General features: G+C 35.0%; 4 protein-coding genes and 1 long non-coding RNA gene across 5 annotated transcripts in view; 4 read left to right on the top strand and 1 right to left on the bottom strand.

Annotated features, from left to right (window-relative positions):
• Window positions 1–3,754: 3,754 nt before the first annotated feature.
• On the top strand, window positions 3,755–28,796 carry LOC127841127 (sialate O-acetylesterase-like). The gene is made up of 12 exons (XM_052369694.1): window positions 3,755–4,029; window positions 4,180–4,407; window positions 4,874–5,007; window positions 9,643–9,790; window positions 10,096–10,185; window positions 12,815–12,908; window positions 13,190–13,311; window positions 14,432–14,559; window positions 14,870–15,027; window positions 20,105–20,303; window positions 21,525–21,612; window positions 28,466–28,796. The coding sequence occupies exons 1-12, from the start codon at window positions 3,870–3,872 to the stop codon at window positions 28,672–28,674; spliced, it is 1,758 nt and encodes a 585-aa protein (XP_052225654.1). The 5' UTR covers window positions 3,755–3,869; the 3' UTR covers window positions 28,675–28,796.
• A 1,577-nt stretch (window positions 28,797–30,373) lies between these two features.
• LOC127841236 (uncharacterized) lies at window positions 30,374–35,956 on the top strand. The gene is made up of 2 exons (XR_008030806.1): window positions 30,374–33,155; window positions 33,260–35,956. It is a non-coding gene; the product is annotated as an uncharacterized LOC127841236 (long non-coding RNA).
• A 7,737-nt stretch (window positions 35,957–43,693) lies between these two features.
• On the top strand, window positions 43,694–85,779 carry LOC127837491 (uncharacterized). The gene is made up of 15 exons (XM_052364663.1): window positions 43,694–43,749; window positions 44,440–44,461; window positions 53,860–53,931; window positions 54,596–54,726; window positions 60,021–60,123; window positions 63,840–63,955; window positions 64,413–64,485; window positions 67,191–67,358; window positions 70,097–70,261; window positions 76,327–76,564; window positions 78,898–79,043; window positions 80,743–80,833; window positions 82,497–82,629; window positions 83,046–83,072; window positions 84,225–85,779. Exons 1-15 carry the CDS (start codon window positions 43,694–43,696, stop codon window positions 85,519–85,521), a joined length of 2,838 nt encoding a protein of 945 aa, XP_052220623.1. The 3' UTR covers window positions 85,522–85,779.
• Window positions 85,780–91,275: 5,496 nt separating this feature from the next.
• LOC127841182 (GTPase HRas) lies at window positions 91,276–112,811 on the bottom strand. The gene is made up of 8 exons (XM_052369840.1): window positions 112,644–112,811; window positions 112,272–112,320; window positions 110,281–110,309; window positions 100,117–100,201; window positions 97,442–97,544; window positions 97,231–97,270; window positions 96,935–97,095; window positions 91,276–96,716 (listed from the first exon to the last, which is right to left on the bottom strand). The coding sequence occupies exons 1-8, from the start codon at window positions 112,672–112,674 to the stop codon at window positions 96,660–96,662; spliced, it is 555 nt and encodes a 184-aa protein (XP_052225800.1). The 5' UTR covers window positions 112,675–112,811; the 3' UTR covers window positions 91,276–96,659.
• Window positions 112,812–125,864: 13,053 nt separating this feature from the next.
• Window positions 125,865–144,179, top strand: part of LOC127837553 (serine/threonine-protein kinase BRSK2-like) — a 92,351-nt gene continuing 74,036 nt past the window's right edge. Inside the window, exons 1-2 of the mRNA XM_052364790.1 lie at window positions 125,865–126,027; window positions 128,387–128,509. Coding sequence (XP_052220750.1) covers window positions 125,865–126,027; window positions 128,387–128,509 — 286 coding nt within the window. The remainder of the gene's footprint in view (window positions 126,028–128,386; window positions 128,510–144,179) is intronic.

The following is a 144,179-nucleotide window of genomic DNA, read 5'->3' on the forward strand; positions in this document are numbered from 1 at the left end:
ATGGATTTTTTACACGACGGTAAGTGTAGCTTTATTTCAAATAACTTTGTTTAAAAAGTTTTCTTAAAAAATTCAACTAGTGCATAAAAGACAGATGTGTATGCTTCTTACGGCAATGTGAAACACATCATAATTACTGTATTTAATAAGCACGTGTAATTGTTCAAGTATTCCATTTTACTGTATTTATTGTACACGGCTATGTTGTACTCAACGTGAAAGTTTGTCAACGATTTCAGACGTATTCGAGGATTTATTCTTATATCTTAAGATATCGACACAAAATGCAAGAAAAAAACTGTCTTTTATGAACTAAAGATTTTTGCAAATGTAATTCAATAACTTGATATATTTGTAAAAATAAAGTTATTTAACGGCTTGATTACATTCTGTCCAGCCCGTGTGTAAATCCCTGAGAACCCCGTTGATTCTGCACCCTGTTAGACTTGATTGTGTTTTATGTCTAAAGCACTATAACTATGAAACAAAAATATGTATTGTTCCGCAATTTGTTAGTTTTATAGAAAAACTGCTGACGACAACTCGAACCATGGGGAGAAGTTTAACAACAAAGTTATTGTACAGAACTTAGATATCCGAATGTTCCTTGTGCCTCTCCAATTCCCGGAACCGAGAGTTAATAATTTTGGTCTAAAATCGAGGCAATCTATAGCCGAACCGCACTGTATACTTTATGTATCGCTATATTAAGTATTGGACATGATTTGCACTTTGTTTTACTTCAATTGACAACTCCATTAGCGCGGCCAGTTTGCTCGAAAGAAGTCCGAAAACAAAATGGCGCCTACATTATACCAGAGCTGGTTTTTGCAATAAAAAGCCGGTTGGGTCCAGATTGGACCGAGGTACTGCGGGCCAAAGAGCACTGGGCGGAGCACAATTGAAAAGATCTTCAATTGCAGAATCATGATTGAGAAACACCAGCAACACCCACGTGAGCTCTTTCTCAATTCAATCGACTTTAAGAAAGCTTTCGACCGCGTGCCCTATGGCATGTAATGAGAGGATTCAACATTATTGACAAAGGACTAATGCAAGTCATTAAAAAAAACTATGAAAATGCCAGCAGCGCAGTACTTCCCAACAGACAGCTTGGGGACTTCTTTAGGACATCAATGGACGTCCGTCAGGGATGGCTTCTCTCTAACGTCCTGTTCAACTTTTTCCTTGAGAAAAGTATACAGGAGACTGTCAATAAACACACCTCTATCTCCATCGGTGGAAGACCCATCTCCAACTTGTGATTTGCTGATGACATTGATTTCAAGATCTCACCACCAGGCTGATGAAAGAGCAGGGTCATATTGGTTTGGAGGTCAGCACTAAGAAGTCAAAGATCATGGTGAACAGCACGACCAACACCAGTGCATTCACCATGAACGCCGAGAAGCAAAAGAAATATTAAACAGCTTCAAGTACGTGGACGCAACTCTGTCCAAGTATGGTACCATTACCGCAGCGATGGTTTTTGTTATCGGACCTCATGTCCTTTCGTCTTTCGCCTGGGCTGAGAACAAAATCGGGAGTTTCGGTACCCGCTTCGCGTCAGAAAGCGTGTATTACTTAACCGAAATCCCAAATAAACCGCCATTTCAAAAACACATGGAAACAATGTTTTGTAAATATTTTCGTAAATGACATCGTTGAATACTTTTGTAGAATTGTTCTTTATTACTTAAACCGCCATAACACCTAGTAACATAGTTTATTTATTTGAGTTGGTGTCTGTAGCTATAGGGTTTCATGCTTCGAGGTTATATGTACAGTTTGTCCTATATCCTGCTCATGTAAAGCTAGTACCGAAAAGAGACCAATGCAACACTATCATTTCAATAAAAAATATACTTGATAATACTTACCTGGGACGGAAATGCTTCTTATCTACATCATCAAATGTGTTAAGCATATTCACACGAAAAAAATACTGTTTTACAAAAATACTTGATGAATTGATCTCTGAAAGCTTAAAACACAGTACACAATATGTAAGAAATGAAATGCATTTTCAAGTTATTTAAATACATTACCAATGCGAAATAATATTCATACTTCATGTTCTGGTCACTAACTGTATAGTAATCGGCTTAAATGTTAGCCTGTCTTTGTATGCACTTGTCCCTTTAGCATGAGATATTGTTCTGAAAACAATTCAGCTCTCCATTTATCGATAATTGGAGAGTAGCGGAATGGGTCGAACGTGGGTATCCGACGATGAATGCGAGGTTGTTTTAGACTTATTGGGCGAAGAAAACGATATTCCTTGACAAGTGCGTGCTCAATATCAGACTGTTCAAGAAGTTGTCTGTGTATAAGGGCTCAATGTATTATTTAATAGACTTGTTAAACTTGTTTTATAGACCTAGAGACCGACCAGAGACACCGAGGGATGGACAGACGGATAAGCAGAGACGGACAGACAGGCACCAAATAGCAAAAGGACCGATCTACTGACATAACGACCGATGAACAGATAGACAAACCCAGGGAATAAAAGTTAAACAGACAGACGGACAGACAAACATAGAGACGGTAAGACATACAGACTGAGTAAAGACATAAAAACCGATTGACAGAAAACCGAGAGACAGAAAGATTAACCGAGAGATGGACAGATATACTGATAAACTGACAGACAAGACAGACCGAGATTGGCAGACCGAAAGGCAAAAAGACAGATCGACAGATAGATAGACACTACGAGATACGGAAAATCAAACAGATGGACATACAAACACCTTGACAGTCAGACGGGCACGCTGGCAGGAAGGCCGACCGGCAGACAGATAGATAGCCACCACGAGAGACGGAAAGACAGACTCAGATAGACAGACACACACTTATGTTGTGTGCGATTCGACAGGAGCTCGAAAAAAAGAATGGTTATACTCTAACCTTTCAGATGTGTCAAATTACACGGTGAAGATTTACTACTATAGTATCTGCCAGACAAGCATTCTACCATAAGATATTTAGAATCTGTAAACCAGTAAACACCATTTAATTGTCAAAATTATTTAAAATGGTGACCGTTAAATATAATTTCTGTAACTTATGTATACATTAAAAAGGTAATAACACACACGTAAATATAGTACAGATGTATATCAAAAGCTTTGTAAATAGGTCAAACAGTTTTAATGAACATGTCGTAGTTTATGTTATATTTTGGTGTGTTTGAATGTTTTTGTTGTGTAATTTTAAGTCCATAATAAATTAAAAGATAATTTAATATGCTGTATGTTTCTATGCTTGAATGTATGTCGGAATGTTTTATTTATTCAAAATAACTTAAGTCTCAAACTTTAAAATAGTAAACACTATAATATATATGTAAAATTAATTAAAGTTGTAATATCCTTAACTTCTAAGATTTTGACAAAATGAAGGGACTTGAGTATTTCTGTATATTTATCATAATACATTACTTGAAACAGGTATTTAAACACATATCTTTCAGGCACATAAAATAATTGATGTTTGTGGATGCACAATTATTCGCATGTTCTTTACTTGATTGTTGACATATATGTGATGAATACAATTGATAAAATACATGTTTGTGGTCATTTGATGTATATATTATCTTAATATATACTTATATTACTTTTATTATTGGATTTTGGTGTTATTTAGATATATTTTGGTAGATTCTGGTAAAATCCGGTAGATTCCGGAATTCAAGTGACCTCTCTACAGTCGTTCATATATAACTCGGGAACCTGAACAAAAGTAAACTTCTAATTGGAATACCTTTAATTTATTCCTTATAATAACTTTTGATTGAAGTTCATTTTTTGGCAAGAAATTTTTCTTTTTGTTTTTACGTTAATTAAGAAGCTGTATACACGATGGCCTGGTACAAATTGCTTATGATGTACATTTTATTGAAAAACGTTCGTCCCTCGGCATGTCATGCAGATCATAATGTTAAAGTTGAAATGATGATTCCAGACCTCAGACCCGACGCCGACGGAGACACTGTCGCTGACATTTCAACGCACGGGCTAGGTACAATTAGTACTCAATTACAATTCAAGTGGCTTGCTTATAAAAAATACCAAAGAAACGTTCAGGTGGTTTTTTTTCATATAAACTCTACAGTAGCCAATTTATACTTTTTAAACCTGTTTAATTGTCTGTGTATGTTTATTTTTTCAGAATATGTGCATAGGCTGGATACACATGATCATAATGGAGACAAGAACTTTTCATTTGCTTCTTACTATCTAAACCACATGGTCCTCCAGGGCTCTCCCAAACAGTCCATTATATGGGGCTATGCACCATCTAGTGCTGTTGGACAAATGGTTACCATAATGATTGATCATGTGGCACACAACTTTTCTGTCCCTGTGATGCAAGATCAAACATGGGCTGCAAAGCTCGGTAGGTTTTAAGCACTATGTCTTGTTAACTTCTTGAATTAAACTAAATATTTAACTTGCTTTTCAATGTAAGAAAAAAACTAATAGTGGCATAACTATTTGGCACTATCTATCCTATCCCCCATCTTTCTGTCGGCCCATCCTATACTTCATCTGTAATGCATTAAGGTGTCATCATATTTAATTCGGGAAATATGTTAAGCATTACCTAAGGTCTGTAATGAACAAGACCAAAAACTCATATAATCTTGTATAAATATCCAGCAGTAGCAAATGTGATTAATATGAAAAAGAACACAAAAATAATTATACATGTATATCAATTCGTGATCTAACAAATCTACTCCTGTGTACTGCCATAAAATACATTTTTTTACATCCTCTTTCTATAAATGCAATATTTACCCTAATTTGCTTGCAAAATATTGTAATTCATGTGTGCATATTTTTTTTACTTGTTACTTTAGACGCCATGAATGCAGGAGGACCTCATACCATACAAGCTTCATTATCTGGCTCAGTGATCCAGCTGAGCGATGTATTGTTTGGAGACGTCTGGCTGTGCTCTGGACAGTCCAACATGCAAATGTCCATGATACAGGTTTTATCCAGTATTACATCTACCCTATTTCAACCAATCATTCATCAAATTGACTTTGGTTACTTAACACCAGTGAATAATGCCAACATAAGTAACTAGTACATGCTACCTTATGTTATGTTGAATTGTTTCCTACCCTTTTTATGCCCCCGGATCGATAGATTGGGGGTATATTGTTTTTGTCCTGTCTGTCGGTCTGTCTGTCTGCCTGCCTGCCTGCCGCCTGCCTGTCTGCCTGCCTGTCTGCCTGCCTGTCTGTCTGTCTGTCCAACACTTTAACCTTGGTTAAAGTTTGATAACTTTTGCAATATTGAACATACCAACTTGATATTTACCATGCATGTGTATCTCATGGAGCTGCTCATTTTGAGTGGTGAAAAGTCAAGGTCAAGGTTATCCTTCAAGGTCAAAGGTCAAATATCATTGTATTTTTCTTTCCTAAAACTTTAACGTTCGTTAAAGTTTTATCATAACTTTTTTAATATTGAACACAGCAACTTCATATTTGGCATGCATGTGTATCTCATGGAGCTGCACATTTGGTGTGGGGAAAGGTCAAGGTCATCCTTCAAGGTCAAAGGTCAAAAATTAAAAAAATCATTTTCCATTCAATCTCTTACTTCTCGTGGAGCTGCACATTTTGAGTGTGAAAGGTCAAGGTCAAGGACAACCTTCAAGGTCAAAGGTCAATATATAAAAAAACTTAAATTTTCATAACTTTTTTAATATTGAACACAGCAACTTCATATTTGGCATGCATGTGTATTTGTTGAGCTGCTTATTTTAAGTGGTGAAAGGTCAAAGACATCCTTCAAGGTCAAATGTCAAACATTTTAAAAATATATTTTTCATTTTTCCATTCAATTACTCACTTACTTCTTGTGGAGCTGAACATTTTGAGTTGTGAAAGGTCAAGGTCAACCTTCAAGGTCAATAGTCAAAAAATAAAAAAATAAAAATGTTCATAACTTTTTATGCCCCCGGATCGAATGATCGGGGCATATTGTTTTTGGCCTGTCTGTCTGTCATTCTGTCCCAAAACTTTAACCTTACAGTAAAGTTTTGCAATAACTTTTGAAATATTGAACATAGCAACTTGATATTTGGCATGCATGTGTATCTCATTGAGCTGCACATTTTTAGTGGTGAAAGGTCAAGGTCATTCTATAAGGTCAAAGTGTTTTTTTTAAAGCGACGCATTAGGGGTCATTGTGTTTCTGACAAACACATCTCTTGTTTCATTTTGTTTTAATTTATACGAAAGATCTTTTATAAACTCTTACAAAGCGAGAGTGCCACGCAACACTGCCAAACATGATACACAAATTTGAAGACAAGAATGGTGCTTGCCCTGTGTAGTCCAATCATTAATGTGCACTGCTGGACTCGAGTAAGCTTGTTGAAATTCAGTGTGTGGTTAGAGGGACCTAGGGAGCATATGCACCTTATTTCTGTTGTTTTTTTTTAGCTCACCTGAGCACAACGTGCTCATGGTGATCTATTGTTATCGCCTTTTGTCCGTTGTCCGTCATCCGTTGTGCGACCTCAACATTTGCCTTGTTCACTCTCTAGAGGCTACATTTATTGTCCAATCTTCATGAAATTTGGTCAGAAGATTGGTCTTAATGATATCTTGGATGAGTTCGAAAATGGTTACATTTGCTTGAAAACATGGCTGCCAAGGGGCGGGGCATTTTTCCTTATATGGCTATAGTAAAATCTTGTTAACACTCTAGAGACCACATGTATTGCCCAATCTTCATGAAATTTTGCTCAGAAGATTAATCCTAATAATATCTTGGACGAGTACGAAAATGATGCGGGTGGGTTGAAAAACATGGCTGCCAGGGGGCGGGGCATTTTTCCTTATATGGCTATAGTAAAACCTTGTTAACACTCTAGAGGCCATATTTATTGTCCAATCTTCATGAAACTTGCTCAGATGATTTGTCCCAATGATATCTTGGATGAGTTCAAAAATGGTAGCCTTAAATTGCTTGAAAAACATGGCTGCCAAGGGGCGGGGCATTTTTCCTTATATGGCTATATTAAAATATTGTTAACACTCTAGAGACCACATTTAGTGTCCGATCTTCATGAAACTTGGTCAGAACATTCATCCCAATGATATCTTGGGCGAGTTTGAAAATGATGCCGGTTGGTTGAAAAACATGGCCGCTAGGGGGCAGTGCATTTTTTCATATATGACTATAGTAAAACCTTGTTAACACTCTAGTTATGTTATAAAGTGCTGCTTTAATGTATTCTTACAATGAAGACAATGTTAAGTTAATATCCATCTATAGATTCTTAAAATTAAATAACACCATTAATTCATAACCTCTTTAAAATTATTTATTTAATTCAGTTGCCCAATCTTCATGAACTTGGGTCAGAACATTTGTTTCCTGTGTAGTGAAGTTTGGTTTTATTATGTCATTATTATGTACCATTAACTGTATTATTTAATTTTTCATAACACAGAATTTTCAAAATTAACAACTGTTTTAGTCATTATTACTTATGGTAAGCCTTTCAACTAAGAGATAGCTGAAAGAAAGACAACATGTACGCAATTTTGCATTAATTATCTCCCTTGTTTAACCTGCTTCATGTTTCCCAATCTATTTTAACCCTTTCAGTGCGGGAACCGAATTTTAAAGGCCTTTGCAAACAGTTTGGATCCAGATGAGACGCCACAGAACATGGCGTCTCATCAGGATCCAAACTGATTGCTATTCTGATAGTATTCTTTGAAAAAAAATCAAAGAAAATGCTAACTTTAGAAATTCTGCAGACGACATTTTAGCATACGACAAATTTCCCAGCATGCAAAGGGTTAACTTCTGCTCAAGAATTTGTTAGACCCCTTGGTTTCAAAACACTTAAAGAGTTCATACTTCAAAATGCATATTTTTTGTAGTATAATGACATTTTTGGCTAAGTTGTAATTTCTTGTGTAAATCTGTACTTATTGTTTTGTCACATTTGTTATCAGTTTGTAGCAAATTAATCTATAATGGGAACTATTACTGATAAGCCATCTTTGAGAAATTCCCTGCAGATATTTAACATTGCGGTGTGTAACTTTTTACCACTCAGCTTTCTTAGCCAGGTTGTGTCTGATACAGTTAGAAAACCAGCATGAGTTGCCCTGAACAAATTGATAATGACCACAGACTGACAGAATCATGATTTCAAGGTATTTAATTGCCCTCTCACTGAGCTTTATGCCAGATGTTAATATCAGTGGTCAGTAATACAAGCTAGTTGAAGTGTTTTATATATTTTATTTCACAGAAGGAGTATTAAATGCATGTTTTTAACAATTAACAAAAAATATGTAATTTAAATGGGAACTTCATATCGAAACAAGATTCAATAATAATTCACTTTATATAATCATATTTAAGATATGTTAACACATATCAAATGGATACTCTATGAAAACAATAAAGAAATAATTTCAATTATAAGTTTCTGGAGATAGAAATCAAAATCAGAATAACCTTCAAAGTCAAGATTTACCTTTCTTATTTGCAGAGTTCATTTATCAAGATTTAATCATTTTCAGGCTTTATGTATTAAAACGATGTCAGAAAATTTAAAAATATAACGGTAATGAATGATACACAATATTAATGAAATGAAATATAAAATCGATACATTTTCATATTTCTAAATTGTTAAGTGTAAAACAGCCTACTGTTGAATAATATGTTTATAAAATTATATTTAAGTAAACGGCAATACCTTTAGTTAATTGAATTACAACCAATCAGCGGTGTCATCCTGACCGGAAATAAGCGTTTGTAGAATAAATATTTCCGCATTACATAAGTGCTCACAAAGTAACAAAACCATAACCATCCTGTGACCGGTTCACTTGCGTAAGCAAACGAGACCGCAATTCCACACCTGGATACGACAGTTGAGTTCTAAAATGGTTTGGATTGGTAAAAAAACATGGCCGCCAGGGGGGGTCTTTTTCCGTATATTTATATAGTAAAAAAGCTTGTGAACACTCCAGAAGTCACATTTTTTGCCTAATCATCATGAAATTTTGTCTAACCATTAGCTATGTGGATGTCTCGGACGAGTTTGAAAATGGTCGTGATAAGTGGAAAAACATGGGCACCAGGTGGTGGGGCAGTTTTCTTTATATGTAGAAAAGTGAAAACATGTGAACAGTCTAGATGACACATTATCTTCATGAAATTTGGACATATCTTGGAAGAGTTCAAAAATGGTTTAAGTCTGTTAAAAAAAACATGGCCACCAGGGGGCCATTTGTTGTTCATTTTTCATGAAACTTGGTTAGAACATTATAGTGTTTCATTGATATCTTGGGCTGCAAAGAACAGGTCATTTCTTTTTACCTCAGGTGAGCGACTTTGGGCCTTTATTTATATAAATTTGGGGTTGTTACAGAAATAAGTAAAAACAAAAATCTGGATCCTGCCTTAACTGATAAGAACTTAAGCTATAGGTTAATGAAACTCTATGTGCGGATAGAGGACCATATTTGAAGTATGCATGTTGCTTCCTTTTGTGTGAGACCAAATTTTGGTTGCAACCAGTCTGTAGAAAACTGTAGATCCTGTTGTGACAAAGCTCTTTTTGTGTTTGATTTAGGTTGACAATAGCACAGAGGAGATAGAGGATACCATAAACTACCCAAACATCAGAGTGTTTGTTGTCAGTGATAAGATATCTACCATTCCCCTCTCTGATCTCTCCTCTGATGGGGGTATTCTCCTGCCGTGGTCTCTGCCATCACCAGGTTATCATTCACTGGGACTTTTTCTTTATAAAAAAGGGTTGTTTACTGCTGACATTTTAGTCATTGAAAATGTTTATAAGTTTCTGTATCAAATAAATATTATCCATAAGATACATATTGCAAATTTAGAATAAACTACAAAAATATTAAATGGAAGTATATTAGTTATAATATCTTCTAGATTGTGAAGTGTACAAGATTCTTGTGTTCTTTTTTCCCATTATAAATATGCCATTTAAATGATGTCATAAAACTATATTCTAAACTCAAAACACAATTTAAACTGTATCCTTTGTGTTTTTCAGCCACCATTGGTGGGCCTCCATTCCAGTATTTCTCTGCTGTCTGCTGGTTGTATGGGAAGTACTTGTATCAGCATCTACAGAAACCCATAGGTGAGGGAAAAATACATTTACTAAAGTGTGTAGAAACTTAAATCTAAGTGAAACTAGATGAACCAGCATCTACAGAAACCTGTAGGTAAGTTGATTTTACTTGTACCAGTATCTACTTAAACCAAAGGTGATTGGAACACACATGAAACATGATGTACAGAAGCCAAATAGTGAGTTAAACTTACCTGTCACAGCATTTACAAAAATCCATAGGTACATTTGTAATTGGAACCCATGTGTACCATTATCTACAGAAACACATTAGTAATTAAACGTACGTGTACCATCATCTACAGAAACACATTAGTAATTAAACTTATGTGTACCATCATCTACAGAAACACATTAGTAATTAAACTTATGTGTACCATCATCTACAGAAACACATTAGTAATTAAACTTACATGTACCATAATCTGCAGAAAAACATTAGTAATTAAACTTATGTGTACCATCATCTACAGAAACACATTAGTTATTAAACTTAAGTGTACCATCATCTACAGAAACACATTAGTAATTATACCTACATGTACCATCATCTACAGAAACACATTAGTAATTATACTTATGTGTACCATCATCTACAGAAACACATTTGTAATTTGAACTCATGTGTACCATCATCTACAGAAACACATTAGTAATTATACTTATGTGTACCATCATCTACAGAAACACATTAGTAATTAAACTTATGTGTACCATCATCTACAAAAACACATTAGTAATTAAACCTACATGTACCATCATCTACAGAAACACATTAGTAATTACATGTATACTTATGTGTACCATCATCTACAGAAACACATTTGTAATTTGAACTCATGTGTACCATCATCTACAGAAACACATTAGTAATTAAACTTACATGTGCCATCATCTACAGAAACACATTTGTAATTATACTTATGTGTACCATCATCTACAGAAACACATTAGTAATTAAACTTACATGTACCATCATCTACAGAAACACATTAGTAAATATACTTATGTGTACCATCATCAACAGAAACACATTAGTAATTAAACTTACATGTACCATCATCTACAGAAACACATTAGTAATTAAACTTATGTGTACCATCATCTACAGAAACACATTAGTAATTAAACTTACGTGCACCAGTGCTGTGGACTATAAATGTGGAGATCTTATGTTCCAATGGTTTCCAGGCTAGATATTATTTGTAGGTATTGGTAATTGGTTTTGGGGGAGGGGGCCCGACCAGGACCGGGTGCGGGATGGGTCTATCCTCCCAAATTTTATTTATTTTGTTGAATTTTAATTCTTAATTTTTGTGATATAAATAATGGAATTTAACAAGTAAATGTTGGTGTGAAATTCAATTGACACTATACACATGGCATACTAGTATATGATCATCAATGCAATATAGTCAGTGTGTCTCTTATTTTTTAACACACTTAATTTTACATTTCAGTATATTTTCCGTACCCAAGGTACATTTAATTATACTTAAGAGTGCCCGGGGTACATTTAAGCAGTACCCAAGCTGACAATGACCTATCAAGCCTTTTTTTTCTCTAAAATTTCTTACACCTGTAGTATTTCAATATTTTTATGCCCCCGGATCAAAAGATCGGGGGTATATGGTTCTGGCCTGTCTGTCTGTCATTGTGTCAGTCAGTCATTGTATGTGTGTGTCACAAAACTTTAACCTTGGTTAAACTTTTATAACTTTTGCAATATTGAAGATAGCAACTTCATATTTGGCATGCATGTGTATCTCATGGAGCTGCACATTTTGAGTGGTGAAAAATAAAGGTCATTGTCATCCTTCAAGGTCAAATATCATTGTTTTTTTCTTTGATATTTGGCATGCTTGTGTATCTCATGGAGCTGCACGTTTTGAGTGGTAAAAAGTCGAGGTCAAGGTCATCCTTCAAGGTCAAAGGTCAAATAGCATTGCATTTTTTAACTTTTTAATTATTGTACATAGCAACTTGATATTTGGCGTGCTTATGTATCTCATTGAGCTGCATGTTTTGAGTGGTAAAAAGTCGAAGTCAAGGTCATCCTTCAAGGTCTAAGGTCAACTATTATTGTATTTTTTTACCTTTTTATGCCCCCGGATCGAAAGATCGGGGGTATATTGTTTTTGGCCTGTCTGTCTGTCTGTCACTGTGTCAGTCAGTCATTGTATATGTGTGTCCCAAAACATAAACCTTGCTCATAACTTTTGCAATATTGATGATAGCAACTTGATATTTTGTATGCATGTGTATCCCATGGAGCTGCACATTTTGAGTGGTGAAAGGTCAAGGTCATCCTTCAAGGTCAAAGGTAAAAAAAAATCAAAGCGGCACAATAGGGGGCATTGTGTTTCTGACAAACACATCTCTTGTTTTTTCTAAATTTTCGGACACAAAATTGTATTATTATTTTGAAGTGTCTGAAAACTTAAAGTAATTACGGCATATGAACTAAAGTAATTACGGCATATGAACTAAAGTAATTACGGCATATGAACTTACGTCCTTGAACTAGAAAATGCCATAAAAGCATAAAATGTCCTGCATGATAAGCCAAGATGACTCTTTACAAACATGGATTTAGTCTAGTTAGGGAAACACAGTACATATGTTTTTATGCTTACAGGTCTGATAGACACAACATGGGGTGGTACACCTGTAGAGGCATGGTCCGCACCAGAGGTCCTCGAGAAATGTGGGGTGACACTTTCAAAGCCAAGGTGGGACCATGTTATATAGTCTCAATCAACACATGTTACAAATTGCAACCTTATCATCTGATTTGTTCTACTACAAGGCACACTGTAGAAAACCCATTGTACCACTGATATCACGAGTTTGTTAATTATGTCCTGTTTATTTAAGTAAATATTTTACTACCTGAGAAGAACCATGTAAATTAGAAAAGGGTTTCTCAAGCTTGTAAGCATTTTAATGAAGTTTTTGTGTAATTGCTTATTATTTTGTTGTACAATATAGCCATTCTGTTTATGTTATTAAGTGACAACAAAGCGGCCTCAAGTTATGATGTGTTGTCTGGTCCAACCGACTCCTCTGTTCTTTGGAATGGCATGGTGCACCCTCTCCTCAACATGACCATTTATGGGGCCATCTGGTACCAGGGTAGGTTCCACACCACTAACAATTAGTACATTTTGTGCCCGAGTATGAACACTCTGACCATTTATTATGCTACCTGAAAGAATGGGCCATACATTTGCCTCTTTGTCCGTCCATACAAAGCTCAATTTTGAAGGACTTAAGTTTGCCTGGGTCTTAAACGAATTTTTGCTGATAATTGTTTCCGTCCAATTCACATTTGTCTGTCTTTCTGTTTGTGCATCATCAGTCCATTTGTCTGTCCTTCTGTCCATCACATTTTTCTTTGCATGTAATGTTTCATACACTAATGCTATGAATTTGATAAAACTTAATATGCAGCATCCACATAGGCCTGTCACGTGCATCGTCAGTTAAACAAATTTCCTGGGAGTTGTTGCCCTTTGACTATTTATACATCATTTTTTGTTTCCACAACACAAATCAGACAGGTCATTAGGTTCAAATTAGTTTTCCTGTTGTTATTGCCCCTTGAATATCATTTCATTTCCAATCTATTAAACAACAAAGTGAATCATCAAGAAGAATCTATCCTTTTTTTTCTGTTCTTTTGCATCTTTGTGCAGTATCAATTTTAGCACAAATATGCAAGACCAGACTATATTCAGTTTTTGAGACCATTTAATGGATACAGTATTTTGTGGAAGTGACTGTAGTATTATTTTGAGTTTTCCTTTAAGAGGATGTCATTTTACGATATCAACATAACGTTTTATTTCAATTCATGGATCTACAACTAAAATAAACCAGATTGTAAATTAGTATTTACTTCTGGGGAGATAAATGCAGTTATTCATCATTTTGTTATTAGCAAAAAATAAGATTTTAAGCATAAATGAACTATATCGTATTGATCTTTAGATGGATAGCAACAAAAAAACGAGGAAAACTGGGCATAATGCATGTGCGTAAATTGTCGTCCCAGATTATAATCAGGGACGACACTTTCCGCCTAAACTTTATTTTCTGTAAGGAGGGACTTCCTTGAAACTAAAAATGCCATTAAAGCGGAAAGTGTCATCCCTGATTAGCCTGTACGGACTGCACAGGCTAATCTGGGACGACACTACGCACATGCATTAAGCCCAGTTTTCTCAGAATGCGGCTCACATAATCATTTCAGGTGAGAGTAATGCTGCCTATAACAGGGACCTGTACAACTGCACATTCCCAGGAATGATTGATGACTGGAGGAAGAAGTTCCATACAGCCAGTGACACTGATGCCACATTTCCTTTTGGATTTGTTCAAGTATGTCCAATTAAAATGGGAAAATGTGGGTTAATGCATTTTTGTAATGTATCGTCCCAGGTAAGCCTTTGTGAACTGCGCAAGCTAATATGGGCTAATAGATACACATATACGGTGAGCCCTGTTTATTTCAAAGAATGGCCAAAATATTCGATACAGTTAAGGTTAAAATGTTATGCCATTCTCAATGTAACCTTGACGGTTTAGCATTAAAGTTATGTTACGCAAGAGATAGGATGATGATCAATTTATAATTTTTAAGTTTGGACAATCTTTTATATATTTTTAATTGTCATTTCCATGTATTCAGCTGGCTCCGTTTGAGGCAGACTACAGTGTATCATCTGGCTTCCCAGATATTCGCTGGCACCAGACAGCAGACTACGGCTATGTCCCCAATCATCGTCTGCGTAATGTCTTCATGGCGGTTGCCATGGATCTACCTGATTTCCTTTCTCCATATCAAAGGTATGAAAACAGTGAATGTCCTTGTATAGTTTAGTTGAAAACTTTATGTTTTAGTTTGATTTAATACAAAAATTAAGGCTTATTCTGGATTTTTGTAATTCCGTCTTGCCGAGTTTTTGTTTGTGCGGGACGGTATACTGACTTCTGGTGTCAACATAAACAATGAGAAAAAACTACTGCTGCATCTTTGAATGTCTTGATTTGAGCAGCAGAATCAGAAAATTTTCTGAAAAAAAGTAAATTAACAGAGGACTTATACACACAAAAGACTTGGTAAGATCAAAAACCAGGAAGAATTTGATTCAAAAGTCGTATATACATGTTTGTTTGGACCACTTTCTGTTGACCTAAACAAACTTTAAAATGAGAATATACGTCGGCGAAGAATTCGATTTATAACAGCATGAAAGAAAGCAGCGTACATTGAACAGCCCCTTTCAGGACTGTTAAAACACTCTGTCTGTATTAGATCATGATGGATTTTTAACATGAATTGGGGCAGACAGTTCTTATCTAAACAAATAAACATCTTGTTTGGAAGGAGGAATTTTGATATCGTTGTATGCTTGCCAGACCAACTTAAACTGTCAACAATGTTGACATTAGTTAAAGAGTGAACTACAGTGTTCTTAAAAATACATCTTCTATTGTAGTAAAATAACATCACTTCCAACAGCCATGCTGTTGGGCTAGCTCTTTAGCAACGCAGTAAGAGTTTCTAGTTACCACTCAGGAGACCCTGATTTTTCACTTTACTTTTATGCAAAATTATAATGTTACAATATAATCATGATAATGGAGTTTATTTTACTTCATTGTGACAATGATGTTTATTTAGACTCTTGAAATGTGTCAATTTAAATTATCGTAAAATCAATAATATAATTATGGACAAGCGCCCAGTGAAACCCTTGAAATATTAAAATTACACTCATTTGTTATAGTCTTCATGCAATCCTTGATGGCATGATGAGTATATAGAATGAATATTACTTGGTTTTTAATTGTGTAAATTTTTATTTTCCCTGTAAAATAATACATACATACAAGAATTGCTTATAGTTATATGAATTTCATATATTAATTTAGCGTTTCATATACAGAGTATTTCGTGTACAGCTACTTGATTGGTACATACCAGGGGACAAAAATTCCACTCGTCCGCTCGTATTGACGAGTGAAATCTTGAAAGGACGAGTGAATTTCCCTAAAGCTCTCGTCCTACAGGACGAGTGAAAAAAAGCTGATGTTAAAAAATGAATTTTCTGACCAGTAAGACTATTTTTCATTTAATAAAATCATTTTCTAAAAGCATATCTATTCAGAAAGTAGAATGCGAATGAACCGGAAATTGTAATTGTAAATTTCATACAGCAGGTGCGCGTTGTTATGCGAGACTTGTGTCCTGAGTAAATATTGGCTTTTTGGTGTAAGCTTTGCGCGTACATGTTGACAGGGAACCATGCGACTGCAGTCACTGTTAGTATTGACTTTAAAAGAATTATTTAAGCGCGAAGTACGGTTTTAAACCAGATTTAAACCAGTCTGAATTTCGTTTGAAAAATGTCTGACATACGAGCGTTCTTAAAAGGGGGCGGGGGCGATTTTTTAAACGTCCGAAACGGAAAGCACGCGAGCATTAGAAAAAATTATTTATTTTGTGTTCCTCATAAATAAAGTAACTTATTTCACTGCTTAGCAGTGATATACTTTAGGAAATTTGATAAGTCATATCAGCCCTTTGCAATCTTTATTTCACTCATATTTGAAGGACGAGTGCGTGTGTTTGCAGGACGAGTGAAAATTTTAATGCACTCGTCCTGCAGGACGAGTGCAGTTTATGAATATTTTTGTCCCCTGCATACAAAAAATTGTCTACATACATTATTATACAATCCTTTTTTTTTCAAAAATTGCACACAAAACTACCTTTCACATACAAACTAAATTAAGTGTGAATGTAAGTATGTATATCATTTATCAATGAAATAGTGCACCTAAGAAAAGTAACTAGTACGTGCTGAATTACATTGTGTAAAATAAACTGTTAATGCAGATTTTACACAATACTTGTGTGATGGACAGTATTTATATTAAGCGTTATGATTGGTCTTCTTTTACAAAAAATCTTAACAACACATTTAACAATTTGGGGAGTTAATGGACAGTACCAAACCAAGTGCATAGTAATTTCTACTTCATTATTAAAGAATGTACATAGATTATTGGCAGCAATTTCGTTTTGAACAGAAGAGATATTGTTCCCAATATTCTGTGGACTATTTTGCACCGCACCGCGCTTCGTTGTGTGAGGAACAATTTTTGAAGCACGTAAAATCTGCTCAAAATCAATAAAATGACTACCTTGATTGGTTTGCAGGAATCTGGTATTGTCCTCGTATGTTTCCTCAAGAGTTTCCCCTTGCTTCCTTTTTCTGTAGAGAGCCAATTCCAAAGATTACTCGAGATAAAAATTGTACAAGTTTTTTGGCGATCTGAACGCAAGCATAGGCAGATTGCAAAAGGAGGAATGATGTAATATCACGTGGTACGGAAAATGTGTAATTCTATTACATCAGCAACTTTCAAATGCCTTAATATTAACCCACTGGAAATGAAATCCTAATCATAAAGATAGCAGATGAATAAGGCACTTGCTTAATAGGTCATCTCTATCTTTTCTGGGCACACAATCTTTTATTTTGAAGGATAGCTGTACTAGAAGAAGAACTCGGTAAATTAGCACAGTCACTGGACAATGAAAATAAACAATATAACACTGAACTATGAAAAATCACAAACAACACTCTCACACAGTATTCTGACGAACAATATTTAAACCACAAAATAGTTTAGAACAATATTATTAAATTTTATCAATTGTAAATTCAAGAAATTTACACTAAACTGATATAAAAAATACAATTAAAACAAATGTTTCCAGAAACTGATAGTTAAGTGTTACAGTGACAGAAGAATGTCAATCAATATTTAAACTAAACACACATTAATACTGGATAGGAATCAATAAAAATACCTTATCGAAACAGAAAAAATGTTGGATATCAATTGAATAATGAAACAGGCAGAGTTTTTTAAGCAGAAAGCTATTATCACAATATCTGAACTAATGATAAAAAATTTTGGGTCGCAAAATTATATGGCAAGGCAGAATCAAAATACAAGTGTGAACAAACCGTTAATATAGGTATATCAATCCACGAAAACATACTTTGATATGTAAATTTAAATTAAAATGAACTTTACATATCCTGATTTTAGCGATCTGAGGTACAGAATGTCATTTCGTTTGGTTTGTTAACCTGGTTTGCTCGTACCATCCTGAATTTTTAGCGAGGCTGTTTTCGGAGAAAACCTGAGCTATTGTCATAGCCAGCTTGTCGTCCGCCGAAGGCGTCGTGCTAAAACCTTAACATTGGCCATAACTTTTTAAATATTGAAATTAGCACCTTGATATTTGGCATGCATGTGTATCTCATGCAGGTGCACATTTTGAGTGGTAAAATTTCAAGGTGAACATCATCTTTCAAGGTCTAGGGTCGAAAAAACAAAGTCAAGAGCAGTAATAAGCTTTAAATGGACATAGTTATCTGACCTGCCCACGTATATATTTTTGTTAAATAAATCAAAGCCGCGCAGTAGGCGGCATTGTGTTTCTGACAAACACATTGTGGTAAAAGGTCAAGGTCATCCTTTACGGTCTACGGTAAAAAATACAGATTTAAGGGAAGTAATAAGCTTTAAAAAGGGAGAAAAGTATTCAATATTGAACATGGCCACTTAATATATGTGGCATGCATGTGTATCTCATGGAGCTGCACATTTTGAGTGGCGAATCTACAGTCACGGTAGTGGCTTTTAATTATTTGCTACTAAAAATAGAGATTTGTTACAGACAATTATTTTCTATGGAAGTAATTTATATAATTATAAATCTCATATTATATATTTCCTTACCAAGAATTGAAGTTCTTTTCACAGTTACTGTACAGATTTATTATTTTGATTATTTATAACCCAAATGATTGATTTGTTAAAGTTTTTTTTTAAATGATATAACTATAATTTCTTTGATGTTCATTACATACCTGTGGACTTATGTCCATAGATACATGATCAATTCTGTTTATGATCTCTCTTAAACCACAGGCCTTGGTTGTCAGTGATGTCTGACATGGTCATAATTGACTGTGAGACCCTCCCCCCCCCCCAGTTGGATTTGACAAAATTCAAGGGAAGTAATAACTTTTAAAGGGAGATGATTTCTATACCTGCCAAATGATAAATAGAAATTGTATTTTAATGCGGTGCAGTAGGGGGCATTGTGTTTCTGACAAACACATCTCTTGTTGGGTCACTAGGTCAAAGGTCATGGTCACTGTGACCTCTAAAAAAAAAAAATTGACAAGCTTTCGCAGCTGAGCGTGGCACCCGTTATGCGATGCTCTTGTTAGTGCATATTCTCATAATCATTGACCTCTTTGTAACCTCTTTGTAACCAACTTTGATTTATGATTACAATTCAACTTATTGTATTTAATTATGCAAAAACTATTTCATAAACACTCACTCTATTGAAAAAACAGTTGTTTTCGGTATCTAAAACTGTTCAAGCAAAAACAGGTTGTAACTAGTCATCCCCTATAAGATCCAAAGTTGCTGAGATGCTTAGCTCATGATCTCAAAGCTGGACAACAGTTTGTGGAAAATGAACTTCCATTTTATTTTGCTAATGCTTATCATTAAATTACTTTTATCCAAAATATAGCTTTGTTGCAACGGGTAACAAATGTCTGTTTTTAAAAACATAAACACACATACACAAAACTACTCTTTTGTAACGCATAATATGTTTATATCTATGAAAACAACAAACCCTTTCTTTTCACAAAACAACGTTTACAACCCTTGCTTATTATAACGTTAATACCACTCAGGTGAGTGACCCAGGGCCACCATGGCCCTCTTGTATATTTATCATAGTTTATTTGAAATTATTTGTAGTTTTGAAATTATTAATTGTTACCATTATAATATTGCAATGGTTTCATGTCAGCATTCACCCGCGGTTCAAACAGGATATTGCTGCTAGACTCACCCTGGCCAGTTTGGCGGTGGCATACAAGCAAGACGTGTCATACCAGGGCCCTTATCCCGTACATGTGATCATCTCCAGGGAGCCTCCATACAAGTTCACGCAGATTGTGGTTGAGTATACCATGGGCCTCAACCAGAAATGGCTGGATGGCTATGAGGTGGGTTTTTATCCCCCGGAAGGAGGGCATATAGTGATCAGACAGTCTGTCTGTCTTTCTGTCACACTTTGCATTTAGGTTTCGCATTGAGGTTTCAAAAATGCTCTTAACTTCTATGTCGCTTCAGATAGCAACTTGATGTTTGGCATGCATATGTATCTCATGGAGCTGCACATTTTGAATAATGAAAGGTCAAGGTCATCCTTCAAGGTCAAAGGTCAAATATATGGCTTCAAAGCGGCGCAGAAGGTGGCATTGTGTCTCCTTGTTTCAGTATACTTTGCTGCCTTCAGCAAGAGCAGACCCTAGGTTTCATGTGTTTAAGAAGAGGGTTGACTCTTCGTTTTCTTAATTGGCCACATGTTGTTGCTCATTCGGTCGGGATACATGGTTGGGCGGACAGGTGTCAGAAGGTGACAGTTGTCGAAGTTTTCATACTACAACTTCAGACTGAGCCAAGATATTTCAATGACACTTCAGATGAAGAAGTCAGCTAGTGAACAAAAATCATTTCAGATTTTTGAACAAATGTGATGAAACGTCATTCTTGCTTCTTTACGTCAAAACACACTGTGACGCAAAATAAAAAAGTTGGTTTCTTATCATTAACTGAAAAAGAGATCAATCATTTGAATTTTGTTTTCGTTTGTACCTGTTTAACAGAATATAGCTTGCTTTTGTCTTCAATTCATGTAGATTATCAGTCTGATTCCTCTGTAATTCATGGCATGAATAAGTTATTTGCTGAAACGTTGCTGCAGTTTTTTTGTCTGCATTTAAGTTACTTCAGTTTATTAGGATTTATACATTTTTGGTTTCACTAAAAATGTATTAAAATACAGTCAAATATTTAAGTATTAAAACTTAACTTAAATACAGAATAAATTCAAATCATGAACTTAAATGAACCAGTTTTATTTGAGCCTTGTTCTGAGAAAACTGGGCTTAATGCATGTGCGTAAAGTGTCGTCCCAGATTAGCCTGTGCAGTCCACACAGGCTCGTCAGGGATGACACTTTCCGCCTAAACTTGATTTTTGGTAAGGAGGGACTTCTTTGAAACTAAAAACACAATAAAAGCGGAAAGTGTCGTCCCTGATTAGCCTGTGCGGACTGCACAGTCTAATCTGGGACCACACTTTAGGCATATGCATTAAGCCCAGTATTCTCAGAACGCTGCTCATTTAGATATTCTCCCAGCCTGTGCCTGCTTGTGTTACAGATTTGCTGTGCATTCACGTCTCCTCCAGTGTGTCAGCAAGGACAATCATGGTGGTTACCTACAGCAACAGTGCAAACCTATAACAGAGGTACTGTGAACATCTTCATTATATCTGTCATAACTTGTAAATACATATGAGTCGCGTTCTGAGAAAACTGGGCATAATGCATGCTCATAAAGTGTCGTCCCAGATTAGCCTGTGCAGTCTGCACAGCCTAATCAGGGACGACATTTTCCGCTTTTATGACATTTTTTGTTAAAATGAAGTCTCTTCATAGCAAAAATCCAAATTAGGCGGAAAGAGTCGTCCCTGATTAGCCTGTGTGGACTGCATAGGCAAATCTGGGACGACACTTTACACACATGTATTATGCCCAGTTGTCTCAGAACACGACTTATATGAGCTGCACTCTGGGACCATGGGGTTTAATGCATGTTTAATGCATGTGCGTAAAGTGTCGTCCCAGATTAGCCTGTGCACACTTTGCAACAAGACTGAACTTTTTTTTAGAAGAGACTTCGTGTAAATGCACTTAAGCCCCTTTGTTCAAGAGTGACTTTCATATATATTTGGTTTCATTTGTGTATACCTCTCGACTAGAATGTCCATTACTTATTATGTTTTATTAGGATATGTGTTCAGGCATTGTACATTTATACAAAATTACTGACTAATCCTCCAGATATTTTACCTTGAGAGAAAGTACAAGTCTGAAAAGTGCGTTTGTGTTTCTTCTCATCTCAGCTATTTTACTATTTCCATATCGTCGGCTCCGTGCGAAAATGTCGTAACCAGAAAATTGTAACTTTTCAGGAACTGGAAAAAAATTCAGTACTTTTTTAATAGCTGCTGAAATTAGGAAATATTTGTCAAATGGTCATCTTTAACATTATTTTTCATATTTTTATGTTTGAAACTGCTGTATTTTGCTTTGTCTTTAAATATATCGAGATAAGATAGTTTCTCAGAGACAATTAACACAATTCATATGAAACATTAAGATACGCCAGATACGACATTTTTTAAGGGGTTATATTTGAAGTTTTTTCCTCAAGATATGTAATTATCCTTGCTTCTTGAATGCGTATTTCCATATATCTATACGTTCTTTGTGTTCATATCTGTCAGATTGAAGCGTAGATGTATAAAAATACAAATAATCACATTTTAAACGTTTATTTGACATTTTTTTATGTCAACATACTTATCACACTAACTGGGAAATCGTTACTGCACAAAGGATGAAAATAAATTGTGTGATAAATCAAATCGTCAAAGAAATCAAAGAAAACATGTTCATGTTATTAATTTTTTAAAGTGAAACAATATTTATAAAAAAATGTTTTGACTATGAGATAAAACAATTTAAACACATCTTTTGCTCGGTACTCTGTTACACTGTGACATTGAACGTAACAAATTATCCTATTTCAACAGCGTATTTCTTGTTTTCCCATGTCACATGTCCATACTATTCACGAAGGAACTCTGATACCTATCATGGTGTTGTATATATATGGACCACTCATGTTAAAATAAGCGAATAGTGATTCAAGTGCGTGATTGGTTAAAACGTCGACGGAAGAAAATGATACCGTAATAAATCATTTAATTCAAAATGAACTTTTAATAAAAGCATGCGCATGCTATCGCGTCACAGTGATACATGTATGTCCACAACAAGAACCTGTAGACTATCATCATAGAAAGTAACACACAAAGATATATTTGGACATTATCTAAAGTTGCCACAACATACCTTTACAGATCTTGTGACCAATTATCTGCGCGAAATAGCAGTATGCATAAAAAGTAACAACAGCTATTTCAAAATTGTGTTACAGCACTCTGTTTATAGAAGTCTAAAGTAAAATGAAAACATTAAGCGATAAAATGGGAAACTGTACTTATTAATTCCAAACCTATAATAAGCAAAACTAATTCCATTTAGTTGGCTTGTAGAAAGTGATAACAAAAAAGTTCATAACATTAATGCTTCGAAAATTAAGTGTCTAGATCATAAGAAAATCTATAAAATCTATCGAAAACGTTTTTTTTTACTTTTGCGCAATCACGAAATACTGTATAGTGTAATAATACACAAAATACATTTTACAAATCAGATGCAATAAAATGTAGGAAGTCAAAAGCATGGAATACATATCAAACCTTGATAATAACATCAAACATTTCACTGTTATGGAATATAGTTTCCAACTTCGGATTTCAACCAGACAGTCTAACAACCACTTATTAAGCGCAATCGATCGTGGACTTGCATGTTTAAAATTGATGCATGTCTGTCGGATCGAAATTCGTTGGCGAAATCATTATTCCGTTACAAATGTCATCAATTTACTTTTTAGTTGTTACTTCACAATACACATGTTAGCACATTGTACTATATAATGTGAACTCCTGACAGTCATGTTTTCTATCTTTATGTTGTGTGCAAAAGACTGCCATAAAATCCATGGAAATCCTTTGGTATAACAGACTTTAACTGCATCAGGTGCAGATATTTTGCTTTTTTTTATTGGAAGGCTGTTGCTGTATAGGTTTACAACCAGGTCTATGTCTGAAACATGTACCGGGCGTGTTCTAACACTTCTGGCTTTTGGGATGTCGATGAAGTCGGAATCATCATGGTTTAACTTAAATTGGATCTTCCTTTTCGGCAAGTATTTCAATATTCCTATATCAGTCACAACTGGTGCTCCAAATCCAGTTCTCGGGCGTATTGATGGGTAATAGGCAAGTTCATCATATCTCTTGAAGAACGTGTGGTCCACATACCGTACCTTGTATGGTGTTTTGCGACATGCGGCTGAAATCATGTCTACGTACATTTGCGGAACGTAAATTGCTTGTTTTCTTATTTTGCGTTCAATACACAAGTGAACACTGTCACACTCCATTTGAGTGTGACCTCTTTCAAGGTACTTTTGATATATCAACACATTTTTTCTAGTTGCCCAAAGCAACATGGCGTTGGCTATGGTTGTATTACGGTTTTGATATGTACAACCGTCGCTATAAATTATAATTTCTTTAACCTCCAGAAGATCAATACTATCAAGATAATCAATCACACATGTCGCAAAGATGTTAGCATTAAGTTCGCCTCTACCTTCATACCAGAAATAGTTCTGAGCTTCTTGGGTAACTAAATCATACAGTGTAAAGTTATGACAGGAGAGTTTCATTTTGTAGTAGAGACTACTAGCCTCTAAACGTTGGCATATCAATAGGCTCTGTAGATCCATACATATTACTTTAACACTTGGGTCATTCTGCGCTCTTTCCTTATCTGAATGTTTGCTCTGCCTGGCTTCGTCTTTCAATTTTATATGAAGCTGGTAATCTTCGTTGTCGACGTTTCCAGCTATATGTTCACAGCATTTATTGCACTGGTCCTTTTTTGGTTTCCATAACGATAAGTTCATTTGTTCGAACAGTTCAAAAAAGCCAGTTTTGTGATAAGGTGATTTTCCTTCTTTTGCCATGAAACTTCTATACTCGCAAAACACATTATTTTTGCTTTCAAATAAAGGTTCTAGGTATTTCTTCTTAGAAGAAGCCCTGCAATAATGTGACTCGAGTTTTGGAATATTATTCAGATATTCTCTGGCCGACTCTTCACACTTCTTGTATTCGTCCTTAGCACCCCCATTATCTTTTTTCTCAGTATTTGGTATGCCACTTTCTGAATCATTCAGCCAGTTGTAAACTGTTTTCTCCCCTATACCCAATGTTGTTGTAAACATACTCTTACAAACTGGGATTCTGTCACTTCTTTTTGTCAGATAGTACCTGTACGAAAAAGTTCCTTCTGCTTGACGAAGGTGTTCCTGTCTTTCTTTCCATTACCTCAACCTTTTCCACGTGGTTAATTACGTACAATTTCTTTTGTTTCCAATCCATGTTTTTCCAAAACTTATCAAAAATCATCGTTCTGTGTTCATCATCTACGTTTGGACATTGTCTTGTTTTGCTGGTTTGAGTGCATTTTTTCCCACAATTTCTTGGACAAAGCAATCGTCCAGCACATTCAACGCAATACGATTTCACACCTTAATCTTTATCTTTCAACGCCCCTAAATACTGTTTGCCTTTCATTAGTTTCTTCTTTTGAACTTCTCTTTTGAAATGATCTTTCCGAACTTGTTTTCTTTTGGAACCTTAACTTTCAGTAACATTAGTTTCTATAAATTCTTCGTGATCAATTTCATTGTTGTCCATAGTGTAGTCATCTGTATCTGAGCTTCGGGGATCAGGGTCTTTCCAATCTGGGTCTGCTACGTCGTCGTCATTATCAAATGATATATCAGAAGGTTCATCGTTATCCGATAGGTGGTTGTTATTGTTAATATCAAGTTTTGTAGCAATTAACATTTCATCATCATTTCCAAGTTTTGTCTCGACAAAGATGGGTTCTTTTCTGGTTTCATTTGTTTCAGAAGTTGATTTATCAATTTCAGTGAACTTGTCTTTTTTGTAGCTTGTAGATTGGCGTTCCTCAATGTTTGGCCCCTGTATAGTGAAACTTCTCCTCTCTTACCTAGTATCGTCAGTATTAAAATTAGGCTCAGACTGTTTTTTCAAGGCCAGATTTACTAAGATTCTACCTCTAGAAAACATCTTTACTTTCAATTTCTGTAAAAATGTAAAGACAATTGTTTGTTGCGTATATTTACTACTCTGTTAAGCGACATCTCATCTTCTTGACTCACCAGTGTTAAGTGAAAATGCAACAACTTTGGTTTCAGTATTTGTGAACAATGTTGAATGGTTAATGGAATCCCTGATGTATCCAACACCGTAAAGTCAATGGTTCACATATAGAAACGATTGTTTCAGATGTAATGTTTGTGAAGGACACATACAGGTGATCTAAATTTTGCAAAGACAAAATCACTCCAAAGTCTTCATCCACCAAATTTCTGCATTCTGATAGATTTAGTATTTCAATGTTTGGCAGAAATGGAAGGAAACACAAAGTTGATAATCTACACTCAGTAAGGTCCAACCAATACAACCGTCTTGCATTACAGAGTTCTTTAACAAACAATCTATATTTGCGGAATGAAAACGTAATTGAGCTCAAGGAATAAGATTTTCTAAGAATGCGACTGAATGTTTCAGAATGTTTTGTAAATCTTTCACAGATAGCTCAAGCTGATGGTCCATAGAAAAGTGCCTCCATAAAATTGAATTAGTATGTACTATTTCGTGAAATCTCCTGTTTGTCAATGCTATACTTTGAAGTAGTTCGTGCAAATCCAAAGAGCGAAAAATTTGAACTAAAATGAATTCGGGTCGGTTACCCAATGCAGCCATCTGAAACAGCCATGATCCTGAAAAATAAAATATTATTAAATACGAGGGCCTACTTTACGGCGACACGTTTAGTCACGAAATAACACAGACGTGCATTTGATATAATTATATTTTAAAGTTAATAGCATTGTCGTTAAAAAGAAATAATCTTTAATCACGATAGATTTAAGTTTCTGTTTCAACAATGTGTTCAGACTTTAGTAATGTACCATGTAATAGTAATGTGATATATAAAGCAAACATCAAAAGACGCCCGAGACCTTACAAACAGACGGATGCACACATATGTAAAATTAACAAGTTCAATGTATGCACATGTTAGAAAACAAAAAAGACAAACACATCTGTTAGCATGTAAGTCATAAAAAGTAATTGTTCGAAAAGGTCGTATCTTGTTTATTTTGTTGACTGGAGAAGATAAGACATTTCACTTCATCATTATTATACAACAAATCTGCAATTATATATTCATTCTCTCGGTTGAATCAAATAAATTCATTATTTTACGAGTTAAAAAGAAGAAACAGCATGCAAAATGTAATAAATATTTTTTTAATACAGCGAAAACGTGTTGCAATGTATATGTTCATGTTTTTTTAACAAATTTTCCATCAAATACAGTAACATTTGGTGAATAAGTGTTAATAAATACATACACCACATATAAAGAATACTTACATTAGCTGTTATTCCAAAATGAATTAACATTACACAGAATCGATCACCGGCACTGTGAACAGATCAAGATATGACTTTTTGATGGACAAGTACGGCATCCAATGAAAAATTCCCAAAAAATCACATGGTCGTTGCTTAAGCGTCTGGTTGGCTAGGAGTTTAGACATTTTCGCACGGAAAGCAGGTTTTTATCATCACCGTGATATTGTCAAAATCAGTTTTAGCCCCAAAATCTAGTAACGACATTTTCGCACGGAGCCGACGATATGTTAGAAAGTCATTTTTTGATATAGTGAATAATAGGTTGGTTTCGAATACGTAATTATTTAGTTGATTTGCATGGCTTAGAGAACTCTCACCATTACCCTTTGCAGATGGCCCACATTGGTTTGTGACGAGCAAATCAAGTTACTTGTATTGGACTTTTACCAGTCTTTTTTTCTGTGTTTTTTTTTACTAAAAGAAAATGGCAGAAGAGCATCATACACATAATAATTGTTACAAAATACATTAAGAAAAATGGCATCAGTATACAAGGTAAAATTGCTGCTCAGTTTTATACAACAGGGTTTTATTAAGTGAATGCGGACGTGAAAATGGTATACATTTGTTTTTATGCCCTTGAAGGAGGGCATATAGTGATCGGACTGTCCGTCTGTCCGTCACACTTTGCGTTTGTTTTCGTAAAATGCTCATAATTTCTATGTCGCTTCAGATAGCAATTTCATATTTGGCATGCATGTGTATATGGACAAGGCCTTTCCATACGCACACAAATTTTGACCCCTGTGACCTAGAACTTAGGGTCTGCGTTTAGGTTTCGAAATCTGTGTTTAGGTTTAGAAAAAAGCTCATTACTTCTATCAAGCGTTTATAGGGGGCATAAGTCATCCTATGGTGACAGTTCTTGTTGTTATTTTAGGAAACATTACAGAGAGTTACGCCTTCCAGTGTGACCTTGAGAACGTTGTAGGCATACGGTATGCATGGAGGCAGACGCCATGTCCCTTCAAGAACTGTGCCATATATGGGGTGGACAACGACCTTCCCATGCCACCCTTTACATACCATGACAGGGGCTTTGTGAAACAATCAATAGGAGATGGGCGATACAAAGTGCTTATCAAATAGAACTTTAAGTCGAAATATGTGTTCTGCTGAAATGCAAGTCAGTGAGCATGTTTCTATGCAGGCTTTTGAGATATTTTGTTTGTTGCTTTATCATTGATTAAATACATGTTGTTGTTTGTAAATGTGATCTGATTTTTTTTAGCTCATCTATTTTTTGAAAAAAAATTATGAGCTATTGTCATCACCTTGGCGTCGGCGTCGGCGTCGGCGTTGGCGTCGGCGTCCGGTTAAGTTTTGCGTTTAGGTCCACTTTTCTCAGAAAGTATCAATGCTATTGCATTCAAACTTGGTACACTTACTTACTATCATGAGGGGACTGGGCAGGCAAAGTTAGATAACTCTGGCGTGCATTTTGACACAATTATGTGCCCTTTTTATACTTAAAAAATTGAAAATTTTGGTTAAGTTTTGCGTTTAGTTCCACTTTTCTCAGTAAGTATCAATGCTATTGCATTCAAACTTGGTACACTTACTTACTATCATGAGGGGACTGGGCAGGCAAAGTTAGATAACTCTGGCATGCATTTTGACAGAATTATGTGCCCTTTTTATACTTAGAAAATTGACAATTTTGGTTAAGTTTTGTGTTTAGGTCCATTTTATTCCTTAAGCATCAAAGCTATTGCTTTCATACTTGCAACACTTACTAACTATCATAAGGGGACTGTGCAGGCAAAGTAATGTAACTCTGACTGGCATTTTGACAGAATTATGTGCCCTTTTTATACTTAGAAAATTGAAAATTTGATTAAGTTTTGTGTTTAGGTCCACTTTATTCCTACAGTATCAAAGCTATTGCTTTCATACTTGCAAGATTTATGAACTATCATAAGGGGACGGTGCAGGCAAAGTTATGTAGCTCTGACTGGCATTTGGACGGAATTATGGGCCCTTTATACTTAGAAAATTTAAAATTTGGTTAAGATTTATGTTTTGGTCCACTTTACCCCTAAAGTATCATAGATATTGCTTTCATACTTGGAACACTCACAAACTATCATAAGGGTACAGTAAAAGGACAAGTTGCATAACTCTGGTTGTCATTGTTATGGAATTATGGCCCTTTTTTGACTAAGTAACTTTTAATATATGGTTAAATTTTGTGTTTCGATCCACTCGAAGTATCAAGGCTATTGCTTTCAAACTTCAAATACTTACATGCTATCATGAGGTTACTGTACCTGGCAACTTGAATTTTACTTTGACCTTTGAATGACCTTGACTCTCAAGGTCAAATTATTAAATTTTGCTAAAATTGCCATAACTTCTTTATTTATGATTAGATTTGATTGATACTTTGATGAAACTACTCTTACCTCACATACCACAATAGACTTCACCCAAACCATCCCCCGTGCCCTCCCCCCCCTCCCCCTCCCCCCCCCTAATTTTTTTTTTTTTTTTTTTTTTTTAAGATCATCTCACAAATGACCACCACACCCTCACACTATACCCCCCACCCCCCCCCCCCACCCCCCCCCCCCCCCCCCCCCAATTTTTTTTTTTGATTTTTTTTTTTTTTTTTTTTTTTTTTTAAGATCATCTCACAAATTATCACCACACCCTCACACTATACCCCCCCCCCCCCATTTTTTTTTTAAACGGTTATGTTTGAAATACCGTCCAACCATCGCACCCAAAACCCCCCCCCCCCCGATTTTTTTTTTTTTTTTTTTTTTTTCGCTTTTTTGGAAGATAATGTAATAAATGTCCACAACCCCACACTATACACCCCTCTTCACTCCACTCCTCCCTCCTTTGTGATTGAAAATGAGAGTCCCTTCACCTTTAAAAAGAAAATAGATGAGCGGTCTGCACCCGCAAGGCGGTGCTCTTGTTATCATTTGACATTTTCTGAAGTTTTAATTAAATAATAATTCCACATTCATCTTCCTGATTAGAAACATACAATTGAGTATAAACAAGTAACATTCCAATTTAAAGGTGATATATATGAATACCAAATTTATCACTTATACATTTGATGTGAGAAAAGGGATGAATGTTGATTTCCGATTGTATGTGTAAATATGAAATCCTGAGAGTGCAATGTATACACATTAAAAGTTCATAAATCATTCCATTAAGCTTTGTTGCCATCAAATGGCCTTGTTAAATCCTTCTTTATTAGCTCGGCTGTGTTCGGAGAAAACCGGAGGTATTGTCATAGCAAGCTCGTTATGTTGTCTGCCGTCCGTGTCGTGCTAAAACCTTAACATTTTGTCAAGGTTTTGAACATTGGCTATAAAATCAAAGTGCTCTCACTTACAACTTTGAAACTTCATATGTAGCTGCACCTTGATGAGTTCTACACGCCTCACCCATATGTGGGTCACTAGGTCAAAGGTCAAGGTCACTGTGACCTAGAAAAATTTTTTTGACAAACTTTCATTTATTAAAAAATGCACCCACAGCCGAGCGTTGGCACCCGTTATGCGGTGCTCTTGTTTTACCCCCTTCCTTCCCCCTGCTCCACCCCCATATCCAAGGTATGATATACCTGTATACTTAAAAATCTCTTAGGTCAGAGAACAGTCTTATAAAGGATTAACAAAACACAGATGTAGAGAACATGGTTTAATAAACCCTGCTGGAAAAGTTGGTTAGAGAAAAGATTGTAGATAAATATCCAATATTCCAATTTAGTTGCAATCTAGTTTAATGTGCGATGCTATTTCAATATTTTGACTGTTCACACATATTTTTCAAAATAGCAGCAATGAAGCTGAGATGAAATGTTAGAGGTTTGTGAAGTGTTCCATTGTTCAAGGGTTTGCTCATAATCGAAGTCAAATCAAAGACATAGGTAGTCCATTAATGTGTGAATTGTGCTATTTTAGTTGTTGTTATCCCGCGCCATCGGCGGAGGGATATTGTTTTGGCGTTGTCCGTCCGTCCGGAGCCATATCTTGGAAGTGCTTAGGCAGATTTCATTGAAACTTGGTATGAGTATATATATGGATAAGAGGATGATGGACGCCAAATGGCATTGTACACCATCTGTTAATAACAGAGTTATGGCCCTTTATATCTTGAAAAAATGCTTTTTTGAGTGTCAAATATAACACTTTTGTGTCCAAAAGCATATTGGCGGGGGATATCAATTCAACGAATTTGCTTGTTGTTTGTATTTTTCTCTGAATCTCCTGCTCAAAAATGACTCTCATGCCAGTGATAATACAAATATTTTAAATTAATTAAATGAATATGAAAACAACTGTTAAGATTTGATTAAGAAATCCATATCTGAACTTTTTTTGTTATTTGTTTAGCTCACCTGATTGCTCAGGTGAGCTTTTGTGACTGGTCTTTGTCCTTCATACGTCCATCCGTTAATATTTGTTCGTTAACACTCTAGAAGCCACATTTATTGTCCAATCTTCATGAAACTTGGTCAGAAGCTTCGTCCCAATGAAATCTCGGTCGAGTTTGAAACCCAATCTTCATGTAACTTTGTCAAAATGTTAATCTTAATGATATGTTGGTTGAGTTCAAAAGTGGTTCCGGTCCGTTGAAAAACATGGCCGCCAGTGGGCGGGGCAGTTTTCCTTATTTGGCTATAGAGAAACCTTGTTAACACTCTGGAAGTCACAATTTTTGCCCAATCATCATGAAAGTTGGTCAAAACATTGGTTTTATTGATTTCTCGGACAAGTTTGAAAATGGTCCAGATCGGTGAAATAACATGGCCGCCAGTGGGCGGGGTATTTTTCTGTATATGTATATAGTGAAAACATGTCAACACTCTAGAAGTCGAATTTTTGGCCCAATTTTCATGAAATTTTGACAGAACTTTTGTTTCCTAGATACGTGAGTTAAGTTTGAAAATGGTTCCGGTCTGTTGAAAAACATGGTTGCCAGGGGAACGTGGCAGTTTTCCTTATATTTATATAGTAAAAAGGCTTGCAAACAATCATGAATTAAGGTCATGTAACATGTGAGACAACTTTTCTAAATATTGCATTTAAGAATACAGTAGTTACTCCCCTTTGATAATTAATGTTATCATAATAATACAGTGTAGTTGTGTTGCATTTATGTGTTAATTGTTATTCGAGGTTGGATGTTTTTATGCCCCCTTTCAAAGAAAAGGGGGCATATAGTGATTGGACTGTCCGTCCGTCCGTCTTTCTGTCACACTTTGCATTAAGGTTTCCAAAAATGCTCATAACTTCTATGTCCCTTGAGATATAACCTTCATATTTGGTATGCATTTGTATATGGACAAGGCCTTTCCTTACGCACACATTTTTTTAGCCCTGTGACCTTGACCTTGAACTTAGGGTCTGCGTTTAGGTTTTAAAATCTGCGTTTAGGTTTTGAAAAATGCTCATAACTTCTATGTCCCGTGAGATATAACCTTCATATTTGGTATGAATGTGTATATATACAAGGCCTTTCCATACGCATACAATTTTTAACCCCTGTGACCTTGACCTTGAACTATTGGTCCGCGTTTAGGTTTCGAAATCTGCGTTAAGGTTTCGAAAAATGCTCATAACTTCTATGTCCCTTGAGATTTAACCTTCATATTTGGTATGCATGTGTATATGGACAAAGCCTTTTTATCTAAATCTGCGTTAAGGTTTCGAAAAATGCTCATAACTTCTATGTCCCTTGAGATATAACCTTCATATTTGGTATGCATGTGTATATGGACAAGGCCTTTCCATATGCACACATTTTTTTCCCCTGTGACCTTGACCTTGAACTTAGGGTCCGCGTTTAGGTTTCGAAATCTGCGTTTAGGTTTTGAAAAATGCTCATAACTTCTATGTCCCTCGAGATATAACCTTCATATTTGGTATGCATGTGTATATGGAAAAGGCCTTTCCATACAAACACATTTTTTTACCCTGTGACCTTGACCTTGAACTTAGGGTCAGCGTTTAGGTTTCGAAATCAGCGTTTAGGTTTTGAAAAATGCTCATAACTTCTATGTCCCTCGAGATATAACCTTCATATTTGGTATGCATGTGTATATGGACAAGGCCTTTCTTTACGCACACAATTTTTTACCCCTGTGACTTTGACCTTGAACTTAGGGTCCGCATTTAGGTTTCGAAAATCTGCGTTTAGGTTTCGAAAAATGCTCATAGCTTCTATGTCCCTTGAGATATAACCTTCATATTTGGTATGCATGTGTATATGGACAAGGCCTTTCCATACGCACACAATTTTTTACCCCTGTGACTTTAACCTTGAAGTTAGGGTCCGTGTTTAGGTTTCGAAATCTGCGTTTAGGTTTCGAAATATGCTATAACTTCTATCAAAGTGTTTATAGGGGGCATATGTCATCCTATGGTGACAGCTCTTGTTTTTAGCTCACCTGATTGCTCAGGTGAGCTTTTGTGACTGGTCTTTGTCCGTCGTCCATCCGTCCACATTTGTTCGTAAACACTCTAGAGGCCACATTTATTTTCCGATCTTCATGAAACTTGGTCAGAAGATTTGTCCCAATAAAATCTGGATCGAGTTTGAAACTGGGTGATGTTGGTTCAAAAGCTAGGTCACTAGGTCAAAAAAAAGAAAAAGCTTGTAGACATCATGAAATCATCATGAAACTTGGTGAATAGATTTGTTTTATATATATCTCAGATGAGTTTGCAAATGGTCCCGATGGGTCAATAAACATGGCTGCCTGGCAGTGTTTTTTTTATGGCAATATCGGGGCCGATATTTGGCCCCATTCCCGTCAAAAAAGAGTATATATTTTTCCCCCATTTTGTAAAAAAAATCCCCTCCAGATGTAAACAAAAATAAATAATTTTTTTTAGAAAGAACTGTTTCATAATCATGATAAATATATCTCAAATTTATTTCATAAATAACTAGCAAAGTATGTAACTATAATTTATATGATTTTTAATTATAATAAAGTGTTATATTGAATAGATAAGATTTTCCCAAATCAGTGGACTTGAATTGCATTTTTCTCCCAAAATGGCCAGGAAAAGGCCTGATGTATCTGTATTGTGTCAATATTTGTTGATAAAACATTCCAATTTGGTCCATTTAATTGATAAAAAATGCTCAAATTTGCGATTTAATCGATTTAAAAAACTCATTTAGACTCAGAATGGCTAAGAAAACTGAGACTGTGCATGAAGGCTGAACTGTATGAAACTAATGTTGAAAAAATCATTGATATATATTTCAGATAAAAGACAGAGACATTCTGCTGTGAATATTATATTCATAAAAACATGTGTATTCATATAATAAATATCATTACATATAAAAGAGTGAATTTTTAATTTTCTCCTTTTCCTAAAAAACGACGCATTTTTCCCCTTTGGACGGGCCCTGCCACCATTCCCCTATAAGTGAAAAAAAACACTGCCTGGGGGGTGGGGCAGTTTTCCTTATCTGACTATATAGAGAGAAACCTTGTGATCGAACACTATAGAGGTCACATTTTTCGCCTAATCATCGTGAAACTTAGTCAATACATTGGTTTTATTGATTTCTTGGACAAGTTGGAAAATGGCTCAGATCGGTGAAACACACTTTTTAGCTCACCTGATTGCTCAGATGAGGTTTTAGGTCTGGTCTTTGTCCGCTGTCCGTCCGTCCACATTTGGTTTGTAAACACTCTAGCATTCACATTTCTCAAGCATTCTTTATCAAAGTTGCTGAAAGATCTCAGCCAAGTTTGATGATGAGCAAAATCACATAATTAATGCCATAATTATTGCCCTTAGATTGTCCAAATTTTCATTATATTATACAAAATCCTTGTAAGCAAAGTTTGATGTTTTGGGGGTCAACTCAAAATATAGGTCACCATTCCAAATCTTACAAAAACAAAAACACTCCCTACACCAGAGTTTTGGTTCAATAATGATGAAACTTGACCAGGATGTTTGTCTGGTCAATATCTAGGTCATGTTTGACATTAGGTAAAGATTGAATGAACCGACTCCTCTCAGGTGAGCGAACTAGGGCCATCTTGGCCCTCTTTTATGAATGAGTATGAAAATTACAAAATAATACACTCAGTAATAAAACATTTGTTTTGTTTTTGGTGACAATAAGGTCTGATAGTTTAATTCATTTTACACTTGTTGCATTTCACTCATTTTTTTCTTAAGCAATTGATTGTACTATGAATTATTATTATTATTATCATCGCATGTTTACAATTTTCTAACTGTATTTTCTAGCAATGCCCTTTACATTCTGCAGTAATATATTTTGTAAACGGATTTCATGATCTATATATCCTAAAGTATATCACTTATAAGAATGTAATTTTGAAAATAAAATATTTATTGCTAAACTATTGTTTTGTATAGCCTTCATCATTAATTTTATCTAGAAGCGTCTTGAATTCCAGCATGGGAAAAGTGAAATAGGCACAACGCAATGTTCAAATACTCTTTTCTTTACTTCTGTGCCCATATGATCACAACTTATTCGGGTGAATATTTGATTAGGTTCCATTCTTAATAAAAAAATATTCAAAAAAACATTTAGTAAAGCAGTGTCGACAGACCGTTTATCAGTTACGTACATGTCAGACGGACGTCTACCTAAGCTGGGCACGACCTAATGTGACCCAGATCGCGATTATGAAGGCTTATTTGACGCATGTCAAAAGCTGTGAAGAGAACTCCGTTACGGACATAAATATTTGTTTGATAATATTATTTTATTTCAACTTAATTTAAATGAATTTTTCGGCGTTGTTTCATTGTATAAAGTGATCATGAGTGGCTATTACATCAATTCCAAATCGTCAGTGACTTTATTAAGTGACTTTAAGAACATTAAGTGCGTAACGGTGTAAATACACATTTTAATTACGTTTTACAACTTTAAGAATTTCTATAAAATGTTTGGGTACATGTTGATAATACTAAATTCTTCTTTCATCGGACACCTTTTTGAAGACTTTATGATGTTAAAACACGTTTGCAGTTTTTGTTGAATCTGTATGTATATAAAAGTCTCCTTTTCATGCGGCGTAACGGCGTTTTCACATTTGTAACGGTGTGGACAGATTATCATATACTTTCATATTCTTGTTTATTCGCATCGTGTTTTGTACTAGAAATTATGTCAGATAAGTTCCATGTAAAATTTATGATGTTGTTTGAAAAACAATCGGCGATATGAATACAAACTTTATTTGCATCATATTGTTTGTATAAATTTGTCCACACCGTTGCGATGTTGTCAACACCGTTTCTCATTCATTGTAACGGTGTGGAACGTAACGGTGATGACATTCGGGAATTCTGACAGAACTGATTCCAATTGTAATAACTCTCAATTTTTGTCTGATAAATTCCATGTAAAATTTGCGATGCTGTTTGAACAACAATCGGCTATATGAAAACGAAGTTTATTCACACCATAATGTGTGTATATATTTGTGCACACCGTTACGATGTTGTCAGCACCGTTACTCATTCAGAGTAACGGTGTGGACCGTAACGGTGATGACATTCAGGCATTTGATCATCCACAAACAGCACGCTACTTGTCTCAAAAACACATTACGCACACATTATTTTGTGGCATCTAAGAATACATAATATTTGAAAATCCTAAAAGAACAGGAAGTGGAAATAGCAAAGAAAATGGAAGAACGGTGTTGACACTGAATAAAAGTACGTTCAATATTTTACTTACTTTTTAATGATTTTCACATTTTTCGCGCTCTGTTCATTGCTTCATTATGACGTAAAAGGTTGAAAGAATGTTTACTTTTCGGAAAAAGTTGTATCCCCGTATCATTCCCGTGCGGTAAATGAATTTTTCTTCAAAACGGTGTCGACTTGAAAAATTAGGGACAGAGCCGTAACTGACCATTTATAAATATTCTGCATATAAAGCTACTAAATGTAACTGTTATTCAGTTAAGTTTAAATATATTAAGCTCCAAATGGTTGGGGTTTTTTTATTTTCGTTTGACATTCTTTTATAAAACAATCAAGAAAATTACCCTTTAAGAATTCGGACAACACACCGTTACTAAAATACATGGGGGTTAGTTGCTTCGACAAAGCATAAAACTGCTTTAAACGTGTGATCTGCTAAGAACTCTTATCTAATATTGTTAACATATTATTTAACATTGTAATTATGAAACTTATCTCTGTTAATGTCTAACATTTAGATTATTGTTGAGTATGGACAGTAAATGGAACCTTATCAAATATTCACCCATTCAGGGAAAATCAATTCAACGCATTTGCTTGTTGTTTTTAAACTATGTCCATAGCACATAACTAAATGAGGTATCAGCCTGAAATTATAGGCAGATCTCATTTAGGGAGTTTGCAGTGCACAAGTGCAATGAATCTTGCTGCACCAGTTTAACCCTTTCCCCCATAAGAAGCAAAGTAAAAATTGCTTTTGCAACTAGCATAAAACCAGAACAGCCTGCAAGTAACTCGCAGTCTGTTCAGGTTTAATGCTGTTTGCTACTCATCAGTATCTAAGGTTTGGAGATGAAGCCTTAACAACTTAAATCTAGTAAGAAAGGTCAATATAACTTTATAAGGGACTACAAATGTGTCAAAATACAGCTACGTGGGAAAGGGTTAAGGATTATTGCCCTTAGTGTCTGGGGAATGTCCCGAAAACTATTTGAGGTGTCAACTTTAAACTTTGTATATAGGTGGATCATAACAAGGGTTTGAACCATAAACTCTTACTCCCCTGATTCCCCTGATTTTAAGTGTTATTGCCATTTGCATTATGTTGTACTTTAATTGTCCCGGGGCATCCCCCAAACACTTTAAATAATTGTCTCGTTTATTGCAGTTCAAGACTGTCAAGTTTTAAGGCTTCAATATTGTTAAACTTTGGTACGGCAAACATTTACCTTGAAAGTTTGGGCGGCAAGATAGGAGGTCAAATTACAGTATTTTTATATTAATTTGCACATTTTATTACATGTATTTGAATAATTTGAACAAAGATTACAAACTTCAAAACGTGTGCATTTAATATTGTGCCTATGTAACGAAGTCGGTAAATATAACAGCAATGAATTGTTCCTTTCTGCTTAAATGAAAATGAAGCGATCATAACAGTATAATTAATAGTAACCAAAAACAAAGATATACCTTTGACCTTAGCTTCTGAATGAAAATGTCTCTCAGTCGCGTAAATAGAAATGATGTGATGATAAGGTTTATAAAAAAAGAAGAATAAATAAACGTCTCGCCAATTAGAAATAACATTTACATCCGGACATTTACTTTCTCGCAAAATAGCAAGCAAATGTATATAGGATGCATTGTTTGCAATATTTCACCTCTAATTGTTTCATTTATTATGCTCCCCCCCAAGCATGGGGGGGAGCATATAGTCGCCGCTTTGTCTGTCCCTGCGTGTGTCCATCCGTCCCTGCACAATTTATGTCCGTGCTATTTATCAGCAATTAATGACCGGAATTCAATTAAACTTTATGGGAAGCTTCACTACCAAGAGGAGATGTGCATATTATCAGCCCGTTCTGGTCGGATGATTTTTCACAGAGTTATGGCCCTTTGAAATTTTTACATTAACTGTACATATAGTGTAATTCTTGTCCTCCCAACTACTAGAAGTTTCCTTTTATCTGAATATATAGTGCAATATTGTGACAAAAAAAACTTTGGGGAGCATCACCTGTCTCCGACGGTTTCTTGTTTGTCCTTGTTCTGAACAAAAAACACTTCATTTTGATAGTATTTTCATTAAGTCAACTGTTCCTTTAACATTTACTTCAGCAAAAACTTCCCTGTATCTTGCCAATAGACTTTCAACGCCGTCTGCACTCTCTTTTACATAGGAACAAAAGTGGACTGTAGGTGCATCAGTATTGACAAATATCTTATTGATTCAGTCTTCAAAAAACAAAAATATTTAACCCTTTGCATGCTGGGAAATTTGTTGTCTGCTAAAATGTTGTGTGATGAATTTCTAAAATTAGCATTTTCTTTGATTTTTTTTAAAGAATACTATAAGAATAGCAAACAATTTGGATCCTGATGAGACGCCACGTTCTGTGGCGTCTCATCTGGATCCAAACTGTTTGCAAAGGCCTTCAAAATTCGGTTCCAGCACTGAAAAAAAGGGTTAAACAAATATCTGTGCAAATTTCAAATGGCTCCCTATTTCAAACATTATTGAGTTATTGCCATTGATCAAAATGTCTTTAAAGCATTTCTGCACACAATCTAAGAGTTTTCATTTCCTTTATATATGTTTTTTTGTTAACCTATATCAGGCATGCTGTGAACACCCAGCTCCTGTTATATGTATAAACAGTAATACATTTTTTTTTTCGTGGTTTTTCGTGGTGGGAGTGCAATACAGAAAACTTATAATTCATACTTCAAGATATAGTTTGTTGTATTTCAATACTGTGAAGGGACAACAACGATAAAAAATCATATTAATCATTTTTCACGTACAAACTATATCATTATTTTTTATTCTTGCTTACTTTATGTTTACTAATTATCCCCCGCCATAGGCGGAGGGATATTGTTTTGGCGTTGTCCGTCCTTCCGTCTTTCCGTCTGTCCGGAGCCATATCTTGGAAGTGCTTTGGCGGATTTCATTGAAACTTGGTATGAGTATGTATATGGATAAGAGGATGATGCACGCCAAATGGCATTGTACACTATCAGTTAGTAACAGAGTAATGGCCCTTTGTATCTTGAAAAAATGCTTTTTTGTGTGTCTGGAGCCATATCTTGGAAGTGCTTTGGCGGATTTCATTGAAACTTGGTATGAGTATATATATTTATAAGAGGATGATGCACGCCAAATGGCATTGTACACCATCTGTTAATAACGAGTTATGGCCCTTTGTATCTTGAAAAAATGCTTTTTTAAGTGTCAAATATAATACTTTTGTGTCCAGAAGCATATTGGCGGGGGATATCAATTCAACGAATTTGCTTGTTAATAGTTTTTATCTTGAACTCTGAAGCCAATTTCATAAGAAATAAATCTCCAAAAGCTAGATTTTCTCTACATTTATTCTTAATCTTAAGTTTCAATGAAGAAACCTATTGTTTTACTTCACACTTCTAAGCTAAAGCAAAACATAGCCACATGTATTTGTTGTGTGATGTTTTTTAGCTCACCTGATTGCTCAGGTGAGCTTTTGTGACGTGTCTTTGTCCATCGTCCGTCCGTCCATTAACATTTGTTCGTAAACACTCTAGAGGTCACATTTCTTTTCCAATCTTCATGAAACTTGGTCAGAAGCTTTGTCCCAATGATATCTCGGTCTAGTTCGAAACTGCGTCATGCTGGGTCAAAAACTAGGTAACTAGGTCAAAAAAAGAAAAACCTTGTAAACACTGTAGAAGTCTCATTTCATGCCCAATCTTCATGAAACTTTGTCAAAATGTTTGTCTTAGTGATATGTTGGTTGAGTTCAAAAGTGGTTCTGGTCCATTGAAAAACATGGCCGCCTGTGGGCGAGGCAGTTTTCCTTATTTGGCTATAGAGATACCTTGTAAACACTCTAGAGGCCACATTTTTTGTCCCATCTTCATGAAACTTGGTCAGAACAGTTGTCCCAATGATATCTCGATCGAGTTTGAAACTGTGTCATGCTGGGTCAAAAGTAGGTCACTAGGTCAAAAAAAAGAAAAACCTTGTAAACACTGTAGAAGTCACATTTCATGCCCATTCTTCATGTAACTTTGTCAAAATGTTTGTCTTAATGATATGTTGGTAGAGTTCAAAAGTGGTTTTGGTCCGTTGAAAAACATGGCCGCCTGTGGGCGGGGCAGTTTTCCTTATTTGGCTATAGAGAAACCATGTAAACACACTAGAAGTCACAATTTTTGCCCAATCATCATGAAAGTTGGTCAAAACATTGGTTTTATTGATATCTCGGACGAGATAAAAAATGGTCCAGATCGGTGAAAAAACATGGCTGCCAGTGGGCGGGGCATTTTTCTCTATATGTATATAGTGAAAACATGTGAACACTCTAGAAGTCACATTTTTTGCCCAATTTACATGACATTTGGTCAGAACATTTGTTTTCTTGATACAAGAGTTGAGTTCAAAAATGGTTCCGGTCACTTGAATAACATGGCTACCGGGGGGGGGGCTGTTTTCTTATATTTATATAGTAAATATAGTTAAACAAAGCTTGTGAACACTCTAGAAGTCACATTTTTTTCCCAATCATCTTGAAACTGGGTGAAAAGATTGGTTTTATATATATCTCAGATGAGTTTGCAAATGGTCCCGATCGGTCAAAAAACATGGCCGGGGGGGTGGGGCAGTTTTCCTTATGTGACTAGAAACCTTGTGATCGAACACTATAGAAGTCACATTTTTTGCCTATCATCGTGAAACTTAGTCAATACATTGGTTTTATTGATTTTTCGGACAAGTTGGAAAATGGCTCAGATTGGTGAAACACACTTTAGCTCACCTGATTGCTCAGGTGAGGTTTTAGGATTGGTCTTTGTCTGGCGTCCGTCTGTCCACATTTGGTTTGTAAACTATATAGCATTCACACTTTTCAAGCATTCTTTATGAAAGTTGCTGAAAGTTCTCAGTCAAGTTTGATAATTAGCAAAATCACATAATTAATGTTATAATTATTGCCCTTAGATTGTCCAAATTGTCATTATATTATACAAAATCCTTGTAAACACTCTAGAGGTCACAATTTTGTTTCAGATTTTATGAATCTTGGTCAAAATATTTATTTTTGTAAGCAAAGTTTGATGTTTGGTAAGGGGGGGGGGTCAACTCAAGATATAGGTCACCAGGTAAAATCTTACAAAAACAAAAACACTCCATACGCCAGAGTTTTGGTTCAATAATGATGAAACTTGACCAGGATGTTTGTACAATATCTAGGTCAAGTTTGACGTTAGGTAAAGATTGAATAAACTGATTCCTCTCAGGTGAGTGAACTAGTGCCATCTTGGCCCTCTTGTTTCCATTAGTTATAAGAGTACAATGACTTTTTTGGTTTTAAAAATTATTATATAAATTACTTACAAGGTATACTATACAAAAAAGTAAATTCCATAGTATCTTATAACTATTTTAAAGCTCCAGAATTTATATAAATTAAAGGATTGTGGTTACTGTACAATTTCATAAGTACCCTACAGGTGTAACCAAAGCGGACGATAGGTTTATCCCCAGACTGTCCATGTTTGTTTGTGTTCAGTACAAGTACTTTAGCTATACATGTAGGTTCATTTTAATAGTAGGCCATGTGGGGAATATTCACATTTATGTTTTCAGTTGTCTTCTTTTCTCAAAAAAAAATTTGATATCGCTAGGGATACGGAAATAATTATGTTATTAAATCTTTATCCTTCGATAACTCAAAGAATACTCAAGCTAATTTGATGAAACATGGTATTTGGATTGAGGGCCATATGGGTAATATGCACGTTATTTGAGTGTTTAAGTCAGACAAACATTGTGATTGCTATGGTTACAGATGCAAAGTCCTTATTAAGCTTGGTAGGTGAAACTCAATATGTGGATAGGGGGCAATATGATGAATAAGCGCATTATTTCAGTTTCAATTGTGGTTGCTACGTTACAGCGACAATTGAAAACTAGAATCTTCATCCTACCGTAACTAAAAAGATGTCCTGAAGCTAGATGAATGAAACTAATGAAGAGACTACTCTTACTTTTAACACATTAAACCGGTATCGGACTGCCTTTTTATCTGTGACAAAAGCTTAATATAAAAAAAAAGTGCAATATCAATAATGGGTATCAGAATTTGTTCACATCCAATCGCCATGTTTACAAAGTATTAGGCAAAGTGAAAGTGTTCAACCAAATTTATCAAAGCCGATAAACTTTCTTTGGCAGATTAAACTATTGGCAAGGCTGCCATAGTAGGATTCTACTCATTCACAAATTAATCAATAAGCAGGCTAACATAATGTACATTGGTTTTGTAATGTTCACTCTAATGGATTAACTGAATGGATCAAATCATTTGTAAATGTTGTAAATAATTGAAAGTATTGAAAACAATAGTCATGAAGTTGTTAGCATAATGTTTCACCTGAAGTATCCACAGAGTCGTGGATTTTGTACTTGGAATGAACTTGGGTAAGATATACATGATATAGTTTATTACAATTTAAATACAACTAATCATATACTCTCATTTTCTTAATTGTTATGTTGTCATGTAAATTGTATCCACAATATGCTACAAATCCTGTTACCTGAACAAATCATACAAAATATAAAGCCTATTACCTAAGACTGTCTGCGAACATAAAAAATAGATGATACCATTTATGGAGATATTAAGCGACATTGATGTGCATCTAAATGCTTATGGAGAATCGATCAATTTTGTATCTGATATACGTTGAGCCATTTTGTGCAAAAACAATTCTGCCATATGAATTGGTACAGTGTGGTCAGGAGCTACTCTGTCCACTTTAACCCTTTCCCACTCAGAAGAAAAGTGAAAATGGTAATGTGCAAACAGCATAAAACCAGAACAGCCTAGCTGCAAGTAACTCGCAGTCTGTTCAGGTTTTATGCTGTTTGCTGCTCATCAGTATCTTAGGGTATGACACCTCATGGGAGAACGGATACAGAGGCACATCATGGTGTTACGCTGGTCTAATTATGTCCTAAAACCCATTTTCGCACAATGCTGCTCATTAAATTCTAGCATTTCAGTGACGATATATATAATTATACAAAGCTTGTACTTTTATTAACTCAATAATGAATTATTCAAAGAATAACTGTTGCAACTATAAATGATCTTCTAACTTTCAGGTGTCTCTCCAGGGCGGTAGGGGTAAGTGAGCCAGTATGGTAGTTTGCAATCAATTTTGAAAATTCACACATGATTTTATTAAGCCAGACATTATGCATGATAATTAAATATTATTTACACAAGGACATGAAAATCCTCTTCATTTTCCTGTTTTGGTTAGTTCTGTTAGTGAGCTGGTTAGTACATGTAAGTCAATATTTTGGTCATTTTGTTGCCTGTTAACCCTTTGCATGCTGGGAAATTTTTCATCTACTAAAATGACGTCTGCAGAATTTCTAAAATTAGCATTTTCTTAATTTTTTTTCAAAAATATCAAACAGTTTGGATCCTGATGAGATGCCACATTCTGTGGCGTCTCATCTGCATCCCAACTGTATGCAAAGGCCTTCAAAATTTGATTCCCGCACTGAAAGGGTTAAGTCACCTTGCATGTGAATTGGTCCCTGAGTCAATACAATAAACTGCATGGCGTTTGAGTATTTGGTCTTGTTGTGCAGTTTTGTTGGCCATGAAGCTGCTATCTAGTCAATCAATAATATGTTTACCTTCTTGTTTGTCAATCAATACAAAATAAGTTGGCCAGTTTTAAATCACTTTTAACTACCATATAGTCATTCTTTGGTCTGACTTATGATTGTCCAGTCACTCACTAATGATTGTCCAGTCACTGACTATTGATCATTCAGTCACTGACTAATGATTGTCCAGTCACTGACTAATAATCGTTCAGTCACTGACTTATGATTGTCCAGTCACTGACTAATGATTGTCCAGTCACTGACTGATGATCGTTCAGTCAATGATTGTGCAGTCACTGACTAATGATCGTTCAGTCACTGACTTATGATTGTCCAGTCACTGACTAATGATTGTTCAGTCACTGACTAATGATTGTCCAGTCACTGACTAATGATTGTTTAGTCACTGACTAATGATTGTCCAGTCACTGACTAATGATCGTTCAATCACTGTTTTGACACCTTGCTGGATTCCAACATGTCAATATACGTCTTGAAATCCCATTTAGTTGTTTTCATGATGGCAAGTGTCCTTTCCCTACCAGCAACTTTATTTTGTCTTCAACTACAAAACTAAGGGCTTTGTGTAATCTGTCCTCAGTCTTTCTGATTGATTTATGTTTAAATATCAAACTATACACCTTAGCTGGCATCTAAATTTATTAAGTAAATATTAATAGAAATAGAGCAAATATTGAAAGTCATTTAATATATATTGCATTAATATGTTACTACGATGGTGCATTGACAAATCTGTTGACATTGCCAGTGTTTGTTTGGCTGAGTGACTAAAGCTGTAAATATATTAGTTTCTTATCTGTTTTGTAACCATTCTTATGGAAATATGATCCGCATTCTGGGAAAATGGGGCTTAATGCATGTGAATAAAGTGCTTTACCTGGTTAGCCTGCGCTGTCCACACAGGGTAATCCAGGACTGCAATATCGGCCTAAACTGTATTTTTTTTAAGAGACTTCCTTTAAAATAAAAATACTATGAAAGAAGAAAGTGTTGTCCATTATAAGCCTCTGCAGACTGCACAGGCTAATCGGGGACAACATTTTAAGCACATGTTTTGAGCCCCGTTTGCCCAAACGGGAATAGATTATTTCAGTGATGTGTCTTTTATGAAAGAGTGATGTGTCTTTTATGAAAGATTATTACATTTAGAGAATCTATGCAATATATTTATTTAATTCAATGGAAATTCACTTTAACAAAACTACTTATTGGTTGGTGGTGTGTTTCTAGAATATGAGGCTAGAGACATGGATGTTTTTATGTTCCGCTGCGATTTAGGGTACATGTATTAAGAATTGCACTTGTCCTTTTGTCTGTAGTTTGTGGAATTTTTGTGTGCGGAACTCCTTTTAAGTCTTTTTAAAGGGGCCTTTTCACAGATTTTGGCATTTTTTGAAGTTTGTCATTAAATGCTTTATATTGATAAATGTAAACATTGGATCTTAAAAGCTCCAGTAAAAAATCAAGAATAAAATTTAAAAAAGGGGAAAAAAGTAGCCGGTACCAGGGCTCGAACCAGTCACCCCCGGAGTCCTTGAGTTAGTCTGAAGTAAAAACGCATTAGCCCTCTCGGCTATTCCGCCGGGCAAACACGGTTTAAGTATTTTATACCTTATATAAGCAATCTTCGTAGTTTCGTAAATTTAAACGACAACAACAGAACTCTCCAAATTATTCAATCGTTTCGCGTTGCAACACTTTATAATTTTTAGGTTTTCAAATCGTCAAAAGATACATATAATGGCTATATTGGACTATGGTAAATGTTCAGTAATACTGTTTCCTCACAAATATCATAACTAAAACGAAAATTTGCGAATCTGAAACAACTTTTTTTCAATTTTGTCAATTTACCAAACCGTGAAAATATCCCTTTAAGCTACGAAAAGGAAAGGCAATCTCTCACCTTAACAATTTCAAATATGAGCAAATGACTTCCATTTGTGTATATCAAATCACGCATGGATAGGTTTGCAAAACGATGCATAATAATAATATATTTCACCTGGGTGTAAGTTGCATTTATTTAAAACATTATGTGCGTAAAGCATCTTTTGATTTGAAAAAAGGCTGCAAAAATTTAGTTTAAATGTAAAAGAAGTGGTAGGTTTTGTTCATTAGAAATATAAATATGGAATAATATGATGGTTTTTTATCTTTCGCTGGATGAACATGTTACAGCTTTTAATGTAGAGACACACACATTAGCTAAGATACTTTTCGCCTTAGATACCTCATTTGGGCAGTACATCAGATTTTGTCATCTGTGTGGTGCTCATTATTGTGGTTTAAGGTTGATATGCAAAAACCTTCAATGGTTTGTTTGTGAAAACAGAGATTTTCTGATTACCATAAATTGCTGAATTTGTAAACTTGTGTTCATTGTGTTTAAAGATCTTAAACAGTGACTCTTTCTTTTAATTTAAAATATAAAATTTTACTTTTATGTAAGATCAGATGAAATTAAGTATAGTGGCATGACATAATATGTTTCAGTTTATTTTAATAATTATACTATGTAAGATCCATGAACAAATTAAAATATTTATAAAACAAACTCATTTGTAACAAAAACACAAGACACCAATTTGTCATACTAGTTATTGTAGATTACATGATAAATTATAACATATTGGGATATAGTGACATGAACTATTAATGCTCAATATGTCATTAACATTTAATCTCATAGACCATAAAAATCAAAGACAATCTTGTTTAATTAGCAAACGAATATATATCTGTGAACTGATTATAATCTTTGAAACTGATACATATTCTCTGGTGTCATATTCCAAACAAGAAAGAAACAATTACAATCAGAAAGAGCTAGTTTAAGCCATAGGTTATTACGCCCAGTCAATGTGGCAGGAATTATGCATTTTGCTTTTATAAATCTTCCAATATGTATCTTTAAAACGACGCCTTGGCATATTGGCTATTGTGTCCGTCTAGTTAATAGTAATAAAATTTAAATAGTTACAGTTAGCGAACAAACTACAAGTACAACCAAACTATTATTGAATGCACTAAGAAGCTTGATGTAGGGGGTATAATTAGTATTTTGCTCGCTGTCTGGCAGTCCGTCTTTGACCAGTTAACTCAGGTAATTTGTTTGCTTCCAGAAAATGGGGAGCATATTAGTGGCCGCTGTCTCCCTCTGTCAGTATTAACTTTTTATTTGGAATTGAGTTTTTATGGGTCTCAAACAAATTTCGCAAATACCGGTAATCCTTATCTGTCCTTTGGTCCATCCATCTGTCTTTCAGTCCTTAACACCATTATTTACGCGCAAGATTTCAGACACTTATAATCTGACTTTGAATAAACTAGTTATACAGCACCTCAATATGGTGGGTATTGCATTCTTGTCAGGTTGTTCTGGTCCTTAGGAAATTATTGCTATTCGTTAATTACCATTTCACTTTTAGTTTTTGCACGAGATTTCAGACACTAGTGATCTGATTGTAATAAAACTTGATATGCGGCATCCCTGTAGGGTGGACATGCTCATTAATGTCAAGATGTTCTGGTCCAATGATTTTTTACGGAGTTATTGCCCATCGATTACAATAATAATTTCTGTTGAATTTTTTTTTCCGTTTTGACGAAAATTTATATGCACTTTCCTTTTGTCAGTCACTTACATGTACAACAGCTGCATGTTGTAAGCAGGTTAAAGGAATCTGTGCTAATGTCAATAATTAAATGCAATCTTATATATATTAACTAGCAAACATGCAAAATTATAGTAGTGTATTAATGTCCTTCAAACTATGCCCAGTTCCTCAAAATGTTATGGCCAATAATGTTAACATTTGGTTATGTGAATAGAAATATTAATTCTAGTAATTAACTCACTTATGAAACAATCAATGATTTTTTTAACAAACATTAGCTCGACAATTTGAATTTAATTTTCAGTGTATATAAATAATTTTAAACATATGTTAATGGCAATTATCTTGTTTTGCATTCAATAAACTGGGTTCTGTCTTGTAACAATTTTCATGACCCATTGTACTCAAGAGCCATCAAAAATATAGCTTAGTACTAATCGGACAATTTCCTTAAAAATGATTATCTAAATAATTGTTTGTAAATTGTTCTTATCCTTTCTGATTTAATGTCAGATCTGTATAAGGTGGTTTTTCGGCGTAAGCTGTATTAAGCCAGCTTTTCACCCTGACTTGACCTTTGTAAGTGTCCAATAATACTCAAATAAAATTTCCCGCGGCTAGGTACGAATGAATACACTTCATTTATTCCATTGGCTGATTTGAGTATAACACCAGAACATTGGAAACATATCCGCGTCTTTGTAACACTGTTTTACTGCATGAAACAATTTTATCTCTAATGAAAAGGCTCAATAGATAGAACAGTTTTACAATCAATTTTCGACATAAATACAGTTTGTGCGTTCACCTTTTATTTTCAGAGAATTACCAGCGCAAAAGCGTTTATACTAAAGGCTATGTTGTCATATTTAGTACTTACTTGCATTGCATTTCAATTCGCGAGGATTCGGGTCAATTCGCGGCCATTTGTGAAAGACAGAGTTTATATACAGTTCATCACCGGAGTTCGCAGAAGGGGTTGCGATCATTGTATTACACCGGTCTTACTGACAATAACGTAGTGACTGTAATGCATTGCATTCCAATCCACAAGGTATCAAGGTCAGTTTGCGGTCAGTTGCAGAAATCTTTATATAAACGCCGTCTCGTAAACTTTGTGCACTTGAAGTCTGTTTTGATCAGAAAGATACTAAATGAAGATATTTGGCGATATTATTGTGGTATGTCAATCATCGATTTTTAATATGGTTTCAACATTTGCATGATAAGGACCAATTTTGATAAAATTAATTAGAAATATTTATCCATTTAGACCAGTTTATTAAGCATGAGCACAATAATTCACTATACTATAATTATGCAATTAAATAAGATTCGAGTATTGCCGGCTGACCTATATGCACTCGTTTATTTTCATGTTTCTTGTGTTTTTCTATTCTGTAAATATAGATATCTGAGTAATAATATCACATAAAGCAAAATAAGCCACGAAATCTGGCGCAACACTCGTAATTGATTTGCTTATGATGTAGCTAAGAACTGCGCAGAAAAAAGGCATCCGCTACTTTTTATCTCATAGAGATAACTTTTGATCGTTCATAAACATCGACCACAATCAACGCCGTATATCTTTTTTAAAGATATTTCTTGTTAATGTTACTACATGATAATCGATTAACAATAAACTTAAATAATGATCTCATAAAATGCATTTAGTTCAATTGTTTGACTGGCAATGAAATTTCACACAATATTCAAAATCTGACATCAGTGTCAACAGCATTGCTGTTGTATTTATACTATTTATAAAACAGATTTTAAACACCAATTTCTAGCTAGGTTTTCAATAAAATCAAAATAAATCACTCTATATACTTACCAAAAATATCAATGTATCAGTTTTTTATGGTTTGCATTTGAGCTGTGTTTGCTATTTAATGAAGGTTTCAAGTAGTAAACTGTGTGAGCATTTTATTGGCCTAAATTCGACCCGTGGATCAAAAAGAATTTAGAGTGTTTATGCATAGATTTACGGTATTAAATTTTAATCCTTTGTAAGATGCAAGAAATCTAATCTCAATGCTTAGTAATTCATCTGAACATTTTTTTGCATTTTCATGGATGACAAGGCTGTTGCTTTAAATGCACTTAAATGACTTTGAAATGTGAGAATAAATTGTGCAGTTGAAAGCTTCCTCTGTTTTTGTATTACTTAGGCATTGTCAAAATTGACTTGTTGTCAAGTCATTCTAGTCTGTTTGCTTTCTCCATGCTTACAATTTAAGTCCATTGAACAAGCACATTATTGGCGTGATTCGATCAGTTTCACAAATAGTTTTATTAATAACATCGTCCATTCATAGTTTTAGGTTATTGTTTTGTTTGTCTGTTTTATTGTTAGTACCTATACCGAAGCACAGGTGGTTAGCGTGTGGCTATGATATTAATTAGTGAAAACAGCATTTTGAATGATAAATAACCATATTATAATGAAAAATCAACTTTTCTCGAAAAAATAATTTCACTATCATATTTATATATAACAAGGTATTCAACTCAAAATGACCCGAAAACGGCGTGCATCGCTTTGAACAGCCATAACTTCATCAATTTGTGCAACGAGGTTCACAAACTTGGTCTTATTCAACGCAGAAATGAATTTCCTTTCTTGAAATGTACATATCTTGCAAGATTTTTTCAAATGCTGAGACAAGTTTTAAGAAATAACACTATACACATAAAATTATTAAGAGTGGAAAAAAAAATCAGGAAAGTTGCTCTTTTGTTATAATTTTATTATATATCATTCAAAATGATGTTTTTTCAGATTAATATCATAGCCACATGCAAACCACCTATACATGTATTAACCGTAGTTCTGGTTCAGATAAATACATAACTTGTACAACAGTGCTCATATTCACTGATTGTTGTTTCTCCAAACTTTACCTGTATTAGTAATCAACGGCATTCCACTGTTTCCTAGCAGAACTACATATAAACATGAAATAAATCATTAATCATTTTGTAAGTGCTTTTTCTTGTCTAACATCTATTCAAGATCATACATTATTTGATTAAAACCTTAATCATGTGTTAAAAACATAGTTTCCTGTGCATGCATAGACAGACCAAACTACAATCAATAGATTTTTTTTCATACCAATACAATGCAATTTAAAAACTTCATACATTTACTCTTTTATTAAATATTTCGGCCAAAGGCCTTCTTCAGTAAACGATTATTAAGACATTTTTACATAGCGTTTTCTTCTGTTGATCATAACGGATGTAATACTGAAGAAGGCCTTGGCCGAAATATTTAATAAAAGAGTAAATGTATGAAGTTTTAATAATTTCCTCCCTCTGGAGATCCAATACATAGAGTATCAATGAAATTTAGTTTCAGACGTCTGAAAGACTTTCTGAAACATTTTGTTTTTCTATGACAATGAGTCAATCACATTGGTACTGTAATAATTGTGATGACATGTTTGCATAGGTTGGTGAAGAATATTTTCATTTCTAACTGTTACATGAATTAACACCAAACCATTCTACACTCCTTTCATTGGATTGCATTTAATGCAATAATTTATCGTTTGTGGCAAATCAAACCATTTTAAAATTGTTTGAACTATAAAGTTGTTGAACTATTTATATTGTGAAATTCAAAAAACTGTAAGCTGATAAATTAAATGTCACAAAACACCTTTATAACAAATTGTGAATGGAAAACATGAATGACATCATTTAAAACAAGAAATATCTTTTTAAAAAGATATATGGCGTTGATTGTGGTTGGAGTTGGTGTAAAGAGTAAAGAGTTCAATGAATGAGATCAAAGATAGCGAATGTCTTTTTCTGTTCAGTTCTTAGCTGCATCACACACAGTACGGGATGTTACGCGGAGTTTTCGCGGCTTATTTTACATTATTACATTTTGCTGGTCAGAAACCTATAGATACAAAACAGAAAACCAAAAGAAGAATGGAAGTGAAATTAAAACATATGAGTCAACCGGCCACACGCGAAATATGCGTACATATTTTTAATATTTATACGCGCGTTCTTCGAACAAACCTGTTTTATTGTTTTGTCGGGCATTGTTATTTGATTCGATTATTAACAGTATCGAGAATCATTGCGCTCATGCTTAATACATTAGTCAATATGGTGAAATAATTCTTGTTAAATTAATCCAAAAGAAATTTTATCATGGTATTGTTGAAAACACATTATTAAGAATCTATTATTGACATACCATAATTATATCGCTGAATATCTTCATGTAACATATTTCTGGTCTAAAGAAAATTCCAGTTCACCCAGTTCACGCCATAGCGTCTATATTATATAGCGATTATTTTACTGGCCGCGAACTGACCCTGATACCTTGCGGGTTGGAATGCAATTCATTAAAGTGAGGCCACACTTCCACTGCTGGAACGACGGCTTGTTTAAAACTTTATACTTTTACATGTTAAATGTTTAATTTCGAAAACAATTAAAATGGTTTGGCCAAAACAAATATCAGGATAGGGAAAAACAATACTTTAATGAACTTAAATATACTAGTACACAGACAGGAATATGCAAGTTATTACTAAATATGAGAACATAGCCTTTAAGTACAAACGCTCTGGCGCTGGCAATCATCTGAAAATAAAAGGTGCACGCACAAACTGTATTGATGTCAAGATTTGAGAGTAAAACTGTTCTATCTATCAAGTCTTTTCATTAGAGATAAAATTGTTTAATGCTGAACACGCAGTAAAACAGTGTTGCAAAGGCGCGTTCATGTTTCCAATGTTCTGGTGGTACACTCAAATCAGCCAATGCAATAAATGAAGTGTATTCGTTGGTATCTAGCCGCGGGAAATTTTATTTGAATTTTATTGGACACTTACAAAGGTCAGGTAAGGTCAAAAGTGACGTTAAACAGCTACGCCAAAAAAAACATGACACATTTATGTACATTATTGAATCTTTGAAATTATGTTAGTCGATATGGGTTGTGATGTCTTGAAGCTAAATTTCAAGAGACTTTAAGGTGTTTAACTCCTGTCTCTTCAGTTTGCAATCACAATGCATTAGGCTCCCTTTATTTGCTTAAGGTATTAACGTTTCTCTTGAGTGTTCAGGCTATAAGATGTACAACTTTTGTTTTGAGGTTGAAGTATCACCATGATTTTATTTTTAGTTTACAAAAGGTTTTATGAGACAGTTTGAAGAGTAACTTCTGTTTTCAGTTTAAAATGGCATCATTGATTTAATCGCCTCCCTTTATTCTTTTCAGTTTCCAGTTGGTTTGTTCAGAGAGCATGTCAGCCATGAGATTCACACAGACGAAAATGGAATGCCTCTCCAGGTAATAATAGAACTGGAAGGCAAAAAGGCTACAGATATGTCATCTTTTGCATTTCACCCAATATTTAAAAAAAACATTAAAGATAATGATACATTGGTTTTGACGGGCTGTTAACATCAAACGTTTCTGCTTAATGTGCCGAGAGCTTATTGCAATGAATCTTCATGCATGTAGAACAGGCTTGGGTTTCCATAATTATCTAAAGAGTTGGGCAAAGTTTGCCAGTAACTAAAATTGAAATACTAAACGTTAAGCAGTTCTATAAAAAAAAAGCTTCAAGTACCTTTTTTACAAATCAGATCTTATTGAGATCTGTTTAAGATGGCTTTAATTGTGGCTAGGTCTGGAACATAATTATTTTTCCTCTAAATATGTTGATAATGACATCGTGTTTAGCTATTGAAATAAAACAGCATTCTTAGGTTCTGTAAATCGTTACTGTTTTTTATAGAGCTTTGCTAAATTAAACTAATAGAAATATTCTTAATTAAATTAATACTATAAACTGATGCATAATATTTTTTTATGGAAATGAAGATGAAATAGACACAATGATCTGCTTTTAGTTCCTTTTGTACATTGAAGTGCCTGCACAAATTAAGTTTTGAAGCCTGAAATTGTTAAGGTTAGACAAGTATCAATTTCTTGAGGGATGTTTTTTTAGGAGGTGTACAAGATGTTGGACTACAAGCTGCTATATGATGCCCTCCACTTCACCCAGAACATGCACACTGCTGAGTGGAATATGTGTGTCATACGGCGCGCAGCCACAATCCTGGACCATCATGCTCTCACGTATGTTCAAACTAGAAAATACAACTATTGGGTTTACAGTAGAAAATACAATGCATGGGTTCACACAAGAAAATACATCTTGAGGGTTCACACTAGAAAATAAAGCTTTGGGTTCACAATAGACAAAACAACTTATGGCTTAACACTAGAATATAAAACTCATGGGTTCACAGAGGAATATACTATTATTGGGTTCACACTATAAAATACAATGTGTGGGTTCACACAATGAAATGCAACTAATAGGTTACATACGAAAATGTAACTCATGGGTTCACACAAAAATACAACTCTTTGAGTTCACACTAGAAAATAACAACTCATGGGTTCACACTAGAAAATACAATTTTGGAGTACACACTATATAATTGTGGTCATACTAGATACTGAAAATACAACTTGTGGGGTCAAACTAGAAAATACAAATCTTTAGTTCACACTGGAAAAAAATGGGTTCACACTAGAAAATAAAACTCCAGTTCACACTAGAAAATACAACCATTCAGTTCACACTGGAAAAAAAACTCATGGGTTCACATTTGATAATACTCGGGTTTACACTGGAAAAAAAACAACTCATGGGTTCACACTAGACAAATTTCAAGTCTTCAGTTCACACTGGAAAAAAAACTCATGGGTTCACACTAGTAAATACAACTTTAGTTCAGACTAGAAATAGAAATAACAAATCATGAGTAAATCATGGCTTCACACAAGAAAATACAACTAATGGGTTCATACTAGGAAATACAATTCTTGTATTAACACTAAAACATACACATATTGTATTCACACTAGAAAATGCAACTCTATTGTTCACACAAGGAAATGCAACTCTTGTGTTCACACCAGAGCATACAATTCTTTGGCTCACACTAGAAAACACAACTCATTGGTTCACACTAAAAAAAATCTCAAGGGTTCGCACTAGAAATAAAAATCTTGTGGTCTCACTAGAAAATACATATCATGGGTTCACACTAGAAAATACATTTCGAGTTCAAACTGGAAAAAAAACCTATTGAGTTCACACTGGAAAAGGCAACTCACCATAGAAAAAAATAACTCATGGGTTAAAACTAGAAAAAAACTTATGGGTTCACTCAAAAAAAATGCAACTCTTGTGTTCACACTTGAACATAAAACTAGTTGGTTCACACTAGAAAATACAACTCATGGGTTCACACTAGAAATTACAACTCATGGGTTCACACTTAAAAATACAAGTCATGCGTTCATAAAAGAAAATACAGATCATGGGTTCACACTAGAAAATACAAGTTGTTGGTTCACACTAGAAAATACAACTCTTGGGTTTACACTAAAAATACAACACTTGGGTGCACACTAGAAAATATCAAGTGTCTATAAAGAGCTTGATTTTAAAATTGATTATGAAAATGTTTTTAGCTGTGAGATTTATGCAAGTCTTGTGATACAAAAATTGAAATCAGTTTCAAAATAGGAGTTTTATTCTTAACAAATATTTATATATTGTAACTCCTTGCTGCTACTTTACTACAAAAATTTAGTTGTAACATGTAAAGGTTGTGTAAAATTGCTGTCCCCCATATTCTAATAGACAAATTGTAATTTTCTCAAATTTCATACGGTAGTTAGAGACTTTTTCCATGAATAAAATTTCCATAAATACAGATGATTTTATTAGTAGATATAATAAACTGCTAAATGTTAAGTATTTCAACATTTTGTGCTAATATCTTTGTATTTTTTTGTAGAAAATGTGATCTTAAATTCTAACCTAAATAACAAATTTGGTTGTGCAATTTTTGTCAAGGTGTAAACAATTATTGTATATTCTTTTGTTTTATAACAAAGGATATTAATTGGTTTTACATGGAAAAAAAACAAGGTCGATGCATATCAATGATGTGACAGTTGCACTGTTTATGCTGTTATTCAGATACACTGACCTCTACAATGTATGTCTGGTATTCAGGTACACTGACCTCTACAATGTATGTCTGGTATTCAGGTACACTGACCTCTACAATGTACATCTGGTATTCAGATACACTGACCTCTACAATGTATGTCTGGTATTCAGGTACACTGACCTCTACAATGTACGTCTGGTATTCAGGTACACTGACCTCTACAATGTATGTCTGGTATTCAGGTACACTGACCTCTACAATGTACGTCTGGTTTTCAGGTACACTAACCTCTACAATTTACGTCTGGTTTTTCAGGTACACTGACCTCTTCATTGCACGTCTGGTATTCAGGTACACTGACCTCTACAATGTATGTCTAGTATTCAGGTACACTGACCTCTACAATGTACGTCTGGTATTCAGGTACACTGACCTCCACAATGTATGTCTAGTATTCAGGTACACTGACCTCTACAATGTAAGTCTGGTTTTCAGGTACACTAACCTCTACAATGTATGTCTGGTATTCAGGTACACTGACCTCTACAATGTACGTCTGGTTTTTCAGGTACACTGACCTCTTCATTGCACGTCTGGTATTCAGGTACACTGACCTCTACAATGAATGTCTGGTATTCAGGTACACTGACCTCTACAATGTACGTCTGGTATTAAGGTACACTGACCTCTACAATGTACGTCTGGTATTCAGGTACACTGACCTCTACAATTTATGTCTGGTATTCAGGTACACTGACCTCTACAATGTACGTCTGGTATTAAGGTACACTGACCTCTACAATGTATGTCTGGTATTCAGGTACACTGACCTCTACAATGTACATCTGGTATTCAGGTACACTGACCTCTACCATGTTCATCTGGTATTCAGGTACACTGACCTCTACAATGTACATCTGGTATTCAGGTACACTGACCTCTACAATGTACATCTGGTATTCAGGTACACTGACCTCTACAATTTACATTTGGTATTCAGGTACATTGACTTCTACTATGTACGTCTGGTATTCAGGTACACTGACCTCTACACTGTACGTCTGGTATTCAGGTACACTGACCTCTACAATGTACATCTGGTATTCAGGTACACTGACCTCTACAATGTACGTCTGGTATTCAGGTACACTGACCTCTTCAATGTACATCTGGTATTCAGGTACACTGACCTCTTCAATGTACGTCTGGTATTCAAGTACACTAACCTCTACAATGTACGTCTGGTATTCAGGTACACTGACCTCTACAATTTACAACTGGTATTCAGGTACACTGACCTCTACAATGTATGTCTGGTATTCAGATACACTGACCTCTTCAATGTACATCTGGTATTCAGGTACACTGACCTCTACAATTTACATCTGGTATTCAGGTACCCTGACCTCTGCAATTTACATCTGGTATTCAGGTACACTGACCACTACAATGTATGTCTGGTATTCAGGTACACTGACCTCATCAATGTACGTCTGGTATTCAGGTACACTTACCTCTACAATGTATGTCTGGTATTCAGGTACACTGACCTCTACAATGTACGTCTGGTATTCAGGTACACTACCACTTCAATGTACGTCTGGTATTCAGGTACACTGACCTCTACAATGTACGTACACTGACCTCTACAATGTATGTCTTGTATTCAGGTACACTGACCTCTACAATGTACATCTGGTTTTCAGGTACAATGACCTCTACAATGAACGTCTGCTGGTATTCAGGTACACTGACCTCTACAATGTACGTCTGGTATTCAGGTACACTGACCTCTACAATGTACATCTGGTATTTAGGTACACTGACCTCTACAATTTACAACTGGTATTCAGGTACACTGACCTCTACAATGAGCGTCTGGTATTCAGGTACACTGACCTCTACAATCTATGTCTGGTATTCAGGTACACTGACCTCTTCAATGTACATCTGGTATTCAGGTACACTGACCTCTTCAATTTACATCTGGTATTCAGGTACAATGACCTCTGCAATTTACATCTGGTATTCAGGTACACTGACCACTACAATGTATGTCTGGTATTCAGGTACACTGACCTCATCAATGTACGTCTGGTATTCAGGTACACTTACCTCTACAATGTATGTCTGGTATTCAGGTACACTGACCTCTACAATGTACGTATGGTATTCAGGTACACTACCTCTTCAATGTATGTCTGGTATTCAGGTACACTGACCTCTACAATGTACGTACACTGACCTCTACAATGTACTTCTTGTATTCACGTATACTGACCTCTACAATGTACATCTGGTTTTCAGGTATAATGACCTCTACAATGACTGTCTGCTGGTATTCAGGTACACTGACCTCTACAATGTACATCTGGTATTCAGGTACACTGACCTCTACAATGTACATCTGGTATTCAGGTACACTGACCTCTACAATGTCCGTCTGGTATTCAGGTACACTGACCTCTGCAATGTACATCTGGTATTAAGGTACACTGACCTCTACAATTTACAACTGGTATTCAGGTACACTGACCTCTACAATGAGCGTCTGGTATTCAGGTACACTGACCTCTACAATGTACGTCTGGTATTCAGGTACACTGACCTCTACAATGTCCATCTGGTATTCAGGTACACTGACCTCTGCAATGTACATCTGGTATTTAGGTACCCTGACCTCTACAATGAGCGTCTGGTATTCAGGTACACTGACCTCTACAATGTACATCTTGTATTCAGGTACACTGACCTCAACAATGTACATCTGGTATTCGGGTACACTGACCTCTACAATGTATGTCTTGTAGTCAGGTTCACTGACCTCTTCAATGTACTTCTGGTATTCAGGTACACTTTCCTCTACAATGTACTTCTGGTATTCAGGTACACTGACCTCTTCAATGTACATCTGGTATTCAGGTACACTTACCTCTACAATGTACTTCTGGTATTCAGGTACACTGACCTCTACAATGTACTTTTGGTATTCAGGTAAACTGACCTCTACAATGTACTTCTGGTATTCAGGTACACTGACCTCTTCAATGTACTTCTGGTATTCAGGTACACTTACCTCTACAATGTACTTCTGGTATTCAGGTACACTGACCTCTACAATGTACTTTTGGTATTCAGGTACACTGACCTCTACAATGTACGTCTGGAATTCAGGTACACTGACTTCTACAATGTACCTATGCTGGTATTCAGGTACATTGACCTCTACAATGTACATCTGGTATTCAGGTACATTGACCTCTACAATGTACATCTGGTATTCAGGTACATTGACCTCTACAATGTACATCTGGTATTCAGGTACACTGACCTCTACAATGAGCGTCTGGTATTCAGTTACACTGACGTCTACAATTTACCTTTGCTGGTATTCAGGTACACTGACCTCTACAATGTACGTCTGGGATACGAGGCATATGAAGCCCCCGACATGAAAGGGATGGTAATTGATCAGCACAAGATGATGCGGGCACTGAAGGTATTGCCATTCAATTTATCATGTCCTGTTTTTTAACTGATATGGAAATTATAAACAGATTGAAGAATTATGCCCTCAAATGACAACAGGTATAAATTTATTTTAGCTTAGCTATTCATGGAATATTTTGGTCATACTTAGATTTATGGTTAGAATATAGCACTCCATATTTCTGTAACTTATTCAGTTGAGACATTGCGCATAGTCTTATGTCTGGGACCTGCATTTGAGAGCATTAATGCTTTCTTTACTTATAAATTTTAGGTAAACAACAACTATTTTTCTCTTTATCTGCATGTACTTAGGTTATTCAATTAAACGTATGTGGGTTTTTATTGATCTTTTTCAGAACTTATGTATCATTTTAGCTCACCTGATTGCTCAGGTGAGCTTTTGTGACCGGTCTTTGTCCGTCGTATGTCCATCCGTCCATAAACATTTGCTCGTAAACACTCTAGAGGCCACATTTCTTGTCCCATCTTCATGAAACTTGGTCAGAAGCTTTGTCCCAATGAAATCTCGGCCGAGTTCGAAACTGGGTTGTGCTGGGTCAAAAACTAGGTCACTAGTAAACTAGAAAATAGTAAAATGGTTTCCAGATGATAACTCAAGAACACTTATGCCTAGGATCATGAAACTTCATAGATACATTGATCATGACTCGCAGATGACCCTTATTGATTTGCAGGTCACTAGGTCAAAGGTCAAGGTCACGATGACCCGAAATAGTAAAATGGTTTCTGGATGATAACTTAAGAACGCTTAGGCCTAGGATCATTAAACTTCATAGGTACATTGATCATTACTCGTAGATGACCCCTATTGATTTTCAGGTCACTAGGTCAAAGGTCAAGGTCACGGTGAACCGAAATAGTAATATGGATTCCAGATGATAACTCAAGAACGCTTATGCCTAGGATCATGAAACTTCATAGGTACATTGATCATGTCTCGAAGATGACCCCTATTGATTTTCAGGTCACTAGGTCAAAGGTCAAGGTCACGGTGACCTAAAATTGTAAAATGGTTTCTGGATGATAACTCAAGAACGCATATGCCTAGGATCATGAAACTCATAGATACATTGATCATGACTCGCAGATGACCCCTATTGATTTTCAGGTCACTAGGTCAAAGGTCAAGGTCACGGTGACCCAAAGTAGTAAAATGGTTTCCGGATGATAACTCAAGAACGCTTATGCCTAGGATCATGAAACTTCATAGATACATTGATCATGACTTGCAGATAACCCCTATTGATTTTCAGGTCACTAGGTCAAAGGTGAAGGTCATGGTGACCCAAAATAGTAAAATGGTTTCTGGATGATTTCTCAAGAACGCTTAGGCCTAGGATCATTTAACTTCATAGGTACATTGATCATGACTCGAAGATGACCCCTTTTGATTTTGAGATCACTAGGTCAAAGGTCAAGGTCACTATGACCCGAAATAGTAAAATGGTTTCCGAATGATAACTTAACAACGCTTAGGCCTAGGATCATGAAACTTCATAGGTACATTGATAATGACTTGTAGATGGCCCCTATTGATTTTCAGGTCACTAGGTCAAAGGTCAAAGTCACGGTGACCCAAAATAATAAAATGGTTTCCAGTTGATAACTCAAGAACGCTTATGCCTAGGATCATGAAACTTCATAGGTACATTGATCATGACTCGCAGATGGCCCCTATTGATTTTCAGGTCACTAGGTCAAAGGTCAAGGTAACAGTGACCTGAAATAGTAAAATGGTTTCTGGATGATAACTCAAGAACGCTTATGCCTAGGATCATGAAACTTCATAGGTACAATGATCATGACTCGCAGATGACCCCTATTGATTTTCAGGTCACTAGGTCAAAGGTCAAGGTCACTGTGACCTGAAATAGTTAAATGGTTTCTGGATGATAACTCAAGAACGCTTATGCCTAGGTTAATGAAACTTCATAGGTATATTGATCATGACTCGTAGATGACCCCTATAGATTATCAGGTCACTAGGTCAAAGGTCAAGGTCACAGTGCAAAAAAAATGTATTCACACAATGGCTGTCAAGGTCACGGTGACTCAACTTAGAAAAATGGTGTCCGGGTGATAACTCAAGAAGGCTTACGCCTAGGATCATGAAACTTGATATGGTACATTGATCATGACTCGCAGATGAAATAATGATGAAACTTGACCAGGATGTTTGTCTGGACAATATCTAGGTCAAGTTTGACATTTGTTAAAGATTGAATGAAACGACTCCTCTCAGGTGAGCGAACTAGGGCCATCTTGGCCCTCTTGTTTTGTAAAAAGCAGGCTAAGTTTGTAGAAATTTCAGTAATATTTATTTCAATCAGTAGCTTTTAGCCTATAGATAGATGGTTTCCATTTCAAATTAATAAATACCTTTGTAGTCATTTTATGAGACCACTGATTATATTCCTGAACTGTAACCTGTATTTTCTCAGAATTATGCCACTTTATACTTATAAAAAATAAATATTTAAGTAAAAACACTTGTTTCTGTTTACATTTTAATACACACTATAAACACGCCACACTCTAATTGTGTAAGAAAATTATTTTTAGCGAGGCTGTTTTCGGAGAAAACCTGAGCTATTGTCATAGCCAGCTCGTCGTCCGCCATAAAGTCGTGCTAAAACCTTAACATTGGCCATAACTTTTTAAATATTGAAGATAGCACCTTGATTTTTGGCATGCATGTGTATCTCATTTCAAGGTGAACATCATCCTTCAAGGTCTAGGGTCGAAAAAACAAAGTCAAGGGAAGTAATAAGCTTTAAATGGACATAGTTATCTGACCTGCCCACGTATATATTTTTGTTAATAAATCAAAGCGGCGCAGTAGGCACCATTGTGTTTCTGACAAACACATTGTGGTAAAAGGTCAAGGTCATCCTTTACGGTCTATGGTAAAAAATACAGATTTAAGGGAAGTAATAAGCTTTAAAAAAAGGGAGAAAATTAGCCAATATTGAACATAGCCAATTTATATATTTGGCATGCATATGTATCTCATGGAGCTGCACATTTTGAGTGGTGAATCTACAGTCACAGTATAGTGGCTTTTAATTATTTGCTACTAAAATAGAGATTTGTTACAATTATTTTCAAGGGAAGTAATTTATATAATTATAAATCTCATATTATATATTTCCTTACCAAGAATTGAAGTTCTTTTCACAGTACTGTACAGATTTATTATTTTGATTATTTTTAACCCAAATGATTGATTTTTCAAAGTTTTTTTTAAATGATATAATTATAATTTCTTTGATGTTCATTACTTATGTCCATAGATACATGATCAACTCTGGTTATGATCTCTTTTAACCCACAGGCCTTGGTTGTCAGTGATGTCTGACATGGTCATAATTGACTGTGAGACCCTCCCCCGCCCCCCCTGGTTGGATCGGACAAAATTCAAGGGAAGTAATAACCTTTAAAGGGAGATGATTTCTATACCTGCCAAAGAGATATATAGAAATAATAATAAATAGAAATTTTATTTCAATGTGGCACAGTAGGAGGCATTGTGTTTCTGACAAACACATCTCTTGTTGGGTCACTAGTTCAAAGGTCAAGGTCACTGTGACCTCTAAAAAAAAAAAAAATATTCTGACAAGCTTTCGCAGCCGAGCGTGGCACCCGTTATGCGGTGCTCTTGTTATTCATAGTGATATGCATTGTGTCTGTGCACATTTTCAGATGTGTAACTTGATGATTTCTCCACTGAAGTTGATGCATAGAATCAAGCACAGTCGGGATCGGTTTGATGAACCTGGTCGTGTTCAGCTGTACGAATTTATAGACCTCGTGCTTTGGTTGGTACAACCAGTTGCCTTGCATTAGACCAATTTTGAAAACATGAAAATAAATAAAAAACTGATTTACATAAATTTTGTTGTTGTTTATCTTGCCAGTTAACATCAGTTTAGATGTATGATATGTAGGAATTATAGCACAATGGTCTTAGCAAATTCTTCGTAGCCATGCCTTGATATGAACAAGAATAGGAGATCATTCCAAAACAGAAGGTTTTCAATGAACGGGGCCCTTTACTTTAATAAACACCTGCATCAAAAAGGTAACACAATTATAACCATTGGATATTAACTCTTTGCTGCAGGTTTATACATAAATGAAAAAATAAAACAATACAACTGTATGTTTTAGTCTTAATGAATTGAGATTCTTAAGTTATTTTCATATGATGGTTTATTTTAATACTAACATATTGTAAAATTGCATAAATATATTATGAGTTTGCTTGGTTTTCAGGGCAGAAGTGTATCAGAGTTATGTTCCAGAGAAGGGCTATGAGCTGTTTGAAATGGAGAATGAACTATTCAAGGTAGGATATCCACCCATGCTGTGAAACTGCCCTATCTTACATCAGATACTGTAAGTCCATCCTTTAACTCTTTCAGTGCTGGAACCGAATTTTGAAGCCTTTGCAAACAGTTTGGATGCAGATGAGACACCACAGAACGTGGCGTCTCATCAGGATCCAAACTGTATGCTATTCTGATAGTATTTTTAAAAACATAAATTTTCTCACTAAACTTTCCAAATTGTTGGGATCTTTTTTAATGTTATCATTCTTAAATGTGATTGATGTTGTTGGTATTACATGTATATTATATTGACATATGTTGTGTACCAATTGTAGGATTGAAATGCATGTTTTCTTATCAAACCATACAGGAGAGAGCTTTGTTATGTTGATATAACAGACCTATTTCAAGGATGCAGATTCAAATACCCTATTTATGGTGCAGCATCAAACCTAGTACTGGCATGAGAGAGCTTCATTTAATCTTTGTATACCCCCATTACCAATGGTAATAAGGGCTATATAGGAGTCAATTTGTCAGTCTGTCTGTCGGTCGCTCGGTCAGTCGGTTAGTCTGTCTGTCGGTCTGTCCCGAAAGCTTGTCCAGGCCATAGCTATGTTGTTTATTGTGAGATTTTGAAATCATTTGGCACATTTGTTCACCATCATTGGACAGTGTGTCACGCAAAAGAATTACGTCGATATCTCAAAGGTCAAGGTCACACTTTGAGTTCACAGGCCAAAAATGGCCAAAAATGAGCTTGTCCGGGCCATAACTTTGTCATGTATTGTGAGATTTTAAAATCATTTGGCACATTTGTTCACCATAATTGGGCAGTGTGTTGCGCGGAAGAATTACGTCGATATCTCCAAGGTCGAGGTCACACTTTGAGTTCAAAGGTCAAAAATAGTCATACATGAGCTTGTCCGGGCAATAACTATGTCGTTCATTGGGAGATCTTAAAATCATTTGGCACATTTGTTCACCATCATTGGACAGTGTGTCGCGTGAAAGAATAACGTCGATATTTCCAAGGTCAAGGTCACACTTTGAGTTCAAAGGTCAAAAATAGGCATTAATGAGCTTGTCTGGGCCATAACTATGTTGTTCATTGTGAGATTTTAAAATCATTTTGCACATTTGTTCACCATTATTGGACAGTGTGTCAGGCGAAAGAATTACGTTGATATCTCCAAGGTCAAGGTCACACTTTGAGTTTAAAGGTCAAAAAAGGCCATAGATGAGCTTCACAGGGCCATAACTATGTCGTTCATTGTGAGATCATTCAATCACCATCATTAAACGGTGTGTCGCACGAAAGAATTATGTCGATATCTCCAAGGTCAATGTCACACTTTGAGTTCAAAGGTCAAAAATAGCCATAAATGATAATGGCATAATAATTCTTAAAAATCGCCATAACTTAGCTTCTCTTGTTTTGTGAAGACAGCATGCAAAATAGTTTGAGTCATTGCGGCACGTGGGGGTATACGTCACGTCTGTAACAAAGCTCTAGTAGCTATTGAGTTATGTTAAATCTAACACAAGAATGCCTTATGGCTGGTGCCCTAATAAACCTAGCACAAGAGATTGGAATCAATCATTATACAAACCCTTTAATGATGAAGCAATATCATACATACCTCAATTAGTTGTATCAATTTACCATTCAATTGAGATATATCAAATGCCAAAACCGGTATTATAGAGCTGACTTGGAGTCAAATGTGCTAAAAATGAACAAAATCTATAAATATGATAGAACTGAAAAAAAAAGAATGGCATGAAAACACTGATAATTGCCATGCTTTATCAAAATATGTGAACTATTGACTATTGACTTATATTAAACATGATTAGTATGTCTATCATTAATATTTCCTTTTTTTGTTCAAGTACTAGTACTAAGCATGTCAAATGATTATCAAGTTTTTGTGAATATTTAACATCGATCATATGGTCATGCTGATATGATGATAATGTTTTGTCAGATAAAACAGGCACTTAATAGTCAAATGCACGTTTAACAATGGATAGAGCTGTTAGTACCTCAACCTATTGTCCACTGACTTCTGTATAAAAAGATTTCCCACAGAATACCTGACTCAGATGATTAATATCATTCTATTGAACTTCAATCAATATTAAATGCCTGACTTTAAAGCTATTAGTATTTTTAACGCTATTTTTGTGATCCACAGAGTTGGCAGTGTTAATTATTTGTAGTAATGATGAGCTGTTTTTAATGCTTAGCTTTTGGTATTATTTTATGATATTAATGGAATAAGGAATGCAAACATGGAATGTGTGAATGAGCTTTTCTTGTATGACAAGAGTCAATTAAGATAAAAAAACAAGCAAAAATAATACTTTATGTATATAAATATGTATATATATTTAATTTTTAATGAGTATATTACACTGTGCAGTGTAAATTTGGATATGTGCCAATGTTATTTGATAAACCTAGACTTCCTGCGATCTTAATTGCACGTACAAATTTAATATTTGCATTTGGACTTATTGTAAATAGAGTTCCAATTTTAATAACGCAACACAACATTTAAAAGTGTTTGCATTCATTTTACCAATTTGTCTCAATTAAGGTAAATGAATGCTTGGACCAGTACAACAATGTGTACACTGGTAGAAATTTAAGATGGTAACATACATGTGCAAAAGTCCATAAATTTTAATGCTGCATCAAGGACTGATGTGTTAGATCTGTGTATGGGGTATTGCGATGAGTATTAAGCCAAGGGGTCACTCGGCCCCATGTGAAAGGGGCAGGGCAGGAAGCAGTGTGAACAATGGCAGTGGGAGATATATAGTCAATACATATGAGCAGAAAATTCCTACTGGTCTCTCTCTGGATGTACCCAAACATCAAGTAAGCTACTGGGTACAACTGCTTGAATAACTTGACAAATTTTAATGTTCAATAGAAGAACACCCATATTCTCTAATAACTTAGAAACAAAAAATTAAAATGTGACTCTTGGTGATCAATAATTATGTTTCTGTATACAAAAAAAATGTCTATGAACTTTTATTTACAACGCGTAGTAAATGTTTCCAAATAAAAAGCAAATAGAAGCTATTAGTTATATTGTGATATTAATGTTCATGTTTTAACTTCGTTCAACAATTCATTAATATATTTATACTCTATATTAAGCATAAACTATACTTAAGTTTGATGAAATGATATAAATATATACTTGCAATTTATGTCTGTTTGTTTAGTTTGATGTTTTGCCGTTTTCAACAGTATTTCAGTCGTATTAGTCTGTCAGTTTACCAGCTCACTTTTGTATGTGTAGCTTGGTTACCATTCTTATGCCAGTAGCTGACAATAACCCTACTTAAATCAGATAGAATGGCCGTAGAAAAGACCTCATGACTGATCACTACATAAGTGATGTGGATGGGCTGAGAATCTAACTGTTGATCCTCAGAATGGCACTACTTAAATCAGTCATAGAAAGGACCTCATGACTGATCACTACATAAGTCATGTGGATGGACTGAGAATCTAACTGTTGATCCTCAGAATGGCACTACTTAAATCAGTCAAAGAAAGGACCTCATGACTGATCACTACATAAGTCATGTGGATGGGCTGAGAATCTAACTGTTGATCCTCAGATTTGAGGTGCAGCGCTCTCAAAACTGAGCATCCTGGCCTGGTCCCTGTATTGAAGTCTTATATGGTAATATCAATGTATAATAGACATTTATTTTATAAAGAATTATTAAATATGTTAATCTTCTAAAAAATGTTGTTCCCTATTGAAAATTTAAGTTTTGTTAATATTAAAAATTATTGTTTCATTTGATAGACTTTTACAAGCTTATTGATTTTGCCCCATTTCAGTTTGGTAGACTTTTACAGGCTTCCTGCCCAGTGTGATTGCAGTTGGTAGTAATTTGACAAGCTTGTTGCAACCATTATATTAGTTGGTAGATGAGATCCCTACCTACCATAAATTCAGTTTGAAATTTCTGACAGTATTTTTGTACACATTAATTTCAGTTGTTTGCCTTTGACAAACTGCATGTCCATTGTGATTGTATCACTATGTGATAGACTTTGACAAACTGCTTGTCCATTGTGATTGTATCACTATGTGGTAAACTTTGACAAACTGCATGTCCATTGTGATTGTATCACTATGTGGTACACTTAGACAAACTGCTTGTCCATTGTGATTGTATTACTATGTGGTAGACTTTGGCAAACTGCTTGTCCATTGTGATTGTATCACTATGTGGTAGACTTTGACAAACTGCTTGTCCATTGAGATTTTATGTGGTAGACTTTGACAAGCTGCTTGTCCATTGTGATTTTATGTGGTAGACTTTGACAAACTGCTTGTCAATTGTGATTTTATGTGGTAGACTTTGACCATCTGCTTGTCCATTGTGATTGTATGTGGTAGACTTTGACTAGCTGCTTGACCATTGAGATTTTATGAGGTAGACTTTGACAAGCTGCTTGTTCATTGTGATTTAATATGGTAGACTTTGACAAGCTACTTGTCCATTATGATTTCCTGTGGTAGACTTTAACAATGCTTGTCCATTGTGATTTCAAATGGTAGACTTTGACAAGCTACTTTTCCATTGTGATTTCTTGTGGTAGACATTGAAAAGCTACTTTTAAATTGTGATTTAATGTGGTAGACTTTGACAAGCTTCTTGTCCATTGTGATTAAATGCGGTAGACTTTGACAAGCTGCTTGTCCATTGTGATTTCATGTGCTAGACTTTGACAAGCTACTTTACCATTGTGATTTCTTGTGGTAGACATTGACGAGCTACTTTTAAATTGTGATTTAATGTGGAAGACTATGACAAGCTTCTTGTCCATTGTGATTTAATGTGGTAGACTTTGACAAGCTGCTTTTGTCTATTGTGATTTCATATGGACAGGTAGAGTTTAACAATGCTTGTCCATTGTGATTTCAAATGGCAGACTTTGACAGGCTACTTTTCCATTGTGATTTCATGTAGTAGAGTTTGACAAGCCACTTTTTCATTGTGATTTCATGTGGTAGACTTTGACTAGCTGCTTGTCCATTGTGATTTCATATGCTAGACTTTGACAAACTGCATGTCCATTGTGATTTCATGTGGTAGATGTTGAAAAGCTACTTGTCCATTGTGATTATATGTGCTAAACTTTGACAAGCTGCTTGTCCATCGTGATTTCATGTGCTAGACTTTGACAAGCTGCTTGTCATTTGTGATTTCATGTGGTAGACTTTGACAAGCTGCTTTTCTATTGTGATTTCATGTGGTAGACTTAGACAAATTTTTTGTACATTGTGATTTCATGTGGTAGGCTTTGACAAACTGCTTGTCCATTGTGATTTCATGTGGTAGACTTTGACAAACTGCTTGTCGATTGTGATTTCATGTGGTAGATTTTGACAAACTGCTTGTTGATTGTGATTTCATGTGATAGATGTTTACAAGCTACTTGTCCATTGTGATTTCATGTGGTAGACTTTTGACAAGCTGCTTGTCCATTTGGATTTCATGTGGTAATCTTTGACAAGCTTCTTTTACATTATTATTTCAGTTGGTAGACTTTTACAAGATTCATTCCCACCTTGATTTCAGTTGGTAGACTTTGATAAGCTTCTTGCCCACCATGATGAGAAGCAAGCCAGTCGTCTGGATGCTCGCTATCTAAAAGAGGAATGGGAGTTCCCAGACACCAAGGTCTCAAAGACGTCCAAGTTCAAGGACCTTACAGTGGTCAGTGGGGACTCCAGAGTGGAAGTTGTAAGTTGATGTTTATAAAGTGCATTTAAACGGCAAAAGACATTGCAAACATGAGACCACTCAGGTCTAAATTGTGCAAAGGCTTTATTCCATAATTCTAAAATTATATTGAATTATTGAAAATCCAAACATTTTGTTGTAGAAATAATATATACCCGCCCCACCTGCTCTGGTTGTAAGGGGGGCATTTTGTAATGAGGATCACAAAGTTATGAAAGGGAATATCGGGCAGTCATTTTATGTGGCTAAATGATAATTGCATATTGCTTAATGACAATTGATATTGCTTCATAACAATTTCATATTGACATATTACAATTGCATGTTGGTATATTACAAATGCTTGTTGCATCATGCTATTTGTAACCAACATAAAGCATCGTTCATGTGTCTTTGTGCTTCTTTACATCACTTGGTGACACATACTAGTTACTTTATTGCATCTGTCATTAATCTATGAGTGTGAATCGCATATTTCCAAAATAAATATTCACCCATATGGTTCAATCTGGATTAAAGTTTGTATCACTTTATTATTAGTACATGAAAACTTTACTCTAGTAACTACATTTGCAATTTCACAAGTAATTACACAAGCAAGTCAACAAGTTTCTAGCAATAAGCTACATGATAATTTGTAATGTTCAATTCATATTAATCGAAGAATCAGAAAAGTTGGTATTATCAAACTCCAAGTTACGTGTTGACAATAAAACCACTGACTATTTTTGTCATTTTTTAGCTCACCTGATTGCTCAGGAGAGCTTTTGTGACCGGTCTTCCATCCGTCCGTCGTCCACATTTGGTTTGTAAACACTCTAGAGGCCACTTTTCATGTCCGATCTTCATGAAACTTGGTCAGAAGATTTGTCCCAATGATATCTCGATCAAGTTCGAAACTGGGTCATGCTGGGTCAAAAACTAGGTCACTAGGTAAAAAAACAAACAAACTTGTAAACACTGTAAAGTCAAATTTTATGCCCAATCTTCGTGTATTTTTATCAAACCTTTATTAGAGAAACCTTGTAAACACTCTAGAAGTCACAATTTTTACCCAACTATCATGAAAGTTGGTCAAAACATTGGTTTTATTGATATCTCGGACGAGTTTGAAAATGGCTCAGATCGGTGAAAAAACATGGCCGCCTTAAATCAAAGTGCTTCCACCTACAACTTTGAAACTTCATATGTAGATGCACCTTGATGAGTTCTACACGCACACCCATTTTTGGGTCACTAGGTCAAAGGTCAAGGTCACTGTGACCTCTAAAAAAAATTCTGACAAGCTTTTATTTATTCAAAACTGCACCCACAGCCGAGCGTTAGCACCCGTTATGCGGTGCTCTTGTCTCATTAACATCTGTCAATAATGCAATAAATCTGCATGATGAACACACATAACACCCACATCAGAAACAAACACAGGGCACTCGCCCACAAACATATAAACACTCACATACATTAACTCACATGAGTATCACCCACTAACCACATGGTCCAACTAACCATGTGGTTGTTATTTAATAATTAACTATTCTACACAAATACATCTCTTTTGCGGAGGGTAAAATAAGCATAGCCAGCTTGGACACAATTATTATTATTTCAACAAAAGTTATTTACACCTTGGGAATTATCGTACGCTTGCCACAGTTGTCTGGCTGTACAATAATTGGTGCTAGATGGAAAGCCAAATTCTTATTGGTTCCTTGTAGTGTTATAACGCAGTTTATGCAAAGAAAGATCAATTAAGCAACAAGAAGATAGCTTCGTGAACAATTTAACAGAAATAATGCATTTGTCATTTACTCACAAGAATAAAGGATTTACATAGTCGAGTAAACATTATAACGGACTATTCAAGCAATATTGAACTAACTGATGGAAAAGGCATAATGATGAATGGAAGATTGAGTTATTTTGTTTCCAATACAACAAAGCAAAATGCAATTGTAATTTAGCATCATGCATGTACTGGTGGATATTTCCTTGCATACGAAGAAAGGGGGCAACTCTTTAAAGATCATGAGAAGTTTTTATTTAAACTATCTTTTTAATCATAAAGCACAATAAATGTATCATTTTGTTCACAGATGTTGTTATGATAATTTCAGGACACTTGCTTATCAGACTATTACCTGCATCACAAGCAAGCTATGGTAAATGTGATGGCTAACTATGATGTCATTTGATACATATGGGTTCTCTTTATAATCTACCAGAAGGTTCTTTATTTGACAACATTTTGCATGCTTAAAATATGTTTTGTAATTTGGAAAAAGACATCCTGTAAATATAAGGAGAATCAGTAGTGTTCTGATTTTGATGCTCCCCCAAAATTTATTTTGGGGGAAGCATATAGTTGCCGCTTTGTCTGTCTGTCAGCGTGTCCGTCCGTCCGTGCACAATTTTTGTCCGGGCTATTTCTCAGCAACTAATGACCAGAATTCAATGAAACTTTATGGGAAGCTTCACTACCAAGAGGAGATGTGCATATTATCAGCCGGTTCTGGTCGGTTATGTTCCTTTGAAATTTTCTATAAAAAAATTCTTGTCCCCCTGAAATTTTCTATAAAAAAATTCTTGTCTCCCCAACTACTGTGCCCTCAAGACGTTTCCTTCTATCTGAATATATAGTGCAATATTGTGACCAAACAAACCTTTAGGGAGCATCACCCGTCTCCGACGGTTTCTTGTTTTTGCTAGACTTTTAAATGTTGCTTAGTGTTTTCTCTATTGGAACTGATAAAACTTTGGAGTCCTGTCTGACTTTCTTGTATAGAATTTCAGTGACATTAGCAACATTAAATATATTTTTTATGAAATGCGGTGTATATCCTGACCTTGAAATAATAAATTTTCTTGTTAAAGTTATTAAATTAAAAACAAAGGTTTAGGTATTGTTGTGTTGTTTTTGTCATGTAAAATTAGCATATCTTCGTCGTGAAGTGCATGTATATAAAACCACATTTAAATGTTTGTATATACAAATTTCAATTTGTGTGATCACATCATATGTGTTTCCTAATTATGAATTAATTTCTTTGTCATCAAAATATTTCATAATTATTAGATTAAGAGAAAGTTTTCTTTAAACACTTTATAATAACGCTGTTACATCCGCATCATGCAAAAATTGGTCTTTTGGCACATGCGGTCAGTGTAGCTCAAGCCTAGCCAGCGCACTTGCGCAAACTGTTCAGGGGATACGCTTTCGACTTTAAAAACAGCATGCAAGGTTTTGTGGTATCACTTGAGTATCCTCTTCAGTATGCATATCTTGACTGCCTGGATATGCAGGCAGGACTGGGGCTATGAGGGCACCATATTGCATAAGGCCCATTTTTGCATGACATGAATTTCTTAAAATCTCATAACGTCTTGTAAATGGAACATCAAACCGCTATACTTTCCAATAACATAATGGTAGCCAATACTGGCTTGCAGGAAAGATTCTCCGACATGTATTTCTAGATAATCAAATGATTTCCCGTCTATCATGGACACTACTATTTCAGTAGTTTTGTCTCGAAATTCAAGACAAATAGCTTTAACCAATAGTTTTTCATTTATTTATTTCCCTAAATTGTATGTGATTTAATAACTTGAAAGCAATACTGTGTTATCAACATAAGGCGTTTATTAATAGTACATTTTGTCTTCCGCTGACTATGAACTGAGCCAGCACTGACCCTGAAAGTCTTGGACATCGAATTGTAACTTGGCCAAAATAAACATGCAGAGAGTAATCCACATTTCCCCATGTTACATCCTATACATATACTTAAAAGACGCTGTGATATTGCGAATGTTCTGCGGGATTATTCTTAAATCAGCCAATGGAATGAATGGAGTGTATTTATTCGGGTCTGCTGGTGCATAATGTAAAGATCACTTATGGTGAAAATCTGGTTTTAACAGCCATGCCAAAAAATGTACACTATAGAGAAAACACTGCTAATGTTGCTGATGGTGTGGTTTTTCTTAATCAATAGATGCAGGTTGTAGTTAATGTGTGCATGCTGTTGTGCTTATTTGAATACAACTCTATGACCAAGTGTTTACATGTGTTGCTGTTAGTGTAAGTGTATTGACCAAGTGTTTACATGTGTTGTTGTTAGTGTAAGTGTATATGCATAGTAAACAGAATGTCATGGTCACTTTAGTTACTGTGCTATTTAACTATTGTACATTTGTGTATGTGAATAACTTGCCTTTAAGTTATAATGGTTGATTTATTGCTTTTATGACTGTAAGTATTAAAAATGTAATAACTAAAGCTAGTTTTGACATTGTAAATACATTTTTGTTTTAAATGTTGAAAAGTTATTGTTTAAGGTTAATTGTCAACAGCTCATTTTGCATTACAAGCAAAATTGTGTATCATGAATCTACATGCATTTTGATATGGTAATCTTACACTTCTTACATTTTTTGCTTGCAAAGTTAAAAGTGCATGCTTACAGTGTGCAGATAGTTTGTTATTTTGTTCTCTTTCTGTTGGATTCATAGAGTAATTATTTACAAAATGGTTTGAATATTATTTTATTAAATACATTTGATTTCAGGCTCCTGATATAGGGACATACAAGATTTGATTTCAGACTCCTGATATAGGGACATACACGATTTGATTTCAGGCTCCTGATATAGGGCCAAACAAGATTTGATTTCAGGCTCCTGATATAGGGACATACAAGATTTGATTTCAGACTCCTGATATAGGGACATACAAGATTTGATTTCAGGCTCCTGATATAGAGCCATACAAAATTTGATTTCAGGCTCCTGATATAGGGACATACAAGATTTGATTTCTGGCTCCTGATATAGAAACATACAAGATTTGAATTCAGTCTCCTGATATAGGGACATACAAGATTTGATTTCTGGCTCCTGATATAGGGACATACAAGATTTGATTTCAGGCTCCTGATATAGGGACATACAAGATTTGATTTCTGGCTCCTGATATAGGGACATACAAGATTTGATTTCTGGCCCCTGATATAGGGACATACAATATTTGATTTCAGCCTCCTGATATAGAGCCATACAAGATTTGATTTCAGGCTCCTGATATAGGGACATACAAGATTTGATTTCTGGCTCCTGATATAGAAACATACAAGATTTGATTTCAGGCTCCTGATATAGGGACATACAAGATTTGATTTCTGGCTCCTGATATAGGGACATACAAGATTTGATTTCTGGCTCCTGATATAGAGACATACAAGATTTGATTTCTGGCTCCTGATATAGGGACATACAAGATTTGATTTCTGGCTCCTGATATAGGGACATACAAGATTTGATTTCTGGCTCCTGATATAGAAGCATACAAGATTTGATTTCAGGCTCCTGATATAGGGACATACAAGATTTTATTTCTGGCTCCTGATATAGGGACATACAAGATTTGATTTCTGGCTCCTGATATAGGGACATACAAGATTTGATTTCTGGCTCCTGATATAGGGACATACAAGATTTGATTTCTGGCTCCTGATATAGAAACATACAAGATTTGATTTCAGGCTCCTGACATAGGGACATACAAGATTTGATTTCTGGCTCCTGATATAGGGACATACAATATTTGATTTCTGGCTCCTGATATAGGGACATACAAGATTTGATTTCAGGCTCCTGATATAGGGACATACAAGATTTGATTTCAGGCTCCTGATATAGGGACATACAAGATTTGATTTCAGGCTCCTGATATAGGGACATGCAAGATTTGATTTCTGACTCCTGATATAGGGACATACAAGATTTGAGCCCCTCTCTCGGAAAACCATGCTTAATGCCTTTGCTTAAAGTGTTCTTGCAGATTAGCCTGTGCAATCCACACAGGCTAATCAGGGATGAGACTTTCAGTCTAAACTTTATTTTCATAAGAAGAGACTTCCTTTAAAAAAAAATCAATACAAGTGGAAAGTATTGTCCTTGATTATCCTGTTCAGGCTATTATAAATCGTTGAGGATTGAAGTATTTCTGATAAAGAAATTTTGTTTCATATGATTGTTTCTATAATGGTATCAGTTTTATATTCCAGACTAGTCATCAAAAAAAGACTTACAAAGGTTTACGGACGGAAGTCTCTAGATCACAAAAGATGGTTCACTGTATAAAAGGCGGCTTCATTAGAGAGCGTCCCGTCACTGCACCTGATTTGAGGCGTTACGATCTACAAGCACTGGAAGAGTACAAGCGCAAGCAGTCAGCACAAGCTCAGAAGGCCATCTACAACCGCTTACACGACCTAATACAAATGGTGTATGACAAGGATAAAGGTGTGGGACCTATTGCAAAAATGTAGTATTGAGAAAAGGATTGCCAAAATTGGTTAAGAAATTGTTTCCATACTTTAAACCCTTAAATGATAATTCCAAATTATGGTGTTTTGACCATATATGATTGGTTAGGTATAAAAATTAAGTTAATGTTGTGAGGCTTAAAAACATTGCACAAGACTTGCAGAACATCAGTATGTATTTTTAATAATTACCTGCTGTAAACTATTCATATTTCATTCAGATTTATCACTTCATTAAACATTCCTTGTAATTTATTTTAAAGATAAAATTCATAAGATATGAAACTAATGACTTGATTTGCTTATAAATATGGTGTTTTCCAGTAAACAGAAATGTTTATTTCCTAGTTAAATACATGTATACCTTGTAATATGAATGCTTTCTAACAGTGACCAATATTGATTGCAAGTTGTATATACAATATGATCAATAATCTAACTGTCTCTTATGTTTCTTATGTTTAAGTTTTACTTTTATGAAACAAGGCATAATATTAAGTATTGATCTGTTTATAAGCATTCAGTGATGTAATATGATAATGTTTTATTCTGTATAAGCCCCAATAAATGCCTGTGGCAACATTACATTGTTGCAAAAGCTCTCAATACAAGTCCAGTTGTTGGTGTTTATTTGTATATAATTATTTTTTGTAGAAAACTCTTATAATTGTTTTACTTTATACCTCATTGTGATTGTAAATTACATGTTTAAAGCAATTTAAGGGCATTGAATAAATGGGCATGGGGTGAGATTGAATGGTAATTAATAAGAGGGTAATATAACCAAGAGAAGGGTATTAGGTGAAGAATACATGGTATATTGTATCATATACATACTGTCCTGCACAAAGGAACCACAGTCACAAGTAACCAATGAATATATTAGCCATGTTCTGGGAAAACAGGGCTTAATGAAGTTGCATAAAGTGTAGTTCCAGATCAGGGAGGCCACTTTCTGAATGTATGAAATTTTGGTTTAAAGGAAGCCTTGCCTAATCAGAAAACCAGTTAAGACAGAAAGTGTTGTCCCTGATAAACGTGTGAATACTGCACAGGCTAATCTACTGAAACACTTTTAGCACGTGCATTAAGCCCACTTTTCCCAGAACAAGATTCACAGCAAAAGTCATGCAAGTACTGAGAGCTTGTATGTGATCTAGGTATTCACAGCAAAAGTCATGCAAGTACCGAGAGCTTGTATGTGATCTAGGTATTCACAGCAAAAGTCATGCAAGTACTGAGAGCTTGTATGTGATCTAGGTATTCACAGCAAAAGTCATGCAAGTACCGAGAGCTTGTATGTGATCTAGGTATTCACAGCAAAAGTCATGCAAGTACTGAGAGCTTGTATGTGATCTAGGTATTCACAGCAAAAGTCATGTAAGTACTGAGAGCTTGTATGTGATCTAGGTATTCACAGCAAAAGTCATGCAAGTACCGAGAGCTTGTATGTGATCTAGGTATTCACAGCAAAAGTCATGTAAGTACTGAGAGCTTGTATGTGATCTAGGTATTCACAGCAAAAGTCATGTAAGTACCGAGAGCTTGTATGTGATCTAGGTATTCACAGCAAAAGTCATGCAAGTACCGAGAGCTTGTATGTGATCTAGGTATTCACAGCAAAAGTCATGCAAGTACCGAGAGCTTGTATGTGATCTAGGTATTCACAGCAAAAGTCATGTAAGTACTGAGAGCTTGTATGTGATCTAGGTATTCACAGCAAAAGTCATGTAAGTACCGAGAGCTTGTATGTGATCTAGGTATTCACAGCAAAAGTCATGCAAGTACCGAGAGCTTGTATGTGATCTAGGTATTCACAGCAAAAGTCATGTAAGTACTGAGAGCTTGTATGTGATCTAGGTATTCACAGCAAAAGTCATGTAAGTACCGAGAGCTTGTATGTGATCTAGGTATTCACAGCAAAAGTCATGCAAGTACCGAGAGCTTGTATGTGATCTAGGTATTCACAGCAAAAGTCATGCAAGTACCGAGAGCTTGTATGTGATCTAGGTATTCACAGCAAAAGTCATGCAAGTACTGAGAGCTTGTATGTGATCTAGGTATTCACAGCAAAAGTCATGCAAGTACTGAGAGCTTGTATGTGATCTAGGTATTCACAGCAAAAGTCATGCAAGTACTGAGAGCTTGTATGTGATCTAGGTATTCACAGCAAAAGTCATGCAAGTACTGAGAGCTTGTATGTGATCTAGGTATTCACAGCAAAAGTCATGCAAGTACTGAGAGCTTGTATGTGATCTAGGTATTCACAGCTAAAGTCATGCAAGTACTGAGAGCTTGTATGTGATCTAGGTGGGGATGTCCAGCCGGTGGATTTCTCTGACCGACCTGAGATACTGGAGACCAAGCGATGTCAGACAGCTGCAGTTGTCTCCCCTGAGGAGCTGGATGAGGCTCGGAGGCACCTTGAATGTCTGCTGTTTGATATAGAAACAGAGGTCAGTCATGTCAGGAGAAACGTGTGCCAGTAGTTTTACTGAATTGTGTAGTAGCTCATCAACACAGGTCAATCACATCAGTAGACAGATTGCTCAATATTTTGTATAAGCTACTAAGTAGCACCGTAACTAAGGTATATAACAAAATTAACAAGTTATTTTAATGAACTGTGTAGTAAATGCAGAGGTATATCACATCAGTCAAAAGTGTGGTCAGTTATGTTAATATTGTTCATGGTGCAGTACTCATTCATTTTAGCAATTATATGTTATACCTACATTTTATTTTGAATTGTTAATAAACGTTTTTCAACAAAAAAATGAATTTATGCGTAACTTAGAAAGAAACTTTATTTTGCGCATTTATGGTGATAACTAGTATAAATATATCCAGCTACTAGAATTAAAGGTCAGTTAATTAACCAGTGCTTTAGAAATACCAATATAATACTTGTATAGGAAATATGGTCTTATCTACTAAGTTGTCAAAACATATACAAGGACACAGTTGACTTTAATTTCTTTAATCAAATCTCAATGTCATTTCAAATGATTTAATGACGTTCAATTCAAAACAGATCATTGAGTTCCTTAACTTAAGGCACACTGTAACCTTGCATGACAGGATTATGGTGTAATATGAAACCAGAGTATCTACAACCATATAATGTGAAATTGTCATAAGTTTTTGCTGTTTTGACTTCAGTTTGTATTTGAGAGTCAGTGTGAAAACACGGAATTTCTGTTATATAGTATTAAATATATATTTGGGATAATAATGCATTTACTAATAAAATAGCTGAAAAATTACTATTCCCACACTAGATTAGAGTGTCAACTGGATATTTGTAGTGTCAACTTGATATTTGTAGTGTGTCAACTGGATATTTGTAGTGTCACCTGGATATTTGTAGTGTCAACTGGATATTTGTAGTGTCAACTTGATATTTGTAGTGTCAACTGGATATTTGTAGTGTCAACATGATATTTGTAGTGTCAACTTGATATTTGTAGTGTCAACTGGATATTTGTAGTGTCAACTGGATATTTGTAGTGTAAACTTGATATTTGTAGTGTCAACTGGATATTTGTAGTGTCACTGGATTTGTATATAGTGTCAACTTGATATTTCTTGTGTCAACTGGATATTTGTAGTATCAACTGGATATTTGGTGTCAACTGGCTATTTGTAGTGTCAACTGGATATTTGTAGTGTCAACTAGCTATTTGTAGTGGCAACTGGATATTTGTAGTGTCAACTGGATATTTGTAGTGTATACTGGATATTTGTAGTGTCAACTGGATATTTGTAGTGTCAAATGGTTATTTGTAGTGTTGTGGCTATTGTAGAGATTTTGCAATTTATCATTTGAAAGACAATAATAAGATAAGTAAGTTTTACTGTACAGTCTAAAGCACTTCTATTGCAACACTTTTATATTTTCAATTTCTCATGTACAGGGTAAGATATTAAAACTTGTTTATAGGTTATAGATAAGATAAATTTGTCAGTCTGTCGTCATGCATTGTCGTATATAATCAGTTGAAATCAGACTGAGAAACAAGTTTCTATTCATTTAGTGCATGTGCAATGGTGTTTATTTGTTGAATGATTTTGGTTGAACGACTTGTTGCTAAGAGACAGTGTGTGAACTATTAATTTTATTACCGTACAATTTGCCTTAACCAATTTGTACAGGTTGGTCGACACGAGATCACGCGTGATTCTGACATGGAGTCATTCATTCCAAAATACAAGGAGAAGAGGGATATGGAGGTAGAAAGGAAATGTAAGATTTTCGGTTTCAAAATCCTCAAAATGGTTTCTTGCCATATTGTTTAATGGAAACTTCACCTGATAAGGTTGCATTATCATTGTCTGATGAAGGCCTATTTAGGCCCCATCATCACGTTAGATCCTTACTCAGGGACAGAAAATCGTCTATAAAGATACCAAGTACTGGTACCAAAATATTGACTCAATATTTTTCAAGGGTCTGGCGCTTCCTTATCTTTCAATCTTAACAAAAATTATTTATAATTACTATGACTATTGCAGATAATATTACTCTAGACTTGAAGGTTTATATGTTAGTAACATGTTCTCATGTAATTTTGAAATCAGTGTATTTATTTTTATTGTATATTATAATATAAATTCTATTAACAGCCAGTACTTAAGATATATGATAATATGTGTTTTGTAGTTTCCTGTTTATGATACAAATGTTAATTTTTGTGAAAGTGTTTACTTTTACACCAATTCAATGAAATAAGTGTCAATCTTTAAAACTGGAATAATATATAATAGGTTAGATATTTGGATACTGTTTTCATTGCACAGCTGAGCATTTTCTCAGGCCTGTGTACTCAATACTGATATGTTTGGAGAGGATATTGTTGATTTTTGTGTATGATGGTATTTCATTTAATGAGTGGTGCCAATTATTGATATATTTCCACCAATGCTACAGTCACTACTTACAATATCTATGTTATCTTACCACACTTGAATTGAACACCCTATCTTACACTGAAAGCCACACATTTTCTTCAGGTTCAAGTTTTGATTGATAATTAATTAATATCTAATAATGAATTAATAATTTAATAATAATTTATTATAATTAAATTGCACTTATTCTTGCTCACCCTGACAATTTTTTTCTCAATGCTAGGCAGAAAATATTGCATTACCTTTAGTTTCTTTATTATTGTATAATTATTCGAGCCTGTTCTGGAAAAATAGGGTTGAATGTATGTGCATAAGATGTTGTTGGATATTAGCCTGTGCAGTCCAATTTTTATAGTATTTTTTGTTTTAAGGATGTCTTAACTAAGCAAAATTCAATCTAGTCAAAGAGTGTAATCCCTGATTATATGTTGCGGACTGCACAGGCAAATCTGCAACAAAAAAGGTTCTGGTTTGCTGACAAACATTGCCGTAAGGATGCAGGGAATTTATGCCTTCCTTTGTAAGGTGTGATATTTCACATGAACTTACATTCTATCTACTGTAGTAGCCTTTATTTGGTGTGATATTGCGTATGTACCTACATTTTATCTACTGGAGCAACCTTTATTAGGAGTGATATTTCACAGGTACTTACATTCTATCTTCTGTAGTAACACATATCAGATTTGATATTTCACATGTACCAATATCCTATCTACTGTAGTAACCTTTATTAGGCTTGATATTTTACATGTACTTGCATTCTATCTACTGTAGTAACACATATCAGGTTTGATATTTCACATGATTTTACATTCTATCTTTTGTGATAACCTATACAAGATGTAATATGTACTACATTCCTTCACCGCAAGGTCAAAAGAAATACATAAACTAAATTATCACCTACATGAACATATATTATACATGTTATTTCACATGAATGTACAGTCTACCCCCTGTATACATGTATAACTCTATCAGGTGTGATATTTCAGTCCATGCCTGGCGCAATACCCCAGCTACCCAGTATCACCGACGTCATCGCAAGGATCCACGGGACAATGTGAATGACCTTGCATACCCTGTACCCAGAATACCTCCATCTCATGCCAAGAAATGTGATGCCAGGTGATTATACATCTTGATATATTCCAAGTAATAGTTTTTTTTAAAGTAATTGTTTTATTTTAATAACTTGTATACATATTGAGAAAAACATTGAAAGCATTTTTAATCAAAACTATTTGTATGTTTTTGTTCAGAGTTTTTATTTACATAACTAAAGAAATATTAACCTGTAGGTTTTTATTAATAAAATACCTCATAAAAATGTAAATAAGAACAACGATGTGAAAAAGGAAGCATCATAATAATGATATTCTATGTGTTTGTAAAATAATCAAATGATAATGATTTTAAAATTAATGCATTTCCCAGCTTACTTATAGCAATTTATTCAGTTAGGTATATTTGCAAGTGAGCTGGTTTGTAATTTGTATTGAAATATACTATACAACTGTCTAACACTCTGACATTACTAATAGAGAAAGTCAGCTAAGGCTACAGAGTTTGTAAGTATTTTAAAGAGTTGCACTGTTGGTTTGAACTCATGGTTGATCAGAATTCCATTTCTTGCTTTATGATTTAAATAGTCTATTTGTTTAAATTTTACCAGTTTATTTCATTTTAAACAGGACAGTAATTTTCATATTGTTTTTCTCTGCAAGAGTTTCTTTGTTAGATTAGTTAATATACCCAGATGATTTCAATGTATTTGTACATAGACTTTGTTATTTAAACAGAATAGTTTGCACATTGTCTATCAAATACCTTGGCAAACTGCTTTTATATTGTCACACCTGTTCAACTTGCATGATGTTGATGGTCTGCAGCGGCTCACATTGTGTATATATTTCTTGTTCATATGTGCTAAATAATAAATCATAATCTTTATACAAATTTGAATGTTCACATTTGATTGCCTTCTGTCTTAATGGTGTCAATTCTTGTTTTAATCTTGTTTTAATATTTGACGTGTTTGTATCGTGATTTTAATACATCTTCTACTTTAATACTACTGTTAGTAGGATATTTCTTCTATCTGACATTGGTTTGTGTCATTTCTGTTTCTCTCTGTACCTGATTGAATTTCCTCATAAAAGTACACATTTGAGACTTGTTTTGGGAAAACTAGGCTTAATGCGCATGCATAAAGTCTGTACCTAGATTAACCTGTTCAGTCCCCGCAGGCTTATTAGTGATCACACTTTCACTTTTCATGGAATTTTTCTTTTAAAGGACATTTCTTCTACAAGAATATCCAGTGTAAGCGCAAAGTGTTGTCCCTGATAAGCCTGTGCAGACTGCATATGCTAATGTGGGACACCACTTTAAGCCCCAGCATTAAGCCCCATTTTCCCAGAATGGAAACAGTTGTTTCTTATGACCATTTTTTCCATCCATACAAACCAATGTGTACTTTGACACTGACCTTGTCTTAGAAATGGGCTGTCTTGCGGGCATGTGTCTGTGTTAAACATGTATTCTTTTTCAGTACATGTAAACCTGAATACTCATACACAAAATAAGGACATTGATTTTTATTGACTGAATAAATATAAGCTTGGAACATAATTGAACATAATCTCAAGTTCTTAATTACTCCCTATTTAGAACTATTTCAACAATCTATGGTGTTATTATTCTTATTTTTTTGCTTGCAGGTTTAGAGGCTGGTATGACATTCGTTCTAAGAAGGGGTCACACTACATTTTACTGTCTCCATTTTTAGCTGATTCTCCGAAAGGGCAGCTTTTAAAGAAAATGACCAAAATGTCCAATGCTCAAATACGAAATGTACATGGTAACATTTTATATAGAAAAACTAAAGGACGGGAAGTAGACAGGCGACCAGTCACTGCACCGGCAGTTGTTTCTATGAAAGACTACCAGTCTAGTATATCCAAGGGAAGTCATCCTGAACATGTAACGATAGGGGAGGTAACTGAAGTAATAATGCCTAAAGAAAATCAAGAAGAATGTGAAGTTGAGGAGAATGAAAGTACAAAAGAAAAACATATGACAGAAAAGGGTGAAGTAAGTCCTGATTCAGGTATTCAAACAATGACTGAGTCATGTGAAACCATCGATTCTTCAGTAAGTGAAAAACTAAAACTTCTGTTGTTAATTAATGAAAGTGCTAATGATTTAAGAGACAAAAAACCAAGAGCAACATCAGCATATGTTCATAGACATGAAAAGATGTTAAGTAATCCAGACACTATACAAGGATTCCATGCAGTAGATGACAAGCCCAGGTCAATATCAGCCCCTGGTGACAGAAGCATGGTCGAAGACATAGCACCAATCCCATACATGGATCACAGTAAGGCAAGAACTGTAAAAGTGGGCAGCATAGGGCATATTTCCTTGCTAGAAAATATCTCAGAGGCTCGCTTCTGGGAGGCTCTGGTGGAAGAGAATGGAGACATCACTAACAATAGAACAAGTGGGACAGATGAGAAACAAATACATACAGAGGGTGAAAAATCAAGGGACAATGAAAAGATTGAGGAATCACAGAGGTCCCCAAGTGGTAAGAATTTAAGAATAAATGAAAATGGAGCTACTAGTCCAAATAAGAAAAGCAGAGCCAAGCAATACCCTGAGGATGTTAATGGAAATGGAAACTTAAACATTCTTTTAGAGATTGAAGAAAAAAAAAGGATCAAGGAACTCAGAAACATGAAGAAACATTTTTTCCATAATCCGAATTTGTATTCAAAGACTCCAACAACCCTAAACCGCAGACATACTGCCAATGAATCTACCTCTCAGTCTTCAGAATTGAAGGACCGGTCCCATCTGAAGCCTTCACACAGCTGTCCATTTAAACATTCAAAACAAACCCAGTCAAACAGAACACCAAAATCTTCACAAGGAAAATACGCTGGGCTTGTTAAACGCTTAGGAGATGACATGACGCCATTCATGAAAAAACTGATGTTAAAATCTTCATAAGGATTGTCTTGTAAAAATACTTTTAATATTATTGCAGAAGTACTAGTATTATGTTACTTTTGTAACTGACATCTAATAAATCTACCGAAATTTATAAATTGTTTGCTTGAACAGAACTATAAAAAATATGAGGTCATGGAGCTGTGATATTTATTTTACTAAATTACTTCTCATGTAATGCAGACTATAGTTGCAGTGTCTCACTTGGCATACCATGATTTTTGTAATAGTTCATGAATAAAGGGCTATATGCTACTGTTGTTTGTGCTATTTATTTCTTTTTAGATATTAAATAATGAAATGAAATATTAGTCTATAAGGTATGTTTTTGCAAACTGAATTACAAATTAATGTGAAACAGAATAGTTCAAAGATTGTTGAAATTATAGTTTTTGTCACAGCTTCAAGAAATAAAATTAACCCTGTACATCAGGGAGGTAAATGTCACAAATAACTGAGGCACATCACATGCCAAAAATAGACATTCATTTATTAATCATTATAACATCATTATAACATCATTATAACAAATACTAAACAAATGAATTCTGTTCAGTGTTTCTGTAGTTTTCATTTTATTGTTTTATACCAAGTGATTGCTTATATAAGGAATAAAGCATAACATAGTATGTCTGGAAAGTGGTGGTAAGGGTGAAGCCTTTTAATCCAAATTTTATTGGTTCGAGTCCTAGTTTAATAAACTTGTCTTTTCTTTTTGTCTGTGTAAATTTGTATGTCCCCCAGTCTATACTTTGTTTTTACCATGTATGTTTCTTGGTTTGTTTGTTGCGTCAAACTTTAACATTTGCCATAACTGTAGCAATATTGAAGATAGCAACTTCATATTTGTCATGCATGTGTATATCATGGTGCTGCACATTTTGAGTGTTGAAAGGTCAAGGTCATCCTTCAATGTCAAAGGTCAAATATATGGAGGGGCATAGTAATTCACAAACACATCTTGTTAATCTTGTTATTATACTGGAACTGGTTCATTCGGTGTTAACATTCATCCATTTAAAAGATTTCATGACCAGCTTTAAAAGAGGCAAAAATCAGTGAACAATTTTCAGACTAAACACACACACACACAGAAAAAAAAATTGTTGGTACTTGTGTATGTAACATAGTACCCCTTTCAGGTAAGTACAAACAATCTGACAGCTTGCAGCCCGGACCACAGGACCATTTATTTGAAATTAACAAGCATAAATACAAACAATAAAATATCAGAACTACATGAATACAAACTCATCAGTGATCGATCACTAGGTATTTGTGGAAGTGTCTTATAGCAACAAGGAAGTACATCTGTATCTAAGTATATTTTTATTTGAGTACCATATCAACATCATGCAATTTAAATTGCTGAATGTACACATATACATTTCCAACAACTGGTGTCTATAATAATATTGGGTTTTACTTTTCAATATTTAACATTATGGTGTTACTTAAGACTTAAGGTAACCATACAACTCTGATTCCAGAATACTAATATATTTTACTTTTTCGTCATATACAACCTCTAAACACAAAGTATAATATTTACATTTCCAAATTTATCTACCTGAAAATGAAGCTAAATATGTAAGCAAATCTTGAAAATACATGATAAACAAGACTAGAAGCCTGTTGTAAATTATTATTTAGCATTTTTTTATGTTGAAAATTAATATAAAACTAGAAATGGCACGGCAGAGGCCGACGCGTATCCCCACGCCGCATGTTTGACCCAGGGGCACCCCAGGGTTGGTAATGGGGCCATGCATAATTGAGATTGACCGTATTGTCATTATAGAAGTTCAGTATCAATTAGAAGTGAATCAGTGTAGAAAGGAAGAAATTATAGTAAAAGGCAATTTTGGGTGGGTGTGGTCTATGTGGGCGGGGCACACCAGGGTTGGTAATGGGGCCATGCATAGTTGAGATTGACCGTATTGTCATAAGAGAGGTTTCGTATCAATTTAAAGTAAATCGGTGTAGAAATGAAGAAGTTAATGTAAAATAACCTTAAAAAATGAGGGAAAATCTCTGACCCGGCCCCACCGCAACCCCCATAACTTTTGACCCAGGGGTCAGATCAAAATTCCAAATAGTGCAGGGTCGCACATATGCTCATAGCTACCATGTGTGTAAGTTTTAAGGTTCTAGTGCTTATAGTGTAGGAGGAGATAGTGGCCATGACGGACGGACAACCGGACAGACGGCAGAGATAACCACAATATCCCCATGCTTTTCAAAAAGCGTGGGGATAATTATCTGATGAAGTCACAGTCTACGCAAGCTGTATGATGCCTCTAAGTCAGCATTAATCTTTAAGAGTTACAATGAACTTTTTGAAATTGGTTTCACAAGTGACACAATGTGTCAAGATGGTGAAAATGTCTGGTAAGTCATTTTAAAATTACATCATAAAGTTACTGTCTGTTCAAGATTAATCATGTCCAAATTTATCTTTTGATTGTTTTGAATCATGATACAGTTATTACTCACTGCAAACAATCTCCTCATTGTTACAGTTGCAGGTATAACACTACTCAAAGTCTCCTTGTTGTAACGCTTGCAGGTATAACACTATTCGAAGTCTCCTTGTAGTAACGCTTGCAGGTATAACACTACTCAAAGCTTGTTGTAACGCTTGCAGGTATAACACTACTCAAAGTCTCCTTGTTGTAACGCTTGCAGGTATAACATGCAATTCAAAGCCTCCTCATTAATACACACGCAGGTATAACACACAACTCAACGTCTCCTCATTGTTACAATTGCATGTATAACCCACAACTCAAAGTCTCCTCATTGTTACACTTGCAGGCATAACACAAAACTCGGTCTCCTCATTGTTAAACATGCAGGTATAAGACACAACTCAATGTCTCCTGATACACTATCAAACTCTCCTCATTGTAACTCTTGCAGGTATAACAAACTACTCAAAGTCTCTTCATTGTTTCACTTTCATGTATAACATACTACTCAAAGTTTCCTGATTCACTTGCAGGTTTAACACACTACTAAAAGTCTCCTCATAGTTACACTTGTAGACATAACAAACAACCCAAAGTCTCCCCCATTGTCACACTTGCAGATAAAACACACTACTCAAAGTCTCCTTATTGTAACACATGCAGGTATAACAAAATATTCAAAACATAGTCTCCCGGATGTTACAGTTCCAGGTATAACACACTACTCAAGTTTCCTTATTGTTAAAAATGAAGGTGTTACACAATATTCAAAGTATCCTCATTATTTCAGTTGCAGGTATAACACACTACTAAAAGTCTTCTCATTGGAACACTTGCAGGTACATGTATAACACACAACTCAAAGTCTCCTAATTGTTACACATGCAGGTATAACACTACCGGGTACTCAAAACTCATCTGTCTTAAAATTTGCTACAGATTATTTCAAAATTGTAATGCAAAATAATGAATTAACACAAATGAACATGACACACACATACACCAATCCCGAATTGTGTTTTCCATACATGCACATAACCCAATCCCCAATTGTGTTTTCTATACATGGATGATACACGCACAGACACCAAACCCAAATAGTGTCCGCTTTATATGGATGATACATGCACATATACCTACAAAACCCCAATAGTGTCTTCTATATATGGATGATGCATGCACATATACCAATCGCCAATTGTGTTTTCTATACATGGACGATACACATCTTCTATACACTGATGATACACTTACATATACCACTCCCCAATAGTGTATTCAATATATGGATGATACACACACATATACCACTCCCCAATTGTGTCTTCTATACATGGATGATACACACACATATACCACTCCTTTGTTGTGTCTTCTATACATGGATGATACACAAACATATACCACTCCCCAATTGTGTTTTCCATTCATGGACCATACATGCACATTTACCACTCCCCAATAGTGTCTTCTATACATGGATGATACATACACCAATCCCCAATTGTGTCTTATATCCATGGATGATACATATACCAATCTCCAATCCTGTCTTATATGCATACCCCGGTAGATAATACATATACCACTCCCCAATTGTGTCTTCTATACATGAATGATACATATACAAATCCACAATTGTGTCTTCTGTACATAGTTGGTAATATACAAATCCCCAATTGTGTCTAGATGATACAATGTACATATACCAATCCCCAATTGTGTCTTCTATACATGAATGATACATATACCAATCCCCAATTGTGTCTTATATCCATGGATGATACATATACCAATCCCAATTGTGTCTTATATCCATGGATGATACATATACCAATCCCCAATTGTGTCTTATATGCATGGATGATACATATACCAATCCCCAATTGTGTCTTATATGCATGGATGATACATATACCAATCCCCAATTGTGTCTTATATGCATGGATGATACATATAACAATCCCCAATTGTGTCTTATATCCATGGATGATACATACACCAATACCCAAATGTGTCTTATATCCATGGATGATGCATAATCCAATCCTCAATTGTGTCTTATATCCATGGATGATACATGCACCAATCCCCAATTGTGTCTTATATCCATGGATGATACATACACCAATCCCCAAATGTGTCTTATACCCATGGATGATACATAAACCAATCCTCAATTGTGCCTTATATCCATGGATGATACATATACCAATCCCCAATTGTGTCTTAAATGCATGGATGATACATATACCAATCCCCAATTGTGTCTTATATCCATGGATGATACATGCACCAATCCCCAATTGTGTCTTATATGCATGGATGATACATATACCAATCCCCAATTGTGTCTTATATGCATGGATGATACATATACCAATCCCCAATTGTGTCTTATATCCATGGATGATGCATATACCAATCCCCAATTGTGTCTTATATGCATGGATGATACATATACCAATCCCCAATTGTGTCTTATATCCATGGATGATACATACACCAATCCCCAAATGTGTCTTATATCCATGGATGATACATAAACCAATCCTCAATTGTGTCTTATATCCATGGATGATACATATACCAATCCCCAATTGTGTCTTAAATGCATGGATGATACATATACCAATCCCCAATTGTGTCTTATATCCATGGATGATACATGCACCAATCCCCAATTGTGTCTTATATGCATGGATGATACATATACCAATCCCCAATTGTGTCTTATATGCATGGATGATACATATACCAATCCCCAATTGTGTCTTATATCCATGGATGATGCATATACCAATCCCCAATTGTGTCTTATATGCATGGATGATACATATACCAATCCCCAATTGTGTCTTATATGCATGGATGATACATATACCAATCCCCAATTGTGTCTTATATGCATGGATGATACATATACCAATCCCCAATTGTGTCTTATATCCATGGATGATACATACACCAATACCCAAATGTGTCTTATATCCATGGATGATGCATAAACCAATCCTCAATTGTGTCTTATATCCATGGATGATACATGCACCAATCCCCAATTGTGTCTTATATCCATGGATGATACATATACCAATCCCCAATTGTGGATCTATGTATGGATACCAATAAGCCATTGTGACAGCTATACAGAGCAAGAAGGATAAAATAAGGATTTGTACACAGCCAGATTTCTTTAAACATTGCAAAAATCTCTAGCACATATCAAAATTACCATGATTTACAATAATCCAGTTTGTTTGATAGAACAAAAACAAGACAATACAGCTTTATTATTTATTAATTCAAAAATGTTTAAAGACATGCAGAATAGGAAATGTAAGACAAATGAAAAGTTTACAAAATATTGTAAAAATAACTGTTCACCTGATAATATATTTAACACTTTTCCATACCTATGGTGTACACCGTGGTCACACTTTATACATGCCATGACTGCATATTTAAACAAAGTTTACAATGACCAAAAGTATAAAAGTTTACATGATACATGTACAAAATGATGATACAAACATGTGCTGCATTACATATGGCCCTCTCTAAGTCCGCTTTTCAAGCATTATTTTCACACAATGATCAATTCACCAAACTTTTTTTCCCAAACTAAATATATCCCAATCTGAATAATGATTGTGAATTCTTAATTGACAAATACAGAAAAACATGTATAGTGATGTATTTTTATATTTTAGTGTTGTTTCCAACCATTTTTGTTTTGTTTCCCTTTGCAATTATTACAGAAAATGCATGTTGGATACATAGAATACTAGGTAAATGACCGACTAAATAGTTTTGTACAAAACAAACTTAAGACTCGCTGAGGTTTAAGGTTTGGGTTCTCTTATACTTACTAAAATACCTTATATGTAGGTTTGGGTTCTCTTAGACTTGCTCAAATAACTTATTTTAAGGTTTGGGTTCTCTTAAACTTGCTCAAATAACTTATCTTAAGGTTTGGGTTCTCTTAAACTTGCTCAAATAACTTATCTTAAGGTTTGGGTTATCTTAGACTTGCTCAAATAACTTATCTTAAGGTTTGGGTTCTCTTAGACTTGCTCAAATAACTTATCCTTTAGTTTTGATTCTCTTAGACTACCTAAAATAACTTATCTGTACCGATTGGTTAATGACCTACACAACATTAAAGTCTCTGCCATTCATTTCCTGGTATTAAGAGTCTTCCTTGGCCTTAGACTGATTTCATGCCTACTCCAACATATATTGTTGTTAGGCTTTGGGCATATTTATCTTTGAAGATTAAGCCCATAAAAGCTTGCTAGAATTTGATAGCCACATGGCAGGTGCTAGAAGGTCAAACTTGTGAAAAGACAGAAAACAATATTAAATGAGCGGCAGTGAGAGAAAACACGGCTGAATGCATGTGTGTATTGGCTCAGATAAGCCTATGGTCAGTGCAGGGACAACACTATGGTCAGTGCAGGGACAACACTATTGGGTATAATTGAACCTTTTGTTTAAATTAAGCCTCTTTCAAACTGAAATAAAGCCTAGGCTGAAAGTAGAAACAGATTCGCTTTTGCAGACTGCACAGGCTAATATGCCACGCAACTTTCTGCATATTCTTTTAGCCGGGTTATCCCACAGAACGCCTCAAATCACAATCACAAGTCAAATGGTGACAGCTAATGTTGACACTAAACTCGCCTATCATGTATAAAGACATTTGCTATAAGTTTTAACAACACCAATGACCTTCAATTCATTGAATCACTAATCAAAAGTAAAAAAATATTGAGTTCATTTTTAGTTCTAACGCAAGATTATTTAAATGGAACAGTAACAGTGTGTTTTGTTTTTAACAACATAATTCTAATCAATACTACATGTGATATTTCAATAATTGCAAAATGCACAGTAAAATTGTTTGGCCAGTTGCCAGTGACCATAACTAAATAGTTTCATGGTATAAAACATTCCTCTAGCTAATTCTGATTAAGTTTCACTTAAAAGTTTCTTTTTCAAATTATCACACTTTATGTAATGCTTTATTGGACACTGTGATGATGCTTTACAATTCTGGTTACATGATCTGTTTAACCATTTGCATGCTGGGAAATTTTTTGTCTGCTAAAATGTCGTCTGCTGAATTTCTAAAATTAGCATTTCCTTCAAATTTTTTTCAAAGAATACTATCAGAATAGCAAACAGTTTGGATCCTGATGAGACGCCACGTTCTGTGGCGTCACATCTAGATTGAAACTGTTTGCAAAGGCCTTCAAAATTCAGTTCCAGCACTGAAAGAGTTAAATTTACAGATGGTGTTTCTTAAATAACAGTCTATTATTATGTTACATAACATAAACCTTAAACATCAAAAACTAATAACACTTTTATGTGATAGACAAATGATTCTATCTGCAATGAAGCACAAACACTTATTCAATAGTTTCACATACACTGGAGTACAATATTCATGGAATTACATGTCAATGACTGAGCAACAAAACTGGCTTATTAACAACCATTATTTACATGCAGAAAAGCAACACGTACCCACGAGAATTAACATGAGCCTCGTTCTGAAAACTAGACTTGATACACGTGCTTTAAGTGTTATAAAAGATTATACTGTGCAGTCTCCACATGCTTTTCAGGGATGACACTTTTCTTTTTTATGGAATTTCACATGTAAAGGAAGTCCCCTCTTAACCAATTTCACTCTTAGTGGCAAGTGGTGTCCCTGATGAGCTTGTGCTGACAGCACAGGCTAATCTGGGTCAACACTTTAAGCACTTGCATAAAGCCCCATTTTCCCAGAGCAAAGCTTATTTCATATTCTGTATTCCCAATTCATCAGAAATATACATAGTTGCGACCTTATCATGTGATTTCCTATCTTGGTCAATTGTCAACATATCCTATGGTAATATATAATATATTTATAATTGAATTAATGTTGATACCAATCACGCAACAACTCTTGGAGGCAAAAATGTATTATTTTATTTGAACACATTCATAGACTAAATGAGCCATAGGTCACCCGAGTCGTTCATTTCAGAACCAAAGGAACAAACTTGTTCTATGCACCTTGACTTTTAGAGTTTCACTAAAGCCATAGAAAACAAGGGCTGTTTGTAAAACATGCATGCCCCCATTTTGGGCTTTCAGTTGTAGTGGCAGCCATTGTGTGAATACGTCTTTTGTCACTGTGACCTTGACCTTTGACCTAGTGACCTGAAAACCAATAGGGGTCATCTGCCAGTCATGATCAATGTACCTATGAAGTTTCATGATCCTAGGCCTAATTATTCTTGAGTTATCATCAGGAAACCATTTTACGGTTTCGAGTCACTGTAACCTTGACTTTTGACCTAGTGACCTGAAAATCAATAGAGTCATCTGCCAGTCATGATCAATGTACCTATGAAGTTTCATGATCCTAGGCCTAAGCATTCTTGCGTTATCATCCGGAAACCATTTTACTGTTTCGAGTCACTGTGACCTTGACCTTTGACCTAGTGACCTAAAAATCAATAGGGGTCATCTGCCAGTCATGATCAATGTACATATGAAGTTTCTTGATCCTTGGCTTAAGCATTTTTGAGTTATCATCCGGAAACCATTTTACTATTTCGAGTCACTGTGACCTTGACCTTTGACCTAGTGACCTGAAAATCGATAGGGGTCATCTGCCTTTCATACTCAATATACCTATGAAGTTTCATGATCCTAGGCCTAAGCGTTCTTGAGATATCAACAGGAAACCATCTGGTGGACTGACCGACCAACTAACCGACATGTGCAAAACAATATAGCCCCTCTTCTTCGAAGGGGGGCATAAAAAAACAGCCACATTCCCTTGCTTTGTTTTTCAATGGACCAGAATCATTTGCGAACTCATTTGAGATATCATTAGAACACAGGTTCTAGGTAAGTTTCAGGAACATAGGACAAAAAAATGTGTCTTAAATAGAGTCCCCAACAGACACTTGGCATTCAAGCCATGTAAGCAAAACTGTCCCACAACTGGCCAACATCTTTTTCTTTGAACAAAAAACATTTTCAATGAAAACTGCCCAACCCGTCTGCTGTTTTATAGGGAGACCGAAACCATTTTCAAACTTGATCGAGATATCTTTAGAACAAATATTCTAGGTAAGTTTCATAGAAATTTGACAAAACATGTGACTTAGAAAGGTCACAAAGACTCTCACAAACAACAGAAACAAAGCTTTATAATTTTAACCCAACCAATACAACATTTACAGGATATATCTATGCCCCAATAGTTATTTTGATTCTTTGTTAAACATAATTATTCTATGCATAATCTGCAACAAAAATTGTTCTTTAAACATCTTTAAACATGTCCCCTTTATGATGATAAGTGAAGAACATTAGGAATACATTAAATAAACTATATTCAGTTAAACAATGAAAATAATATTAAGCACTACAACACTTTTAAAAATAAGTTTAGAAAAAAAACATAATTTTAACAATAGATCTCTCATAATAAAACAAATTTCCAAGTAACATCTACTAGGTGATGTGTTGTTTTGGTTTGTATTTTCTTTAAACAAAAACACTGATTTTGAAATACAACACTCATTAGTAAGACTCCTTTTTTTATACAGACTCTTGAAAGATTAAAACCATATTTTTAAAGCCAACAATCAGGTGCAACAATTTGCAATATACTCGGTGCAATTATTTCTAAGACAACAACAAACTATATCAAAAAAAGTAAGAAAATATTATGAAAGACAATAACAACATATAAATCTTAATTAAACACATAAATAAAAGAATATGCATATGAAATTAATTCATTAATTTACACAAACAATGACGTTTGCTTAAAAGAATAAATCATTAATAATAGTTTAATTTATTAAGCAAACTTCTCTTACATGGTAAATGTTTTTGCAAAGATCACTTAACATGATAGGAAAATTGAAAGAAAAGCAAACATGATTCCATTTCTGAACACAGGTGGTTAGCGTGTTGCTATGATATTAATTTGAAAATACTCAAATTATAATGAAAAATCAACTTCTTTAAAACAACATCACAATCAAATATATATTTTTTTTATTATAACAAGGTATTCAACTTAAAATGATCAGAAAACAGAGTGCATCGCTTTGAACAGCCATAACTTATTCAAGTGTTCAGTGATTTCCAAGAAAACGGTCTTATTTTCCATTTAAAATGATGTTTCACTAATTAATATCATAGCCTCATGCAAACCACCTATGTTTCTGAACACTACATATGAATATTCAAGCCTTGTCTGTGGACACAGTTAATATCATGTGAGCAAGCTCACATGAATAAAACAAGCAGACAATCTTTTAATGTTGCACCTTACATTTTGAACAATCAAATAACTTATTTGATTTCTCAACCTTCTCGTTGCATGACAATCAAAATAGTGTAACTTAATGTATTTTAAACTAACGGTCAAATAAGTTTTGATTATTACCTTTAACAGAATATAAAGTCAATTTTCGAAAATCTTAAATACTGGTAATCAATCGTCATGGTCACCTAATTGTTCTAAAATACACACAGTTTAGAAATAATGTAGCTTTAGTTACCATATGGGCCCTTTACACAAGCAAGCTTAATTATTGTAAAATACATAATAAAAGACATGTGCAAGATATGACAATGACATTATAACATTCCACAGGTTTTCTTTTTGTTCTTCTTTGACTTCCCTTTTTTGTCTTTCTGAAAATGAATTAGAACTGGTGAGTATATTGATGTATTCAATTGTGTTACACATCATTTAAATGTCAGAGAAGTCGCATTATATTATGATGACATAAAGCATCAAACAGTTCTTAGATACCTTAGAAATTGACTGTTTAAAATGAAACATTATCAAACATATAAATGCATATCTTTATAATCATTTCAACAACAAATGACAGACAGAAACTACTCACAAAAACTCTGATCTCTCGAACCAAGGTGTAAAAAGCATCATCAACACCTTGCCGCGTCTTTGCAGAAGTCTCCACATAGGGAATATTATAGTTGTCTGCAATCTGCTTGGCCTGTCGGGTGTCCACAAAGCGGGACTGTAAATCTACTTTGTTGCCTACCACTGGAAATGACACATGCATACCCATTATTTCTGTGAAATATTTGTTTTTTTTATTTCATTATGTAAAAAGGTGCGGAAAGCAGACGCAAATAAGAGCTTGATTTTAAAGTGTATGAGACACAAACTTGTACTTACAAACCATTGGGACTTCATCTGCATCTTTTACTCTTTTAATCTGTAAATACAAATTAACATTTCACTTTCAATGAAATCCCTTATGGAAAAATAAATTGCTTCAATGTTTCAATAATAGCAAAGTCAGATTTTGTGAACCAAAAAAGTCTGAAGCTCTTCAAGAGAAATGCAATTTATTTTTAGAAAAAAAACAGTGAAAAGGTTAGCCTACTTGTTCCCTGTACTGGTTTATGTCTTCAAAAGATTTGGCATTGTTTACAGCAAACACACAGAGGAACCCCTCTCCTGTCCTCATGTACTGGTCACGCATTGCACTGAAAGTTCAACATAAATACTAACAAACTGCTAGTTTTTACCAAGCTTAATAACATACAAATTATAAAAAGGGCTCGCATTCCAATATGGAATTAAATGAGAGTACAAGATCTTTCTTTGTTTCATTTTTATAAGAATCTATTATTCATTAATAAAACAATTTAAATCACTAACAAAACTCCAGATATGCATACTTTTTTGTAAAAACTATTTAAAATTCATGAAAAACAATATAATCTTTCTACATGTTTCCTTTAAAAAACTAATTGATTAATTTAAAAAAAATGCATATACTTTATACTTCTTCATGTAGGTTATTTTTCTTTGGTCAATCTATCTTAAGCACCGGTTCAAATTGATAACAATAAATCTGAAAAATAACAAGGGCTGTTTGTAAAACATGCATGCCCCCCATATGGGCTGTCAGTTGCAGTGGCAGCCATTGTGTGAATACATTTTTGTCACTGTGACCTTGACCTTTGACCTAGTGACCTGAAAATCGATAGGGGTCATCTGCCAATCATGATCAATGTACCTATGAAGTTTCATGATCCTAGGCTTAATTATTCTTGAGTTATCATCAGGAAACCATTTAACTATTTCGGGTCACCGTGACCTTGACCTTTGACCGAGTGACCTGAAAATCAATAGGGGTCATCTGCGAGTCATGATCAATGTACCTATGAAGTTTCATGATAATAGGCATAAGCATTCTTGAGTTATCATCTGGAAACCATTTTACTATTTTGGATCACTGTGACCTTGACCTTTGACCTAGTGACCTGAAAATTTATAGGGGTCATCTGCGAGTCATGATCAATGTACCTATGAACTTTCATGATAATAGGCATAAGCATTCTTGAGTTATCATCTGGAAACCATTTTACTATTTTGGATCACTGTGACCTTGACCTTTGACCTAGTGACCTGAAAATTTATAGGGGTCATCTGCGAGTCATGATCAATGTACCTATGAACTTTCATGATCCTAGGCATAAGCGTTCTTGAGTTATCATCTGGAAACCATTTTACTATTTCCGGTAACCGTGACCTTGACCTTTTATCTAGTGACCTCAAAATCAAAGGGGTCATCTACGAGTCATGATCAATGTACCTATGAAGTTTCATGATTCTAGGCCTAAGAGTTCTTGAGTTATCATCCGGAAACCATCTGGTGGACAGATGGACGCACATACGGACGGACCAACATGTGCAAAACAATATACCCCCCCTCTTCTTCGAAGGGGGGCATAAAAATATGATGAACTTAAAGTTATCGCAGGATCGAGAAAAGTGTGACAGACTGACTGACTGACATACTGACGGACACACAGAGCGCAAACCATAAGTCCCCTCCGGTTTCACCAGTAGGGGACAATAACACTTAATTAATAGAGAGGTTTCACTAAAAGATTAAGTACCGGTAGGTCATACGTGCTAAGCACTTAAAAAAACAAGATGATTGCAGAATTGGGAATTCAGTCAATGAATAATGGCTGTGTTACAGATATCACTATCTCTTTATAACCAACACCATTAAACCTACATCCCAAACACTTAATGGCTTATTAATAGTTACATAGAAGGATTTATATATATCATAAACAGCACGATTTTATGGTGTATGACACTTAAGCAACAAAAACAACCATGTACCAGTTTCAGTGTGAAAACAAAATATGTTAGATGATCGATGAATACACTTAGTTAAAGATTACAACAATTACTTCAACACTTATAATGTTTACAATAAAGCAACTGTGTTTACAATTGCAACTTCATATTTGATTTTGTTTGAATCTATTTATATTACTAGGTTGATTAAAACAACTTTACTAACTCAAATATACTCAACAATCAACGACACTGTTCCTCATATACATGTACCACAACAGACATGTATGTACCCTTTGATCTTCAAAATTAAACAATCCAAATGTAAAGTATGGCGTTTGCTTTCAATCAATATTATCAATTCTTAACTCATTCTTTGCGTGCATCTATATACTATAACTCCCAAATACACCCATTATATTAAAGATTCATTCAGAAGACAATAATATTATTTTGACCTCTGGTGACAAAAATATTGCGCATAAACCATAAATTGCCATTCATTTTAGTTCAAAGTTTCGTATCTTATGTAAATGGCAAGTTAATACAGTATAATGCATTATTCTTAGTTTAATAACAGTCATCTGACGTTTGACCTATGGTGAAGAACATAATTCTCACATTCTACAGTACTGAGTTTTATCAAACTTGAACATATCATTACAAGACCCAGCTTATGAGACAGAATGACATAGGCACACATATTGTCACCTCCTGTGATTCACATTTTTAGATGAAGGAAAGCATTAGATTTTTTCAAGTTTTCCCAGCAGAGCTATTTATAGATGTGTAAAAATCAGTTATCTGCATTTTCCAAGAGCTCACATGAACAATTGAACAGTTTACTAACTTTAAAGCACTTCGAAAGTTTTCAAGTGCTTATCAAAATGTCTTCCCAAAAGACTTTGCCATCTATGCGTTATGATGCTCACAGCCTTGTTGTTGTGTTTGACCTACCTGTACTCCTCCTGACCTGCAGTGTCCAGGATGTCCAGCAGACATGTCTCCCCATCTATCACAACCTGCTTTCGGTATGAGTCCTCTGCATTAACACAAATACATTACACTATTAGTCAAGAAAAACGCTCCTCCTACCTTCAACTTCACTCGCAAATGGGAGTGGACAAGTTAAGTGTTTTTGGGGACAGAGGGGCAAAGGGATTAGGGGGGCAAATGGAGGGTGTGTGTGTGTGGGGGGGGGGGGGGTACTTTAGTCGGGGGGGGGGGGGGGGGGGGAGGGGGAGCAAAACACCTCCCTGTTCTATTTCGTTCAAGATCTTTTCCAATACCGTATTTTTCCTTGTATAGTGCGCTCCCATGTATAGCGCGCAGGCTGTTTTATTAAGGCAGTAATGGAAAAAAATATATTTAAAGACAATAAAACCACCAAATCGGACCGAAAATGGCCGCCATTTTACTATTGCACAATCCAATAATCCGGGGCATTGGAAAGCTTACTTAAGCATTCAAAATAGGAAGCGTCATTATGATTAGGAGCATAGGTTGCATAGCACTATACTTTTCTGACAATTTTGTAATTTTCTAGCAACAGATTAACAGGCCACGTGCATTTCATGTAAAACATGAACAAATAAGAATTCATGTATATTGTGTCATTTGTCCTCGGGGAAAGCATGGGCTTTAAATTTGAATGCTGAATAAAACTTAGTGGCGCATGGGAGACAGGGCTACAGTTAGTGAGATATGTCAGTATTGACGTAAAACTGTTAATCTATTATGTTGGACAAGTTGGGTTATTGTTTGTTGCACTACACAGGTGTGAATGTGATGAACAATGAAGTCGCCAAAAACCTGGACCAAACTGGAAAACACTTAAGAAGTCCCTGTTCACACCTACGGTTACCTACGGCGAATTGGACCAAAAATGGTCGTAGAAAAGCACAAACACAGACAAATAAATGTTTGCATACTTTATGCAAACATTTTATTTTTTGTAAATAACTAATGCTACCCTGTCCATATCTGCTGTTACTGACTTTTTGTTGTTTCGACAACGGCCCCTTCAGTTTATAAGATTATAGGGTGTAGTTTTCTGGAATAAAAAAATGGCAGCTTCTTTGAATATTTAAGATTACGAAATGATTTTTTTGCAATTAGCAGCCAGGATTAGCGTTGTATCAATGTATAACGCGCAAAAACTTTTTTATTTGAAATTTGCAGGTAAAAAACTGCGCGCTATACAAAGGAAAATACGGCATTTGTAAATGGCTGATAAAAATTAACACTCACTATATTCACAGGGATGCTGATGCTAATGACTTCTTCATTCAATGTCATTCTTTAACATATTTAACACTGTAATAGTAGTGTATTGAACATACATGTGTTGCAGACTCAAGAAATGATGATTTTCATAAACCACAACCAGCAGATGCTTTAATAATGCACATATGATAAATAATCATGCAAGTATGAGCATAACTCATGCAAGTATGAGCATTAATCATGCAAGTATGAGCATTAATCATTCAGGTATGATCATTAATCATGAAAGTTTAAGCATTTATCATGCAAGTATTAGCATTAATCATGCAAGTATGAACATAAATCATGCAAGTATGAGCATAAATCATGCACATATTAGCATTAATAATGAAAGTAAAGCATTGATCATGCAAGTATGAGCATTGATCATGCAAGTATGAGCATTGATCATGCAAGTATGAGCATTGATCATGCAAGTATGAGAATTGATCATGCAAGTATGAGCATTAATCATGCAAGTATGAGCATTAATTATGCAAGTATGAACACCATTCATGCAAGTATGAGCATAAATCATGCATATGAAATCATAAACTTGAACAGAATACAACAAACATAAGCTGTGCGTCCAATATCAATTGTTATCCAACTTTCAACCCAAACAGTTAATGCGAACGAGGACAGATTCTACACCTGAGAAGTCAGATCTTATAGATCTGCAGAGTTCAATAATAGGTACAACATGTACAATGATCGTTACAAGTGCATGTAGTGTTGCACAAACATGTAACATTTTTTATGTTACTTTTGGTTTAGACAACTTATTTCAAACTTTTATACAAAGTAAATATAGAGCAAATGATAATACATGGGGACACTAGGGAAAAACATTTACAGTACAGTCCCAGGGCCCTCAATCTATCAAAAATGTAGCAGAATTTCGATTGCAGTCCCCCACCTGAAAAGTATACTTTTTCCCCTTTTGGGGGGAAAAATTCCCCCTGAAATTAAAAAATATATATTTATTTTTTATAAGATGTGTCTCATGATTATTATATCTATATTCTATTTCAATTTTATCTTGTCAAACATACTAAATTAAGAAAAAAGAAATTAATAGAGTGCAAACATGTACAAATGTAATAATGAAAGAGTAAGCAAAAATATCAACACAAAAGCGAAACGCCGCGAAAATTCCCCCTCATGAGGGTAGCGACCCACTTCCCCTAAAATGGACTGAGGGCCCTGAGTCCACGCGTTTTCCCCAATTTCCCTCGCTACTCTGCGTGCAGTAACTCCGAGGGCGATTAAGAAAATTCCGCTATACGCTTAACTAGTCTTTTGGTTTCAAGGGACAGTAATGGACCCTCTTAATGTATGCCATTCACACGTTCATTGTTATGATTAGCGGACAAGTGGGATCGAATAACCGTTAACGAGTGTTTGTAACAACGAAGTCAATTACCAATTAGTCTTATTCTATTATTATAATTGCCATACTGATAAAAATCGTATGGGTATGTGTTCTAGTTGGTATGCTTTTTATTAAAATGCTGTCAATACCGTTTTAAAACTGTTTGTGTTATACGAAAGAGATTCCAGTTTGTTAAGTGTTTTTTTTTCAAATAAAAAGCTTTTTTATTCTGATATCAACATTAAAATTATAAACTCTATGTGTGTGTTTGCTCTTAAAAAGTAAACTACCGGTATATAAATCAATAATGTCGATAATTTAAAAATAAATAAATTGATACATATAAAATAGTAATAAATGTGGTTAAACGCAAACAATCAAACAACAAACAGCAATTAAAATATTCTTTATTAATTTGTGATAAATACGCATGTTGATCACACATCGTCATCTTTTCATTTGGTTTATTGTCTTTTATCGGCATTCGCTGCGTGATGGCTAATATGCAACACCCCTGAAAAACACAATGCACCAAATGGGTAATAAAGTTATATACAATTAGCGCTAATTCATTACCATTCTACATAAACGAAGTCAACGCATTCGATACATCTGTACTGCACACGCGTTTTAAAGAAGTGTCACGTGTCAGTTAAGTACCTTGTGTAATCTACATCCCTTTGTGTCAAAACCGGATTAATCTTGATTACAAAACAGCAGTGAATGTGTGCATGGATTATGTTGGAATTTAATGCCTCATGTCTGCGGTAAATTTTTTAAAATATTGTTCAACTTAGTGTTTGTTTTTGTTCAAACATAGAGCATGATTGTTCGTTAGGATCTTAAATTCGCCGATCGGTCGACTGACGAAATTTATGAAAATTAATGCCTGACGATTAATAATGGTTTCACAGTATGTATATTAAAGGTGCCTTTTCACAGATTTTGGCATGTTTTGAAGTTTGTCATTAAATGCTTTATATTGATAAATGTAAACATAAGATCTAAAAAGCTCCAGTAAAAAATCAAGAATAAAATTTAAAAAAGAAAAAAAAAAGGTAAACCTCAGCAGGACTCGAACCACTGACCCATGGAGTCCTGGAGTAAAAAATCTACGCATTAGACCTCTGGGCCATCCTTCCTTATACACAGACAGATGTATTTTATACTTGATATAAGCGATCCTCGTAGATTCACAAAATATAACGACAACAGCAGAACTCTCCAAATTATTTAATCGTTCCGCGTTGCAACGCTTTATAATTTTCAGGTTTTTAAATCGTCAAAAGATGCATATAAAGGCTATTTTAGAGCATGGTAAATGTTCAGTATTACGGTTTCCTCACAAATATCATAACTAAAACGAAAATTTGCGAATATGAAACAACTTTTTTCAATTTTATCAATTTACCAAAACGTGAAAAGGCCCCTTTAATAATGACATTCAAAACAATGTATTACCGGTATTTATAATTGACCAGTCACCAAATACGAGATCGCTCCACCGACTAAGTTGTGTTTTCATAAAACGCTTTATCCATTACTCCGACAGTCTTTGTTTGTTGGACCATGTGGCCGCAATAAACAAAATCTTATTGATTATTTGACGAGTTTGATTGACAGCTGGCGAGTGGTCAATTAGGGACCAAAGTGACCAAGAGATTGGCAGAGTGACATTCACACATGTTAATCCCTTTTGTCAAAACACCACAGACAGCCATCTACACAATAGGTCAGAAGACAAGCTTTGTGTGTTTTCATAACGCCAAACACTTAATCTAGTTCCGTCCAGATGTTCTCTTTGATCAGTATACAGTACAATAACTGTTTCAATAATTACTCTACTAAAATACCGTAACGATAAAGATACGGCGTGTTTAAATTGAAATTTATTTGGAGGAAATATCAATTATTCGCGATATAATTGTGTTAAAAAATACCAAAGAAACTTTTAACTGAAATCAACAGAATTCAGTGTTCTCTGCGCTACAAAGTTTGTATCAAAAAATCAATACACCCATGCTTTCCACGCATAAACCTTGAACTTGTACATTGCAGCATAATTTTCGCGCGCTTCTGTCGGGAAATATACATGATGACTTTATATTGGAAGCAACTGTAAACGTCGTGTTAACATTAAAAATCGGAAGCGTGTTTCGGATTACAAACACGTCGTGTTAACAATAAAAATCGGAAGCGTGTTTCGGATTACAAACTATTATTCTCATTTGGAAATTTAACGGAACATTTATTATTGTGTTACATGAATTAAATATAAATTTGTAAAAACGCTATACGTGTCATATATTTATTCATATTGTTGACAAACCTGTGAATAAAAACATTTATTAATTTTTAATACAATTATCTTTATTTTTATAAGCCACAGTATTTAAAAAAAAATTAATAACAATGTTTTTATTTTTTGGCATGCCCAGTACATGTAGCACACTGCTAATGCGGTGTTGCACAGCGGTCGCTGATAAGAACGGAAATTGTCTGCAATTACCGACTAGGCTAAAGTAATACACGCCGCGGGTATTAGCAAACTCGGCGAAACACGGAGCGTTTTAGCCAGTTCACCTCGATTTCCAACTAGGCGTAAACACTCGCTAGCAGAAAAAAAAACGCAGATGGAGCGCGTTTTGGGGGAAAATGCGTGGACTGTACTGTAGCAATTTTTGCAATGGAAGTGTTTAAGATATGATAATAGTTACAGGGAGGTAACTTCCTGAGAAACCAAGTAAAATAATACATTGTAACAGAAAGAAATCAGCAGAGAGCACAGTTTAAACATGTAATCAATGTAATTGAATAAGGCAGCCTCTGGGACACAATGTTAACAAATAGCTACCTCAATCAAAGGCAATACATAGAAAGGTAAGGGTTAAATGTGGCAAAGGCTCAAATTACTTCGAAGCAAGTAAACAATGCTCTACTCTAGCAATATAAGAAAAGGCCCCTCTCAATGTCCTTAAGTTATTTTATTATACCAGTATTCTTTTTGCTAAAAAAACCTATTGTTTAAACAGATTTCTCATGTGTACTGATACTATGGTTTGTTAAGGCATTCAAATTACCATTGAGCAGAGCAATATTGTACCCATGATCTGCTTAAATGATTTCTTATAGCTTCCTAGCTAAAAACAGCAGAACCATATTGTTACATGTAAGTAAAATCTACCTGAAGTACTTTGCATGTTTTTCAGCAAAGAGACTGGAATACAGGTAAAGTGAAAATAAAATAGTAGCACTGACTTAATACTCTGTAATGAGCTAAATATGAACAAAAAAACTAATCTTACAAAGCTGACCCAAGTTAGATCTTTTCAAAATCACATACCATATCAACAGTCATTATCCGAATGAAACTGCAGGTATAGAACATCAAAGTTGTAACCTATGGATAAGATAACGTGTTTTTTGCAGTTTTGAAGATTTCGTATACAAAAACTGCAAGGACTCTTACAATTATTTCCGGCACTGTGAATGCCATATACATGTAACTGTGAACTCCATATAAAACTGACATGAAATACATTAAAAGTTCATTTTTTTAGATTTTATCATTACAAATTAAAATCTTAGAATATTTCTCAGGAATTTGGATCTTTATTCACAGAGACTTGAGGGCATGCCAGGAGAGGGCAGGTCACTATTAACAAAGCATGAGAACAAGCAGCCACCATTAATAATGTAAATAAATTTCCATGAATCAGAGCCTTGAAATTCCACTTCAAAGCAGGCTGTCCCTACTCACAGCAGTGGCAGAGTGTATACCAGACCAATGTCTGGCCTATTGCTTTCAGAGCCAGGACTGCCAAGCATAAAATCCCTTGTGGGCTGTGATATGTAATGCTATTTGGAAATCAAACTGGTCAAATTATTGACAAACTGTCAATTAAAACATTAATCAAGAAAAACTGTTTAAATTTATTGATCTCAAGCAATTTTTAGTCTATCAATCTATAAATCAAATATTTTCACAATTTTGTTGTATAATATCATTAACCATAACTTGCTGACTTTCATAACTACAACAGTTTGGATTGAGTATTACAAAATTAGTTTTTTATCAGAAACCTTAAGGAAAAATATAGCATTTCATGATTTAAAATTATAAAATGGATCTTTAATGTCAAAATAGTGCAAACAATCAGTGCTACATTAGCAGGTACCGTCTTTATCCTAATAAACGCGCCCGGGCGCGATGCAAATCACAAAGAGGGCGCGTTTATTTCCCCCTCCTTTAGGTATAATATGAGCCAACACCTAAAATGTGTTAACCGGTTTTTGCGAAAAGTTCCAAGTTCATTGAGCAATCGTAAACATATCACAAATAGTTTTATAAGAATACTACACCCTATTAAATGGGAAATGAAAGGGCCGATGTCGATATGACCGTAGTGAGAATTGTAACAGTTTGCATGGCCAAGATAAATGTATGAACAATCGCCTGCATGCTGGAGTTTAATCCTAACATTGATCTGTTCCAAACATATATGTTATTATCATAATGATAAAAAAATAATTTTCCGTCAATAAAATGCAATTACTTTACCCCTTAGCAGCCGAGAAATGGGGGCGCTACTATTTTGATCACTCCTTCATTTTATTATACGATAGGGGCGCGTTTATTAGGGCGGGAGCATTTATTAGGATAAAGACGGTAGTAGTTTCATCAAGTATCTTAGGTACATGTAACTCTCAAGTTATATAAATATAAGCTCTGTAATGCGAAAAAAAAAATATGCTGCCAGCATAGACACAGTAGTGCAATGCATCTTTCTAACAAGTTTCATACACATAACAAGGTTTCACTATACCCATTTAAGGAAAACTGCCCGGGCCTTGTGTTCAACAGTCATAAAGTCTTTTCCAACTTGGCCTTAGATATAATAAGGAAAGATGCACCCTGAATATGTTTGTCAATCATCCAAAACCATTTTCACATTAACTGAGGTATCATTAGATCAAATGTTGCGAGCAAGATGTAATGATTTACACAATAATGTGACTTCTTGAGTTTAACAGCTTCTTTACTTGATCTACAAGGTGCAGGATCACGTAACTTTGTGGGGTTAACACTTTAATGGATGTTAACACACCGGTAAGTGGTGCAATATGAAATGCATCCCAATTTTATTTTATAAGCCTTCGTTCTAGGCCAAAAAAATCTATGTGTAAAGCATTCATGTACACAGTTATGTTTACAACATTTTCTCAACATGTCAAAATGTTGGAGCCAATTTCAGAAGAATTAAATGATTTATTCTTAAATCTTAAGATAAACTGTGCTAAAATCTATCTTTTATGTAATTCAGATCTTTGTGAATGTATTTCAATAACTTGAGATATTTGCAAAACAAAAGTTCTTACCAGAGTGTTTACATTCTGTCCAGACTGTGTGTCAACCTCTGTGAACCCGGTTGATCCTGCACCCTGTCTAGTGATCTTGTTTTTTTCCACACAGAACCCAGTTTCAAATTAGTCTGATATTGTTTGGACAAATGTTCTGACCAAGTTTCATTGCCATTGCACAATAAAAAATATAAAATTCAAAAGCTTCTTTAATTTTATTTGCCCTGGTGACCTAGTTCTGACCCTATGCGACCCAGTTTGGAATTTACCAAACTATCTTTAGGACAAGATAGTTTGATTTTGGTTGACCAAGTTTCATGAAGATTGTGCAATAAATTATTGAGACCACAATTATTATAATTGTGGTCTCTAGAATCTTCATAAGGCAAATGTTCACTGCACATAACAGTAAAAATGAAACCATGAGCTCAAGTGAGCTAGAACAACAGTGAGGCCAGAATTTTTTAATAAAATGATTTTCGGACCCGCCGTCTCCAATTTTTGACGGAATAAAAAAATAATCTTTTTTTTCGGATGCCAAAAGGTGGCTGTTAAACACGAAACGCTTGCCAGGTTTAAGACAAGTTCAAATGAGTTTAAATCATCATAATAAACCCAGTTTTAATTACCCACATTAATATGTGAACCTCCTTCATCGTGTACATGTGCTGGAATTTACCAACAGATACGCCATCATTGTTTGTGCAAGAAGTTGAAGAACGCTGCAACGCTTTCATCAGCAAAGTCTGCTAATTTCCCAATAAGTATACACCGTCAAATGAAATCCTGAATGGAATCGATTTGTAAGTAAATATTTAATTATTTCTTTACAATTTTATCAAATTAATAGTATGAAAATGACTAAAAGCTATTATGAAAGCAATAAGAAAAGAACGATTTTAATTTTACAGGTGCTCGCAAAGCGAAACACATTTACGCCTATCAACTTTAAACATTCCATATTTTACACACAAATACGGTCATATTTTAGAGAATCAAATTTTATGTGTTGTTAAATGTAGTTGTAGTGACGAATTTGTGCATTTAATATGTGTTTTTTCGTTATTTTCAATGGATACGAAACTTCGGTTTTGTTCCGAACAGGTTCGTACCAAAAGTTCAAAAATCGCAAAATCAACAGTTTTAAAACGATTTCAAACCATGAATGTCCAAATAAAATAGTCAAGTTTATGGGGGTTATTATCGGATTAACAGCTCCTTTATGACATTGAACTAGCAAGTATGTTATCCTGGTATAAACTGTCATGAAGATCAATAATTATCCTGGGAACCCGTATTACCGGCATTATCAAGTGGATTTTTTTTATTTATATAAAAACAAAGCTTTTAATGTTAAGACTTATGAATGTACTTATTGTTATCTATGTATTAACAATTTAACATACTTCTCAGAGTAATAAAAATATAGTAAATGCCATTATTCATTAATGTAGTAAGGTTCCTTAAATGATTGTCCTTATTGGTTTAGTTGGAATTACGGGCGGTTTTCACACCGCGATAAAGTGGCGACAACTTTTTTGGGGCCAGTGAAACCCCTGACAAGCGTTTTATTATGCTATTTGTTTTTGTCTGCTGCATTGCTTTTTACTGGACAATAAACTATAAATGTTTCTTTAAAACCTCAATAGCTTATTGGTTGTTTGTTGAGATAAAGTATTTTAAATGCAACATATGGATTCCTTGTGAAAAAAACCATCAAAAAATCACCAACAAGTTTATTATAGACATGTGAATAAATTGCATAACTTTTGAACTAGTTAAGATATTTTTAAAATTCAAACTAATTAAAAACGGCACATCAAGACCTTCAGTCTGATTATGAACATTTTGCACATCAACATGTTAGAAAAAATCATCATCTTTTTTTTTCCGTCTTCCTACCCGACACTTACAGAAAAAAAACTCCGAAAATCATTTCAATAAAAAATTTTGGCCTGATTGTAGCAGTCATCATTTACATTTATTATCAAGTGTCAAAACAAAACAGATTCAAATGAAGAAAACCAAAGAAATAAGCGAAACTGCTTTCTTACTTTGTTGCATGTGGTTGTATTTTCAAGACATAAAAGGTCACACATGATAAGGCTGGCAAGACTTACCTATCGTTGGATCATACTCTTCAACAAAACTGAAACGAAAAGATCAGAAATACACATACATTTACTATGATATAAACATTTAACCATGAACTGAAAGAACAGGCAATAAAACAGCTATTTTCTGACATATATGTATCACTACATTCATTTGTAAGAGAAAAAAGAAAATAAGTACCAAATTAATTTCTATGGCTATAAAAGTAATAGGATAATAATAAAATATATCAAATCAGAGTCTCCAGCCAGGGCGCTAAAATTTTTACGCTCATTGTACTTTTTCAGAAAATGCAATTTGCGATTCTGACGATCATGCAAAGTTTGCGAATGCCTGTCATCTAATTATTCAATTTGTTGCTAGTTTATGCAGTTTTGGGATCACATTCGGGCAAATAAACCAAATTGATGCAGTTGATACTACAACCGGCACTTGCATTTTAGATATCTAGATGCGTTTAAACATGCGCCTTTGTTTCATTGCCCAATCAAGCCCCAAATATCCAAAGTTCAGATAAGCGCATGCCATCTGTCAAAACATTGATTTTGTAGGTCAGGAAACATAGCTAAGTAGTTGTCAAAGATGTCTTAGCTCAGCAATAAGAAGTTTTTCTGAGCGATTTTCATGTTTAGGTAAAAAACATTACTAAAAGATTGTTCAAATGGTTTTACTACAGCCACATCAGAAAAACTGCCCAACCTTATGCTGACATCTTGTTTGATGGAGCAGAGCGGTCATAATAATGACTCATATCTCACATATGTTTTTGTATTCTACCTAGTAACCTTGTCTTTGACCCCACATGACCCTGGCTAAAACTTGGCCCAGACAAAAATGTTCTGACCAATATTCATTAGGCTATTGCTTTTATTTGAATAAGTGACCTTTTTTGACCCAATGTCAAACTCTTGTCAGGATATCATTGGGAGAAATGTTCCACCTAATTATTATGAAAATGTGGCCTTTTAATTTATCACAAGTTTTTTCTTACTTTTGACCTAGTAATCTAGTTTTATGAAGAGTGGGCTATAAATCTGGCTGCTTAAGTTGTCACAATTTTTGTTAGTTAACCTACAATTCAAAACTTTATATTCTTCATGACCCGCTTGGTAAATTTGCTAAAATGAAAAGGGAATTTATTGTCTGACCAACATAATATCATGTTCTCTTACTATATTTACTTATGCCAGTTACTTAAATCTTTCCTACAAATAAAAGTTCCAAAGATAATGGCTGTAGAAATCATTAAATGGCCAAGCTATGATTCAAACTAATAATCTTTGGATCTGCAGTCAAGCATTCTTATAACTGAGCGACCATTTTGAACATAACAACATTCTGTATGTTTAATAAATCAATTGCATAAAAGATGTGTTCCTTTTCATGGTCATATACTGTGTCGTTTTTTGTAATTGCTTTCATTCTGCATGTCAGACTGTTTCAAGTTCTGGGAAAGGTCATAACAATAGTAATGTATATATATATATATATATATATATACACATGTATCTGATTGTATATTTTTATATTTGGAATATTTGAGCATTTTCTATTGCAAAAACCATAAACCTTTTTTGGAATAGTTGAATTGTTTGAAACTCTGATTAATATTAATTTTCTGTGAGCACACCATATCACATTATCTTTTTATTTGCTGGAAAAGATATACTTATGATTTATTTGTGGTTCTTCATGCCAGAAAATAGTTTTAAATGAAGATAGCAGTGAATTATGGAATGGGGGAATTGCAAATTGAACATGGGCAAGTCAGGCAATTCGATTTACAACGTCTGGCACTGTTGACATTAAATTAGATGTACAACAACCAATTGACTAGCTCATATAATTGAATAAGCAATTATTTATTGTGTCATATGGTAATGCAAAAATAATTATGTGTCTCTGAGTAAAAGAAAGTGTTGATAAGGAACAACATTTTTACAGATCTGACATGATGGTAACAGTCCAAAAACAATGATTTCTATCAGGTACTTACTGATTCTGAATAAGCTGTATCGTAAGGGCACTTTTGCCTACACCACCAGCTGAATCAAACAATTAAAACAATTATTAGGCACTTGAAAAAACACGAACTTTAAATTAAATTGTACTTCAGTGCTTGTTTAAACACTTATTATATCGCCAGTAGACAAGTACAAGTGATCATATATTTTGCATGAACTTAAATTGGCATAATCATTTCAATTTTAGCACAACTAGTTTTCCTTTACAGCTTTAAATTGTACTGATTTTACTAATTCAGTAATTGTAGCATTTGTGCAACAAACAAACTGGGTGGGGTAAGCAATTAAATACAGATCAAGAGACTATTTTGCATGTGTTTCTTATAAATATGCGATATACATACCCCCAACAACAACGAGTTTGTATTCAGTCATTTGTTTTAAATCAAGTAAAGCCTTTCACACAAGAAACGTCCGTTATAAATTAATAACACAGTTGACAGTTATCGACGTCTCTTAGATCACACCCGATTCGTGTATTTCTATGTTGATAGATTTATTGTCGAACGGAGATTTTGCCTCCGATTTACGACACAATTTTTTAATTCAAACAATCTAATAAATGAGTAACATCGCGGCTCTTCATGTGCATATCATCAAAATAAGTTCTCAAGGGTAACCATCAAATACATATCAGTTAAAACTTTTAGTTTATATACGATGAATTTTCAACACAGACTCCTTTCAAATTTCTTCTATTTATAACATGACTATTTTTACCAACCAATGACCACACACTAGAAAACATGACGCAGAGACCTAAACATACATGTAGGCTAACATAGCGTAATGATCGTCGTCATGCCCTATGAAAATTATGCACATTACTACTAATTGACCCTTTCAACTAATCAAAGATCTATCAATAATCATTTATTGATAGCTCTTTGAAATGACGAGAAGAAGAAGAAAGAAATTAAATAACGGTAATGTATCTATAAGAAAAATCAAAGCGCTGAAGGCACTGTAGGTGTTCGCTGTTGTAAAATGTCGTCCTTGACACAGGTGGTTAGCGTGTGGCTATGATATTAATTAGTGAAAACATCATTTTGAATGATAAATTATCATATTTTAACGAAAAATCAACTTTTCTGAAAAAAAACACTATCAAATATATATATAACAAGGTGTCCAACTTGAAATCACCCGAAAACGGGTGCATCGTTTTGAACAGCCATTACTTCATCAATTTTGCAGCGATTTTCACGATCTTGGTCTTATTCAACGCAGAAATGAATTTCCTTTCTGGAATTATTTCTGTCGCCAGTCTTCAAAACGAAAGTTCGGTTGATATTCAAATGCATTATTTTTTCTCTTTCCGGGATATTGTTTTAGTATTTTGATGCTGCATTAACAAATATAAGTGTTTATGAAGTGAAAACACCAAAAATAAACAACGGTATGGATAGACACCTATATAAACTGTTAGATGCCCATAATATCACTTTAAACTGCATTGGTATATGTGCTAGTTTTTATAGCGACGCGGTAGAGTATCTGCCCCGGGTTCAACCCCAATGGCAGTCGGGAATTTTCTGGCTGGGTTACATTGGCGCATAACGTAAAAAAACACCATGTGTGTCAGATGTCCCACAGATGTCATGGCAATAGGAAATGCGAGGAAAATATTCACGATTGGAGGGTGTTTGTGTGTAGCAGGGTTCGGTTTAAAGAGAACTTATACCGTCTTGCTATATAAGCTAGTTTTTACAGCGACGCGGTAGAGTATCTGTCTGATTTGGAACCGGTAAGTCCCGGTGTCGCAAACTGCGATTATTTATGGCTTGGGTGTGGATGCTGGATCTGATATTGTTCGAGAGAGAGAGTTTGTTTGTTTAAGATTAAATGTGCTCTGTTGCTAGAAAGATGACATTTTCGGCTGTGCTTATCGGCTGTTTATGTTGTGAATGTTGATAAATGTGGGTCTGTTTGGTGATCGTGGACAAAATTGTAGTTAGAATTTAGGCTTAAAAGTAGTATAATCGAAGCAGCTAAATATTAAGTGTAAAAGTAAAAACTTCTTATTTTGGAATATAATTAAACTTGTGTAAAAATAAAATACGATCTAAAATATTAATAAAGTGCTGTGTTATAAATGAACTCAATGTAGTGATTAAATTGTATACAGTCCGAACAGTAATTCTAATAGAACATCGGAAAAGCTCGCTACATTGAATGGTCCCGCGAACCGGAAACTTACTATACCAGTGACAGAATAAAAATATATTAAAGTGCCAGTGCGCAAAATCAAAGGACTAAACGCGGATTATGCAAAATAAGGTTTAAAGGAAGTGTGTGAAAAATAAAAGGACTAAAAGCAGAGTTTGCAAAAAAGGACTAAAGGTAATGTGTGTAAAATAAAAGGACTAAAAGGAATTAAAGTAAAAATGGTTCAGGGCCCTCAATCTATTAAATCTGCCGCCGAAATTCGGCGGCAGTCCCCCACCTGAAAGTATACTTTTTCCCCTTTTGGGGAGAAAAATTCCCCCTAAAAAACAAAAAACAACAACATTTGTTGTTGTTTTTTTTTTAATAGAAAGATGTGTCTCATGGTTATTATATCTTAATTCTATTTCAATTTAATCTTTGCAAACATACTAAATTATGAAAAATGCAATGAATATAGTGCAAACATGTACAAATGTAATAATGAGAGAGTAAGTAAAAAAATCCCCCAAAAAGGGTAACGCCGCGAAAATTCCCCCTCCTAAGGGCTGCGGACCCCTTTCCCCAAAGTAGTGTGAGGGCGCGGATGGTTGGAACAGATCAAAATAAAATTATAACGTGGAAAAATAAGAAATGTAAATTACCTAAAACTAGTAATTTACGTGTGGAAAAGACTAAATGGTGGACATTTGAAAGTTGTGGCGGTATCTAAAATGAAAACTACATATACTTGAATTAGCAATGGCAAATTTACAGTATATAAAGGTTTTGAGGACAAGGGCATTAAATGCTTTAAAAAAGGAACTTGACAATGGGTCACATTTTTTTGACACTGATGTATCAAATTGTGATAAAATAAAGGTAGCTGATGATATACGTAAAAGTATTAAAAAGTTGGAATCATGCAGTGAGAAACTACAATGTCAGTCTGGCAAAGTAGCAGAGACACTCGGGGATAAAGACCCAGAGTTGACGGATGCAATCTTAAATGAAGATGCAACACTGCTTGATAAAGCAATGAACATTATTGCTGATCTTCACCTTCTGAAGGAGAATCTGAAAGCAGTTGATAATAAAAAAGATGAGGCAATGGATGAAAATTTAGTGAAAAGGCTGTTCGAACACAAGAAAACAAAGTGAAAGTAGACAGGTGGCAAACAAAACTAACGTCAAATTACCAAAACTTGAAATAAGGTCGTTTAATGGCGAAAAGATCCGATGGATAGAATTTTGGGGACTCTTTTGAAAGCGCTGTCCATACAAATAAGAACATTTCAGAGATAGATAAGTGTAATTACTTAAAAAGCAAACTTGTTTGAGATGCTTAAAATGCAGTTGATGGACTAACATTATCAAAAGAAAACTATTCAGGGGCTGTAAAAATTCTTAAGGAAATATTCGGCAACATGCAAGAAGAAATTGACTTACATTACAATATGGTTGATGGACATACGCCCTCCAAAGAATACAAATGAAGATCTTCGGTTATTAGTGGACACAATTGAAAAAACATACGTAGTCTGGAAGTATTAAATCAAAATGGAAATCAAGAAGTGTTCGTTGCCATGATAAAGAAAAAATTACCACCAGAGGTATTACTTCAGTTAGAATTGTTGAAAGGTGCTGATAACAAGTGGTCGGTGCCAAAATTAAGCGAATTGTTAAGACAGTACATCACAGCGTGCGAGCACAAAGAAAAAAGTCTCAAGGACAATAAGAAAAGTGTTGCTTCTAAAATGTACAGAGAAAATCAAGGGGACGCCGTGTATTCCAGGAATAATCGTAACCCTAACACAATGGAATCCAATCGGAAAAGTATTAAACCAGCACAGGCTCTTGCAGCAGCCCCTATAGTAGCAAAGAAATGTCGATTCTGTGCTCGAGCTCATTGGGGTGATGAATTTCAGAAGTACAAAACAGTTGAAGAAAGAAAGACCTGCCTCCAGGATAGTTGTTTCAAGTGTCTTAAGGAGGGGCATTTGTCACACGAATGCAGAAATATTAACAAAACATGTTTGTATTGTGGGGTAATTAATCATCATCACAGAGCTTTATGTCCACAGAAATTCCCCCAACGAAATAGAAAAATAAAAGAAAACGTAATGGTTTCAGAAGATATGAATTAATCCGAGAAAGACGGTTGTGTGGAAGCGTCTTACTAGCTTCAGGTGAAAAGGTTATTATGCAAACGGCAACATCAAGCGTTGCAAATCCAAAGACAAAAATGGTAAATGATGTACAAAAACTATTGGAAACTGGGTCGCAGCATACATATATGACCGAAAAGAAAGCAAACGAGCTTGGTCTTCAATATGATGAAGATCAAGAGATTAAATTAGTTACGTTTGGCAGTAGCAAAAGCAAAGTATTGAAAACAAAGGTAGCAAAAATGAAACTCAAATTGAAGGATGGCAGTGAAATGCTCATAACTGCAAGCATTGTGCCTACAATTGCTGGAACAACTGCAAAAATGCCTTTGGCAATCTACAAAAAGGACGTGTTCAAGTCTTTGACCAGATATCTAAAGTTAGCCGATCAAGTACCTGTAAAGGCTGAATTTGGTACAATAGACTTAATGATTGGAAATGACTTTTATTTAGACATAATCCAGAATGAAAGAATTCAAATTGAAGATGGACTCTATCTGCTTTCATTTTAAACTTGGATGGATAGTAACTGGAAGAACTGATGGGAATGGAGCAATTGATGACATGAGTATGCTTATTCTCACTCCAGGAAGAACTTTAAATGATTCCGGTCTGTTCAGTGAAGTTGATAGCTCTCTTCCAAACAAACCTGATATTGAAAACTTTAGGAATATGGAAACGATCGGAATAACAGATTCTGATTTACTATCAAGAGATGAAACTACGATGAAACATTTCCAAGATAATAAGTTGGAAGACGGACGCTATAGTGTCACGTGGCCTTGAAAAAATGATACCTGAATAACAAGAAAACCGAGGATTGGCAATAGGTAGACTAAAGTCATTAACAAACAAATTGTTGCAAAAACCTGAACTGATGGAATGTTATGATAGCATTTTCAAGTACCAAGAACCAAAGGGAAAAGTAGAACGGGTCGAAAGGGATCACAGTTATGGTTGGAAACACTACCTTCCACATCATGATGTAATTACCCCTGAAAAGACAAAATCAAAGCTTCGGGTTGTCTATGATGCACATGCAAAACGAATAAAGATGGGAAAAGCCTCAATGAATGTCGTGGACCTGTATTTCTGAAAGGTTTATATGGAACTTAACTTTGTATGTCATGTTTGACGTTGGTGGTGTAAAAATGTGTTAAATATAAACAAAATTGACCAAAATAAAAAAAAGCTCTTGTATGATTGTTTTCAGTACATGTATGGATGTTTGTCATTAATTTTCATGCTTTTTTTTAAATTCAATTAGTTATATAAGATAAACGGTGACATGTGGTTGGTAGAAAATATACTTCTTGAGCATGCATTGATTTTTGAGTAAATGTTTAGGCATAGGTGGAGAAACGAATAATGAGGTTAATTAGAATGAAACATGTATTGTTGATTTTAAGTTCATGATTGGTTCATGATTGGTTTATGTATGGTTGATTACAAGTTCATGATTGGTTTATGTGATGTTCATGTATGGTTTATTATATGTTCATTGTAAGTTCATGTATGGTTGATTATAATGAGGTGTGTACATTCATGTGTCTTTTATTGAATGCATATAATTTGTTGACCTATTTTCAAGCTTTAATAACATTTATGGTGTGATGTGTATGGTAAATCTGTTTCATTACAGGACTATGTAGGGAACTAACATTTTTAAAGTTTCTGATGTATGTGTTGTTAAACTGTACAGTGTTAGGTATAATGCTATAGTTTTCAATAAAGAATTGGCTTGACCATTTATGCTATGCTATGCAATGTTATGTTATGGTTTGGTATGGTATGAGTGTCATGTTACGTTATGTTATGTTATGTTATGTTATGTTGATTGCTTATAGATTTTTCATCCTTTTTTGGCGGGAATGTCGCAAACTGCGATTAATTATACCTTGGGTGTGGATGCTGGATCTGATATCTGATATTGTTCGAGAGAGAGAGTTTGTTTAATATTAAATGTGCTCTGTTGCTAGAAAGATGACATTTTCGGCTGTGCTTATCGGCTGTTTATGTTGTGAATGTTGATAAGTGTGGGTCTGTTTGATAATTGTGGACAAAATTGTAGTTAGAATTTAGGCTTTAAAGTAGTAACATCGAAACATTTATCATTGTGGATTAAGGCTAGTTGCTTTTCGACCAGCTAAATATTAAGTGTAAAAGTAAAAACTGCTTATTTTGGAATATAATTAAACTTGTGTAAAAATAAAAATAAAATACGATCTCAAATATTAATAAAGTGTTGTGTTATTAATGAACTCAATGTTGTGATTAAATTGTATACAGTCCGAACAGTAATTCTAATAGAACATTGGAAAAGCTCGCTAAACCCGGGTTCATTCCCCATTGTGGTCGGGATTGGGTTATACAATGAATATTAATGAGTCTGGATAAAAAATCTATCAATGTTTTTAATAGATCTTTGGTCTGGATCGTGGGTCGACAGGAACAAGAAGGTTATCATGAGGAGAGATTGCAACCACATGTAGGATGATTGTTTATAGCATAATGAGACATGCTTTCCTTTTTTTCGGCGTAGATGTCTAACCAGATGTTCATCTTAAGTAACGCTCGATTGGTCATTGTCGGCTCGGGTACTACTTAAATGTACTATGGGTACTATTAAGTATATATACTTAAATGTACCCCGGGTACGGAAACTATACTGAAACGTACCCGGGAGTTCCAACGCTAAATTGGTCGATGTGGGCTTTTTTCAAATAAATTTTAAATAAATTAAATGTTAATATTTATGTCAATATTCTTTAAAATGGCCTCTTAATTATCGAGACTCCTGCTCAAAAAAGCATTTTGATGAAGCTTTTTTTTCAAAGGATAATTTTATTTCGTATTCCGTAGCGTGTTTTACGACATCAGATTCTATATAGGCGGGAATATCACTCGGGTACAGTCTTAATTGGCCGGGTATGTGTTAGTATATTTTCCATACCTGGGGTACATTTAAGTATACTTTAAAGGGATCTTTTCACGCTTTGGTAAATTGACAAAATTGAAAAAAGTTGTTTCAGATTCGCAAATTTTCGTTTTAGTTATGATATTTGTGAGGAAACAGTAATACTGAACATTTACCATGGTCTAATATAGCCATTATATGCATCTTTTGACGATTTTAAAACCTAAAAATTATAAAGCGTTGCAACGCGAAACGATTGAATAATTTGGAGAGTTCTGTTTTTGTCGTTAAATTTTGTGAAACTACGAAGCGTGCTTATATAAGGTATAAAATACGTCTAGTATGTATACTTGGCGGAATAGCTCAGTAGGCTAAAGCGTTTTTACTTCAGGACTCTGGCAGGACTTCAGGGGTCACTGGTTCGAAACCTGGTCCAGGCAATGTTCTTTTCCTTTTTTAATTTTATTCTTGATTTTTTACTAGAGCTTTTACGATCCAATGTTTACATTTATTGATATAAAGCATTTAATGAATAAGTTAAAAAATGCCAAAATCTGTGAAAAGGCCCCTTTAAGAGTACCCGTGGTACATGTAAGTAGTTCCCGAGCCGAAAATGATCAATCAAGCTTAAAGGGATCTTTTTACGGTTTGGTATATTGACAAAATTGAAAAAGTTGTTTCAGATTCGCAAATTTTCGTTTTAGTTATGATATTTGTGAGGAAACAGTATTACTGAACATTTACCATAGTCCAATATAGCCATTATATGTATCTTTTGACACTTTGAAAACCTAAAAATTATAAAGCGTTGCAACGCGAAATGATTGAATAATTTGGAGAGTTCTGTTGTTGTCGTTTAAATTTACGAAACTACGAAGATTGCTCATATACGGTATAAAATACATCAACTTTGTCTACCCGGCGGAATAGCCGAGAGGGTTAGTGCGTTTTTACTTCAGACTAACTCCAGGACTCCGGGGGTCACTGGTTCGAGCCCTGGTACCGGCTACTTTTTTTCCTTTTTTAAATTTTATTCTTGATTTTTTACTGGAGCTTTTAAGATCCAATGTTTACATTTATAAATATAAAGCATTTAATGACAAACTTCAAAATATGCCAAAATCTGTGAAAAGGCCCCTTCATGTACTTTTATTTGCAGATTATGAAATATTGATTAAATTTCCCGTCAGGGAAATTCAACTCATTCGGGTCGAATAATAAATCCGAATATTTAATGGGCTGATCTGAGCGAACAGTGGCCATATTACCGGTGTTTTTTTTTGGCATGAATAACAGAATAAGTACACTCTGTAGTTCTTACAGCGTTTGGGGCCGTCCATAAAGTATTTACGCTTTTTTTACCATTTGTACCCCCCCTCCCCCCTGTCACAAACTGTCACAAAATCTTGGACTCCCCCCCCCCCCCCTAAAGTACGTCACTAACTCACAATTTAATACCTATTTCAAATTTAATCTAAAACACAATTCACTATTAAACCATGTTAAAATTTCACTTAAAAGAACTTTCACATTATTAAAATGACTTTAATGCTAGAATAGTTAATTGTCAACAGTTGTCACAGTTTTTGATTGAATAACATGTTTAATTAAAAAATGTTCACTGTGGACATCATCCATCTATGGTGAAGTGAAGTGTTCATCCAAAGTTACGACTGGCATCAATGAATAGTTATCCATGTGTTAACCTCTAATAAAAACGAAATTAGAATTAAGATTTTCTTTCAACCCTTTATTAACTAAAAATGGAACAGTCCAATAAATTATTTTGTCATTTACTTATGAAATCTGCGTGGAGGTTGTGAATATTGAAAAACCCGGCCCAGCCAAGGTGCGTATTAAAATTTGAACAACACATTCAGGAGATACGCAATTCGTCTTATTTTGACATAAAACTAATACAAATGTTTCACACATTTTTTGAACATTATTTTTAAATTCTACTATAGAAATAATAAATAAAATTAGAAATATTTTTTTAATAAATGTGTGACATCACACATGGCCTGATCCCCCCCTCCCTCATGACACAAACTGTCACACTTTCTTACACCCCCTCCCCCCACCTGGAACGTGACATACTTTATGGACGGCCCCTTTGGTGTAGGACATTCCGGACTATACTTTCCACGATCCAAATATTTAAAAATAGAGATGTTAACGGTATTTATATATCTTTGGCTTGATCATACGCAACATAGACACAACTTTTGGCACAATTATAATTATCGGTATGCATCACATTCCATCTGTCAGAAGTTCAGGGTAAGCACTCGGTCAGTAGAAAGACCGAATGAACTATCGATAAACGCCTTATGATGATAACACGTACGGAATTGCTTTTAAGATAAACAATAACACTATTTATTTTTTTTAATTGGGGGGGGGGGTGATTGCAAACCCATCGGAAAATGCCACTTATTTGCATTATCGCAAAACACAACTATAGAGTCATGATAAGGGCTTAATATCTAAGAACGCATGTATGGCTTTAAAGGGGCCTTTTCACAGATTTTGGCATTTTTTTAACTTATTCATTAAATGCTTTATATTGATAAATGTAAACATTGGATCGTAAAAGCTCCAGTAAAAAATCAAGAAAAAAAATAAAAAAAGGAAAAGAACATTGCCCGGAGCAGGTTTCGAACCAGTGACCCCTGGAGTCCTGCCAGAGTCCTGAAGTAAAAACGCTTTAGCCTACTGAGCTATTCCGCCGAGTACACATTCATGACGTATTTTATACCTTATATAAGCAATCTTCGTAGTTTCACAAAATTTAACGACAAAAACAGAACTCTCCAAATTATTCAATCGTTTCGCGTTGCAACGCTTTATAATTTTTAGGTTTTAAAATCGTCAAAAGATGCATATAATGGCTATATTAGAGCATGGTTAATGTTCAGTATTACTGTTTCATCACAAATATCATAACTAAAACGAAAACTTACGAATCTGAAACAACTTTTTTCAATTTTGTCAATTTACCAAAGCGTGAAAAGATCCCTTTAATAAGTTGACACAGGGACGGTATACATACATGTAATCCAATTTTTCGCGAACACATAACGCGATGTAACATTATAAACCGTATAAACTTTATAAACTGTGTATACAATAAAATCTAAAAGTTATTACAATAATTGATTTACGCAGAAAATAAGCAAGATGTCATTTTAGCAGTAATTAGTGTGTATTTTTATAAACTACATGCAACTATATACAATTGTCTTGTTTGGTATCTCATGTTTGCAATTAAGGCCGAATATCTTTTTAAAGATAGTTGAAGTTTGCAATTTCTTCTTTTTTTCAGCGTACATGTTTAAAACAGGAAAACAATGTTAGAGAAATGTCCGAGTGAATACATAATAGCCCCGAATAGTTAACATATCATATAAAAGGGGCCTATTCACTTTTTTGTAAATTGACAAAAATGTTTCAGGACACAACTAGTGATACTGAACATTTACCATGCTCTAAAATATCCATTATATGCATCTTTTGACGATTTCAAAGCCTGAAAATTAAAAGCGTTGCAACGCGAAACGATTGAATAATGTGGAGAGTTCTGTTGTTGTCGTTATATTTTATGATACTACGAGGATTACTTATATAAGGTATATTATGCACCACTCAATTTATGAGCCCGGATGGCCGAGTGGTCAAAGCGATAGATATTTACTCCAGGGCTTCAGGGACCTTTGGTTGGAGCCAAGTTGAGGGTTACTTTTTTCTTTCTTTATTTGTATTCTTGTGTTTTTTACTGAAGCTTTTTAGATCCAATGTTTACATTAATCAATATAAAGCATTCAATGACACACTTCAATACATGCCAACATCCGTGAAAAGGCCCCTTTATTCGGCAGACATCGTTGCTTTTTACAGTATGAAATCTTGCGTGTCCTTTTATATCAGCAAGAGCGTTGTTTTCTAATATGTACTAATTATCTTCGTGCTTCATGATATTCACAACTAAAGTATATAATATTTCATAATTTCTAATCCTTTTGTTCCCTACCCCAATCCACTTGCGAAAAGTCATGTTATACAATTTTATATTAATATACAGTTGGGTTGCATAACTGGTAAACACAGTGCACTTTCCGTGAACGAAAAACATTCCATTTCGCAGAACATCAAGGTCAGCCTGCCTAGAAATCGTCCGTGAAAGCAAAAATAGGCCACCGATATGTGCACATTTGCTTAAAATAACACTGTCTGACTTACCTTTTCTATCGGCAATGTATCGTGGCTACATTTTTTAGTTACAAAACGCAAACCAGGAATTTAGATAAAAGATTTGAATGTGTGAAAAGAAAACGACGTCTTTTTTTTAAATACTAACATATCATATTATTCAAATTGTGAATAACATACACAAGATAAATACACATACTGTATGCGATGTTATGTCACGTATAATATGATATATTAAACAATATAATTTATATCTTACTTCACAAATGTGCATTTTGAAAACATATGTATACATGCAATAATTGCTACATTCTTATATACTGCAAATACCAGCATATATATAAGTGTCTAACAGTGCGTAGAAAATTTGATGTGTACCCTGGTTTGATTTATTTACTGTATAAACATGCACTAAAACTAATATACATATAAACATTAATACGCAATAAACACCATAATACACATCTCATGTCGTAAATAAACGACTTAAAACGGGAAAATGATATAATTACAAATGATTGTTTTCAATAAATTATCAAGAAACGTAAATTGTTTACTTTTATTTTCAAAATCAATGAAAAGTTCAAACATTGTATCAGATTATGAAATTATAAGTGTTAAACATCTGGATCTTATCTAAAATGTGCTCTATGTGACGTAGGATAGGCAACGACTGAATCAATCACGACACTGTGCAAAAGATCTAGGAGGAGAAGAAGTGTAACAAAGGAATGGACCAACCCAATCTCTGGTGACCCCTTTACCTCAACTTGTGCAAGAATTACCGCACTATAAGCCTCATCATTCATCCCAGCAAACTAACGCTACGCATTGTCATCAACCGATTGAAAAGAAAGGCCAAGAAACTGCTTGAGGAGAAGCAGGCTAAATTCAGAGCTGGACGGCTCACAGTGGAACAGATCTTTATTGCAGAATCATCAGTGAGAAACATCTCAAACACCAACGTCAGATGGTCAACAACTTCATTGACTTAAGTTAAGCAGACGACAAATTTCCCAGCATGCAAAGGGTTAAGTCTTAACCCTTTGCATGCTGGGAAATTTGTCGTCTGCTAAAATGTCGTCTGCTGAATTTCTAAAATTAGCATTCTCTTCGATTTTTTCCAAGAATATTATAAGAATAAAAAACAGTTTGGATCCTGATGAGACGCCACGTTCTGTGGCGTCTCATCTGGATCCAAACTGTTTGCAAAGACCTTCAGAATTCTGTTCCAGCACTGAAAGAGTTAAGGAAAGACTTTGAGCGTGTGTGAAATGATAGATGATGGCAGGTTCTGTAGGGTTAGAGGGTTAAACGATGACGGTAGGCTGGTGCAAATCATAAAAGAACTCTAAACGCCTGTAGCACTTCTCCATGGAGAGATGGGTAACTTCTTAAGGAAATGGTCAGTGATGTTTACTATCCCCCTTCTTGTTGAACCGTTTCCTTGAGAAGATTATACAGGAGACCTTTAAAATAAAACCACACCGACATCTCTAATTCAGATGATGACTTTGGCCTCGTTGGAGGCACAAGAACTGAACTCCAAGACCTTACTAAAATATTCTCTGAAAGAGGTCAGACAAACAAAATGATGATCACAATGAACAGTACGAAAAACATCAGTGCAGACATCACCGTTAGGTGGCAGGCTTCAAGTATTTGGGAGCACTCGTATTGAAGGACGGCACCAGTTCCACTGAGGTCAGACTAAGAAATGCATTGGCGACTGCGGCGATTGAAAGACTGAGCAACTTATGGACAAGCAACTCCATCAGCTTCTCCACAAATCACAGGTTCTTCAAGTCCCTCGACGTCAATACGGCGGCTAGACCTGAGTGATCACAGGTTCTACAAGACCTTCGACCTCACCACCGCGGCTAGACTTGGACGCTTCCCACGGACACATAACGCAGGATACAGGCCGTAGAAGACTGTTCTCGTAGCCTACTTTGCGCACAAGACTAACGAGTACGTTCGACACATGCCAGCAGCACTTGTTGGACCACAAGAACCCGTCTTAGCGACAGTAAAACGACGAAAGTCGGCTATGTTTGAACACGTCACCAGGCAGTCTTATTGTCCAGGACAATTTGGAGAGAGGTTTTCGTCAAGGCCGTTAGATGGAAAGCTGGATGGACAATGTGAAAGAGTTGATTTCTTTCACCATGGATGAGCTCCTCACATCAACCCTCAACAGTCTGACGGAGGATCTCTGTGTCGTCGTCTACCCACCACCACCAACGGCCATACCGGTAAAGGGAATGATAATGATTATGATTATTGGTGATGTATGCTTTTACCAACGCCTGTATGAAGATGCGGCAAAACTAATTACTTGCACATCAGCTATTTTTAAATAAAATGTCAGCTAGCTCTTTGCACATCTGAGACAGGCCATTTCGCGCCTGCTGTTATATTATGTTGGAACCAGCAGTGTGTCCCAGGACTACTACCTGAATGCATTACAAGACGATTTTCAGCTCCGAATTCAAACTGTCCAGTTGTTGTATTAGTATAGTTGCATAGATAAAAAGAAAAAATGTGGGACCTCCATTTTCAGTTTTACTAATTTATAGATTTAACCGATGAAAAATTAGGTCGATGATCGTAACGATGTGAAGTATGAGACGGTCAGTGACTTTTGGTTAATAATTGTCAGCTACTCGTACGAAGTCATTTATACTTGCTAGTTGACAAAAAAAGGCCGGTAAAAATATAATGACATACACTTAAAACATTAAAGAAGAAATCGATTAATAATTGTCATCGACTATTATTCTGAGCGAATGTCAGTGGAAGATAATCTAAAAATATCATGTTAAATAGATATTCGGTTTCCATTCTGACTTGGAAATAAAGTTAGACAATAAACGTTTATAAATAATCAAATTGAAAACAAAGGTTTACCGGTTGTTGTTTTTTTCACTTGGTAGTTGGATGTCCCCCGCATGAAATGTGTGTTATTAAGTGCACGTATATTGAAACCACACACCAGTGTTCGTAATATAAAAATAATACTACGGGAGATCCCATCATATTTGTTCTCACATGGCAAATTATGAGTTTTTCTTTCTATATTTCTTCAACATTTGATTTACAAGTTTTCTTTCGAAACATTCAAATCACATAGTGCAGCGTCATATGATGGTCTTATGCGTGTTTTTTTTACCAGCGTAGCTCAAGATGTATGTTGTCCGCAAAAAAAAAATCAATGACGTTTTCATGGTCTCATGATGTATCTCCTGACCTGAATGCGAAATGCACAAGCTGGTCTATTGCTGAGCTGGTCGCATATGGCATAAGACGGATTTTCTCATGACGCGGGTCTTACAAAATCCAATTGCGTCTTGTAAATGGAACATCTAAGCACAACACTTTTCGATAGAAAATTTAAGTCAGACTGTGTTACTTATTGCAAACTGGCGAATTTCGGTAGTCTATTCAGGCTTTCAGGAACGATTTCCAGACGGTCTGACCGAGTACGACAAACATTTGTTGTCAGATATTAAAACGATAACCCCCCTTATCATTACACTACATGTATATTATTTCGGTAGTGTGTGTTTTCTGATTTTGAAAGCAATACCGTGTTATCAACGTTTATCGGTAGTACTTTATGTCTTCCACTGACGGTTAAGTGACCGAGTACCGACCCTTAAATTTTACGAGATGAATTTTAACGCGTAATTGTAACTGGACCAAAGTTTGTGTCTTTGTGCCGTGGAGAGAGTAGTCCGAAATTACTTATACAGAACATAGACACAGAGTCGTTTTTTTAGATTGGTCTCGAATCGGCAAAAGAAATAACATTATTCATTCGTTTGGGTCTGCTTGCGTTACATGAACGTCATTTTTGGTGAAATGTTGTATTACACAGCTATGCCGAAAAAAAATCGACTCTATATTGTATATATGGGAGATGGCCTGTTTCGTATTCAAATTGTGTTTCATGCACGAAAAATGGATTCTTATGGTGTATACTATTTCAAATTTATCGATTCCGTTACTTTAAACAATCGGAACACACGTTAGGTAAATACATTATTATCGCAAACGAATAAACAAAGTCATATAACGTCAACGTGTGGCAAACAACAAGGGAAACAACTCTTGTACAACTATTTACCAGTCGGCTGCTGATGCTGAGAAATCGATAAGAGTGACCGTTCTTGTTCAATTATGAACGCGCGCACCTGTCACTGGATCAATTACTGAATATTTGACAGAACACTCTCATTTTGTGGAGAATTGTCAGAGATTTCTGTGAAGAGATCGAAATTTACCCTAGTGGTGTGTATTCATTTTGCTTATAGCGGTGTTATTTACAAAATGTGTGAATATAATATGGTAAATTTCAGAGAATTCACAGAATGTGCAATGTTTTATTGATATCAGCTTCAAGAAGATGGATAGAAAACTGAACAACATTTTGTGGATGGAATATTGTGAAACTAGTTCATACAAGTGAGCTTGAATTTTTGTTGAGAAACATGGATGTATTACAAAAGTAGTACATGCAGACAACTCTATAAACATATTATATATATATTATATATATATGAATATGTATATATATAATAGGAATTGTATATAACTGGAGTATGTTATATCAAAAAAGAGAGATGATATGTCCACATCTTAGGAGGATTTGGTAAGCTGACTATGTCACATCATCACCATCACCGTGTGAACTCCCTCCGAGAGAGAGAGGAAATGTATGTGGGGCCTTACAAACTTGAGAAAACCTTGGGAAAGGGACAGACAGGTATTCATATTACATTTGTGTTCATATTTTGGTATACTTCAATTGTGAAACTTTTGCAAATGAGATTTCTTTCACATATGCTGTGTTGCAATGGAACAATTTATAGCTTTTTAAGCATTTGATGCTTACCTCTTGTGCTAGCAGAATATTGATATTACATTAATCATACTGCAAACATATGCATTATTCATGGCATGATGCAATTTATGATCAAGCCATGCAAGATTAATTAACACCTTCATAAATAAATGCATACTTGTGTAGGCAGTCATTCTATAAACATAACTACAGACATATTATCTACATGTATATAGATGTGCAATATATGATCCTGGTGCGAAATACTAGGCAAAGGGTGGTCATGCAGTCAGTGCTTCTAAACAATGTGAATGAGAGATGATAGACGTGCTCAAGATATTGAAGATCTTGATTCTGGCAGGGTGCATATTGAGAAATTGGAAATATTCACTGAAATTTTCAAAGAAAATTTAAATCTTCTTCATAAATAGTTACAATTAAACCATTTTTTTAAAGGAAGAATAACTACTGCAAACTTGTCAATGTTAATTTTGTGTGTTAATGTTTGTACCAATGCATAAGATAAAAAATTTAATAAGATAAGTAAGAGTATGCACATTGTATGTTAATAACACAGGTGGTTAGCGTGTGGCTATGATATTAATTAGTGAAAACATCATCATGAATGATAAATAATCGTATTATAACGAAAAATCAACTTTTCTGAAAAAAAAATCCCTATCAAATATATATATAACAAGGTATTCAACTCGATATCACCCGAAAACAGGGTGCATGCTTTGAACAGCCATTACTTAAACAATTTTGCAGCAATTTTCAAAAACCCGGTCTTATTCAACGCAGAAATGAATTTCCTTTCCGGAAATGTACATGTCTTGCAATATTTTTACAAATACTGGGTCAACTTTTAAGAAATAACACGATACACAATTAGCTTGACCCAGTTGACACTGATCAGACAGAATACATGAATGAAATCTCCAGTTGTAAAGACATACCTTCGCATTGGACCAAAGAAATCACTCGTGTGTTTAAAATGTCAGTTAGTTGAAATGTATGTAAACAAAGGTTTCAAACGGCGCTGGACAGTTAGTTTTGATGCATAATGCAACGGCAAGAATGGTAAGAATGTTTGTTCATACGTTTTATTGAATTATGGTTATTATTAAATTATTAAACATTGCAAGGAAAATGCCTTTTACTCCGTGAAGATTTCAGTCTGAGGATACTGTCTGATCGATGTTAACTGGGTCACGCGAGTTGTGTATCGTGTTATTTCTTAAAAGTTGACCCAGTATTTGTAAAATATTGCAAGACATGTACATTTCCGGAAAGGAAATTCATTTCTGTGTTGAATAAGACCGAGATCGTGGAAATCGCTAAATTGATGAAGTAATGGCTGTTTAAAGCGAAGCACCCTGTTTTCGGGTGATTTTGAGATGAATACCTTGCTATATATATATATTTGATAGTGAAATGTTTTTTCCAGAAAAGTTGATTTTTCGTTATAATATGATTATTTATCATTAAAAATGATGTTTTTACTAATTACTATCATAGCCACACACTAACCACCTGTGGTTAATTACATTCTTCTTATGGGCATGTGTTGAGAACAAAGCCCATTAATTGGTTGTGCTACTGATTTACTCCTTTGAGACAACCCTTTTGCAGAAGTGTTAATAACATCCTCACATTATGGTAGGTAAATTTCAATATTTCATAGGACTGAGGACAGACACAGCTGGTAATTTTGTATTGAAGTATTGAAGATTTTGCCAGGACTATTAGATTTGTTATACCTATCATTAGTTTTTGAGTTATCAATCCTTGAGTTTAAGAAGTTATACTTTAGTACCTTATACAATTAATTTGTTATGCTCCCCCAAAATTTATTTTGGGGGGAGCATATAGTCGCCGCTTCGTCTGTCAGTCCGTGTGTCCGTCTGTGCGTCCGTGTGTCCGTCCGTGCACAATTTTTGTCCGGGCTATTTCTCAGAAACTAATGACCAGAATTCAATGAAACTTTATGGGAAGCTTCACTTCCAAGAGGAGATGTGCCTATTATCAGCGGGTTCTGGTCGGATGATTTGTCACAGAGTTATGGCCCTTTGAAATTTTCCATTAACTTTACATATAGTGCAATTCTTGTCCGTGCTATTTCTCAGCAACTAATGACCAGAATTCAATGAAACTGTATGGGTAGCTTCACTACCAAGAGGAGGTGTGCATATTATCAGCGGGTTCTGGTCGGATGATTTTTCACAGAGTTATGGCCCTTTGAATTTTTCCATTAACTGTACATATAGTGCAATTCTTGTCCGGGCTATTTCTCAGCAACTAATGACTGGAATTCAATGAAGCTTCACTACAAAGAGGAGATGTGCATATTATCAGCCGGTTCTCGTCGGATGATTTTTCACAGAGTTATGGCACTTTGAAATTTTCCATTGTACATATAGTGCAATTCTTGTCTAGCTGTTTCTCAGCAACTTATTACGGGAATTGAATGAAACTTTATGGGAAGCTTCACTACCAACAGGAGATGTGCATATTATCAGCCGGTTATGGTCGGATGATTTTTTACAGAATTATGGCCCTTTGAAATTTTCTATAAACTGTACATATAGTGCAATTCTTGTCCGGGCTATTTCTCCCCAACTACTGACTGGAATTCAATAAAGCTTTATGGGAAGCTTAACTACCTTGAGGAGATGCGCATGTTATTTGTGGGTTCTGGTAAGATGATTTACTTAGAGAGTTATGGCCCTTTGAAATTTTTAAATTGCTAAACCATACATTGTATTATTTTGTCCAAAGTTATGCCCCTCAAGACGTTTCCTTTAAACTGAATATATAGTGCAATATTGTGACCAAAAAAAAACTTTGGAGAGCATCACCCGTCTGCGACAGTTTCTTGTTTTAGCTAGTGTTCAGCCTTTTATACATACAGAATCTATTTATGGACATATTTAGAGAAATATTATTACGAAAACAAAAATAAATACAAATCCACTGTTCCATTGAATTTTAAAATAATAGTCTTGTTTTCATTGAGTCTTCTACATGTATAACACATGTATGTGTGTTGAAAAATACAATAAGAGAAAGTGGCGTTTTGTATTGATCTGACTCAGTGAGCTGTTTGACTTGCCCTCTGGTGCAGTATTCATATTCCCTGCCTTGCTGTTCAATACTTGGCATGAGTCAGTCAAGAAGAACCAACATCATTCATTAGGTACAACATTTGAAGGCAGCTTCAACAGGCAGTACTCATGCAGTATTCTTGGAATAAAAAGGAATTAAGAAAAAAGAAAAATGTGTTATGTAGCTGCCAGATTGTCATGGTTACAATTGGAGATGTTCACACAGCAAATATTAAATCTGACATTGAAACATTTAACTGTCACAACACTTTTGTTCAATCCTTGATTAACCCTCTGCTTATACTTTAGTTTGTGAAATTTATCATGTAGTTGCAGTAGATTCATAAGACTAAACTTTGTACTTGAAACAGATCATTTCAGTCAAACTATTAAGCATATTTTGGATGTATAAATAAGAAGAAATCATTATCTGTTAAAAAACTATTTTCATATTCTAAGCAAGGTCAGTGGCACATAATCTGGAACATACGAAGGAGCTGTTATATTTGATCAATACATAAATGAGTAACGTTTGTCGATGTTTTCATGTTTCACATATTGAACGTTTAAATCAATACGGATATTGACATTTTCGTACTGCTTTCTTCTTGCATTTAAAACTGCCCCTGCATGATGGCCAATAATATATTCAGTGGTCCAGCTTGGCCTTAACAGACGGTGCGGTCACCATGCTGCCCAAACGCTCTACCGTGCTACCTCGAACACGCGCAATGCTCTTTTTGTGAATCAACTTATCACATTATGTTACAGAAAATATTATAAGAAGTTTTCCAAAATACCAGGGTAAGTTAATTTTCACAATTGAAAATAGTTTGATTAATTATAGAACAATATTTCAAGTGTAAATACATGTATTATAAAATATACATGCATGCTATATTGAATATATGCAACAGGGTAATAATGATGCTTAAGTGCCCTTTTTACAAAGAGCAATCTGCCCTTTCCTTATCCTAGCTAGCTTGAGCACATATCATATCTGTGCATTAAATGTTCCCTATGCTGAACGGCATTTAAAAGTGCACATATTTTACAGTATGATGAAGTTCTAAATCAACATTTTACAAAGACATGTTGTTTATGTCATTTAGCACTTGTGGTTACAGCAAAAACTGCAATTTTTATTTGTGAGCGTTAGCTCACAAATAATTTACAGGCAATTTTGCAAGTCAGTCTGCGTTATAAGTACGCTAGCAACCGTAACCCGTGACTGCCTGTATGGATAACTGCAGTTAAAATTAAGCAGGCGTTGAATGCTAAAAGCGTCTGCTCTAACCACCGCATCTGCCTGTTTATAGTTCCCACTGGTACACTACATAGTGTGTATGTATTCAAAAGTATTTAACAGCTTGTAAGACGATGTTGGCCAGTCTAGTGTTTATCATTGAAATCTGTACATATTGGCTGCTTTCAGGGAAAATGGGGCTTAATGCATGTCAAATAAGATTAGCCTGTGCACACTGATAAGCTGTATCAATGATTTGAAAAAAACAACAACACATCTTGACGGTGCTTTAAGACATACATGTACTCTTTATAAATTTGAATGGGTTGTGGTCATTTCAAACTTGCGATATAAAAAGCTCTAACATAATTTTGAAAACTGAGTTGCGTCTAAGATAATACAGCAGCGAACAAATTCAGTGCCTTCATCGCTTTGATTTATATGTTCATTTTTATACTTCAATTTATGTTGAGAACATTTTAAGACTTAAAGTTTGCAGAGTATGCTTTTCGTGACACTCCCCAACATTTCACATAGGACATTAGGTGACAAACAATACTTGCAAAAATGTTTGTGTCTCATGGAGCTGCACATTTTGAGTGGTGAAAGGTCAAAGTAAAGGTCATCCTTCAAGGTCAAAGATCAAATATATAGCTTCAAAGCGGCGCAGAAGGGGACATAGTGTTTCTGACAAACACATATCTTGTTATGCAATTTTTTTAAATTAAGCATACAGGGTTTTCTTATGTCTTTTTTACTGATTTATGAGAAATAGATAAGTTAAGAAAATAAATACATTGTTTGAACTACTGATACAGGGACCAAAGTTCAATTGTAAGAGAAAATACTGAACATCCAAAGCTAGAAAATTAATGTTATGGTTAAGGCAAGGTAAGGTGAAAAACTTGAAATGGTCCACTGAAAAAATAATCCAAAGAAAAAAATTATGACAGACAACAGAGGATGTTTTTTGGTGCAGATACTGAGATAAAATGCTGAGAGGGTTATCTTAATGCACAAAATCATCCTGATAATTATTCCTCAAAGCCTGTTGATATTGTTTACTATTTGCACAAAATCATCCTGATAATTATTCCTCAAAGCCTGTTGATATTGTTTACTATTTGGATTCCAATCAGTAATGGGAGAAAACCTGAAAATAGCATTTGAAATTCTAGCATAGCACAGGTGAAGAGCTATAAGAGCAAGGTGAGCAAGACAGAATGGCTGAAACTTAAAATGCGTTTTGTTGAATGCTGGTAGGGAAATCTGGTTTGATGATTAATACTGAGTGGCTCAATAGGGGATCTAATCTGAGTCATATTGAGGATCTGTTCTTGTTAGATAATACATAAGACTGCTATCTGATCATAATTGTATGGTAGGTTATGACTTGCACTGATGGGTTTTTGAAACAGGTGTATTTGTTGAACAGTTGTGGGTAATCATAAATGTGATCAACGATATTCTGTGGTCAGCTCTCATTATGATAATGTTATTATAAAGGCATACATGCATTTTATTCAGGCTAAATCCTGGACTTTTCTTCGTATTTTTCTAAAATGTTTACCTCGAGGCAAGACTGGTAAAAATGATAAAATGTGTTAATAAGAATTTCATAAACACAAATGTTTTTCATTGTCTGCAAGTACACGGAGAAGTGAAATATGGAAATTGTTAATATTATCTATTCACAACATTTTTAGCTCACCTGAGCTGTGCTCATGGTGAGCTTTTGTGATCGCCTTTTGTCCGTCGTCCGGGGTGTGGCGTCAACATTTGCCTTGTGAACACTCCAGAGGCCACATTTATTGTCCGATCTTCATGAAACTTGGTCAGAACATTTGTCCCATTGATACCTCAACTGAGTTCGAAACTGGGTCATGCTGGGTCAAAAACTAGGTCAAAAAAAAAGAAAAACCTTGTGAACACTATGGAAGTCACATTTGATGCCCAATCTTCATGTAACTTTGTCAAAATGTTTGTCTAAATGATATGTTGGTTAAGTTCAAAAATGGTTCTGGTCCGTTGAAAATCATGGCCGCCAGGGGGCGGGGCAGTATTTATTATATGGCTATAGAGAAACCTTGTGAACACTCTAGAAGTCACAATTTTTGCCTAATCATCATCAAAACATTGGTTTCATTGATATCTCGGACGAGTTTGAAAATGGTCCAGATCGGTGAAAAAACATGGCGGCCTTGGGGCGGGGCACTTTTCTCTATATGTATATAGTGAAAACATGTGAACACTCTAGAAGTCACATTTTTGGTCCAATATTCAGGAAATTCGGTCAGAACATGTGTTTTCTGGATATGACGGTTGAGTTCGAAAATGGTCCAGATCGGTGGAAAAACATGGCCGCCAGGGGGTGGGGCAGTTTTCTCTATATGTATATAGTGAAAGCATTTGAACAGTCTGGTTGTGATAAGCCATAATGTTAAAGAAAGATAACCTGTACATACTTTCTAATTGTTAACTAATAGTTAACTCCATTGTATAAACCTGGGACTTCTTTTATAAAATGTGGTGTACATAAAGACAGTAGTTTGCATGTCATAAAATAACTGTACATGTACTAATGCACTGTATAGCCTTATCTTTGATCTTTACTGATAAGCCAAGTTAATACTGTGTTTTGGTGTATTTAGCAGACTACTGTGCTATGAAACTGTTTCCATGGCAACCTTGATATTTGGCATTTTCTAAATTAGAAAGACTCTTTTGATTGAAATAACTTTTGTAAATTCTTCTTATTTTTTACATTTGAGTCACTGGAGTTTTCCACTCTCCATAAATTGTGTTCTTTAGATTAAGATAGACTTATTTTATAAACAAGTTTTTGAAGCAACTTCTAGACTAACGGTAACTAATATTTATATCAGTTTTTTTGACAGATTGTGAACTTCTTTTTACATTCATTAAGGTATTTGCTGTATTTGTTCATTTTCAACGATGCATAGATTCTTTAGACTAAAGTTAGTTATTTTCATTAAAGCTGCTTTGGTTTTCAGTTATAGATTAATTCTTTGAGTGTATTCAGGCGTATCTGACTGGACGCCTTTAGTTAATTGAATTACAACCAGTAAGTGTGTTAGAAATAAGCGTTCTTTTATTAGACTCGATAAATATTTCCGTATTACATAAGTGCTCACACAGTTACATTACTAGTAAATGTCCCGTGACGGTTTCACTTGCGTAAGCGAACGAGACCGCTCTATCACAGTTGTTTATAGTAAAACATTGTGAATACTTTTAGTCACATTTTTAGTTCAATCTGAATGACACTTGCTGATCTTCACACATGGTGACAATCTTTATGAGCATAATATTTTTTGCTCATGGTGAACTTTTGTGATCACCTTTTGTCAATTGTCTGTCTTCTGTTGTGCGTCATGAATATTTGCCTTGTTAACACTGTAGAGGTCACATTTTTTGTTGGATCTTCATGAAACTTTTTTAAAAGATTTGTCCCAATAATATCTTGGACGAGTTCAAAAACATTTCCGCCATCGGGCCATTTGTTGTTCATTCTTCATGAAACTTTGTTAGAACATTTGTTCTATTGATATCTTGGGCTGCAAAGAACAGGTCATTTCTTTTTATCTCAGGTGAGCAACTTTGGGCCTTTCAGGCCCTCTTGTTTATTTGATTTTTTTTTAAAAGTGTAATTGGACGTGAGTAACACCTGTAAACACATAATCTGATGTGCATGCATTGGGCACTGTTCTGAATGATAAAAGCGCCTTTGTCAGTATTTAATAAAATAATTTATTTTAAATTCTTCTTTGCATGTGCTCATGAAAACCTTGGTTTGTTTAATACATAAGATATTAACATTAGTAGCATTTGGCCATTAAGCTCACAAGCAGTCTTAACAATACATTTATTGGTAAATCCAATATAACACACTCTGTAATGACACTTAATCCAATATAACGCGGGTGGGTCTTGGTTCCTGTTTTTTGGTCATAAGCATTTTCTTGAAATTCACATATAGTGGCATCTGATGTGCTGATTGCAAAATGGCTCAATTATAATGGATTAGAGACTATTCATTACTTGCGAATTTGACAGTTTAAGAGTAATTTTCTATTGTTTGGTGAAATACAGGTGTGAAAATAGCATGTTTGTTACGCTCTTTTCCTGTTACTGTGTATGTGCTATCGATCTTTTGAATCATTGACAGATTTGACAAGTTTTACGACACATGTTTTACTTCATTGTTATTTGTAGACAATAGACAGACAGAATAGTTTATTAACGTCACACTTTTGTACATAAAACACAGTAAAGCAGTACAAAATCATTATATATATATGTGCAAAACCACTCTAAAAGAGTTACGAGAGACGATGGTTCTAAAAATTCTAAAAGTTTTCAACGATTGTATACATCATAGAATCTTTCACATCTGTTACAAATAAAAAAAAGATTCATAATGAAATATGAACAATATGAATTAAAATATTGTCTGCTGAAATTCAATTGAAAACATAACAGGCATTCAAGATAAATTAAATAAGTACATGTAATCAAGACAATTAGTTCCATCCAAATGCAGGGTAATTGTTTATTGAAGTTCACATTCATTTTGCGTGATTTTCTGCAAACGATATATGTATTTATAGATCTTTGTTTTCACAAAGTCGGTGGGAAGCATGTTTTGAACATGACTGAGTATGATGCCATAAAACATTGATTTGTATCTTAATGCAATTAATTAATTGATTAAATCAACACAGTCACTCAGACTCAGAAACTGCTGTCCCACAATGCTCTGGTCACTTTTCACTTCTGAAAAATTGCGTATGGTTGTGTTTATGACATTCTTAAACACATTAAGCGTCATAATTGGTCAGAATATATTTGTATGCCCCCCCCTTCGAATAAGAGCGGGTATATTGTTATGCACATGTCGGTCGGTCTGTCGGTTGGTCCGTCCACCAGATGGTTTCCGGATGATAACTCAAGAACGCTTGGGCCTAGGATCATGAAACTTCATAGGTACATTGATCATGACTGGCAGATGACCCCTATTGATTTTCAGGTCACAAGGTCAAGGTCACAGTGACAAAAAACGTATTCACACAATGGCTGCCACTTCAAGTGACAGCCCATGTGGGGGGCATGCATGTTTTACAAACAGACCTTGTTTTAAATTGATTTAGTGGAATGTATAAAGTTATCAATAGGGTAGGGATTATATGCATGTATTGGCGAATAACAACACAACCTTGCAATTATTTATGAATGAATGAGTTCAGAACTAATAACACAAATCCATTTATAACGCTGTCTTGTAGCTTGGATCCCGTCATCAGCGGTATATTGGAAGTTACAGTGTAGCAATTAGCTACCCCAGTCATATGTATTACATTTATAGCATGAGAGCATTATTTTGTAGTATGAGAATGTGACAATAGTAATAGAACTTTATCCCTGACAAAGTGTTAACAACAACACTTGGCTTGCACGTGTTGTAAATAGCGGACAATGAGGATATTAGTGAATGCAAGTTTTGGCGACAGAAAGCTTGAATTGCAACATTCCTTTTAATTACAAAACAAGCATAGTTTTTAAAATGAATGTTTTGACACATTGTCCTATGTCGACTAGGAGGGACAAACTTTCCAAATGTCTGTCCCGCAAAATCATGAATTTAAGAGGAGGCATTGAAAAATTAGTCTAGAAGTTAAAGAACTCAGGGGATTGGGGTGTGATATGATTCCGAAACCACACCCTATTTTAGGAAAAGTGTTATAATTAACAATAAAATCATGAATCTTAGCTTTTTTACAGTACTTTATTATTTTTGAGCTATTTTAATCACCGTATGTCCTGGGGATGCTTTGTAGGTCGTCAGCTTGTAGCTCATTAAGAGGCTACATTTTTAATCCAATCTTGAGGAAACGTGGTGAATTAACAATATCTAGGCTGAGTTCAAACCGAAGTCATGTTTTTCCAAAACTTATGCACCAGGTCAAATTACATTTATGACTCATTGTTGATGAAAGTTAATCTACAAAATATCTAGGCTGACTTTGAATTTGGGTCAAGTGTGTCCAAAAAACAAGGTACATTGAAACTTGTGAAAATCTAAGCAAAAACTTTACCTTTGTAGGGCCTCTTTTATGAATCAATCTGTATGAAACTTTGCCATAACAATAATTTTGACGATGTTAAGACAGTGCTTGAATCTAGTCAAGTATGGTAAAAATCTAGATCACCAAGTCAAGTCTTCAACAATTGATGTCTGTGATTACAGGTAAGTGCTTAAGTGCCCTAAAAACCCTATTGTTTTATAATTTTACACTTATTTATAAATATAATGCACTGATTTTTTTTTCAAGAAATAACATACTGCTTTACCTTGACCAATTACATATTCTAAAAGGTATTTATGAATAGTGGTACAACTTATTCTTGGCTTAAACAAGGAGTATAAATGAATGTATAAATATTTGATTACAAGTTGCTTTTTATGACCCCCTTAGAAGAAGGGTATATTGTTTTGCATTCCACCAGATGGTTTCCGGATGATAACTCAAGAACGCTTACGCCTAGGATCATGAAACTTCATAGGTACATTGATCATGACTGGCAGGTGACCTCTATTGATTTTGAGGTCACTAGGTCAAAGGTCAAGGTCACAGTGACTCGAAATAGTAAAATGGTTTCCCGGATGATAACTCAATAATGCTTAGGCCTAGGATCATGAAACTTTATAGGTACATTGATCATGACTGGCAGATGATCCCTATTGATTTTCAGGTCACTAGGTCAAAGGTCAAGGTCACAGTGACTTGAAATAGTAAAATGGTTTCCGGATCCGATGATAACTCAAGAATGCTTATGCCTAGGATCATGAAACTTCATAGGTACATTGATCATGACTGGCAAATGATCCCTATTGATTTTCAGGTCACTAGGTCAAAGTTCAAGGTCACAGTGACTCGAAACAGTAAAATGGTTTCCGGATAATAACTCAAGAATGCTTACGCCTAGGATCATGAAGCTTCATAGGTACATTGATCATGACTGGCAGATGACCCCTATTGATTTTCAGGTCACTAGGTCAAAGGTCAAGGTCACAGTGACTTGAAACAGTAAAATGGTTTCCGAATGATAACTCAAGAATGCTTGCGCCTAGGATCATGAAATTTCATTGAAACATTGATCATGACTGGCAGATGACCCCTATTGATTTTCAGGTCACTAGGTCAAAGGTCAATTTCACAGTGACTCGAAACAGTAAAATGGTTTCCGGATGATAATTCAAGAATGCTTACGCCTAGGATCATGAAACTTCCTAGTAGGTACATTGATCATGACTGGCAGATGACCCCTATTGATTTTCAGGTCACTAGGTCAAAGGACATGGTCACAGTGACTCGAAATAGTAAAATGGTTTCCGGATGATAACTCAAGAATGCTTACGCCTAGGATCATGAAACTTCATAGGTACATTGATCATGACTGGCAAATGACCCCTATTGATTTTCAGGTCACTAGGTCAAAGTTCAAGGTCACAGTGACTCGAAACAGTAAAATGGTTTCCGGATAATAACTCAAGAATGCTTACGCCTAGGATCATGAAGCTTCATAGGTACATTGATCATGACTGGCAGATGACCCCTATTGATTTTCAGGTCACTAGGTCAAAGGTCAAGGTCACAGTGACTTGAAACAGTAAAATGGTATCCGAATGATAACTCAAGAATGCTTACGCCTAGGATCATGAAATTTCATTGAAACATTGATCATGACTGGCAGATGACCCCTATTGATTTTCAGGTCGCTAGGTCAAAGGTCAATTTCACAGTGACTCGAAACAGTAAAATGGTTTCCGGATGATAACTCAAGAATGCTTACGCCTAGGATCATGAAACTTCCTAGTAGGTACATTGATCATGACTGGCAGATGACCCCTATTGATTTTCAGGTCACTAGGTCAAAGGACATGGTCACAGTGACTTGAAATAGTAAAATGGTTTCCGGATGATAACTTAAGAATGCTTACGCCTAGGATCATGAAACTTCATAGGTACATTGATCATGACTGGCAGATGACCCCTATTAATTTTCTCACTAGGTCAAATGTCAAGGTCACAGTGACTCGAAACAGTCAAATGATTTCCTGATGATAACTCAAGATTAATTAGACCTAGGATCATGAAACTTCATAGGTATATTGATCATGACTGGCAGATGACCCCTATAGATTTTCAGGTCACTAGGTCAAAAGTCAAGGTGACAGTGACAAAAAACGTATTCACACAATGGCTGCCACTACAACTGACAGCCCATATGGGGGGCATGCATGTTTTACAAACAGCCCTTGTTCATTCTGAACTGGATATACCAAGGAAACAGACATAGATTGCAAATGTGTTAAATCTACATGAACAAATAATTACTTAGACATATAGTGTTTATCCCATGAGAGCTTAGGAGCATGGCACAGTATACTTAAAAAGGGTATTTTAATGTGCTTTCATGCAAAAAAGGACTAAAAAAGCCGGTTTTATGGGGAAAATTTAATCACATTTGTGGCAGTTTAATGCACAGGATGTTGCCTTTTTACTAGCTTATTGCATAAAAATCTCAGACTTTGAGGTCATTTAATGTAAATATTAAATTTGCCACAATAAAATAACATTTTTTGCCGATGTTTGGATACTATTTGTAAAATGTTCTCTCAGCAGCTCATGAAAAAAAACATTGTTTGTCAGTGTTCTTGTTGATACAACCCATATAACATTGTTAAATAAATCGATTTGGTTTGGTATGAAACAAGGCATTGGCCTTCTTAATCACTACGCCAAGAGAAATGTTTTGTAATAGGAATGTATTGTTTAGTAGACTTTGACAGCTGAGAGAAATCTGGTCAGCTGGTATAAATATAATCCTAAAACTACATGTAGGAACAAATGTTACAGTTCCATCTTCATCAGACATACCAGGAGTTAATTGAGAGTGTTTGGCATTTTGGGATAAAAACCCACCAGAAAAAAAAACTCTTAATCTGTAGACAGCCTACTGGTTATAGGTGGATGTATTACAACTTGTAGGTTTTGTTGTTCATGCATTTACAACATTTTAGAAACAACAACAGAAACAAAAAAAGCAGTCACCATTATGAAGATGCCCAAACATAATTGATAAAACATGTGCATGATATGTACATTTATGATGGTGTATTTGTCATTTCCAACAGTTGTGACATGTGCATGTAGAAACAGTCCAGACACATGCAGATGCTTTTTACGAAATGCTTGATTAAAATTTGTAATTGCATACTGATGGATACATTGCCTGGCTTATTTGTGTTGTTCTTCTTCTGTCAGTTGTGCATGAAGATTGAGCAATTAAAGTGTACATGGCATCCATTGTTTGTGGAGGCTGCCTGATGTAGACCTCATCTTGATCAGCAACTGACTCCAGTTTTATAGCTTCATGGCCAATTTCGCTTCAACTGTTTGTCTGTGTTAAACATATTTCAATGATGATGCATTTCAAAGAAAGCCCATGACTCATGTGTAAGGCTGCATGTGCTGCTGTTTGCAACATCTCTTGTAAACCATGTTTCAGGTATTGAAATTTGATTAAGGAAGCATTTTGTGATCTCTTTATACATGCTTCATCTGAGATAGGACATCCTAGTTTAACACTGGTGGAAACATTTGACAAAATCTAAAACATTAAAATGTATTAATACTTTACAGTTTTTTCTCCTTATTTATTTAAAGAATACAACATTCTGCATATTCACTCTCTCGACACTCAGACAAGCTTCAATAACCAGCTAAATCGTGTGAGACATTTTAGAGTTATCACACCTTGTTTATATATAAAAAAAGCAAAATTTGCAGTTTCAGCAATTTTCAAACATACATTTTTCTCATATGCTTTTGCCTCTAAATGGCTGTGAAGTTTGATAATCATTCAAACAAACATTGGCCTGCCATTATGTCCATTTTTGAGAATGTGCATTTTTCTGTCTGTGATCTTGTTAAATTTTGATTGTTTTTTAAGTGTGATAAATGTATTGACAGTTTAGTCCTCAGTACACACAATTGTTGCAATTGTCAAAGGTGCATAAAGCAAAAATACAGACCTTTTTTGATAGGTTAGTTTATGCTTGGTAATAAGGATTCAAGTATGTCATACAAATTTACTGTATTTTGAATGCAGACGATTGTGGTATTCATGAGATTCCTTTGCACATGAATATTCAGTGAAAAAAACAACAGGATCAGCCCTTTTTCTGCCCCGGATCGAAAGATCGGGGTTATATTGTTTTTGGCCTGTCTGTTATTGTATGTGTCCCAGTGTCTGTCTGTCCCAAAACTTTAACCAAAACTTTCAACGTCATCCTTCTAGGTTAAAGGTAAAAAAAACATATCCAAGGGAAGTAATATGCTTTAAAAGGGAGATAATTTCCAAACCTGCCAATTGATATATTGAAATTTTATTTCAAAGCGGCGCTAAAGGGGGGCATTATGTTTCTGACAAACACATCTCTTGTTTCTGACATGAAGATGAGTCCAGTTTAGAGTTTCCACTTTATTTCAGGAAATTGCATCATATTGTGATATGAATTATTTATATTGTAACATGCCTAATTCACAAAATATATCTCTATCATTTATCACCGATATCATCAATATTTTATGCATCAAACCCCTATTTCACAGCAATTCCATTAGCAATACATAATTAAAGGTCTGTATGGGACCTAGTTCTCACACATTCAGTATGGTGTCAATATGCTAATTTGTTGATAGCATTTCCATGTCCAATGACAACACCTTCACACATGATACTGGATATTTTACAGACAGATAATTGTTTCTCTGTTTTTATTCCCCCAAGATCGAAAGATCGCGGGTATATGGTTTTTGGCCTGTCTGTCTGTCCGTCCGTCTGTCTGTCATTGTATGTGTCTTAAAACTTTAACCTTGGTCATAACTTTTGCAATATTGATGATAGCAACTTGATAGTTGGCATGCATGTGTATCTCATGGAGCTGCACATTTTTAAAGGTCAAGGTCATCCTTCAAGGTCAAAGGTAAAAAAATAATAATTCAAAGCGGCGCATTGGGGGCATTGTGTTTCTGACAAATACATCTCTTGTTTATTTGCTTTTTTTGTATTCGCAAATACTCAAAAGAAACAAATATTTCATAAAATATTTTTCAAAATAAAGTTAACTAATCAAAAATCAGTGTTCCTT

The sequence above is a fragment of the Dreissena polymorpha genome, chromosome 1 (genome assembly GCF_020536995.1).
Source record: "Dreissena polymorpha isolate Duluth1 chromosome 1, UMN_Dpol_1.0, whole genome shotgun sequence".
Classification (NCBI taxonomy): domain Eukaryota; kingdom Metazoa; phylum Mollusca; class Bivalvia; order Myida; family Dreissenidae; genus Dreissena; species Dreissena polymorpha.

Coding starts and splice junctions, on each gene's coding strand:
- LOC127841127 (XM_052369694.1), top strand. CDS start 3,870: ATGGCCTGGTACAAATTGCTTATGATGTACATTTTATTGAAAAACGTT. Junction 10,186..12,814: donor GCATCTACAGAAACCCATAG/GTGAGGGAAAAA, acceptor TTATGCTTACAG/GTCTGATAGACACAACATGG. Junction 13,312..14,431: donor TGGGGCCATCTGGTACCAGG/GTAGGTTCCACA, acceptor TAATCATTTCAG/GTGAGAGTAATGCTGCCTAT.
- LOC127841182 (XM_052369840.1), bottom strand. CDS start 112,674: ATGACTGAATACAAACTCGTTGTTGTTGGGG. Junction 100,202..110,280: donor AGAGTATGATCCAACGATAG/GTAAGTCTTGCC, acceptor GTGTTAATGCAG/AGGACTCATACCGAAAGCAG. Junction 97,096..97,230: donor AGATGAAGTCCCAATGGTTT/GTAAGTACAAGT, acceptor TGTCATTTCCAG/TGGTAGGCAACAAAGTAGAT.
- LOC127837491 (XM_052364663.1), top strand. CDS start 43,694: ATGTTTCACCTGAAGTATCCACAGAGTCGTGGATTTTGTACTTGGAAT. Junction 60,124..63,839: donor AGATGATGCGGGCACTGAAG/GTATTGCCATTC, acceptor GCACATTTTCAG/ATGTGTAACTTGATGATTTC. Junction 79,044..80,742: donor TGTTTGATATAGAAACAGAG/GTCAGTCATGTC, acceptor CAATTTGTACAG/GTTGGTCGACACGAGATCAC.